The 142,454-nt window shown below is 40.1% G+C and overlaps 11 protein-coding genes across 19 annotated transcripts in view; 4 read left to right on the top strand and 7 right to left on the bottom strand.

Annotated features, from left to right (window-relative positions):
- Positions 1-16,332: 16,332 nt before the first annotated feature.
- On the bottom strand, positions 16,333-17,932 carry Ogg1 (8-oxoguanine DNA glycosylase). Of its 2 annotated transcripts, XM_064700155.1 has the most exons (5): positions 17,774-17,932; positions 17,401-17,715; positions 16,841-17,327; positions 16,655-16,773; positions 16,333-16,469 (listed from the first exon to the last, which is right to left on the bottom strand). In XM_064700155.1, the coding sequence occupies exons 1-4, from the start codon at positions 17,863-17,865 to the stop codon at positions 16,687-16,689; spliced, it is 981 nt and encodes a 326-aa protein (XP_064556225.1). In that variant the 5' UTR covers positions 17,866-17,932; the 3' UTR covers positions 16,333-16,469; positions 16,655-16,686. The 2 variants fall into 2 exon arrangements, with proteins under 2 accessions (XP_064556225.1, XP_064556224.1); XM_064700154.1 differs by having other exon boundaries at positions 16,420-16,773.
- Positions 17,933-18,482: 550 nt separating this feature from the next.
- Positions 18,483-20,863, top strand: Slc25A46a (Solute carrier family 25 member 46a). Its single transcript, XM_064700191.1, has 5 exons — positions 18,483-18,665; positions 18,737-18,850; positions 18,924-19,078; positions 19,144-19,483; positions 19,544-20,863. Exons 1-5 carry the CDS (start codon positions 18,631-18,633, stop codon positions 20,313-20,315), a joined length of 1,416 nt encoding a protein of 471 aa, XP_064556261.1. The 5' UTR covers positions 18,483-18,630; the 3' UTR covers positions 20,316-20,863.
- Positions 20,864-21,504: 641 nt separating this feature from the next.
- Positions 21,505-23,001, bottom strand: mRpL3 (mitochondrial ribosomal protein L3). The gene is made up of 4 exons (XM_064700192.1): positions 22,868-23,001; positions 22,688-22,802; positions 22,077-22,621; positions 21,505-22,022 (listed from the first exon to the last, which is right to left on the bottom strand). Exons 1-4 carry the CDS (start codon positions 22,903-22,905, stop codon positions 21,602-21,604), a joined length of 1,119 nt encoding a protein of 372 aa, XP_064556262.1. The 5' UTR covers positions 22,906-23,001; the 3' UTR covers positions 21,505-21,601.
- Positions 23,002-23,272: 271 nt separating this feature from the next.
- On the top strand, positions 23,273-27,321 carry LOC135440797 (pre-rRNA 2'-O-ribose RNA methyltransferase FTSJ3). The gene is made up of 2 exons (XM_064700156.1): positions 23,273-25,265; positions 26,596-27,321. Exons 1-2 carry the CDS (start codon positions 23,378-23,380, stop codon positions 27,201-27,203), a joined length of 2,496 nt encoding a protein of 831 aa, XP_064556226.1. The 5' UTR covers positions 23,273-23,377; the 3' UTR covers positions 27,204-27,321.
- Positions 27,322-27,724: 403 nt separating this feature from the next.
- Positions 27,725-28,994, bottom strand: LOC135440798 (beta-lactamase-like protein 2 homolog). 2 transcript variants are annotated; one of them, XM_064700157.1, is made up of 4 exons: positions 28,779-28,994; positions 28,551-28,720; positions 28,254-28,481; positions 27,725-28,182 (listed from the first exon to the last, which is right to left on the bottom strand). In XM_064700157.1, the coding sequence occupies exons 1-4, from the start codon at positions 28,895-28,897 to the stop codon at positions 27,803-27,805; spliced, it is 897 nt and encodes a 298-aa protein (XP_064556227.1). In that variant the 5' UTR covers positions 28,898-28,994; the 3' UTR covers positions 27,725-27,802. The 2 variants fall into 2 exon arrangements, with proteins under 2 accessions (XP_064556227.1, XP_064556228.1); XM_064700158.1 differs by having other exon boundaries at positions 28,254-28,466; positions 28,779-28,993.
- Positions 28,995-30,216: 1,222 nt separating this feature from the next.
- Positions 30,217-38,139, bottom strand: vap (RAS p21 protein activator vap). 3 transcript variants are annotated; one of them, XM_064700251.1, is made up of 9 exons: positions 37,807-38,139; positions 36,029-36,194; positions 34,414-34,527; positions 34,276-34,348; positions 33,799-34,208; positions 32,234-33,083; positions 31,256-32,162; positions 31,046-31,196; positions 30,217-30,972 (listed from the first exon to the last, which is right to left on the bottom strand). In XM_064700251.1, the coding sequence occupies exons 1-9, from the start codon at positions 37,885-37,887 to the stop codon at positions 30,824-30,826; spliced, it is 2,901 nt and encodes a 966-aa protein (XP_064556321.1). In that variant the 5' UTR covers positions 37,888-38,139; the 3' UTR covers positions 30,217-30,823. The 3 variants fall into 3 exon arrangements, with proteins under 3 accessions (XP_064556321.1, XP_064556322.1, XP_064556323.1); XM_064700252.1 differs by having other exon boundaries at positions 36,029-36,554; positions 37,807-38,138; XM_064700253.1 differs by lacking the exon at positions 37,807-38,139 and adding an exon at positions 37,257-37,286.
- Positions 38,140-38,443: 304 nt separating this feature from the next.
- On the top strand, positions 38,444-47,705 carry LOC135440874 (zinc finger FYVE domain-containing protein 1-like). Of its 4 annotated transcripts, none has more exons than XM_064700254.1 (8): positions 38,444-38,824; positions 40,673-41,101; positions 41,171-41,372; positions 42,971-43,580; positions 43,652-43,850; positions 44,836-45,028; positions 46,148-46,318; positions 46,391-47,705. In XM_064700254.1, the coding sequence occupies exons 1-8, from the start codon at positions 38,759-38,761 to the stop codon at positions 46,960-46,962; spliced, it is 2,442 nt and encodes an 813-aa protein (XP_064556324.1). In that variant the 5' UTR covers positions 38,444-38,758; the 3' UTR covers positions 46,963-47,705. The 4 variants fall into 4 exon arrangements, with proteins under 4 accessions (XP_064556324.1, XP_064556326.1, XP_064556328.1 ...); XM_064700256.1 differs by having other exon boundaries at positions 46,211-46,318; XM_064700255.1 differs by lacking the exon at positions 38,444-38,824 and adding an exon at positions 40,439-40,585.
- Positions 47,706-48,142: 437 nt separating this feature from the next.
- exd (extradenticle) lies at positions 48,143-64,076 on the bottom strand. Of its 2 annotated transcripts, XM_064700259.1 has the most exons (6): positions 64,024-64,076; positions 63,708-63,770; positions 61,637-61,967; positions 51,814-52,132; positions 50,340-50,598; positions 48,143-50,271 (listed from the first exon to the last, which is right to left on the bottom strand). In XM_064700259.1, the coding sequence occupies exons 3-6, from the start codon at positions 61,893-61,895 to the stop codon at positions 49,984-49,986; spliced, it is 1,125 nt and encodes a 374-aa protein (XP_064556329.1). In that variant the 5' UTR covers positions 61,896-61,967; positions 63,708-63,770; positions 64,024-64,076; the 3' UTR covers positions 48,143-49,983. The 2 variants fall into 2 exon arrangements, with proteins under 2 accessions (XP_064556329.1, XP_064556330.1); XM_064700260.1 differs by lacking the exon at positions 64,024-64,076 and having other exon boundaries at positions 63,708-63,984.
- A 24,979-nt stretch (positions 64,077-89,055) lies between these two features.
- LOC135440831 (uncharacterized) lies at positions 89,056-89,874 on the bottom strand. Its single transcript, XM_064700197.1, has 2 exons — positions 89,755-89,874; positions 89,056-89,686 (listed from the first exon to the last, which is right to left on the bottom strand). Exon 2 carries the CDS (start codon positions 89,648-89,650, stop codon positions 89,204-89,206), a length of 447 nt encoding a protein of 148 aa, XP_064556267.1. The 5' UTR covers positions 89,651-89,686; positions 89,755-89,874; the 3' UTR covers positions 89,056-89,203.
- An 18,395-nt stretch (positions 89,875-108,269) lies between these two features.
- The window catches only part of DAAM (disheveled-associated activator of morphogenesis-like protein), a 42,488-nt gene continuing 8,303 nt past the window's right edge, over positions 108,270-142,454 (top strand). The window contains exons 1-2 of the mRNA XM_064700187.1: positions 108,270-108,332; positions 141,359-142,399. Coding sequence (XP_064556257.1) covers positions 108,285-108,332; positions 141,359-142,399 — 1,089 coding nt within the window. The 5' untranslated portion in view covers positions 108,270-108,284. The remainder of the gene's footprint in view (positions 108,333-141,358; positions 142,400-142,454) is intronic.
- Positions 117,772-119,031, bottom strand: LOC135440839 (uncharacterized). Its single transcript, XM_064700212.1, has 2 exons — positions 118,893-119,031; positions 117,772-118,287 (listed from the first exon to the last, which is right to left on the bottom strand). Exon 2 carries the CDS (start codon positions 118,246-118,248, stop codon positions 117,880-117,882), a length of 369 nt encoding a protein of 122 aa, XP_064556282.1. The 5' UTR covers positions 118,249-118,287; positions 118,893-119,031; the 3' UTR covers positions 117,772-117,879.

The raw sequence follows: 142,454 nt of genomic DNA on the forward strand, positions 1-142,454 counted from the left end.
CCTCCTAGTCCCCGCGCAGATCGAGTTTGTTACCGATATTCGATAACTTGCCCCGTTTCCAAGAAATCGATAAAAATTGATTTGAGCAACTTTGGTAAATAATAAGAGCTAGAGTCGCCAAACTTGACATGTAGCTTCTAGAATATTATATATATATCAAGTATCTTTCATTTTATACCTATCACCTGTCGGAAGAAGATGGTTCGGGGTATCCCCTAGTCGGGAGCTGCCGACTAGAACCTCTGGCTCACATTATCTGCAAAACGGGAAATGTCAACAAGGGTATTAAATCTTCGGCGTGCTGAAGCTATGCTTACTCCTACGTTTAATTTAAATTAGAGAACATATTCAAGTAGCGTGCAGCAAATGCAATTTGGTCTGCCTGAATGCGGCATTGCGCATTAAACAAACAATTTTGGCACAATCTAGCAAATTCTACACTATTTAGGTTAGTTGTAGTTAGTTAGTTATAGAAACTATGAAGCTAATTATTTAGGCGTACATACTCTGGCCAGAAGTTTGAGCTCGCTCTTAGAGCCAATAATAGCCGCAGATAATGCGTACACGAATGTCATAAAGAACTTATGGAAATATGAAGTGCTGCGGCAGCATAAGCACCCCCTCCCCCCTCTCTGTCTCTCTCTCTCACTCTCGCCCTCTCTCACTCTGGCGCGTTTGGTTATAATTAAACGGATTAAGCGAGCGTCAAGCGGGTGGCAACGAGTAGCACTTTTGACGCCAGCGGCCATTTGATGGCTGAGAACGCGGCAATGCTTTTTTGCGCTGATTACGCAACAGTGCGTGTGTGCGTGTGTGTGTGTGTGTGTGTCACACAAGCATAAGCGCACCCCTGAGGCATAGAAGCGGCGCCCTTTTGTTGCTCTGCATGTGTGTGTGTGTCGAAGCTTTGCTTGAAAAATATGCAAAATCGTCTGAAGAGCCGCGTCGAGCTGTTAATTACATTAGAGCGTGCACACACAAGAGATAGAGGGCGAGAGGGGGGCGCGGCACTGGAGCCAGAGAGAGGGTGAGAGACCGCACACACACACACGCACACACGCACACACACACACGCACGCACACGCACAGCTCGGCGTCAAGTGGCATCTAACAACCGCCTTGTGTCAAAGCATTAAAGTGCAAAATTAACTGACACGCGGCGTCGATTTTGTGCCGCAAGCAGCCAACCCTTGGACCAACCCCCCCCCCCCCACCCTTCCCCTACCCTCAATAAACCGTAGCCCCATCCAGTAGCCCTCAACCGTTCCCCCCCCCCCCCCCTCGAGCTGCATAGTGCCCTATTGCGCCTAAATGCCTGCTGGCCATACAAAAATGTTAACGCTGTGAATATTATTTTATATTTGTTTTTGCCTCCGGTCGTTCGACGCCTCGAAAAATATGTTACTTTGTTCCTTTTATTGTTGTTGTTGGCATTTTGTGCGCTGCGCCGCTAAACGATCGTAAATTGTCGGCATTTTAGATATGCGAAAAGTGGCCAAGTGACCGAGCGACGCCTACAACAACTTCATAGAGCGCCGCCCACGAGGCGTATGCGCAATATTAACTTGCACACCTTATTGTATTATACATTTTTTTGAAATATTTAAATATCGCATAGCACTTTGAAGATATATTGAAATATTTGATATCTGCATAGTTATAATCACAATAAAATGATATGGCATTAAAAAGTTAATATGTACCAAGGCGCAAGGCTCTATCTTGAAAAATACCCAATTTTCCAATTCTGGAAGAAATTGGAGGATATATTGACAAAGTGAAGTATTTGTAATCTGTGAAAGGCATTTATATTCTTCGAGTTACGCATAAAAAAACAACTCTTTAAATCGATATTTATCGATATAACAGAAATGTGACGAGTTATCGAAAATAAACATAAGCTCCTTCTGCGTATCGCGTAGAATAATTTATTTATTCATTGATTAAAGACTTAAACTTTCGAGTTGGGCTTCAAGAACCTTGTCTTAAAATCGATACTTATCGACATTACAGACCAAGTCTCCAAATCGATAGTTATCGACATTACAGACCAAGTCTCCAAATCGATAGTTATCGATATTACAGAAATCTGAGGATTTATCGAAGAAAGATGATTAGCTAGCGTTCTGTGTATCGCAGCGAATACCTACAAAAAGGGCTTTAAACGAGAATGTGTGGGATAACTTAAATAAGCCGAAGATTAAATACCCTTCTAGGCATTTACCTGACGGCTTTACAGATATGTGAGCATAGTGAGGTTTGATGATAATATCTTGGTTAACAGAATATTTTGCCATAAAAAAAAACTCATTCTCGACCAATTCCCATATAGCTTCATATAATGCAATGTAATGCGATAAGATATATAATATGATTTGGTTCGTATATTAGCAGCATATTTTAGATAGGAATTGTCGAGTTTTTCATACTAGATCCTGCCTGCAACAGAAAGACGGACCTATGCAAAGCAGAAAACTGATAGACTAGTTCGCAACGAAACGGACAAATGGACAGATTACACAGCTGTTGCTGCTGATCTAGAATATTCCATTCATTCCATGCACATTACACTTACATTTAATGACAAGGCTAGAATATCCTCTAATGTGTAGAAAATGGTGCTCAGATCAAGTTGATTGCTGTGCCATGAAACGCGGCGGGCAACAACTAATTGACTAATTCAATAATGTTTTTTTTTTTTACCGTAACGTTTTTCACATGTGCCACAAGGCGTATACGTGATATATGCTTGTCAAATATCGCGTATACGTCACATTGAACGACAAAAATGTATTTTGAAGCACATGAATTTTGATGACGCTGACGGTGAATGGTAGAGCGGAAGGGGGAGGGGAAGGGGGGGAGGGGATGGGGGGGAGGAGGGGCGTTGGATTGAATAGGAAAGCTGAAGCTCAATCGAGCGAAATATTGAAAATTACAAAAAGCGGGCCGCATGTGCATAAAATTAAATGCCACCACATGCACCACCAGAAGCACAACCACAAACGGAACCACGCAAACACACACGCAAACACACACACACACAAGCACACTCACATTAGCACACATGCAACATCCACTTTAAAGGCAAATTGAGCGCGCGGAGTTGTCGCTTTTTCATTTTTCAACACTCTCAAATTACGCCCACTAAGTGTGTGTGTGTGTGTGTGTGCGTTAATATTGACTTGCTACTTTGGCGGAAATTGGGTTAAATGGAGCAAAGCGGAGATTGTCTCCATGCTGAAATTGCATTTGAATTAAATCAGCAGGCAATCTGCAGTCCATATTGCCGCCCCTGTCCCACATATAGGACAAAAGGACAATCCTTTACCCTAAACTCACAAATACCAAACCAAACTAACACCCCCCCCCCCTCCCCCCCGCCATAACCGCCTCCTCCTCGTGGTTGCTGCCTCTCTGCCTCGATGGGCCACCAATTATGTGCATTAGTGGTTAATAAGTCACAATGCCCTCAATTGGATCCACAGTTACTAATTGAACAGCATTCTTTTTCCTCCTGAAGAGGAGGAGAAGGCGGGGGAGGAGGGGGTTGAGGGGATTGGCTCTCAGAGTGCGGGCCTGTGGGGATATTGCGCTGTAACCAAGGCGATTATGAAACGCATCATTTCAATTAAGCCAAGACAAAGGCGAAAGAGTGAAAAAGTGAAAAGAAGGAAAAGCGGAAGAGAGCTTTAAGCGAATGACAAGGGTAAAATCAAGATGGAGCGATTGCAAAAAAATGAAAAAAAGGGAAAAAGCGAAAGAGGAAAAAGCCTCAATGAATCGGTAGATGGACAGATGGATAAGACGCCAAACATGCGACAGATGTCGAATAAATGCATTTGCGAAATTAGAACTTGACTTGGCTTAGAAATTAACAGCGCCCGTTTAATAAGCATACCCTGAACCCATTGAGAATATCCTAAAATGGGGGGGGGGTATGAGGTTTTTAGGGCAAATGCATGTAACAAATGCATGTAAGCAGAAGGAAGGCAGCTGCGAGCCCGCGTCAACAACTTGAGCCATGTCCGTCTGTCGAACGCAGTCGGAGATTTTTTTAATTAAAACATATAATTATTCGCCTGCATTTTTCATTTCATTCTCGTTAAACATAACAAATATTTCATTTCATTGGTTAACTGCAACTGCGCCAGCCAAAAATGGCAAAAATCATATTTCCAATTCATACCAAATCATTCTCTACTTTCGACAACTCCTCGCATCTCTGTAATATCGATAACTATCGATTTGGAGAATTGGTTCTTCGAAAGCTGAGGACTTTAATTATCCTATGCGATACTCAAAAGGAGTTTATCATCTGTTTTAGATAACTCTCCACATTTCTGTAATATCGATAAGTATCGATTTTAAGACAAGGTTCTTGAAGCCCAACTCGAAAGTTTAAGTTTTTTATCAATTAATAAATAAATTATTCTATACGATACGCTGAAGGAGCTTATGTTTATTTTCGATAACTCGTCACATTTCTGTTATATCGATAAATATCGATTTGAAGATTTGGTTTTTTTTATGCGTAACTCGAAGAACATAAGAGCTTGTTATTGAAATCTTGGTTTGTCGGTGCTCTTCTACTGTTCACAGATTACAATTATTTTACTTTGTCAGTATATCCTCCCATTTCTTTCAGAATTGGAAAATTGAATATTTTTCGAGATAGAGCCTTGAGCTTTGGTATAAATTCACTTATTTTTAACATATTTATGCACTGAAACTTTTATAGAAATCGGACTATAAGCACCGAAGTTAACATAGAATATATTTCCCATTCTCAGTGTGGGGGGGGGGGGGAAAGGGCAGAAGAAGCACATCCGTTGATTGTGTGTGTATAGACACATACTTGTGTTAGTCTATACAAAAGGAGGTTCTTTAATATTTCTAAGGACAGCTTGGCGCTTGGTTAAATGCACTTTGCTATTCTACAAGGCATATGTGAAGCGTGTGAAGTCGACTTTAGAGATTTTCAGTTAAGCTAACTTGAAAACTTAGTCTATGCTAACCAAACTTAGTTGAAGAGTATCTAAGCTTCGGCTTTGTGCCGCCCTAATTTTGAATCAATTATAAAACTTACCACCGCAATTTGGCATTGATCTGTGGAAATGCATCTATTTGACATTTAATTGGCATTTCCATTAGCCAACCGGCAGCTCAGTCCATTAATTGCTTCTCTTTTTTTTCTGTTTCGTTTGTTTCGTTCCCGTTGCTGTTGGATTTTATGCTCGAGATTATACGCATTTTCAGGTTTCACCTGGCAGTGGCCAATGCCCGTGGAGCTGCCGTTGGCATTTGCGTCTTGCTCTGGCGTTGGCCATTTAATAAACCCAACGCTTTACAGCTCTTGGGCAACTTTTTGGCAAGTTAACAACAATTTTTGGTTATGCAAACTTGCAACTTTTGAACCGGCGACCATCCCACATTCATCCCCAACAGCCAACAGTTCGCAGTTTTCGAACAGCTTTCACTCCGCAGCAAACACAAAACTTTGGCGTTTTACGCGGTTAATGCTGAGAAGCTGAAAACTCGTTGCATGTGACGCAGTAATTTATGTGTAACCTGCACCAACAACAACGACAACAAGAAATAGCAACACCTTGGCAAGGACTCCATCTTCATGCTCATCTCCAGTAGCTCAGTGAACCACGCCCTTTTCTACCCGCCCGTCGTATTTATGGCCATTATTTGCGCGGCTGTCGAAAAAGTTTACAACCTGGTCACTTGGGCAATGGCAAAGGTCGTGCACTTGCCGCCCCCGACTCAGGTCAACTCCTTTTGCCGGGCATCAAAGTCCTTCAATATAAATTAAAAATTCGATTCGTCACAGGCTCAATGCATTTGACGAGCTGCGTATGCAACACAGGCAGCTATTACCCGGCTCTGACAGAACGAAGCTATTTTTCTTCAACATTTTGACATGATTTGCATAGATCTTAGCACATAAGTTCGAGTTTTCGTCCATACATCCTTGGACAGTCGATTTCCATCTAGTGGGATTCGGTTTTCTGAGTAGTGAAATGCGTCGACTATCCATTTCTACAATGATCTTTGGAAAAGAGTCTACCTGAACAAACCTCGTGAAAATCAAATGAGATTTGACCGACTTATGAGGGTGGGAAATTTTGGCCTATGTCTATATACGATATTTGAGGGTACCACTGTAACATGAATTTGGACCAAGAATAATGTTGCCAGACTTAAGTGCCAATTTGATAAGGAGGCCAAACCATGAACAAAAAGCCAAACCTCGGAAAAATCGGATGAGATTTGACCGACTTATGGAGGTGGGAAATTTTGGCCTATGTCTATATACGATATTTTAGGGTACCACTGTAACATGAATTTGGACCAAGAATAATGTTGCCAGACTAAACTGCCAATTTGATAAGGAGGCCAAGCCATGAACAAAAAGCCAAACCTCGTGAAAACCGGATGAGATTTGACCGACTTATGGGGGTGGGAAATTTTGGCCTATGTCTATATACGATATTTGAGGGTACCACTGTAACATGAATTTGGATCAAGAATAATGTTGCCAGACTTAAATGCCAATTTGATAAGGAGGCCAAGCCATGAACAAAGAGCTAAACCTCGTGAAAATCGGAGGAGATTTGACCGAGATTTGGGGGTGGGAAATTTTGGCCTATGTCTACATACGACATTTGAGGGTACCACTGTAACATGAATTTGGATCAAGAATAATGTTGCCAGACTTAAATGCCAATTTGATAAGGAGGCCAAACCATGAACAAAGAGCCAAACCTCGGAAAAATCGGATGAGATTTGACCGACTTATGGGGGTGGGAAATTTTGACCTATGTCTATATACGATATTTGAGGGTACCACTGTAACATGAATTTGGACCAAGAATAATGTTGCCGGACTTAAATGCCAATTTGATAAGGAGGCCAAGCCATGAACAAAGAGCCAAACCTCGTGAAAATCGGATGAGATTTGACCGACTTATGGGGGTGGGAAATTTTGGCCTATGTCTATATACGATATTTGAGGGTACCATTTTAACATGAATTTGGACCAAGAATAATATTGCCAGACTTAAATGCCAATTTGATAAGGAGGCCAAACCATGAACAAAGAGCCAAACCTCGGAAAAATCGGATGAGATTTGACCGAGATTTGGGGGTGGGAAATTTTGACCTATGTCTATATACGATATTTGAGGGTACCACTGTAACATGAATTTGGACCAAGAATAATGTTGCCAGACTTAAATGCCAATTTGATAAGGAGGCAACACCATGAACAAAAAGCCAAACCTCGGAAAAATCGGATGAGATTTGACCGACTTATGGGGGTGGGAAATTTTGGCCTATGTCTATATACGATATTTGAGGGTACCATTTTAACATGAATTTGGACCAAGAATAATGTTGCCAGACTTAAATGCCAATTTGATAAGGAGGCCAAGCCATGAACAAAGAGCCAAACCTCGTGAAAATCGGAGGAGATTTGACCGAGATTTGGGGGTGGGAAATTTTGGCCTATGTCTACATATGATATTTGAGGGTACCACTGTAACATGAATTTGGACCAAGAATAATGTTGCCAGACTTAAATGCCAATTTGATAAGGAGGCCAAGCCATGAACAAAGAGCCAAACCTCGTGAAAATCGGAGGAGATTTGACCGAGATTTGGGGGTGGGAAATTTTGGCCTATGTCTACATATGATATTTGAGGGTACCACTGTAACATGAATTTGGACCAAGAATAATGTTGCCAGACTTAAATGCCAATTTGATAAGGAGGCCACACCATGAACAAAAAGCCAAACCTCGGAAAAATCGGATGAGATTTGACCGACTTATGGGGGTGGGAAATTTTGGCCTATGTCTATATACGATATTTGAGGGTACCACTGTAACATGAATTTGGACCAAGAATAATGTTGCCAGACTTAAATGCCAATTTGATAAGGAGGCCAAACCATGAACAAAGAGCCAAACCTCGTGAAAATCGGATGAGATTTGACCGACTTAGGGGGGTGGGAAATTTTGACCTATGTCTATATACGATATTTGAGGGTACCATTTTAACATGAATTTGGACCAAGAATAATGTTGCCAGACTTAAATGCCAATTTGATAAGGAGGCCAAACCATGAACAAAGAGCCAAACCTCTTGAAAATCGGATGAGATTTGACCGACTTATGGGGGTGGGAAATTTTGACCTATGTCTATATACGATATTTGAGGGTACCACTGTAACATGAATATGGGCCAAGAATAATGTTGCCAGACTTAAATGCCAATTTGATAAGGAGGCCAAACCATGAACAAAGAGCCAAACCTCGTGAAAATCGGATGAGATTTGACCGACTTAGGGGGGTGGGAAATTTTGACCTATGTCTATATACGATATTTGAGGGTACCATTTTAACATGAATTTGGACCAAGAATAATGTTGCCAGACTTAAATGCCAATTTGATAAGGAGGCCAAACCATGAACAAAGAGCCAAACCTCGGAAAAATCGGATGAGATTTGAGCGACTTATGGGGGTGGGAAATTTTGGCCTATGTCTGCATCTGATATTTGAGGGTACCACTGTAACATGAATTTGGACCAAGAATAATGTTGCCAGACTTAAATGCCAATTTGATAAGGAGGCCAAACCATGAACAAAGAGCCAAACCTCGTGAAAATCGTATGAGATTTGACCGACTTATGGGGGTGGGAAATTTTGGCCTATGTCTATATACGATATTTGAGGGTACCATTTTAACATGAATTTGGACCAAGAATAATGTTGCCAGACTTAAATGCCAATTTGATAAGGAGGCCAAGCCATGAACAAAGAGCCAAACCTCGTGAAAATCGGAGGAGATTTGACCGAGATTTGGGGGTGGGAAATTTTGGCCTATGTCTACATATGATATTTGAGGGTACCACTGTAACATGAATTTGGACCAAGAATAATGTTGCCAGACTTAAATGCCAATTTGATAAGGAGGCCAAACCATGAACAAAGAGCCAAACCTCGTGAAAATCGGATGAGATTTGACCGACTTAGGGGGGTGGGAAATTTTGACCTATGTCTATATACGATATTTGAGGGTACCATTTTAACATGAATTTGGACCAAGAATAATGTTGCCAGACTTAAATGCCAATTTGATAAGGAGGCCAAGCCATGAACAAAGAGCCAAACCTCGTGAAAATCGGAGGAGATTTGACCGAGATTTGGGGGTGGGAAATTTTGGCCTATGTCTACATATGATATTTGAGGGTACCACTGTAACATGAATTTGGACCAAGAATAATATTGCCAGACTTAAATGCCAATTTGATAAGAAGGCCAAACCATGAACAAAAAACCAAACCTCGGAAAAATCGGATGAGATTTGACCGAGATTTGGGGGTGGGAAATTTTGGCCTATGTCTATATACGATATTTGAGGGTACCACTGTAACATGAATTTGGACCAAGAATAATGTTGCCAGACTTAAATGCCAATTTGATATAGAGGCCAAGACATGAACAAAATGCCAAACCTCGTGAAAATCGGATGAGATTTGACCGACTTATGGGGGTGGGAAATTTTGGCCTATGTCTGCATCTGATATTTGAGGGTACCACTGTAACATGAATTTGGACCAAGAATAATATTGCCAGACTTAAATGCCAATTTGATAAGAAGGCCAAACCATGAACAAAAAACCAAACCTCGGAAAAATCGGATGAGATTTGACCGAGATTTGGGGGTGGGAAATTTTGGCCTATGTCTATATACGATATTTGAGGGTACCACTGTAACATGAATTTAGACCAAGAATAATGTTGCCAGACTTAAATGCCAATTTGATAAGGAGGCCACACCATGAACAAAAAGCCAAACCTCGGAAAAATCGGATGAGATTTGACCGACTTATGGGGGTGGGAAATTTTGGCCTATGTCTATATACGATATTTGAGGGTACCACTGTAACATGAATTTGGACCAAGAATAATGTTGCCAGACTTAAATGCCAATTTGATAAGGAGGCCAAACCATGAACAAAGAGCCAAACCTCGTGAAAATCGGATGAGATTTGACCGACTTAGGGGGGTGGGAAATTTTGACCTATGTCTATATACGATATTTGAGGGTACCATTTTAACATGAATTTGGACCAAGAATAATGTTGCCAGACTTAAATGCCAATTTGATAAGGAGGCCAAACCATGAACAAAGAGCCAAACCTCGTGAAAATCGGATGAGATTTGACCGACTTAGGGGGGTGGGAAATTTTGACCTATGTCTATATACGATATTTGAGGGTACCATTTTAACATGAATTTGGACCAAGAATAATGTTGCCAGACTTAAATGCCAATTTGATAAGGAGGCCAAGCCATGAACAAAGAGCCAAACCTCGTGAAAATCGGAGGAGATTTGACCGAGATTTGGGGGTGGGAAATTTTGGCCTATGTCTATATACGATATTTGAGGGTACCACTGTAACATGAATTTGGACCAAGAATAATGTTGCCAGACTTAAATGCCAATTTGATAAGGAGGCCAAACCATGAACAAAGAGCCAAACCTCGTGAAAATCGGATGAGATTTGACCGAGATTTGGGGGTGGGAAATTTTGGCCTATGTCTACATATGATATTTGAGGGTACCACTGTAACATGAATTTGGACCAAGAATAATGTTGCCAGACTTAAATGCCAATTTGATAAGGAGGCCAAACCATGAACAAAGAGCCAAACCTCGTGAAAATCGGATGAGATTTGACCGACTTAGGGGGGTGGGAAATTTTGACCTATGTCTATATACGATATTTGAGGGTACCATTTTAACATGAATTTGGACCAAGAATAATGTTGCCAGACTTAAATGCCAATTTGATAAGGAGGCCAAACCATGAATAAAAAGCCAAACCTCTTGAAAATGGGATGAGATTTGACCGAGTTATGGGGATGGGAAATTTTGACCTATGTTTATATAGGAAATAAGTGAAAATTTCAACTTCCTAGTTCTCACGATCAATCAGGACAAACAGTTTTATAAATAGAGATTACAAACTTGTTGGAATAATGATTTAAATAATTTAACGATGAATATTAACTTAATAACTAGCAGCAATTACAATTACTCAAGTAATTTTGAGCCAAGAGTTTAATTACTCAAAGTAATTATGCATGTAAATTGCAATATTTCGACTACACAACTCGCACGAGGACTCGAAGTTGTTTTTGCTATTATGTTTTATAGACACGCCCACACACAAACACACACACACACACACACACACACACAAACACACACACAAACACACTCACACTCGTACACACTCGGCTTTCTATTAGCTTGAAATTTTGATTTGCTGTGTAAGTTTTTTGATTGCACTCCGTGCAACGCATTTTGCAATGTTGTGAATTGAAAATTAAACTGTCTAATAAATAATTTAGAGCATGAAAAGTCGCCCATAACTGTGACGCCCATTCGACAACAAGTCAGTTACCTCAATGAGTGTGTGTGTGTGTGTGTGTGTGTGTGTGTGTGCAGCATGTCTGCTTCCGGTGCCGAAAGTTAGGTGTATGTGTGTGTGGTCGGCTGCGGTTAGCTGTTGTCTAAATTAAATTATAGCTGACACCACGTGGACTCCCCCCCCCTTCCCCCCCCCCCCTTCCAAAGAGCAGGAGGACCTCGAACCGTGCCCAGCATTAGAGATGGGCGCGTGACGACACAAAGACAAACAAAGTTGTGGATAAGAGATTCCAAGAACATAAACAAAACCAAAACAAGTAAGAGGTTCTAGTCGGGAGCTCCCGACTAGGGGATACCCTGAACCCTCTTCTTCCAACAGGCGATAGCTGATAAAGGAAAGATACTTGATATATATATACTATTCTAGAAGCTACATGTCAAGTTTGGTGACTCTAGCTCATATTATTTATCAAAATTGCCCAAAAAACAGGATTTCGATATTTTTATCGATAACTTGGAAACGGAGCAAGGTATCGAATATCGGAAACAAACTCGATCTACTAAGCCGCCGTTAGAAACATTCTAGCTTTCCTCTATGTGCACACACTGCAGCACACACACACACACACACACACACACACACACACACACACACACACACACACACATACACAAAGGAAGGGCGTGCTTCCTCTTCACCTTGCCCTACACCATGTCTAGGAATTGCATCCTCAATTAACTTTGATGTTTATAGTCCGATTTTTATGAAATTCACGGTGCTTTTATATGGCATATAAAACTGTGTACATACCAAAGCGCAAGGCTCTACCTCTAAAAATGAGTTGTTCCCCAATTTCAGGGGCAGGGAATTATTGGTAGTCTGTTATGCTTTGAAAAACCATGTGAGAGATCGATTTATAACACTCTTATTTAAATGGGATACACTATGGAATCCATTCAAAAGCAGTAGCTAAGTCGCAGTCGGCTACAATCGACTGTATAATGCTCTGTTCGCTGTGAAAAAATTGCCCTTTAAATCAGTTCATAAAGAATCTGCTTAATGATTTCTTGACTTCAAAACTGTCAAAACCAACGCAGTCTCCTTCAAACTGTGATCAGAAAATATTTATTTTGACAATTTGCATAAGTTTGACACGATCTTCCCAAAGAAATTTGATAACTCTTGCTTTTAAACTGTAGCATGTATCGGATTTTAATGTTTTACCTGCCACCTAAAGGGCTTGGTAAAAAATTGTGACAGAATTTAATTTAATTCAAGATCTTCTTCAAGATTCAATTTAAGTCGTGTTAAGCAAACAGCCTAAATTTCTAACACGAAAGATGTGCATCTCACGCATCACGAAGCTCAACAAGTGCCCATTTCCAATAAGAATCAGCTGCCCGCCAGGCGTGCGTGTTCGTGTTCATATAGAAACACTTAAAACAAAACACGAATGAACGAACACGACAAACACGCATCACTGAGCAGAGATCATCAGTCGTGCCAACTCACGCGCAGCACTTATCTTAACACTTGATTCCAAGGTCGTGCCTGATGCGTGTCACGCAAAACAATCTAAACACGTGACACACGCTCATCCCTAAACAATGCTATGGTTAGCCTGTTGTTTGTCCGACAGGCGGCCGTGCTCGTGTCCATATAGAAAAACTTAAGACACGACACGAATGAATGCACATCAGCTGCGACAGTTCGTGTCACGAGGCACTTATCTTGATACCAAATGCGTGTCTGGTGCGTGTCACGCAAAAATGAACACGTCACGTGCTCTACTCAAAATATTACTAAAATCTATTCGATTTCAATTACGATAGTGAGCACGTGACACGCGCTCATCGCTAAACAGTTGTATGGTTAGACCGTTATTTGTCGGTGCCCAGGTGAATTGGCGGCTTGCATTTGTCTACCGAGTTTTATGCTCTGGCAGAGGGTATTCTCATTTTGTGAGAAAGCGTGCGAAGCCAATATACATATATATATATATATATATATATAGTCTTGATTAGTATGAAGAAGCAAGTCGATTTGGCTATGCGGCTCGCTCTGTTTTGAAGCTTGTGGAATAAAACTTTGCTTGTCCGTCTTTTTATTTCAGGTGAAACGTGTGTCGAAGTCGGCCAGAACGGACGACTATAGCATATAGCTTGCATGGAAACAAATGGAGAACAATTGAACTCTTTTCCTATAAAGATATTCTTTTGTTTTTTAAGGTATCTCAACTAAATTATATTATATAAATTAAAAAAATAAAGCTTCAATGGGAGCCATAATCCTAAAAACTAGACCAAATCCCAACTTTATCATATAGCTCATTCAAATCTTGAGTTGCAGGGAAAAAACGTTTGAAACAAACGCCGTTATTTGCGTTCGCGTCGGACTGACAAGCTAAAGGTCGCTGGTTCTAATAATGAGACCTTGCTAGGGTATTGATTATTCGGCGTGAGCCGAGGCGAGGCGAGGCGAGCTCTCAGCTCTCATGCTGCTCCTTTTGTTTGTGTTTTTTAGTCCTGAAATTGTTGTGCAAAATTTATAAGTAAATTGCTTTTTATTTTGTGCAAAGTAAAACCACTGAAAAGCTGTTTAGTCTCTCGCGAAGTGTTAGCAAAATACTTTCAGCGGCTTGTAGTTGCGTTCGGGTTTAGTTACTCGCATTCCATGGCAACGGACAGATGCAGGGGGCAGGGGGCAGGGGGCAGGGTTAGCTAACTGCCAGACTGCTTGCCTGGTATGCCCAGCCCCAGCCCCAGCCCCCGCCCCAGCCCCAGCCCCCGCTCCAGCTCCCGCTCCCGCCCCAGCCCCCGCTCCAGCCTCGACTACACCTGAACCGTGCAAGGTAGGGGTCAGGGGTGTGACGCAACCGCGCAATGTGCCCGCCATGCAAGTATTTTGCGTTATTTTTGTGTTTTTTTGTGTTTTTTGTTTTTCTGTTAAGCTTGTGTTTGTGTTGAGCCCTGGAGCTGACGTTAAAAGGTTTATCCCATTGAAGTTTCTGTTACAGCACAGCGTGCTAAATTAAAGCCAACGGATTAAGTGATGCACTATCCCTTGCCAGCAAACTAACACAACAACAAATCCCCCTTTGCTGCTGCCCTCACTCTGCTATCGCCCTTCATCAGCCCTGCAACACTTCAAGTGCTCCAAATCAAATGGGTTAAGTCTGTTTGGTAATTGCAAGTGGTTGCCTGCGTAAAGGAATCACCATTTAGATGTGAAGTCCAGTCAGCCTACCAAAAAAAAAAAAAAGAATAATAAAAAGAAACGGCTAGATTCGGCACGCCGAAGACAATACCCTTGTAAAATGTCGAAAATGCTGAGTTTAGTGAAAATTTCGTGAGATAACAAAAGATTTTCTCATAAAAAAACTCATTTTTCGACTGATTATTCCTACAGAGCTTTATAATATAGTAGTGCGAGCTTGATAAGACTTGGCAGATATATAAGCAGCGTAGTTAAAAAAAAAAATGTTGGAGTTGGTCAAGATATCTTGGTAAACACGAACGTTCTTCATACAAGAACTTGGTTTTAGACCGATCGTTCCTATGGCAGCTATATGATATAGTAGTCCGATTTTGTTAAGATTTTGCATATATATGAGGAGCATAGTACAACTTATTTATGCCGAGTTTGGTCAAGATACCTTGAGAAACATAAAAGGTTTCTATACAAGAACCTATTTTTCAACCGATCGTTCCTATGGCAGCTATACTATATAGTAGTCCGATGTTGTTCAGATTTTGCATATATATGAGGAGCATAGTACAACTTATTTATGCCGAGTTTGGTCAAGATACCTTGATAAACATAAAAGGTTTCTATACAAGAACCTATTTTTCAACCGATCGTTCCTATGGCAGCTATATGATATAGTAGGCCGATGTTAATAAGATTTGGTATATATATGAGGAGCAAAGTGAAACTATCTAATGTCACGTTTGGTTAAGATATCTTGGATAACAAAAAAGTTTTCCGTACAAGAACCTACTTATCGACCGATCGTTCCTATGGCAGCTATATGCTATAGTGGTCCGATTGGGACAAGATTTTGCATATATGTAGAGAGCATGGTAAAACTTAAAAATGCCGAGTTTGGTCAAGATAGCTTTGAAAACAAAATAGTTTTCCATACAAGAACTGAATTTTCAATCAATCGTTCCTATGACAGCTATATGACATAGTAGTCCGATGTTAATAAGATTTGGTATATACATGAGGAACAAAGTCAAACTTATAAATGTCCAGTTTGGTCACGATATCTTAATAAACAAAAAAGTTTTGCATACAAGAACTGAATTTTCGACCGATTATTCCTATGGCAGCTATATGATATAGTAATCCGATCCGACCAGTTTCGATATATGTACTGCCTGCAACATAAACACGGACCTTTGCAAAGTTTCAAGGGGATAGCTTTAAGACTGAGATGCTAGTTTGCATAGAAACAGACTGACAGACGGACGAACGGACGGACAGACGGACGTTGCCTCAAGATCTAGAATAAATATACTTTACGGCTTCCGAGATGCCTTGCTCTATGCATTATGTATTTCAAGACATTATTATAATACCCTATGCAAGGGTATAAAAATGTTTATGCAAAAATTTAGTTTTCGACCGATATGTCTTGATAAACTAGAATGTTGTTTAAACAAAAACTTAATCTAATTATGCCGTATAACTAAACTTTCAAAATAGATCACTGAATCTATCATTGTTTTCATTTATCCTATTATCCTAACATATAAACAAAATCTTTTGAGAATCGGACTACACTACCATACAGTTTTTATAGGCACAATAGGTCAGAAATAAAATGTTAGGTATTAAGAAACGATTTTAAGTACTGAAATTAACCGCAAATCTGCTATCTTCGACCTTGACTGTGCTCTCTTTAAGCACAGATAATTTAATTGTAACATTTTTGAAATGTTTAAGTAAAAACTTTTCGCTACTTACAGGCTCTGTTCCGCTTCTAATGCAGCTATCGAGCACAGATCCATACCTACGATTTACAAAATGTTTAAATTAATAATTTGTCAACATGTCATGGGGGAAAAAAAAAACGCCTGTTTGTGAGTTATACAAGTTGGAAGGGGTTAGAGTACACACAGGGATAATTAGCCCTAAGATAACTTAGATATATATGTGGGACAACGGACACGTTTGTACATAGGAATATATACATACACATGATGTACATAAAACAAAATCTAATTTAATCATTTTTTGCGCTTCTTCGGCTTTGCTTCTTGTTGGGCCAGCTGGGACTTATCCTGAAACTGCGGCAAGTCCGCACAGAATAGAACCTGTCAAAATAAAAAAAGTGAAGAAATGGGTCTATATATTGTTAATCCTATTATACCGCCCACTCACCGTTTGCGCCCAGCCGGCGTATTTGCCATGCAGCTGCTGAAAATGCTGCGCCACCTCAGCGTAAATTTTGCTGGTCACGCTCTTCTGGCTGGCCAGGTGGGGCAGGTAGTGGCGCTGCGCCAGCTTAAAAATGTGCGTATCAATGGGCACCGCTTCCAGATGGCCCAGTGACATGAGGCAGATGCAATCGGCCACCTTGTAGCCAATGCCGGGCAGCTGTACCAAAGCCTCGCGCGCCTCCACGTAGGGCAACTGACGCAGCTGCTCGAACCAGTCATTGCCGCCAAGCGCCTCTATTTGCGACAGCGAACGGGCTATGAACTTGGCACGATAACCAAACTTGGCGGCACGCAGCTCCGCATCCAGCTCGCTGCAGCTGCGTTCGCTGAGCGCTTTGAGTGTGGGAAACGTGTACTCATCCTGGCCATGAAAGTGTCCAATTTTGTGTCCGTAGGCGGCGCAAAACCATTGAATCATGGCGGAAATCCTAAGAGATCACAGAACTTTGAATGCCAATTGGACAACAGCAGGATTTAAATAAAGTTAAAGGAGTTGGCTACCGTTTTATATTATTGTTTTGGCTGCACATGAAGCAAACAATGTTCTCCAGCGGCTCCTGTGACAGCATGCGCACCGGCTTGCCCACAAATTTGCCAAAGTGCGCATCCGCGCGCATCCAGCCGGCCTGCTCCGTCTCCAAATCGAAATCGGCCCGCAGATAGTCGCTCAACAGTGAGCCGAAATTGTGGTCTCGCTGGGTGACCGCTGCATGTGCCTCATAGGCAATGTGCTCGTCCTCGGGCATCAGCACCCAGTAGGTGTTCAAGGCGACGCCGCAATATTTGACTTTCGGCTCAGCGCACAATTTGCGCCAGCTGAAAGAGCGCATTTTCCTAAACTATTTGCGAGCGAAAAAAGTTCTTATATACTCACCGAAAACTTTGCCCGCCCAGTAGGGTACGCTCCAGATCGCATACCCTAAATTTTAAGCGTATTATGCCGCTTTGTTTTACGGCTTTTGTCATTTGCGTGTTCAAATTGTAAATTGAAATGAAAAAAGCGCGAACAGCTGTAAAAATGCCGATAACTTCCAGAACAACCGGCGTGTGTGTGCTCTCGATAACTTTCTTTCGATAACAATTATTGTGCGTGCAAAAATAATTGTACTTGGCGCGCATATCGATACTTGTAGCGTGCCTTAACACTTAAGTTCTTAATTTTTTTAAAATTATATTCTTCCGATATTTATATTTTTGTGTTTAAAAAATACCCAAGCAATGCAGCTTACATTTCTGGAAATCTAATTGTATATGAACGCAATAATCTGTAAAGTTAAAATTTAGTCTTACATAGAATAATAATATTGAATGCTGCCAGTAAGCAGCAAGGCGTACTTAAGGGTTAATTCTACCGAAAAAGTACTCGTTTTGCTGTCTTGTGCCAATTTTCAATTGTTTTTCTTTGGTATTTTTTTAGCTGCATATCAGCGTATACAAAATAAACTATTTAAATTTAAAATAAACTGTAAGAATTGATTTGCACACATAATGTGTGTGTCTTGCGTATGCTTTCAAATTTAGCGGCGTGCTCGTGCACGTGCCACGTGTCACGCGCCCATCTCTAGTTGGAATTCACACAGTTACATGGAAATCAAAGTTATTTAGTGTTTAAAAATAAATAGTAAAGCAGCAGCAGCAGCAGCAGCAGGCTTACACACACATACGAAACAGGGACTTAGAGGCATTAACATTAGAAGGGCTACTCAAGCACACGCCACAAAACACAATATTATGTCAGGCAGCATCAACAATTATAAGACTCTAATGTAAGTGCAACTCGCTAACGCAACGCCCGCCACTAAACTAAACTGATTAAAACAAACACTAATAAATAAAGGCATGCAACGAATCGTGGTTACGGCGAACAGACGCAAGCACAGCCAGAGGCTATCCAACACATGCAGACAATGCCGCAGCTAATCGGCGATCCCGGCGTGCAGCTGGTTAACAGGTAGGTAGATAGAAACGGAGCCAAGCATCATTCACCATACCAATTATATAAATGTGTGCTCCTCCACGCTAAGCCTTGACGATCGCGATAAGGCAATTGTGGACAACATAAATGCGGATCAGAATGCGGTCACACATCTGAAATACATGAATTCGGAGCGCGATCTGTCGCTGCCGCTGGAAAAGCAGACCAAGGCGCTGGACAAATATCTGGACAGCCAGGAGGATGGTTAGCTTAGCCACTTATCACACAAGCCTACTAACTAAGCAGATCTTTCCTTTGTCCCCCCACAGAGGTATCGCTGCGCAAGTATCTGGTCTTTGGCGTGCAATGGGTCTCGCTGGTCACCGAGAATCTGCTGAGCCATCCGTTCATAGTGCTGCGACGCCAGTGCCAGGTCTATAATGCATCGCAGCGCTATCATTTGCATCCATTTCAATTGCTGCCCAGCATTGTGCATCTGCATCGACGACAGGGCGTCACCACGTTATGGAAGGGCCTCGGCAGCTGTCTGCTGGTCCGCGGCATGACCCTGGCCATAGACGATGTCATCTGCAAGGTGACCAGCTGGCCGAAGGATGTCGATAGCCGCACCACGCTCAAACGCTTTGGCCAGCATATACTGCTCAAATGGCAAGTGGAATGCCGTGCATCTTCCATATATATATTAATTGATTGTATTTTTTGGTGCAGCATCAGCATTGGCCTGGTGGTGCCCTTCTATGCCGCCTCGCTGGTGGAGACGGTGCAAAGTGATATTGCCAGCGAGAAGCCCGGCCTGTTGGATGTCTTTCGCGAGGGCAGTCTACGCTTGTTCTACTGGAGCTCACCGCAAAAGGGACGCATGCTGCCCGCCTGGGCGCTAATTGGACCCAGCGTCTCCATGGGCATAACCAAATATCTGTTCAGTTTGGTCATACGTGGCGTCTCGTCGCGCATTATGCGACGTCGGCTGGTCATCAAGCAGGAACAGCGTGGCGCCAAATTTCGCGATGATACGCTCGAGCATCAGAATGCCGAAATCTATGCGAGCCTAATTGCCATGCTGACCACAGAGGTGTTGTTCTTTCCATTCGAGACCATACTGCATCGCCTGCAGCTGCAGGGCACGCGCACCATAATTGACAATCTGGACAATGGGTATGCGGTGGTGCCCATATTGACCAACTATCAGGGCGCTATTGATTGCTATCGCACCACCATGCTGACGGAGGGTGTGGGTGGCCTTTATAAGGGTTTCGGTGCGATGATTTTACAATTTGCCGCCCATGTGGCTGTTATTAAATTAACCAAATGGATTGTCGGACAAATTACGGAAGTTATCTCGAATCGTCCGCCAGCACGAATTGTACAATATTATAATCTGGATCGCGGTGCTAACAATTCTAATTCAACAACCATATCGCCGAGCATCTCAAGCACCGAACTGGATGTGCAGAGCGTTGGACAGAATTCGCTCGATTAGCTTTTTGGGCTTGGTTTTTATTTTAATTCCCCCCCCCCCCCCCCAAACATATTTCTCTTCAAAATTTCATGTATTTGCCATTGTCCCGTAAGTCCCGAGTTAAGCTCTCTCTTTCTCGTGTCTATATATTGGGTATATTTTAATTGAGAGTCGGGCAACTATATTTATTTATATAATTCTTTTGTTTTCCTTCCTTCTTTCCTTCTTTCTTCTGTTCTGTTTCATTTTGCTGTGATAACTTCCGCGCTCGCCCAAGCAGCGAGTCTTGTGTTTCATATATATAGAGATTCGTATATATATATATATACATATATATTTTTTTCTCTCAACCAGCTTAAAGATTAGCCAAGCATGTTATTAATTAATTAATTGAGAACTGAGCGAGCAGCTATTGTTTTACCCGGCATATCTTTCGGTTATTGCCAAAACTAGAGACATTGTAATTAGATCTTAGAACAACAACAAAAATTATTAACAAAATCCTTTAAAATGTAAGAGTGTAAAAGCGCAATTAAAAAAGAAAAAAAGTGTTGCTCTAATGATTAAAAGGCTTTCTGTTTTTTTTTTTTATAATAACCCAACTGGATTTCATCATATCCGCTCGAAGATCCGATCTGTTGTTCGTTTATAGATCTTAATAAATGTTACCAACCTTTTAACCCAAATCAAAGCATCTTCATAAGCCTGCAAAACTGTACGCTTAAAAATATTTAGTAAGTTTTTGAGCTTGCGTTCAAATTTCAAATTTCAAGCATTTGAATGAAAATTGTTGCTCGAAGTAAATGTGACAAAAATCATGTTCGCCAAATGAACAAAAAAGTGTGGTTAATTTTTCGAACAGAAAAGTGAGGTTAATTTTTCGAACCGAAAAGTGAGGTTAAATTTGATCACACTATTTTTGGACTCAAAAAACTGATTTCAAACCTAGTTAAATCTTTATCAAAGGGCAAATGCAATTAACTCAGGCTATAGATAAGATCAGCACAGATTGATTTACAAAATTAATATAGCTTCTAATATTAATATTATTTTCTGGATTTGGATAGTTTAAGATTTTTGATTTAAACCCAAAATCGGAATTTGGGCTTTACATAAGCAATAGATATTTGAAATTTTTAGAACTTAGAACAACTGTACTTAATAAAATGTTGACAGATCTTCAAGAGATCAACGTCTGTGGGTTGTAAACTGTTCAAAAACAAATTTCGTGTTTGTTTCTTTCATTTGTTTTGTTTATCTAGGTTCTATACATATAGTATAACAAAGAGCTTATGGCTAGGCACTGATCACTCTGGCTTGTAGGTGATGGTCTCGTCCTTGAAGTTGTGCACCTGATCATACCAGATGTCCTCCGGCGCATCGTCCTCCGTTTCGTAGAGCGTGGGAAATGGTGGCGCCTCTTTGGGCTTGCGCAAGGGCAGAATTGTGTCATAGATGTAGACCAGGCCGTTTGTCGAGCCGGGCACAGCGCTGCCCTGCACCCACATCACATTGTATTTGGTGTTGATGCGCCAAATGCGCAGGCCCTTGATAATGCGCCAGCGATTGCCCATATGGCCGGGCATCTTGGTGCCCGGCCAGACGCGACCCTTCTCGCCGCCGCCGCCAATGTTGCCGGGGCGACGATGCGTCTTGGTCACGCCATGTGATGCCGGCATGCCCTTGAAGCCGTGTCGCTTGACCACGCCCTGAAAGCCATGGTCCACGCTGCAAATTGCCAATTGATTACATAAAGACTCGAATTCTGCTTTATCAACTCACGTCTTGCCGCGCACATCGACAAATTCGCCCACCCGAAAGTGGCCCACATTTAGTGGTGTGCCCGGCGCCAGAGCCGCCTGCGGTGAGACTATGAAGCGCGCCAAATTCTTTGTGGGCATAACGCCCGAGTCCCGAAAGATGCCGCAATACTCTTTGGTCAACAGCGCCGGATTTGTGCACTCTGCGCCGACCAGCACACAGCCGTATCTATCCAAATGCTTAACGCTGGGACGCTGTGCGGGCGTATATTCGCCGGGCGGTATATATTTGACCACATGATTGTCAACCACCTGTAAGAGGGTGGTGCGCACACGTTCGCCATTCTTTAGCCACAGTGGATATTGGCCAATCTTGCGGGCAATCAGACCGCAGCGACGCACGGCCGGCGTCCAGGGTTCGATATCTGTGGGCGCTTCGGGCGTCTTGATCAGTTGCTTCTGTTCGTAGGTCTGTATGCCCTTGATAACAGCTGGTTTGCCGTAGGTATCATGCACCACCTCCTTGATAAAGCTGCGATTCTCGCCCGTGACCAGATCGTCCGTGTGCTGCAAGGCAGTCGCTTAATTAGATAAGGGATTTCGAACAGAGAGAGTGTTGGGGTCCACACATACCGTGCGCTCCTTGCGTATAAACCAATACGGATTCCTCAAGCGTGGCCGGCTTAGATGACCCTTTTCGCGCACTTGTGTAACCAAAACGGCGGCCGGACTGGCGCTGCCACTCAGCCTGTTTTTGGGCACAGAAAATATAGGTTAAAAATGCGCAAAGCCTTAATTGATTTTTATACAGACCGTAGGCGAGCTAAATCGCAGATAACAGTGCGCAGCATATTAATTATATAATTTTTTAATACAAAAATCAGCTTAAAGACATAAATAACAATATGCAGCGCACAGCTAGAGCCTAGGGATGTGCAGCTACAGCCGAAAAGTATCGTCCATAAGGTCGAAATAGGTATCGACATGGATAAACCATCGATGCTGCTAAAGCCGGCGGCAAATATTTTTAAATTTATTTACCAGTTATTATCTATTCGCAGTTGTATTTATGTTCTGGCAAGCCAGATGTCTTATTTAATAATTAAACATTTTCAAATTAATAGAAATCGATGCTTGCGAGCAAACATGCTATCGATATCATGTAGATGGTGGCAGCGCTGTCAGCTGTTTGCCATCTGGCAACGCCAACCCGTCAAAGCAACTTTAAACACGTGCATCGCGCTGGTGGCGGCGTGTTCTGTTTCTGTTTGCCATTTAATTTGGTTTAATTTATTTGATTTGATTTGATTGGACAACAGCAAAATGGGCAAGAAAACGAAAGTCGGAAAGACGCGCAAGGATAAGTTCTATCAGCTGGCCAAGGAGACAGGCTTTCGATCGCGTGCCGCCTTCAAGCTAATCCAGCTGAATCGCAAATTTGGTTTCCTGCAACAGTCGCAGGTATGCATCGATCTGTGCGCCGCACCTGGCGGCTGGATGCAGGTGGCCAAACAGAATATGCCCGTATCGAGCATTGTCATTGGCGTCGATCTGTTCCCCATACGCCCCATAGCGGGCTGCATTGGCCTCGTCGAGGACATCACAACGGAAAAGTGCCGCCAATCGCTGACCAAGGAGCTGCAATCGTGGAAGGTCGATGTGGTGCTGCACGACGGTGCCCCGAACGTGGGCCGCAACTGGCTGTACGATGCCTATCAGCAGATCTGTCTCACATTGAACGCCCTCAAGCTGGGCACACATTTTTTGCGCGGCGGCGGCTGGTTTGTGACCAAAGTGTTCCGCTCCAAGGACTACAATGCATTGCTCTGGGTGCTCAAGCAGCTGTTCAGGAAGGTGCATGCCACCAAGCCGAGCGCCTCGCGTAAGGAGTCGGCCGAAATCTTTGTTGTTTGCCAGGGCTATTTGGCGCCGGATCGCATCGATCCGCGTCTGCTGGACGCCAAATATGTGTTCGAGGAGCTGGATCTGGAGGGCAAGCAAAAGAACAGTCTGCTGCATCCGGAGAAACAGAAACGCATCAAGGCCGAGGGCTATACGGAACAGGATATTGCGCTGCGCAACGATTTGGCCGCCACGGAGTTCATGCAGGCGGAGAATGCGTTGGCCGCTCTGCAGGGCATCGGCTCCATACGCATCGATGATGAGCGCATAGCCAAGCACAAGCGGACCACCAGCGAGATACTCGAGTGCTGCAAGGACCTTAAGGTGTTGGGTCGCAAGGACATCAAGGGTCTGCTGCTCTGGTGGAAGCACATCAAGCAGGAGCTCTTCCAGTCCGAAACGGAGGGCGTCATCGAGGAGCCGGAAACAGAAAAGCCAGCCGAGCCGCTCACCCAGGACCAAATCGAGGATATGGAGGATGCCGAGCTGCAGCAACAAATCGAAAGCCTCGCCACCGAGGAGCAAAAGGAGCTGAAACGCAAACGCAAAAAGACGCTCAAATCGAAGGCCAAGCTGCACGAGAAAATGAACCTCAATATGGTCATCAAGGGCGACGACGGGCCCGTCGAGGAGACCGAACACGAGATCTTCGATCTGAAGGGCATCAACAGCGTCAACGAGCTGGACGCCATGCTTGACGTGCAGCCCGACTTCGATGTGGACGGCGACGCCGTCGAGACACCCAAGCTGCCCAAATACAAGAAATATGACAAGGACGACAAACGCATGGACGATGATGCCAACTACGAGAACGATGACGAGCCCGAGGTGAGCGCTGAGGAGGATAGCGACAGCGACTATGAGCAGCAGGGCCTCGGCCTAAGCGACAACGATGACGAGGATCAGCCCGAATCTAAGGGCAAGCAGAAGAAGAAGAAGCAGCGCGGCGAGCATCCGCTTATCAAATCCGGCGATTTCCGGGACAAGGACACCCGGCGACAGCAGCGCGTTGCGCTCTGGTATGAAAAGGATAATCTACAGAATATTGGCAACGCTGAGGACGACGACGAGGAGAACTATGATCTGGATAATCTGGCCAAGGCATATAAGGCCAAGGGCGTGGCCGTACTCGGCGAGAATCGCCCGGCCCTGGAGGACTTCGATGCCGGCGGCACCCTGGCCCTGGGCAAGAAGGCCAAACGTCGCGCCCGTCACGATGTGGAGAAGGAGGACAGCAGCTCCGAGTCATCGGACTCGGACTCCGATCAGGAAGTGGATGAGGATCAAGTAGCTGGCGACATAGCCAAAGGTGAGACTTGAGCTAACAATAAATAAAATAACAATAAAATAGCGATAAATGAGCGAGAGAGGGAGAAATAAGTGAGGTTAAGTCAGAAAGGTTGCTTCACCCTGTGCTAGGGACACCCTGTGTTAATTATTCAGGCATAATATATCAACTGTCTATGAAAAAAAAACAGATAAAATAGCAGAGCGCATGAAATATGTTAAGTCAAGTTAAAAAGGTGGGAACACCCTGTCCTAGTGTCACCCTGTGCCAAATGTCTATAAAAAAAATAGAAACAATATCTTTCTTCCTTCTGCTACAGTGAGAAAGATAAGTTAGGTTATGTTAGAATGGTTGGAACACCCTGTCCTAGTAACACCCTGTACTAATAATTCCAGTGTAATATATAGACAAAGAACTGCGACCCATCAACTGCATTTGAAAAGGAGAAATAAAAGAGAGAGCACAAAGGTTAAGCTATGATAGATCAGAAAGGAACACCCTGTCCGAGTGACACCCTGTACTTATTCTTCCTTAGTAATATATTGACAAATGAGCTGGGATCTATCAACTGTCTATGAAAATAGAGATATATTATGGAAAAGAGCGAGAGAGAGAGAGATCGAGCATTACAGATAGATAAGCCTAGGTTAGGTTAAAAACTTGGAACAACCTGCCCCAGTAACACCCCTTACGAATGTCTACGACTTATAAATCATCTATCTAGGGGAAAGGGAGATACAATTAAAAGGATTGTATGTGAGTCTTAAAGGCTACAACAAAATTGGAACACCCTGTTTGACCCCGAACTAAATAGCCCTGTATAATGTGACGAATGAGAATGAAAATAAAGAACAACAAATGGAAGGAGCTTGAGAGAGAGAGTGACAGAGAGAGAGCATAACATTAAAGCTAGGTTATGTTTGAAACATTTCAAAACTTATTCTTGTGACACCCTGTGCTAACTATCTCTGTACAATACGATGACAAAAGAGCTAAAGAAACTGTTATTAAAAAAAGGATAGGAAGGATAAGGAGCAAGATGAAGCTGTCTTAAAATGCAGAAAGGGAGAGACGGAGAAAGCGAGAGATATAGGTTAGGTTAGGTTTAATACCTAGAACACCCTGTGGCTTAATGTTAGGAACTTCTGAAGGGAGCATTATATCCAGTTAAATGAAAGTAGGAAAAATGCGGATAATGAAAAAGAGTGAGAGAGAAATACGAAGAGCTGGTAAAAGGGTTCATGGAAACGAGTCACAAGAAGGATGCTGGTTCGAATCTCAGAGGAGAGGCCACAGCCAAAGCTACTGCATAAATGCATTGTAAATATTAATAATTTCTACTTTCTCGCAGCACCCAAGGCGAAGAAGGTGCGTCTCAGCGAGGAAGAGCTGGCGCTGGGTGCGCTCCTGGTGCGTGGCAAGAAGACGCGCCGCGAATTGATCGATGCCGCCTGGAATCGGTATGCGTTCAATGATGACAATCTGCCGGTATGGTTTGAGCAGGATGAGGCCGAGCATATGACCAAGCCGCAGCCGGTGCCCAAGGAGCTGACCGAGGAGTATCAGCGCAAGGTGCAGGAGCTAAACGTGCGCCCCATCAAGAAGGTGATGGAGGCGAAGGCGCGCAAGAAGCGTCGCGCCACCAAGCGTCTGGCCAAGGCCAAAAAGATGGCCGAAAAGATAATGGAGAATGCCGATGCCACCTCCCAGGAGAAGGCCAAGCAGCTGAAGAAGGTCTACAAGAAGGCGCAGGAGAAGAAAAAGGAGATCACCTACGTGGTGGCCAAAAAGCATACAGCCTCGCGTCGCGCCCGTCGTCCAGCTGGCGTCAAGGGACGCTATCGCGTTGTCGATCCGCGCGAGAAGAAGGACAAACGCTCGATAGTTGCCAAAAAGCGTCGCGAAAAGGGCAGCAAGGGGGCCAAGGGTGGCAAGGGCAAGGGCGGCAAACGCAAGTAGGCCAAAAAAAATCCTCTACGTTCCGTCTCCAGCCCCCGATTGTAGCTTGTAGTCAGCTTATGTAAATGCTAATGTATAGAATAAATATAATCTAGTGCATAATAGATTTGGAAATTAACATCTTTGTGTTTAACATGCTCTGAATGTTAGTAACAGATGTTATTGACAGCAATTTTATTGCTGTTAAAACTACCCTGAGGAATGTTAAATTCATAAAGCTGGCATTTGCGTATTGCTTCTAATGTTAGTAACAGCACGCCATTTACTCAGCGCTTAACATAAGCTGCTTATGTTAAATAGAGCGGCTGTTAAAACTGCCTACGTAATGTAATAGCCCGACTTTAGAAATAGATAGATACTCTTTATAAGGCTGTAACTCTATTTAACATGCATCAAAAAACATTTACATAATTATGTTAACAGATGTTGGGCGCATCTCTCAGCTGTTAAAGCTTCCTTAATAATTTAACAGTCCCATTGTAGAGTAGAAAGATACTCTTTCCAGTTTAAAGACATTTCAGTTATAAAGCTGTAAATCTATTTAACATGCATCAAAAAAACATTTACATAATTATGTTAACAGATGTTGGGCGCATCGCTCAGAGCGCACTGTTAGGCTGATACTCGTAGAACTTCTCCGCGCTCTGCTCGCTAAGCCGCAGCTTGTGCTCCTTTGTGAGCTTGCTCAGATGGTGCTCAACATTGTAGGCTGCTGCGGGCCACAGCTGCTCGGGCGTCTCCTTGTACACCACCTTGACCACATCCATGGGCTGCAGGCGCTGGCCGGGACGCTGGCTAAAGAACTGCAGTATCTGCTGTTCCCGCTGATTGCGATGATTTATATAATACTCAATTTTGCCCACGGGCTCATCGATCACATTGCCATGGCCGGGATAGATGCGCTCCGGGCGTATTTTCAGTATTTTATCTAGGCTGCGCATGTAGTCAAACAGATCCTCAAAGACGGCGGTGCCCTCCCCTGTGAAAGATGTGATTAGCGGGGGGGATTAGGACGAGTGTGTCTTAGAGTACGGGGCATCCAAGACTTACCCAGTATGCAATCGCCGCTAAAGAGTGTGCCATCGTCCGTGGTAAGAACGACATGATCTGTGGTATGTCCGGGCGTGTGGACAATGCGCACTTTGGCGCCATCGACGGCAAACTCCTGGCAATCCTCCAGTCGCTGCACCGGTATGTGGCTGGGTATCTCTGGGCAGACATCGCTGGCATCATCGCTGCGCCGGAACTTGAACACCTGACAATCTGGATTGAGGAGCACTTTAATGACAACACACACAAGAAGCTAAACTTTCTGGTTTATATATATTCAAGCCGGGAAGTACGCACCCTTGTCCGCCAGCTGGGTTCCCACAATGTCCTTGACCCCGCCCACATGATCGTGATGCCAGTGGGTCAGTATGATGGTGGCAATGGAGGCCTGCTCCTGGCGCAGCACCCCGCTCAGATGCTCAATATACTGCGGCACATTCTCGTCGCCCGTGTCTATAAGTATGCGCCTGTTTGCACAAATTTTACGTAAATCCCAATATCAATTTGAACTTTGGATACGCTCACTTTTTACCGTTGCCCAGCAGATACGTGTTTGTGCCCTGCAGTGTCATTGGGCCGGGATTGCAGCCGAGTATCCGTATTATGGAGGCGGTTAGGCGTGTCACCGGCGGTATTAATGCCATGATTCTTCAGCGATCGGTCTTTAGCTTCTGTACTGTTCAGATACTTTATCAAGAAAATGAAGCAAGTGTAATGGAAGAGCGCTGCCAAGCTGTTCCGCAACAGTTGCGCACCAGCTGTGTTATGTACACACTGTTTTGCCAAGCGCACCCTATGGCGGCGGCGGCGGCGCTTTTTATTTGCATTCAATTTTTTTAGCATTTCTTCTGCATTTACTTTTCCTCGATGTTTAATCATCTGTTATTTTTAGGATATAAAACTCTTTTGTGCATGGATGTTTAATTGGAAGTCACACTGTATACCCACTGCTTGTCTTCTTATCACATGACCGGAACAGTGTACCCACACCGAATTTGCAGAATAAATATGGTAAGCCGTACTATTGTTATCGATACTTGGCGCCAACTAAATGTATCGACATTTAAGAACTGATTTGAAATTTTGAATTCGCGCGCTTTGCTAAACAAGGCAATTTATTTGCAGAGCAACCACTTAATAATAAAATGTTTTGTTTGTTTTATTATTTTTCGTAGGTTTTCTTTATTTTTGTTTTGTTTGCTTTTCTTTTGACTAGGATGCAGATGCTGTATACATACTATACATGTATATATATATATATATATAGATAACTATTTTGTTTTGTTTCTTCATTTTGATGCGTTACAAATTACAATATGAACTTAAACATTTGCTCATTTGAGTTCAACTATGTTTCATTTAAATCTTTGCTCATTTTGTCACATACATACGAATTGCAATTGTTATTATTAAAAGAGATAGAGAAAATAAGAGAAGGACAAAACAGAGTAGAGAATGGAAAACAAATCAATTGTGCCTGCATACAAGGTAAAAAAAAAAAAACAACAAATACGAAATACAAATAAAAGTTATTTAAAATATATATATGTATATAAAGGTAAGTTGAAAATGCGCTTGCCTAGCGTTAAAAACGTCGTATATAATATACATAATAATAGTAATACATAATCGAGATACGTTAATAGTTGGATAATATAGCATAATTTACTTATTTTTGTGTGCATGTATGCGTGCGTTTAAAATATTCGACTTCGTTAATAAGATATAATTTTCATATGGATTTCGTATAAGCTAAAATTAATGTTTAAGACGAAAAGTATTGTTTTTTCATTTAAAATATTCTTTTTTTTTTTTTTTGTATATATATATATATATATATAATATTGCATTATTATTTGGAGTTTTCTTTAAGTTTAGTTTTTATTTAATGGCCACGCGTGTTTTTTTCAGTTTTTTTCTGTTTTTGTTTATGTCTTTTGTTTTGTTTACTCCCGAAGACACATTTCCGAAAAAAAATGTATAAATACTTTTGTTGTTGTTCGTTTTTTTTTTTTGTTTGTTTTGCTTTCTTTTATGGTTTATCCCATTGTTGAACACATTTTGACCTGGCTAATTACTAAAGTATTTTGTTTTAGCTGCTTTCATAATAATGTATAATAGATTTTTCGTTTGTATAAAAATAAAAAAACGACATACTCCATATACGCTAATTTCTATATATATGTATATATATAGAGAGAGAGAGAGAGATGTACATATATCATCTAAATCGTATATATGTATATATATAATTTAATAATAATATTTGAAAGATTTGGAAGAGAACATATAAAGTAAAATGTTATCAAGTACAACCCAAAAAATGGCGCGAGAAAAGCTTGACTAAACTACTTGGAACTATTCTCACAATTTATGCACTCTATATATATTTGATGGTTTTTCTTCATTTTCCATTCTTTTTGGGCTTTCAACTGTGTATATACTATATATATATATATGCATGTAAATATCTATATAAAAATGTATATGCTATATATATATATATATATATATATATATAGATAAACTGACTGATGGCTGTTGCTCTTATCATCGTTTGTTTGTTCATCTTAGCTGATCATCTCGCGGTATTTCAATTTGTGCTTGGTCAGCATATCGGTCACGGTGACCAGTTTCTTGATCGATAAAATATTCGATAGTTCCTGCAGCTCTGGCAAATACGATACGCAGATGTGATGCAATGTGGCTAACTCACGGCCTATCGCAGAGAGAGAGAGAGAGAGAGAAACATGTTATCGAATTATGGAGAGAATTTTCTTTCATCGACTCACCCGTATCCTGTGCATTGTGATTGGGATTCTGCTCGACAAACATGCCCAGCGGCGGATTGGGATCGCTGACCAGCGACAGCTGATCCAAGAAGACAATCATGCGTTCCTTATTCTTGAGTATAAACGGATTGACCACCTCCATATATTGTTCCTGCAAGCGTTAAAGTCGCGATAAGTCGATAAATCGATTAACTGTCAAAAAAAACCTACCTTGCCGCCAAATTCAATGAGATTGGCCAGATTCTGCAGGCACTTGGCCACCATGATGAGGGAGCGCGTGGCCGCCGTTGGCGGTGTCTCGCTGACCAGGCCAAATTGCCGGGGATTGAGCAGCGACGGGCAGAGCAGACGCAGGAATATAAAACCAGAGACGACACGTGTGCGCACCAGGCGTTCCGTTGGCCATTTGGCCACAACGGCCTTCTGCAGGCAATTGCATATGTAGCGTACGTTGCGCGGACAGGCGTCCGGCGATGTGAATATCGATTGGGTGACCAGATCGAGTATCTGCAGCAGGAATTCAGCATTTGTGCACGCATCATCGTTGACATCCATTTTGGTTGGATTCAGCTCCGCCGACTGTTTGCTCTCGAGTATCCGCTGCACGGTCTCGCTAACCGCCGACTGCAGAAATCCGCTGCACTCGGTGCGCATATACAAATCCATCAGTGTGGTCGCCAGCGAGGCGCCGCGAAATAAGGTTGTTGTTTCGTTTTCGCGCGCCACCTCGGCCTGGCAGAGGATGCGTATCAATTCCGTTTCGCGTTTCTCGTGCCGAAAGACGCGCAACAGCGCCGTCGCCAACGGCACCCGATCGTTGTGACAGAGCTCGGCGAGCGCCTTGACCGCATACAGCTCCGGCTCGAGCAGCAGCTGTTGCAGTGGGCTATATTCCTCGCAGGGCATTATCAGATCGTCCAGATAGCGCATGCGCAGCCGCAGCGAGCCCCATTCGCCCATCGGTGTCATGCCCGTCAGCTTGTACCAGTCCTCAGTCTCCTGGCCGTTCTTCAGGCTGGCCAAATCGATGGTCAGCTCGGCCACCTCCGAGTCCTTGCCGCGCTTGCCGCGCGACACCACCGTTATGGTCAGGGATACAACATCGGGCGGCACATCGCTGCAATTGAGACAAAAACAGTTGCAGTTAAAATGGAAATGGATGCAGCAGCCAATCAAAAGGCAACTCACTCGAGCACAAACTCCTCCTCCCAGACGGGCTCGGGCGCAATCTTGACACGCGTCTTGCCCACCTTGACCTGATTGAGCGAAATACTGCAATAGGGATGTGGCACCAGTTTGAAGGGCAATCGATGCGCCTCCAGCACATGCAGATTGAGGCAACGCAGCTCACGCAGACGCGACACCTTCTTCTGGGCACGGCTCAGCTGGGAATCGCATTGCGCCTTCAGCGCATTTATCCATTCCACATAGCTCTCCTGGCTGGGCGCGCACAGATAGGTGACTGTGGCCAGGCAGGGCAGCGCACGCTCGACAATTTGAAAGCAATAGGGTCGCTCCCAGAGCGAATCATGGCACTGATACAGATACGCGCACGACAAATCGATTAGGCCCTTGGGCTTAGTCTTTTTGGGATTGTCATAGAAGCACAGCTGGGTCTCGGTGCCGTCGTTGATCAGCGCAAAGTACAGCTGCTTCCATTTGGTTGTCTTGTCCGACTTCTTATTGAGATGGCCATGATGCTTGATGCCCTTGATCTTCTTGAGCCCGATCTGATCGCGGCATTCGCGCAGCGTTGCGTATATCTTTTCGGCCGCCTTCTCTACCACATATTGCTGATTGAACTCCGGCTGTGAGCCGTTCACGACGGGATGGTTCAGGGAATGGCCCTCGACAATTTGCTCCTTCCGATAACGATTGATCACCGCGTCGAGGCATTCGAATGTCCGGCCGCCCATCAGATAGCGTACGCCCTTCTTCTCAATCCGAAATCTCTGAATCTGATTGTTGATGTGAAAGAAGAGCGAGTAGTCACCGGGCGAATTGTCGCTGGGACGCACCAGAAAGCTGCCAGGACCAGCTGAAAAAGCCCAGAACACAAGTTAGCCAAATTGATCGATTAAATGTTTTGCTATGCAAATCGATATTTATCGTTGAGTATTAACATTGATTTATGAGCGGAGCTCTAATAATAGCTGCAAAATGACGTACAGCTCCCTTTGAACCAGTTCACAGTTTTGCTTAAAAAGTTTTGCAAAGTTATCGATAAAAAACTTAGTTTTGTTATGCTGATCGATGTTTATCGATAAATATTTACATTTAACCAGCAAATGATTTCAAATCAACTTTGAACCATCTCACAGTTCCAATTCAATAAAAGCTATCGATTGGAAACTTAATTTTTGTCTACATATCGATATTTATCGATAAGTATTCAAATTGACCCATTAGCATAGCTTTAAAAGTAGCTGCAACACGAATTGCAATCACCTATGAATCAGTTCACAGTTCTGATTGAATAAAAGTTATCGATAAGAAACTTAAATTTGTTATGCATATCGATATTTATCGATAAATATTTTCATTGACTCATCATCAGAGCTTTAAAATGAGCTGCAAAATGATGGTGAACCAGTTGACAGGTTTGATTTCTTTCTGTAACATTTTGAAAAAAATTTGGAACTGTTTTAGAGAATCTCTATCAAAGCAGTTCTCAGTTGTGAACCGGTTCACACTTACAAATGCCCAGTTATCGATAACTATATTTATCGAGCTAACAACTGTTGCGTACTCACCCTTAACCAGCATATCGACCGCCTCGTTCTTGGTGCAATTCGGATGGAACCAGGGAAACACCGTATTGGGATCAATGGAGACATCCAGATCGTCGACTAGTTCACGGAATATCATGCCCTGCTCGCCGGTGCGATGCGCCGTCACCCAGAGCCAGCCATCGCCCATGTCGTTGTGCACAAAGAATATGTCGCCCTTCTGGAAGCTCAGCTCATCCGTTTCCGGCATTTTCGTATACGGCAAAATGGCCACAACGCGCTTCTTATCATTGACCGGCTCCGGCGGGGCGACGGGTATGACCAGACGTTCGCGCTTCAGCAGATCGCTGCACGATGTGTAATAGCCAACGAGATCGCTTAAGGAAATGAACTGACGTCCGCCAATGTAAAAGTCGCCGCAAACGGCCGTAATGCTAAAAAAAAGGCGGAATAAGAGGTTAGCAAAGTGGGGCAGCACTTTTTAATAGCGGCAAAACTCACCGGAAATGATTGATGCCAGTGCGTCCATAATAGCTGAGCACATACGAGCCGGGCTTGCGATCACTTTCGCGCACTTTATGAAAGAAGAAGCCGTTAAATATTATATATATAAATATCATAATATCAATAAATACGCACCCAGATAGCTGCCCAATTTGCCGCTGCCACGAAGACGCGCCTCCGCCGAATAGCGATCGAGTCTTCCGTGATACCATTCGCTCTCCGGGGGCGCAATTATCGCCGGACGTTCGCCTGCAAGCAAATAATGTTGAAAAATGTGCCAAATTAACAACATTACACAACACGCGACGCGTCGCAAGCACAAAGTGTGACAAAATGATATGAAAAACGAACGCAAAATAAACCGATCAGAAAATGTATAAAAAGTTTTTTCTGGCACGCCAGACATGATACACCCTAACTTGAACTGATATGAGTGCATATGTAACTGATTAGGTGGGCTTGCTGTGATATAAATATACATGCAGTTATCGATAACACAGACCATTCCGTAACAATCGATATAAATAATAATCACTTGGCTTTAATCTTAATTTTTATAAAAGTGTGCGAGAATTGAGATTTGGGAACAAGTCTTTGTGCCAAATGAATTGTTAATTGTGTAATTTTTGATCAATTTGAAACATCGATCAGCAAGATCGATAATTATCGATAAAAGTGTGCAGCGCACTCGAGCTAGCCGCACAAAGCCGATGACTCAGCCAGTGTATCCCATGCAGTGCAATATATATTGCACATACGAACTCGACGCAAGCAATTTGCCAAAACCGATATCACGTGCAGAGTTGCACTGAGAGCCAATAGAGTACAGGTTGGCGATAATTGAATACTTGAATAATCAAGCGGTTAATTGCTGACATAAAAAAGTGGCGTCGCATTTGTTTGTTTGCGGTTGCACTTGCCATAGTTAATAATAATAAAGAAATGAACAACTTTCAAACGTACTCAAGCATTTTTCTAATCAATAAACGCTGCCCACAAGGAAATAAATAAGAAATATATACATATGTATATATACATGTATGTATGCAGGCATTGTTGCCAACTTAGCTATTTTCTAGCTAATTTTGGCTAGAAAGCTAATTCTGTCTTTTTTAATATTAAATTCAGCTACTTTTTTCTAGCTAAAGTTGGCAACACTGAGTGCAGGCAGCGGCCATTTTGCGAACAACTTGGCAGCACTGCATACGAAATGTTGACAGCAATCAATTGTCAACAGATGCCTTTATCGGTTATCAAACAAAAATGTAATGCGATAAACACACGCACGCACGCAGCAGCTTTATGTCATGCGATTATGCGGAAGAGAGAGAGAGAGAGAGAGCGCGCGCATGACTCACAAACAGCTACGCAGACGCAGTAATTGGCCAGCTTTAGTTTGTTGTATTGTCGCTTAAGTCTGTGACGCATGACGCACGACGCACGACGCGCGTCGCGCCTGACACAATAACCGTGCATTGCACCTTGGGCAGCCAGTCGCAAGGCTGCGTTCACAACAGCTGATGATTCACCTAATGTAAGCACATAGATATGTATGCACATGTACATAGATGTTGGCGTGGGTGTGTGCATAGCATAAGCAGGGCAAAATCATATGCTGCCATATGTTTACAATTAGGGGCCAATGCACGACACAAAGCTACAAGTTCGGTTGTGTGTAAATAATAAATTACGACTGGTTTCGATATGAGTTTCAATTTTTTTTTTGTTTTTTTTTTTTTTATTTACTCACCATTTAACATGTGCGGCCCATCGAATTCGTCCTGATCCAATTCCTGTGCCAGATCGGCCAAATCAATACCACCAGCGGCCATCATGGCGCCGAGACCCGTTATACCGCCCAATGCCGCTAGGTTGCCGTCATCGGAGCCGCCCGTTGGCGAGCCAAGTTTATCTTTCTGTATGACAACGTCCACATTACCCAAACGCATTAAATCTGCCATTGATTGGTTATTTGTTGTGGTGTGTGTGTGTGTGTGTATGTGTTTTGGTATTTTTTGGTTAGTTGTTATGTTGAATAATGCAAATGCAATATGCGTATGTATATATTTATGCGCTGTGTGCTGTTTATTTATGTGCGTAAGCAGCTGTGCAGATGTTTGTTTGTATGCGTGTGTGCGTATGAGCTATTTGTTGTTGCTTTGTTTTGGCTCTGGCGCTGTGCAACAACAGGGCACTCTGCGCCCAACTCACAGTAATAATTGTTGTTGCTGATACTGTTATTGTTGTTGTTGTTGTTGTGCCGGTGATGCGTCGCGCTGTAATAATAATGCAAAATAGACGCAGGCGACAAAACCACAAATAGAGAGAGAGAAAGCATGAGTTAGTGAGAGCGCATGTACGTATGTATGTGTATGACTGACTCTGTCCGTGCATGCGTGTGTGAGAGCAGCGACTTTGCATGTGTGTGGGTGGCGTTAATAAGCGGGTGAATATATGCAAGCAATTTGTTATAAACAAAGTGCAATCTGCATGACTGCCGCATTTATGGCCATGCGCGTGTGTGTGTGTGTGTGTGTGCCGGCAAAAGCATGCAACTTGAATTGCAAGCACAGAGCGCAGACAAACAGACGTCGCGCCGCTGTCTCGTCGTTGTCGCGCACTTACATCTATGCATGTATATGTGTGTGTGTGTGTGTATATATGCGCTTCATTAGAGCTGTGCTGCATGATTCAGTGTTAGTTAATGTTCGAACGGAGCAATTGAACTAAATCCCAGATTACTGTATATTATATTTGTTCATTTCCCAACAAAATTTCGCTTTTACGTTTTTTCTTGTTCAAGATTTAATTAATATGCCCATAATGCGCTGAGTACACACAAAAGTGTAGCCAAACCTGTGCATTAAGACTAGAGTCCACAATAAAAAATTAACGACAAAAATACTCCAGTTGAACGGGAAAGCACAACTCTGCGCTGTCAATACAATACACACACACACACACAAGCTTTTACGTACAAGGAGCAATGGCATTATAAAAATCAAATGGAACTAAGAAAAACGTTGAATGAAAATTTCTCGTTTCCGTTTTGCCGTCTGACAACAAGTAGTGCGCAGCCCCCCGCAACACACACACACACACACACACACACACACACACATCACAACCCCACCCCATCCCAATTAAATTTCAGTAACATCCGAGAAAACAACGAATGAAGTTTTAGATTTATGAGGGCAGGCGACAATCGAGGTTTATTTATTAAAAATGTTTTGAACATTTGTGTCCGAATTGATTAGCAATTGCGGCTATTTAACGGCAAATGCCGATACCGTTTTAATTAAGTAATTTATATGTGTGGCTGATGATTCGTTGACCATAGCAAAAAATAAAAAACAAATATATGTACGTACTCAAATTTCGGACTCCACCCTCTTGGGGTATGGCCACCCCTTTTCAGATACACGGACAAGATGCGACACGCACACACACCCAAGGCAGACTCAGTCGGGGCAATGCAAATGAACAAGGCAACAAAAGAAACCAGCAGAAATTTTCTACACTTACAATGTATACGTCAGTATGTATGTATTGTAGATATTTGCGTGTGTATGTGTGTAGGTGGGTATGTGTAAATTTTAGCACCATACACGAGACGGCGACACACAGACACACGAAACGCACACTAGCACAAAACAAAAAAACCGATCCGCACTTTCAGGACATTTCCAATACGGTATTGTTGTGTATTTTTATTTGGCAAACTAATTCACTGATTTGTCGTTGGATAGCACAGCCAATTTAGAAATACTCGGGGGTTCGCCTTCGCTATGTGTGCCCGCACCGTGCCCGTACAATATGCGTTTTGTTTTTTGCGGCGCACACACACATTGGGGATGCTGATATCAACGCATATCGATACATCGATGTGATTGCTGTACGCTAAGCACAGCGATACTTTTAGGCGATACTAGAATTCAAATAACGATACCGACTGCAGCAGACAGCAACAAATATCAATAACTTAGATTGTTTTATTAAAAATCTAGCAACTACTGTTTTTTTTTATTTCTAAATTTTAACAAATTAAATATGCTATTTTTGATAGATCATCGTTCGCAACTGGTGTGCCTTATATCGAAATGCGCCCATATCTGTAAACGATAGGGCAACACTCTTCATCGATATACTGATCGGCTCGTTGTCGCATCTCTATTACAGAGTATTGCTATTATTTTTTGACAATGCGTGCGCGTTTTCGTCGATTGTTGTTGTGTGTGCGCGCAAATAGTTAAATTATTAGCTAAAGTGGATAAACGCTCAGTGTATGCATTATATCTATATAGGCAACGCTAATTGAATTGATAAGCAGCTAATCAAGTGCACCGCCATTGGCAGCTAGCCGCACTCTTAGCCAAATAAACACATACAAACACGATACACACATATATAGTAATATTTGGCTGCAGGTTGCAGCTGCAGCGAAAATCCCTAACAAAATCAACTCATCATTCATATAATGATAAATCTGGACACAACGAATAAAAATCAATCGTCAATAATGCAACCTTTGCACTATTTTCAGGTAAGAGACAGAGATTAATACGGTTTTGTCAATTATTGCAACAGAAGCAACAACAACAACAACAACCAAAAATCATATGTTCCAGTTGACATTCAACGTTATTGTTGTTAGGGCCAAAAGTATTGCGCATTGTTAATTCAGTTTTGCTCATGAATCGCACGTTGATAAAAACAAACACAAACACACACACACACGAACACACACATGCATGCACATAAATACCGACATACGCAAACAGCCGCAGCTGTTCTACACACACATGCGCATTGTTATGTGTATAAATTATAGCAAGGCTTTTGGCGCATAGCATTTAACGGCTGTAAGCCCAGCCCCAAAACAGCTGCGTCGCACTTTACATACGAAAAGGGGCACGGCAAAAGCGACGATAATCGTGTATGCCAAACAACAACACGACAACATAAACAAAGTGTTCGAAAACAACTCTAGGTTTACAACAACAACAACAACCACAATAACACTGAAATAACCGAGCTACGCTTTTGCCTTTGTTGCTGCTTCTGTTCCATTTGCCGTCTCTTTCACACGCGTAGTTCCTGTATGGCGAAATAAAATGTAAAAAATATAAGTACGTACATATGTATGCAATAGTCGCAGTTGGTTTTGTTTTTTTTTTCGGTTTGTGGGCACTGATAAGCTCTTGATAAGCGATTCAGTCATAACAACAATACCGCGGCTTAATCTACAAAACTATATTATATTATTTAAAAATTGAACTTCATAAAAAATAAAATAAAAAAATAGACAAAGGCATAAACAAAAGCCGTTAACAAATTACATTCACAGTATTAAAGCTGTTAACATGCTTCGTTTGCAAATTAACCCTTGGGTGATCAGAGTTTGAAGAAGGGCAACAAACCCTACTTTTTATATAAAAACTAAATATTGTATTTTTTGTAAAAGCTATGCGTCCCAAGAACATTTCTCTGCACAAATAAATATGTATGCATATATATTAAGATGTTGCAATCGCAACTTTTGATATTTTTTTTTTGGATTTTTTGCAATTTCCTTTCAAATACCATTTTTTGTTTATTTATTGTTTTGATTTCCCTGTTGAAATAAGAAAAAAGATTTCATAATCATCTCATTTCTAACCAAATGGCGTCAATTCGCTAAAAGCAATATTTCACAACCAAACTTTTTGTTCGTAGAACAAAAAATGTTAAAGTATTTTCTCAGCGATGTGTTTAATATTTGTCACCAACAAAATTTTGCTATTGGATAATAGCTGAAAATTATATGTATTTAATTTGTAACCATATACGAACTTATTGATCAGCAAATATTTTATTATATCAACATCAACAAAGTTAATAAAAAGTTGTCCACTAAGGGGTTAAAGTGTCAACACACCTAGGCGAACCCTGTTAAAATTGACAGAATGCAAACTGTTAACGGGCTGTAAACGTAGAAATATGTTCTTACTCCACACACAGACACACACACACACGCGCGCATATACAGGCAAATAATAACAAAAGAAATGCCTGACGTTTATTTTTTTTTTTTTATTATTATAAATTGCGTCGTCACTTTTTGAGCAGCAGCAAAGGCAAACGTTGCCCGCAGGCGCTGAGTCATTAAAATCAGCGCTTAACTCGGCTGCTGCTGCTTTTGCTGCTGCGCTAACGGCACCTGTAAATTGCCAACGTTGTTGTTGTTGTTGTTGTTGCTGCTGCTGCATAGGCTTAGTTCATCTCCTTTTTAGTGTCCATGGCCTTTCTAGTCTCCATAAGAGAGGTGCGCGACAAAATGTAAACAGATCCGAGCATGTTAACATAATTCATACGTTCTCTCCTTCCCTCTCTCTTCTCTCTTCGAACACAGGACGAGGTATTGCGACCGGATGTGATAAACGATGCCGAATTCAAATCGATACCTTTTATCGATACCAACGAGCACGATTCGATTGACAATGCGAACGGGACAGCGGCGCGCGCCTTTCTCTTTCTCGATGCCGATGAGAATTTACAGATAGCGACGCCCGAATTGTTTTGCAAGAAACTGAAATGCCAGGAACTGGACAAAATCAAAGTGATCTCAATATTTGGCAATACGGGCGATGGCAAATCGCATACGATGAATCAAGTATTTTTCGACGGTGAGCCCGTCTTTCGTACATCGCCCGAGCAGAGCTCCTGCACAATTGGCGTCTATGCGGCCATGCAGCGGGAACAGGGTGTTCTCTGTCTGGACACCGAGGGACTTTTGGGCACCACGGCCAAAAGCAGTAAACGCATGCGTATGCTGCTCAAGGTAAATGCCAATTTATCGAAACGCCTATCGATTACACAATTGGATTTATGCTTATTTCTTTATCGATAGATACTCGCCATTTCGGATATTGTCGTTTATCGGACACGCTCGGAGCGCCTGCATAGCGACATGTACGAGTTTCTGGGCACCGCCTCGAAGGCGTTCTGCCTGCATTTCACCCAGGCGCTGCAGGCCATGGGCAATGGCAGCACCCTGGGACCAGCTGTGATCATATTCCATGAGACCCACTACACGAAGCCCCTAGAAAGCTGTACGTATCAGTCCAAATTACGGGGCCCTGCCTAAACTTGTAGCTTTTCAAATTTGTATACCTGATTTAGCAGGGATCCTTCCTCTGTTGTACGGCCGGTGCTTTTCTTGCTAAGATTGTTAATTATATTTTAGTTCACTTTATATCTATTTTAAGCACCCCTTACTTCCCTTCACATCATATACCTTCTCTGTAAACCCCTTTTATACACAGTCTTAAAGTTATTTGTTCCCATTATTGTTGTATAGCAATTTGACTTCAGTCTCGGAACTTATTTAAACCCGATTCATTCTGTTGTTACCGATTTTACAGCTGCTTTATGTCTAATTGAAGCCGTTTAAAAGCTATTTACCTCAGATTTAGACCTAGTAACATATGCTTTGATCCAATTTCGACCAGTTTTAGACCTGATTTATTCCTTAATACATTTTTAAGGCATATTTCACAATTCATTTAAAAGTTGCTCTTTTTCTTTGAACCAATTTTTACACAGATTTAAAGCATATCCATATCTGCTTTAAACCTAGTTTAAAGTTGTTTTATTTCTGCTTTAAACCCTATTGAAAACCTATATTAAACCTACTTTAAACCTGTTGAAACTTGCCTTACACCGAAACCCGTTCTAAACATGCTTTAAAACTGTTTGAAACCTTCTTCAAACCTGTTTTAAACATTTTTTAGTTCTGCTTCAAACCCGCTTTAAGCCTACTTTAAGTTATTTTAAACCTTCGTTTAATCTATTTGAAACCTACTTTAATCCTATTCAAATCTGCTTTAAAACTATTTAAAAACCTGCTTTGAACCGACTTTAAAACTGGTTTAAACGTAATTTAAACCTACCTTAAAGATACTTTAAGCCTACCTAAACCTATTTAAAACCTGCTTTGAACCTATTTAAACCTACTTTGCACCTACTTCAAACCTGCCTAAAACTTATTTTAAACCTGTTTTTAATCTTTTTCAAACCTGCTTTAAATCTACTTTAAAGCTACTTAAAACCTACTTTCAGCCTATTTTAAACATGCTCTAAACCTATCTAAAATCTGTTTAAAACCTTTTTGAAACTGCTTTAAACCTATTTAAAACCAGTTTTAAAGCGACTTTAAATCTACTTCAAACCTGCTTTAAGCCTATTTTAGACCAGCTTGAAACCCGGTTAAGCCTATTTTAAACCTGCTTTAAACCTAGTTTAAACTTCATTTAAACCTACTTTAAACCCATCTAAAACCTGCCTTAAACCTATTCAAATCTGCTTTGTACCTTTTTATAATTGTTTTAAAGCGACTTTAAATCTACTTCAAACCTGCTTTAAGCCTATTTTAGACCAGCTTGAAACCCGTTTAAGAATATTTTAAACCAGTTTTAAACCTAGTTTAAACTTGATTTAAACCTACTTTAAACCCATCTAAAACCGGCCTTAAACCTATTCAAATCTGCTTTGTACCTTTTTAAAATTGTTTTAAAGCGACTTTAAATCTACTTCAAAGCTGCTTCAAGCCTATATAAAACCTGCTTTAAAGCAATTTGAAATCTGCTTCAAACCCGCTTTAAACCTACTTTAAGCTTTCTTTAAACCTATTTGAAAACCTATTTTACAGCCGTTGAGGAGAGCGCTGAGGATAAGCTGCGCAACAGTTTCGCCCTGCTGAACTATGAGACAAACGCGTTCAGCTCGCTGCGCTATGTGGGCATCCAGACGGACGCCAAGAAGTCAACGAATTTCAAAAAGATTAGCGACGCACTGCGCTTGGAAATTGAGAATACGGCGGTGCGTTCGCCGCGCCAGCCATCGGTTGTGTTCAAGGCAATGAAGCTGCTGAATCAGAAGTTCGCCGGTGAGATTATCGAGAAGGCGATCAATCCATTTCCCGAGCAGTATTTCACCTGCGGCGCCCACTGTGAGTCCTGCAGTCGTCGCTGCCAGCGCTCCATGGGCCACGTCAGCGACGGCGAATCGCATTTCAATACGCAGCCGTGCAACTATCAGCATCAGTACGAGAATAAGCTGTATCTGTGCAAGGCGTGCTACAATAATGGCAAGGAGATTGTCGTCAGCGTACGCGCCCAATCCCAGACGGACACCGCCTGGTCCGGCCTGGCCAAATATGTGTGGAAGGGCGATGTTATCGAGTGTCCCTATTGCGGTGAAATCTATCGGGCGCGTCAATATTGGTATGGCAATAAATCGCCCGAGGCATCCGTGGTCCAGTAAGTCAATCAAACATCTATCAATCAGTCAGTCAATCAGTCAATTCAATTCAATTCAATTCTGTTTACAGCGTGCAGGTGGTGCATGTGTGGAAGGGCGGCAATGCCGCCTTGCGGGCCAATGCCCATTCCGCCCAAATGGTGCTCGACAGCGTCAACAGCATCAGCGAGGCCTTCACCAACATCTCGGCGCCGTGGACGAAGGCCATCAGCGGAATGCTCGCCGATAAGGTGGCGCCCAGCTACTGGCGTCCCAATCAGGAGATCATTGTTAGTTATGCTAAGTGCCAGGCTAGTTAAAGGTCTATATATTGCAGCTGGCCATATGTGATCCGTTCATATAAACCTTATCTATTCTTGAGCTAAATCCGCAATCAGACACTGGCAGAGCTGCGAGACAGTACAACATTATGTTTATCGCCAGAAACCATGTAGAATGTGTGGACAGCAGAAAACATCTTCGAGTCCATTAAGTATATATGCTATCGATCAGAATGTCGAGTCGAATCGATCTAGCCATGTCTGTCTATTTGTCCGTCGAAAACTACATCGTTTCGATGCCAAGTTGTGTGTAGCTCGTAAGAGATGTTTTTCGATATCTCCAACCATTTGCATAGTATCGATAAATATCGATTTATATATATATCGTTATCTCTGCCCATTTTCGTAGTAACGATAAATAGATCATAAATCTTTGTCCGTCTGTTCGTTTCGATGCCAACCTGTCTCTCCGGTCTTTAATGCAACTTGTAAGACATTTTTTTCGATATCTCCAACCATTTTCATGGTATCGATAAATATCGATTTCTATTTTCGACAACTCTGCCCATTTTCGTAATATCGATTAGCATCGATTTATATATCATTGTCCGTCTGTCTCTCCGTAGTCCTTAATGCAGTTCGATATATTGGCTTGATCGATACACTATCCTCTATGATACCTATATTCCAGTTACCTATGATATGATCCAAAATTGACTCCTTTTCCGTAAATGCTCAAAATCGATAATTATCGATTTGCAGCTTCTGTTTTTGAAGCATATTCCGGAGATTATCAGAGCTAGAGACATAAAATTTGGTATACAGATGCGCGAATAGTTTATGCAAATGAATAATATATTATCCTCTAGAGAACTGCTCTTAAATTTTGCCTAGTGTTGGGTAGCTCGCACAGCTCAGGTTGCAGGGTATCGTCTAGCCTAGTTCACTTCACTTATTCTTTTCACTGAACCTTTCTTTTGTCTTTTGCTTGCAGCTGTGCCACGCCTGCAAGCGCAACTTCGAGAAGACTGGCATGCCCAAGCATCATTGTCGCGGCTGCGGCGAGGGCTTCTGTCACACGTGCAGCCAGCATCGGGTTCCGGTGCCGGCTCGCGGCTGGCTGCAGCCGGTCCGCGTCTGCAACGATTGCCATCAGCAGCTGCAGCGCAAATCGGACACGACGCCGGGTAAGAGCCCAATAACAGCACACGCAACTCGCTATCTGCCTCTCTCTCTCTCACTCTGTTGCTTAACAGCGCGCTTGTATGTTAGCTCGTTGCTGTTAACCTAATGTTTAAGTGAGCCTTTTATGCTCTGTTTACATTATTTGTCCGTATACAATTCCTTACGAAGCTAATGCAAATGCAAATTAACTCGAATGTTAATGGAAACAAGCGTCCCACCAACTAGATCCAATAGAGCTCATGTTACGTTAACATTTTACTGCTAACTTCATGCTATTATGTTAAGCTGCCTCGATTTTGAGTCAGCATTTACAATATGTAAATAATTCAATGATTTTATAATTAGAAACAAGTCGAATTCACTCGAATTTCCCAATTTAAGCAACTTTACTAAATGCAACTATTCTGTAGAGCTTTACATAAGGCTTTAATGTTAAAAATGTTGCTAACAGTGGGAGGGCATCTATTCACTTGAGTACAACTGAGGTAGAAAATAGTTATATGCATATAACAGCTGTTAAATGTGCAAATTTTAACAGCTGTTAAGTATAGTCACGAAGAACAGTGTAGAACTAACAGCACCTTTACATAGATATATTCTTAACAGGGACACCCCTATTAACAGCTGTTAAGCATAGAACTTACATTAGAATAGCAGTGTAGAACTAACAGCAGCTTAACATAGATATATTGTTAACAGTGAAACATCTATTAACAGCTGTTAGGCATAGAATTTACATCAGAATAACAGCAGCTTAACATAGATATATTGTTAACAGTGAAACATCTATTAACAGCTGTTAAGCATTGACTCGGGAATTTAACATAGACATTTTAGTAAGAGCGCGACATTTACCTATAGACCTTTAACATAACATGTTGGTAACAGTGAGACGTCTTTTAACAGCGGCTTAACATCAAAATGTTATTGAAAGGACGTCTTAAGCTTTGGACTTTCTTTTGACTAGAACAGGGCGTGGCACCAAATCCCGCTGTCTCATTCTAGCTCTCCTCCGCTCTCTCTCTGTCGCTCTCTCGCTCTCTCTCTCTGTCGCTCTCTCTCTCTGTCGCTCTCTCTGTCTCTCTCTTGTCTGTAAAAGTTTCTTCGTTTGTTACACACAGCGCACACTCAAGATCAAGCTGAATTTACTTATTGCAATTCAAATCTGACTATCGCATGCACAGGCTCCAGGCCGACCAACGATGAGGGCGACATCCTGGTGCGCAAATATGGCGAAACGATTTACAATACGATCAGCAGCGTTGCCGCCGTCGCCATCGACTATCCCAGGGGTAAGCGGAGACACGGAGGGACACAAATCGAAACAAATATGTATAATTAATCCATACCAATGCCCCTTCCAGAGATGATCAAGGACAGCGCTCGGCCGGCGTACTGGGTGCCCGATGCCGAATCGCCCAGCTGCTACATCTGCAAGTCTGTCTTTGGCCGCGTCGAGGAGCTGGAGCTGGCCAAGCAGGCGGATGGCCGCAGCAAGCACCAGCATCTGGGCAAGCACTCAAAATCGAATGGTTCAGTTGGAGGAGCCGGAGCAGCTGCTGGATCAGCTGCTGGATCTATAGCGTCAACCGCTGGCGATTGCCGGCGCCATCATTGCCGGCGCTGCGGCCAGGCGGTCTGCAGCAGCTGCTCCAAGCGGCGCATGCCGGTGCCGGAGCGCGGCTGGCAAACGGATGTCCGGATCTGCGATGGCTGCGCCTGTGCAGTGCCGAGTGCCACGTCGAACCAAGGCGCCTCCAGCATCTCCAGCGCCATATCGGACGCCATCAACGGCGATGCCGGCACACAGTCCAGCGAACGCAGGCGCAGCGAGAGCAGCAACAGCAACAACAACATCTCCAGCGATTATCGCAATGGCAATGCAATTGCCAGCGCCTGCAATGCCAGCGACGATGCCAAGGCCAAGACCGAATGAGATGCGGCGCGCCGGGCCAGCCCCGATAGTTCCGATTATCCCAACAGCAATAACAAATCCAATCCCAACAACAACAACAACAACACAGTCACAATCTGGACCAAGTGCCCAGGCAGGCGTTAGGCCCACGCCCATCCCGCCCATGCCGCCCATCCCGCCCACGTCCTGCTGCCTCAGGCTCAAGCTACAAGAAATCGTACAATGTGATACTTCCTCTGATACATGTACCATATACTACACACACACACATATATATATATATTAAATAATATTGCCTATATATATATATATATATGTATATATATATAGTTATCTTTTGTATTCGATCTGAACTTTGCATACCTGTAAATTGATATTTTGTTTTCCTTCTTTTGTTTTTTCACCTTTTTGTGCTGTTTTTTTTTTAAGTCAACTAGTGTAATTGATGGAAGAAGATATTTAATAAATTTTTAACCAAATATACTGAAGAGAGGGTATATATATTTGATAACAGAAATTACCCGGCGTCGGTCGGAAGTGTCTGAAAAATTAAAAAATCAAAAAAACAAAGGGTATTGCCTCTACTCGGTGCTGCGAGCCCAAAAAAGAACAATAAAGTTCTTAGACAACTTTACATTTTGTTTTTCAATTAAATTTGATTTGAACCAGCGACCTCTCGCTTGTCGGTTCAACCTTCAGACAAAAAGCAAGTAAACAACAATAAAATTCTTAGACAATAAAGACAAAATAATTAATTATAAGAATTTGTGTGTTAAATTCGATTTGAACCAGCGACCTCTCGCTTGTCGGTTCAACCTTCAGACAAAAACCAAGTAATCCTTTTTGTTGTTGTTGTTGTTTATTTAATTATAATATAGCATTGTTCTTGTTGGTTTTCTTTTGTATTTGTTTTAAAATAATTATAATTGTATTCCGTATATGGATTGATGTATATATGTATATATATATTTATATATGTATATATACCGATCTGGTGTTTTAACAGATAGCTGAAATAGTTTTCGTATTTGTTACTTTATTCGATATTACAATACTTTTTCCATAAAATACTAAGAGGAGTTTTTGAATTAACCTTTTTTTTTTTTTCTCTCTTCTTTCAATCAAGTTTTTTGCTTGGAAACAAAAGAGGACAAAAAAAAAAAACTTTGTTGTTATAAATTTGATTTACATCGTATACATGTTTTACGTTTTTTTTTTTTTTGTAGTTTTTTCTTTTGTTTAAATTTTGCCATAAATAGTGTCATAAACAGGGGAAGAGTTTTTTTTTTACGCTTAATACTTGCTGACAATTTAGTTAGGTTAAATCTGAACTGTTATACGGCGTATAACAGTGGCAAACGCTGCGCTTGCTGGTATACAATATGTTATATATATATTTCAAGTATTACCGCTAGTCATGATAAATGGGAGTTACGTTCTAGTATACATTCGTTCTTCTGGTATACAAGTATATATATATATATATATATATATATATATGTGTGTGTGTATATAGATATTTCTCTTTATGTACTTCGTTCGTATTTCATGGTATACATGCGTTTGTTGTTGTAAATTTAATTTTAGTATACAATTGTTAATGTTGTTGTATTTAGTTTGCCGTTAAATAGACTACGAAAAAAAAAAACTATATATATATAACTATTTAAACTAACGCCTAGTTGAAAGTTATGCTTCGCTTCTGATTTCTCATTTTTTACGTATTTGAGGTTCACAATTAATGTAAAAGCGCAAAAAGCTTGTTAGTTTTTAGTAGAAGCCAAAAAAAAAAAAATGGGCTTTAATTGATTAGAATGAAAACAAATTTTTTACTTTACTTAAGCTAAGCACACAAAAAGCTAGAAATTTGAAATCAGGCTCAACTTGTGCAAATTACAATTGATGCATATTTGAAAAAAATAATTCTAAGTTTTATTTGCTTTCGTTTATTAATTAACTTGATATTGCAACGCAAAGGAGTGCAGCTAAAAAAAAAGAAGCTGAATTTGATTGGAAAATAGCTTAAAATAGCTGAATTTAGCTTGCTGTGCACAAATTGTGTTTGAACAGCCTTGAGTTGCCAGAAAATAGCTAAATCAGTTGAAAATTTCAACTCCTTACGGCTGATCAGCACTGAAAGTAGCCACATTTAGCCAGAAAAGTGCTGCCGGGAGTTAGCCCTTTTCTGGCGGGCAAAAAAACAAATATATAACTAAAGAATAACTTTTAAATAAATTTGAGTTATTGAAAACTGTTAAATGTTATTTATTTACTTTAAGTTTTATATGCCATAAATGTTCAGTTTTAGCTACTTTCAGTTAGCAATAAAAATGCGAGAAAAAAACAGCCTTTTTGAAGCCGGAAACAGCTAAAAAAGAATTGATTCAAAAGTGCAAAATTGTTTAAAATCTTTGATAAAGATCCAACTTAATAAATGTCAAGAGTTCAAAAAAACGTATAAATATAAATATGTATATAGAAATATAAAAGTATAGGAGTTGCTATATAGGGTCAGGTTGTATAAAAACTGAAAATTGATGGCATATGAAATTTTAAGTGAAACGTAAATAATTTCGCATTTTAAAATGACATTTAACATATTTAAATCGCTTAATTGGTTCAAAAGTTATTCAATTTTAAAGATATATATATTTTTTGCCTGCCAGACAATAGGCTAAGAACCACTGTGCAAGCGTGTGTGTGTGTATGTATAACAGTTAATGTGCGCGTATGTGTGCAAGTTGTTGCTGTATGTGTGCGTGCGTACATTTGTTGTTGTTGTATTTTTGCTTTTTTCTTATTTGCAGTACATAATAATAATTAAGACATAATCGTATACATAATTGATTGCATGCTGCACACACACATGCACACATTCGTTAAGTTCGTTCAGTTTTGCTCTGCAGCACATTTACCGATACATACACAATTTGAAAGAGATAAAGACGAAGAAAAGAACGTGTAGGAAATTGGGGGTGGAAAAAAAAAAGTGAACTTTCTATTAGTTGTGTTTTGTTGTGTTTAGCTGCGGCAAGCCTATCCTCAAGGGCTGAGATCCTGATGCAGATTGGGATCGTAGCCGCCCATGCTGTTATCGTATGGCTGCTGCTGATCGTAGCCGCCGGAGCCCATCGGATAGCCCATCGAGTCCTGCGGCGGTGCGGGCGACATCATCGGCGTTGTTGTGCCGCTGGGCGGACCGGCCATTGAATAGGGCGAGGCGCCGGCTGCCTTTTTGGCCGCATACAGATTGGCCTCCTCCTGCGCCTTGCCGATGTTCTTCTTGTAGCGAATGCGCTTATTGCCAAACCAATTCGATACTTGCGATACCTGCAGCAAATGGTAACGATTAATCGATTCGAATTGTGCCGATAGGTATTTGGTATCGATATACCCACCGTTATGCCACATTTGCGCGCCAGCTCCTCCTTGGCCTCTTCGGATGGATACGGATTGCTCAAATGACTGTAAAAATACTCATTGAGTATTTCGGATGCCTGCTTGCTGAAATTGCGACGCTTGCGGCGCGCGTCCAAGAATCGAGAGCGCAATATCATCACCGCCTCGCAGGTCGATTGCTTTAGCTGCATCTGAATCGAGCTGAATTTCTTGTGGATTATCTGCACCATGCGCTCGATTTCTTTGGGTGTGATCGGCCTGTTAAGCAAATATATATATAATCGATTAATCGAGCATCGATTTATCGATGTTACGCGCAGCCAATGTTGCCACAAGGTAAAATGTTTAACTAAGATTGTTATCTATCTATTGTTATCTATAAAATATCTTCGACACGGCGCAGATGGCTTTAACGACCCTTACAGCTCCAAGCTACGATAAATTAAAATCGATATTTATCGATATTATGCAAAAATAAGCCTTTATCGAAATTGGTCAAAGCATGAATAAATATTATTGTAAAGGGTATTATAATTTTGTAATAAAACAATGAAGTGTGTAATGCAAAGAAAACATTTCTCGTTTAAATAAATAATGAAGTGGCAACATTGTTAAATGTCAAGTTAAACATTCGTTAAGCTTGTCAATTAACAATTAACAAAAACTCTCTCATGCTCTCTCTCTCTGTTCGCTCTCTCACAATGTTCAATTTCGTCAAGTTAAACATTCGTTAAGCTTGTCAAATAACAAAATGGTGGCCCACATTGCGTTAGCTTTCAACAGATCATCTGGCAACTCTATCATGCTCTCTCTCTCTTTTCGCTCTCTCACAATGTTCAATTTCGTCAAGTTAAACATTCGTTAAGCTTGTCAAATAACAAAATGGTGGCCCATATTGCGATAGCTTTCAACAGATCATCTGGCAACTCTATCATGCTCTCTCTCTCTTTTCGCTCTCTCACAATGTTCAATTTCGTCAAGTTAAACATTCGTTAAGCTTGTCAAATAACAAAATGGTGGCCCACATTGCGTTAGCTTTCAACAGATCATCTGGCAACTCTATCATGCTCTCTCTCTCTTTTCGCTCTCTCACAATGTTCAATTTCGTCAAGTTAAACATTCGTTAAGCTTGTCAAATAACAAAATGGTGGCCCACATTGCGTTAGCTTTCAACAGATCATCTGGCAACTCTATCATGCTCTCTCTCTCTGTTCGCTCTCTCACATTGTTAAAGTTCGTCAAGCTAAACATTCGTTAAGCTTGCCAAATAACAAAATGGTGGCCCACATTGCGTTAGCTTTCAACAGATCATCTGGCAACTCTATCATGCTCTCTCTCTCTGTTCGCTCTCTCACATTGTTAAAGTTCGTCAAGCTAAACATTCGTTAAGCTTGCCAAATAACAAAATGGTGGCTCAGATTGCGTTAGCTTTCAATAGATCATCTGGCAACTCTCTCATGCTCTCTTTCTCACCTAGTGCGGCTCTGCTCGCGCAGCAGATTCATGACGTGCGTGGTAAACTCATTGCAGGCCTGCTCGTACTTCTCCAGCTCCTGGTGGTAGATCTGTCGGATCTGGGCCAGCTTGGCGCGATAATCCGAATGCTCGATGGCATTGTCGGCGCCATCGATGGACAGTGAACCGCCCTGGCTGGCGGCCGCTGCTGAGGCGGCCGCGGCGCCACCGCCGCCCTTTTCGGGCCCGGCCACGCCCTCGGCAATCAGCATGTTGTCGAGGCGCATCAGTTGCGGATCTGGCGGCTCCTCCTCCTGCGTGTTGCGAATGGAGAGCACTGCAGGACACCAAAGAAAAGAGAAAAAAACAATCAGCAAAGAAAATTGCTTTAAAGTTGCTAAACAAAAACAAGTAAGAGGTTCTAGTCGGGAGCTCCCGACTACAGGATACCCTGAATCCTCTTCTTCCAACAGCGAGGTATAAAATTAAAGATACTTTATATAAATATAGACTATTCTAGAAGCTACATGTCAAGTTTGGTGACTCTAGCTCATATTATTTACCAAAATTGCTAAAAAAAAAAAACAAAATTTCGATATCGATTTTTATCGATTACTTGGAAACGAGGCAAGTTATCGAATATCGGAAACAAACTCGATCTGCGCGGGCACTAGGAGGACCTAAAGCTAAAATTGCAAGTCTCTAGCTCTTATAGGTTCTGAGATCCATGCGTTCATACATACGGACGAATGGGTATAAAAGAAAATAACAAAATGGCGCCGGCGTTGCCCCATCAGCGCTTATTGCATTCGCCTCAGCTGGGGCTGTTCTGAGCGCATAGAATTTTATTATTATGCGAAAAACAATAACAACAACAGCAGCGCAGCTCGCACAAAGTTTTCACTACACACACACACACACACACGCACAGGGAGTCTCACGTATTGTCTAGGGAAATGCGTGCTGCTGTTGTGTATTATCTTTTGTTATTCGCAAGTCCTGGGCTATGCATGCCGCATGGCGCTGCTTGAATCTTAATCACGTTCGCCAAGGAGTTAGCCGGAGCCAAAGCGAGCTGAAACATTTCTTGAATGGAGTCGCAGCTGCTTCAGCTTCTACAGCTCATCAGCATGGCCAGAGCGTATCCTTGTCCTTCTGTCCTTCCCTTCCCTTCCTTCCCTTCCTCTTCGTCGTCTACCTCGTCTATATATGTATTATGCAGACAACGAAAACAATTGCCAGGAACAGGATAAGCATAAGCACAAGCCAAGTAATGAAATCCCACACCTCACGCAGCAGCTCGCCCTTTCAACGGCTTTTGCCTTGAATAAAACATTTCTGGGCCCAGACTGGAATCTCACGCTATGCAGCAGAAATTCCCCAAAACTTCAAATCGAAACTTTTCAAAGTTTTTTTTTGGCCAAAGTTTCAAATGACATTAGCCGCAAGATAAGAATATGGCAGCGGGTGGAGTGCAGGGCCTAAAGTGAGGTTAAGTCAAACTATATTCAAGTTTTCAAAACTTTAAGGTGAATGTTAATTAAATCACAATAGCATCGAACAGTTCAAAAGCTCTAAATGGAGAAAAGCTTTCAGATTGAGGTGAAATCAAGTCAAAAGTTCGAGCAAGAGAAGAACAGTTCCTAAGTGAGGTTAGGTCAATCTATATTAAAGTTTTCAAAGCTTTAAGGTGAATATTAATTAAATCACAATAGCTTAAAATTGATCAGAAGATAAAATCTTACAGTTTAAAAGCTCTAAATGGAGAAAAGCTTTCAGATTAGGGTGAAATCAAGTCAAAAGTACGAACGAGAGAAAAACAGTTCCTAAGTGAGGTTAGGTCAATCTATATTAAAGTTTTCAAAGCTTTAAGGTGAATATTAATTAAATCACAATAGCTTAAAATTGATCAGAAGATAAAATCTTACAGTTTAAAAGCTCTAAATGGAGAAAAGCTTTCAGATTAGGGTGAAATCAAGTCAACAGTACGAACGAGAGAAAAACAGTTCCTAAGTGAGGTTAAGTCGAACTATATTCAAGTTTTCAAAGCTTTAAGGTAATTTTTAAATAAATCATATAAGCTGAAAGCTTTATGGAAACATATGATCGATCTGATTAAAAGCTCTAAATGTAGAAAAGCTTTCAGATTAAGGTGAAATCAAGTCAAAAGTTCGAGCGCGCGAAAAACAGTTCCTAAGTGAGGTTAAGTCGAACAATATTAAAGTTCTTATGTGCTTTCGAAGCTTTAAATGTTAAAAAAACATTAGCTGAAAACTATATTAAAACATAAGCTCAAGCCATTAAAACAATACAAAAGCTCTGAAGCGAAAAAAGCTTTTAGATTTAGATAAAATTAGAAACTATATCTGAAAGCTTTTCTCGTGCCAGAGCTTTAAGTGAGCCTAAAGCGAGATTAGGACGTTTCATAATAAAAGCTCATGTGCTTTCAAGCTTTGAAGCATAATTCATTCATTCATTGAAGCACTAAATCAAGCAGTTACAAAGCTCTTGAGTGAGAAAAAGCGAGAGAAGTTTTCATATGCTTTCAAAGCTCCGAAGTAAACATTAGGCAAATTTCATTAGCTGAAAGCTTTATTGAAACAAATGATAAAACCTGTTTTCGTGTGCTTTAAAGCTCTTAAAAGCTGTAAGCTTGGAAGTAAACTTTAAATAAATAACATAAGCTAAATGAAACGAAAGACCAAATCTGTATCATAGTAAAAAAGGAAATATATACAAATTATGTAGCACTAGAAAATAGGTTAGAAAACAAATTGTATATGAAAGTTCTATAAACAAGTTTTATGAAGCTGCCGAAAGCTTTTAAAGCTTCAAAGCTTCAAAGCTTCAATCCTTAAAAAGTAACCAATTAACAAAATGGAGGGTAAACAAGAGTGTTCCGCAACCACTTTTCCACTTATTTTTCACACTTTCAGGCGGAATTTACAAAAAAAAAACTCCATCATAGGGCAATTGCTGTTAGAACATTAGCTTTAACAGTCTAACAGTGAACCATCAATCAGTCAGTCAATCAATCAATTATCAAATGAATAGCTGAATCAAAATAAAAACTTTACAACAAACTTTAAAGCTCTTGATAAACACGCACAGAATGTCATTAGTTCACTTCTAATCGCATAAAATAAAGGTGCTAACAGTTAAAATAACATTAACAGCGTCACATTAACATGTGTGCCGGCAATGTTATTAAATTCTCTATGAAATTTATAGCAGCTAGCGAGAGGCGTGGCGAGGCGATGGGAGACGAGGAGAGGAAACATATTGCGCCACTGGCGACAGCTGCTCCAATATCAAAACTTAAAGGTTGACACTAAGGGCTGGGGGAGGCGTGGCTGCCTGCCTGCCTGTCTGTGTGCGTAATGTTATTAAAAGATTACAGAAAGAGGTGGTTGGGCTACAGCAGCTGCTGTTGTTGTTTTGCGTGCGACATCGGTGGTTGGTTTACATATTTGTTTAAGGTTAGCCCGAATATTGCCAAAGTTTTGCCCAGACAGACTTTCAGACCGGGGAAGGTTTGGGGCGTGTCTGGGCCTGCTATCAGCCATGTTTTTTTTTTTCCGGCTGATTACGCAAACGCAAAATTTAAGTTTGACAATTTGTTCTTATCTTCAACTTGTAAATCAATCAACGGTTAAGGGATTAACACAAAAATCTTAACTAGTTGTGGAGAGTTCTATTATATTTCTATTCTTTTTTTTCCCCCAGTAATCAGCATGAGTTTTGGTTCAGCCTAATTTCGGATAGCAGTTGCGGTTTTAGAAGACCTCAGAGTTTCCAATCCAAGCAAGCTCAATGAAAATGTTGTATAAAAGTTTTTTGAAATAAAAATTATCATGCTCACAATATCATTATTCCAAGCATTCCCTGCCTTATAAAAAGTAACTATAAACCCATTGAAAACTGAGTCTATAAAAGACTCTAGATTTTACTTAATTTGGAGACAAAAGAATACCTCCCCAGCGCTAAGATCTAGATGGAAGCAACCACTAACTGTGATAAAAGACTTTTGCTCCGAAGATTCGTCGAACTCCAGATGGTAAAAGAACCAAAGCTAAGATCCTTCCTATAGAAATTTTGCAGACATTTGCTAAACGAAACTCCACAAGCTGCTTTTTATACAGGCAGAAGGAAGCTTCTCCGACCCCATAAAGTATATACATTCATGCCCGTCTGTTTGTTCATATGTATGAACGCAAGGATCTCAGAACCTATAAGAGCTGGAGACTTGAAATTTTAGCTGTAGGTCCTCTTAGTCCCCGCGCAGATCGAGTTTGTTTCCGATATTCGATAACTTGCCCCGTTTCCAAGTTATCGATAAAAATCGATATCGAGCTAGAGCTAGAGTCACCAAACTTGACATGTAGCTTCTAGAATAGTCTGTATCTTTCATTTGATACCTTGGCAGAAGAGGGTTCAGGGTATCCTGTAGTCGGGAGCTCCCTAGACTAGAACCTCTCACTTGTTAACTATTTTCCAGCTAAACTTAAAGAGCTCGAGAACTAAAAGAACTAGACCTACGAAATTTGCTATGCAGTTTTATAAAACACATATCAACTTATAATTCAGCTATAAAATCTCGAAAATAATAAATGCCCAGTCAGTTATTTGAAGACTTTGAACTTGTTCCAGATTAAGTTTTTTTTGGCTTTAAGTCCAAAACAAACCCAACTCAAACCTAATTTAAACTGAAACTTTTACAGAGCATGCACAAGTCTTTATCCAAACTATTAAGTTAAGATCCTAGAAATGACAATCCTTTTGTTTGGCGTCTTGAGCAGGTTCTTAGGCGGCCGGGAGGGGCGGGAAGGGGCGTGGCTGGGACAACGCGTATCATTTGCGTATCTAATGAAGCATTTAAAAGCAGCCAGCCAAATTGTAGGATGGATACATGGATAAAGCTAAAAACAGGAAGGGGTTCAATAGGAGTGAGGGGGGGAGGGGGGGGGAGGGGTGTGTAAATGGCATTTCCAGCTCGTAAATTTGAATGGGGCAAACGCAAAAGGACGACGCGCGGAACAGGCGAAGGTGTCGACTGCCTGGTTTCATGTCGAATATCCGTCAGTTACAAGTTTATATAGCTATATACATATATACATATATCTATATCTATATATATATCTAGATGTATATATGCACAGGCGACTCGTCTCGAGTCGCAAAATACTTGTGCGTGATATTTTGCATGCCTGTCGAACAGGTTTGCGCTTTTCACAAACTAATTTCAAGACGAACACACACACACACACACACACACACACACACACACACACACACACACACACACACACACAAGCACACACGCAAGCACACAAACGCAGACAAGCTGATAAAATATGTTAAACAAGGCAAAAGATGGGCAACTTTAAAATCCAATAGTAAACATTTTCTGAATACTCTTTCGGTTAATATCATATCTGATCTATGTGAACTCGGCTCTCAATGAAGCTAACTGTATGAAACTTGGCAAAGACGTTTCTTATTGATCCAGAAAGTGTATAAGTTGGAACCAGTTTGATAGGGTTACTATATCTTACAGCTATCCATCTGAACTCGGCTTCCAATGAAGCGAACTGTACGAAACTTGGTACACACCCTTCTTTTTGCCTTAGAAAGTCTATAAGTTGGAACCAGTTGGATGGGTTTACTATATCATATAGTGACCTATCTGAACTCGGTTTCTATTTGAGCTAACTTAATGGAACTTGGTACAGATTGTTTTTATTGCTGCAGAAAGGAAAATAAGTTGGAACCAGTTGGATGGGTTTACTATATCATAAGTTACCTATCTGAACTCGGCTTCCTTTTAAGCTAACTGTACGAAACTTGGTACACACCCTTCTTTTTGCCTTAGAAAGTCTATAAGTTGGAACCAGTTGGATGGGTTTACTATATCATATAGTTACCTATCTGAACTCGGCTTCCTTTTAAGCTAACTTTATGAAACTCGGTACAGATGCTTCTTTTTGCTCTAGAAAGTGATTAAGTGAAAACCAGTTGGATAGGTTTACCATATCATAGTTAGTCTAATTGGATGGGTTTACTATATCATATAGTGACCTATCTGAACGCGGCTCTCAATGAAGTTAACTGTCGGGATTTTGGTGTAGAGACTTCCTTTTGCCCGCCTATGCGAACTGAGCTCTTCATTAATTATATAATATACATATATATATGTAATTATATAATCTTGGGTTTACTTGTAGTCTAAAGTTATTAAGAGCAGACTTTTCTAGATTTAAGACTTTCTTTAACATTTCGGCAATAGTTCGAGTACTTTATCATATGATTATAAATCTATTCAAGATTGTGTTGCGCTTCGTCAAGTATTCTTCCCATAAAATATATATATCTATTAACATAGCGAGCTTTGAGTTTATATTCTGAATAGTTGCGGGGAACTTTCTTAGCATGGGCCACAACAATTGCTTTTCTTTTGGACGTAAAAATATTGCAAATATTTATGCTTTTTTTGCCTGACTCTTTGGCAGGGTATTCCATGGTCGGACTTGTTTGTTATTTTGCTCCACTTTTTTTGTTTTATTTTTAAAATACTCGTTTCGGTCATCAGCAACAGCAGCTACCCCCCCCCCCCCCCCCTCTTCTCCCACCATTCCCTAGCCGGGTCAAGTGTTTCTCTTCGTTTTTTTTGTTGTTGTTGTCTTCTCGGCAAGTTTTATTCTTGTTTACTTTGTCGGCGCGCCCGCCATCGATACGCTGGGCCCTGGCCCTGTTATCGCTTTGTACACACACACGCACGCACACACACACGCACACACACACGGCTTGATAAAATTACTGTAAATATATATGAACAAAATATTTTCATGTGCCTGAAGCGATTTGATTTCGCCTTGTGCCGGAATCTAGGGCCGCATTAGATAGTTCACAAAGCTGCTCCACGCGCAACAACCCACCCCACCCCACCCCCTCTTCCCCTCCCCCCTCTCCACCCACGATCCCCTCAACGAGCACGCCCCTTTTGCATTTGTCACCTGATCGAAGGCCCATATGAGCAGCAGGCATAGCTTTTCTCAAGCTCCAACGGGAAATAACATAAAAAATAACTCGAGAAAAACACACCGATTTTTTTTTTGTATACCCTGTAGTTGGAAAATAATTGAAAGTGGGGTAGGTTGGGCTGACGACTTTTGTTATCATTATTTGTCATCTTTAAACTGGATATATGCGTTGTTTTAGCTGAGAGTTCGCGAGCGATTTATCCACAAGAGAAGGGATAAGTTTTGATCTCGGAGAACATAAAAGTTAGTTCCATGAAATTTGTTAATAATAATATTTTTTTAATCTTCGTCGTGCCGCAGATAACCTTACTTTATCCTTTTTTTTTTTTGAATTGAAATTTTAAAAGATCTGGATATAAAATCCTTTTTTGTGTCTTCTTTATAAAAAACCGAGTTCAGAAAACATTTTTGTTGATTTCATCTCTGAAGAAAATCTGAAGAATCCGAGTTTTCGCCTCTTTAAACTCCCCAATCTCAAAAGTCTGCAAGAACCGAGTCTATTTTCTTTTGCTATATATTTACTTGGATAGCAAACTCTGACAAAATATGTCTTTCATATTAGCCTGATGCGTGTTTATTTCGTAGAACAAATCAAAAAAGGTTGAACAAGAGGAAAAACTGGTTGGGTTTAAAAAAAAGTGGCAACAAATCAAGGAAAAACAAGTATGATTCTAGTCGGGAGCTCCCGACTAGGGGATACCCTGAACCCTCTTCTTCCGACAGGCGATAGATATAAAATGAAAGATACTTGTTATATATATATACTATTCTAGAAGCTAAATGTCAAGTTTGGTGACTCTAGCTCATATTATTTGCCGAAATTGCTCAAAAAACAGGATTTGGTTATCGATTATTATCGATAACTTGGAAACGGGGCAAGTTATCGAATATCGGAAACAAACTCGATCTGCGCGGGGACTAAGAGGACCTACAGCCAAAATTTCAAGTCTCTAGCTCTTATAGGTACTGAGATCCTTACGTTCATACATACGGACGGACAGACAGACGGACGGACGGACGGACGGACGGACATGGATAGATTTATGGGGTCGGAGATGCTTCCTTCTGCCTGTTACATACATTTGCACAAATACATAATACCCTTTTTACCGACTTTTAATGGATTCAGTGTATAATAATATTCAGTTATATATAATTTATTAGATAAAGTATCTAGATATTTACTTTGAAGTATTGTGTAGTAAAATATTGCAAGCAAATATTCAAGTTATCAAGCTTTGTCAATTCGAAGAACCTGCCCCATTGGCGTTGTCCCCAGTAACTCATTTTGGGAAACACATTCAAGAGGAAACAAGTGTAATTTTCCAGGGGTTTTCAGTTCGCACAACCAAAAACAAAAGAAAACCCTCCCGAAAAGGGCCCAAGACGCAACGGTGCGCATTCTTGGGGGTTTCTTTTCAGTCGAACAGCAGTTGGGGGCCTGCTCCCTTATAGCCTGGGAGGTTGGGAGGTGGAAAGAGATGGGAAGGTGTGTGTGTGTGGGGGGGGGGGCTGTACTTTAGGGTTAGGCAATGGCAACGCCGAAGCCATTCAAAACATCTGGCCCACAATCAAAACGCGCTGTTATTGCCCATTTTGTGTCGCTGCGTGGGCGTAATAAAAAGGAAAATAGAAGAGGAACAAAAAAAAACAAGTTGAATTGAAGAGAAAAAGACGATTCGCAATTCTCTACAAGGTGCGTGCAAGGATAATAACGAGTAAAGGAAATGTGCAGGAATTTAAAGAGCTGGCGCTGGGAATAAGCTTATTGAATTTGTAGTTTTCTCCATATACCAAAGGAATCTACTTTGCTGAGAATTGTTGTTGCTTTATTGAGGCTAAAGTTGCTTATATAGATCAAGTATCTATCATTTTATAGCCATTGCCAGCCCAACCATATCAACCCCAACCAATTTTAGCCACTATTTTAGTTCTATTCTATTCTATAGCACGGTAAGATCTACTGTTGAAAATTTCATCAAGATCGGTTAAGAAACACAAAAGTTATTCAAGAAAACGTGTGCTTGTCTTGACAAAATGCACGAATTTCTTTCTACATGTGCAGGGTATTTCCTAGTCGGGAACTCCCAACTGGAGCCTCTTACTTGTTTTTAAAGTCAAAAAGGACCGTTTTTCAGGATAGCCACTAATTTTTGTCATTAGTATGTACAAATTTGACCTAAATTAAGGGTTTTTTGTTTTCAATCTCCAATTTCAATGAGAAAGAAAAGCATTTAACTGAAAGACTAAGTATCAAAAAGCTTGTAGTCTATCTGTTAAACCAATAATAGTTCATTTTCTTTACAATTTCAGAAAGGAAAGTACGTTTAGTACTATACTAAAGTCTATATAGTACTATACTGTACTAAAAACTATACTTTATGCTATGCTATATTATACTATACTATGCTATACTATGCTATACTATGCTATACTATATACCCGATTGACATCAGCAGGTGAGTCAATATAGCCAAGTTCTAGTCTTGTCGAAACTTGGAAGAGATTTGACTTCGTTTTTGTTACAGATAGTATACTTAAGATTTGATTGGACTGTACCACTATATCATGCTCTTAAAATGGGTTTGGGTATGCAACTTTTTTCGATTTGCTTTTCAATGTTATAATCAAACTTTGCCTCAGAACCAAAACCTAATGTCAATCGACTTCAAAAGACTAAATCATTAAGCGAAAGAGTATTCAAACTTCGACGTGCCGTAGCGTGGCTATGTCTCACTCTCTCTTTCTTTCACTCTCGCAACCAGAGTTGCATTTGGTTTTTGTTTTTTTTTTGTACTCACCGGTCTTCTCCTTGATCTCGCATAGAACGGAAAACAGGGCCGGCTTCATGCGATGACAGTTGAGCGTATGCTTCCTGGCCTGCGCCTCGTCGAGGGATTGCTCCGAAATGCTCATGATCTGTTGCAGTATTTCGCCGATGTCCTTTTGCTTGCGCACCTCGTTCTCGTTGCCAGCATTTTGGCCATCGTCCTGGCCGGGCAGGCCGTAGCCCTGGGGTGCCATCATGCCGCCAGTGTGGGCCATCATGCGATCCTCCATGTCGTGATGCTGTCTGTCTCTCTCTCTCTCTCTCTGGCTACAACAACAACAACGGAACTCGCAGCGCACGCACTGCAACAATAATTTTAATAAACAAACACGCTTAAACACTTCCGACTTGTGCAACAGGCAAAAACAATAATCAAAAAAAAGCACTAATCAAAAGATTTCATTTCAATCGCAGCGTGTTTTTAAAAAAAATTTCAAACAAATTTCCTTCCTTCTACTCTGTTTTTTCTATGCGCGCACACACGTCCGCACACAACGGCAGCGCGTTCCGTACTGGCTTGCTCTCTCGCTCGTTCTTTCGTTAACTGTTTGTGTTTATCTCTCGCAGCCAAAACGAACAACGTTAATCCGACTGTGCGCGCGTCTCTTTCGTCTCTGCCTGCGTTGCACACTGTGCCAAGAACGATGTTACTAGAGCAGCGGGCGCGGTGCGGTGCGGGGCGTTGGGCGCAAAAACAAACTGCGGCATTTGAAGTTTCAGTGCGTGAAAAGTGGGAGGCATCAGGCTCGGGGCAGAGACAGAGAGATAGAGCGAGAGTCGCGCGTATGGGCGTCGGCTGCTGCAGCCTGTTGTATCTGTAGCAGAGCGCGGCGCTAGCCAAACTAAATTTATCCAAAGGATCTAAAATTGAATTGTTCACATTTGCAGCTATCGATATTTATCGTGGTAGATTAGTATGCAGCTCATTTAGAACATATCAATACATAGCGGCAGATCAGATCAGATTTAATGGATACTGATATTGCTCTCTCACTTGCACTTGTCACTTGCATTGAGAAAGTGTCATCCCAGCATTTTGCAAGAGTTTCGATTGCGCATTTAAATACCGCCCGCGGCTCTGTTTGAATGCAAAATGCGTGCGCGCCTGTGTGTGCGTGCGTGTGTGTGTGCGTGTAGTGTGGGTGGATGAGATACAAGGGACAATGCAGCTATCGATATTTATCGTGGTAGATTAGTATGCAGCTCATTTAGAACATATCAATACATAGCGGCAGATCAGATCAGATTTAATGGATACTGATATTGCTCTCTCACTTGCACTTGTCACTTGCATTGAGAAAGTGTCATCCCAGCATTTTGCAAGAGTTTCGATTGCGCATTTAAATACCGCCCGCGGCTCTGTTTGAATGCAAAATGCGTGCGCGCCTGTGTGTGCGTGCGTGTGTGTGTGCGTGTAGTGTGGGTGGATGAGATACAAGGGACAATGGACAGCGGGCAGCTGGCACACGCCCCTAGGGGTAAGGATAAAGTTACCTGCGTACCAAGCACAACTACAACGACAACGCTGCCCGCTGTTGTGTGTGTGTGTGTGTGTGTACGTGTGAGTGCATTCACATTTGTGCAAAATGTTAAAGTTAATTACTTTTTTTTTCAAGTGGCTAGGGCCATAAAAAAGAAAGATAACCGTAATTATGTTTGCACAGCAGCCGAAAACAACGGGAGAAAGCAGCGCTGACCTTCAGGGCCGGAATATGCACACTTCCACACACACACACACATAGAGACACACTTGTGCTGGTGCTGCATGTGGACAAAGCGCATCAAAGGCTGCGCAAAAATAAAAACAACAAGGCATCAAATAAGAGTATGAAAACCTGTTTAATATGCACACACATACACACACACACACATATATGCGCACACAGTTCTTGGAAATCAGAGCCGCTTTTTATAATTCTTTGCTACAGTTTTTGTTGTGTATAAGAGCGCTCTCGTATAACAGTGGACGAGCATTTGTAAATTGCCTGCTGCCCAAATATTTTTGTGTATAATTTGTGGCCAATAAATCATTGTTAACTTACACAGCACGTCAGCAAACGTTTTGAATTACGTTACAGGTACTTTTATTTTGGTTTTCTCGCCAGCTGAAATTAGAATTAAACAAAACAAATATGCACTTGCTATAAATATTTATGGCGTATATTGGAGCGCACTCGGTATTCGTTTCTCGTGAATTTTTCAGTGCGCTGCTTCCTCTTTTCTTTTCATGCTCGGTAGCAAAACGTCGCCACTTTTTTCATAGTACACAACATTGTTTCTATTTAACCAAGTTGGTTTATTGGCGTTTTATAAGTTTAATAGCTACACACTTGTTTAATGTATACAATGTTCGCTTACGTATACTAGCTTTGTTGACATTTATTTATGCACTAGGGCTGTCGAAAATGTATCAAGGTATCGATATTTTTGCCAAAAAAAATGTCGTATTCACATCGTGGTATTTTTTGCGGCGATATATCGAATATCGATGTTATTTTTAATGATATATCTTCGTTTCAAAGAGTTAAAAAAATGGTCGGTGTAAAGTACATTTTGAAAAATGGATTAAGATTATCTGCGCAATGTAAATTGCGTCAAATGTTTCTTAAAACAAGCGCACTGCTCATCAATTTTGTAACCTCATTTAAAAATAAAACAAATAGGTTTTCTGCTTTTCCTATAATTCTATACATTTTTACAGATTACGTTATTTGAAAAATTAATTTTTTGATTAATATTTAAGTATAGTCAGCCAATTGGTATATGAAAAACGCTCAGTCCGAAAAAATCGTAAGATTTTCAAAAATACCAAAAATATCGATATCAACCATTTTGTTCTAATAAATTTAATATTAAATAAAAAAAATGCCAACGATACTGATATTATTCAATATCTAATTGTACTTATATGCACAATAATTCGGAGTAATTTTTTTTTTTTACAAATTGATAAATTGTATTAATTCTTACGGTTACGTTGCGTAATTTGAGTTTGCGTTGCTCAGTTTTGCGTTTACGTTTTTACGTTTGCTATGTTCGTGTTACGTTGACATTACATTGGATAAAACGTAAGGAGCAAGCGCGCAATTTAAAGTGAATCCGATTAAATTGCCTTATTTCAAAAATTCCCTTTATGAAAAATAAATGTGCATGTATTTTACAGTTTGGCTAAGATAACAGCTTGAACATTTAAAATACTTGGTTTTGTTTATGTTATGTGAGTGTCAGCCGTGCTTTGGTTGAGTCTTGGAGCTAACTCGTTGTTAGCGTGCCATGAATATACCACATGAATACGTTAGCATTTTCCTGTTGGAAAATAGTTTTCAACCAATTTCCAACATATTTCGTTAGATGTGGAGCAGAAGACGTGAAGTTAACAGTGCGATTTGTGCGTTGAGCAACGTTTTGCGTGCAGCCAACTTAATGCTCTGCTTAACAGCCTATTGGGCGCACGAAACCAGGACTCAAGCGCATTAACAGCTGTTACATCAATGTTATTTCGAATTGACAACTCGTCGAATGCGGTCGTGTGTGCGCCGGTTGAGCGCGTTGCGAATTTTTTGTTTCGAACCAAATTGCGCGCGGGCCTAATATGAAAAGCAATGAATGCAGCCAATAATTATAAATAAATAGCAAATACATATGCTAGTTAGAGTGCAAAAATATCAATAAAGCAATATATGTTTTTGTTTTGTGATATTTTTTTTTGTTGAATGTTATATTTGGTGTGCCCAAAAAGGGTGTGTACTAAAACAAAAAAAAAAAGAAATTCGTGTGCAGCTGTAAACAGGAGGCGAGCGCAGGAGTCACGACCAAAGCGGAGCGAGAGTGAGCGGGAGAGAGAGAGAGAGAGAGAGAGAGAGAGCGAGAGAGAGAGGAAGAGGAAGTGCAGTAAGTGTTTTTGGGCATCAACAACCACAACAACAACAATATTTCTATGCACATTTACCTAATGCTTTTTCTAATTCGCATTTTGCCAGCTCCTTTTTTTTTATTTTGAAGTTTGTTGTGTGTGTGAAAAATCAATAAAAACTGCCGTGTGCATGTGTGCGTGTGTTTGTTTGTGTTTGTGCAGCAGCCGGCTGCTCCTGTAGGCTCTGCCGCGGCCGCTGCCGCTGCCGGCGTAGGCGTCGCATGACTTCCAAAAAAAAACACCAAAAATATTGTTGCTAATAACTGAGATAAGCGCAGCTATTTTATGTGGCATTGCGTGTTTAATTAGTTTAAAGCATGTTAATTTAACTAAATGCGGCAGTCGCACGTTTTTTGTTGTTATTTTTGCAACCACCAAAAAAAACACAGGAAAGAAACACATTGAATAAAAGAACAAAAACAACAGCAACAACAAATGACAACAAAGCGTGCGCTGCAAAACGGTTTCTAACGGTGCTCAACTTAACGAAGCGTACGCGAGAGAGGCAGAGAAAGAGAGGGAGAGCGAACGCGAGCTTACGATAGGCGGCAAATGGCAAAACATGCAAGTTTGATAAAAATCTCGCGACAAACTATTTTTGTTGTTGTTTGTTTGTGTTTGCGTCTTTTCTTGTTTATCTTGCGAATATTTTATGCTGATGTTGCCAGATTGGCGGCAGCGCTGCCCACGCACCGAACATGACAGTTAGGCGCTGTTATTAACATAGCCATAAACATGTGTGGGTGTGCATGTGTGTGCGTGTGTGTGCGTGTGTGTTAACAATTTGGAGTGAAAATGAAAACAAAAGAAAACAGCCAAAAAATAAATACCCCTGTGTATATATATATATATATATATAACGGTATATTATAAAACTTAACAGTGCTTGGCTCCTATATGATTAATTTTGAACAGTTTAAAGATTAGATTTTAAAGCTTGCTTTAATTGAGTTCGAATAATATGCTCTATTAAGCGTAAAGCCTTGCGATTCGATGATGCCATAAAGATCGGACTTTGAGGTCCGAAGTTAGGCACGGATGCAATGCCCATACATAGTGCGGGGCTGAGAGAAGAAGCAGAAGCACGCAGGGTATCTGCTAGTCAGGCACTCCCGACTAGAGCACTCTTTTGTTTTTCTTCTTCTTTTGCTGCTTGACTGAACTTCGCTCTGCGCCCCAAATTTCAAATAACTTTTCTTATTAATTTTTTTGGGCTCGCGTTGAGTCACATCGTGAGTGTGACTCACACACACACACACACACACACACACACACGCACATGCACACTCGGGTCGCAGGTCAGGCATGTCTGTGTGCGATTGTCCTTGACAGCGAGATTAACATCTTGCTTTGCCACTTAACAACAACAATTGTCAAACAAAAAAAAAGCACCAAAAACTCGAGCAACTCCCTACAAATCTTTTGGCGCCTATGGCGTCACCTTTTTTTTGTTTTTTTTTTTGTTTTTTTGGGGCATGGTCGTCGCCTTGCTCCACAAAAGTCCACAAAATTCCAACTCCGGGCGATGCCTTTGGCCGATGAGCTCACACTGAGAAGCTGAACAATAACAATTGGTGCACACGAACTTGACATTGAACTTATTGACCGAGAGCTGAAGGTGGAGGGAGAGGGAAAGGAGGAGGAGTAGGGGGAGGGGGAGCGGGAGAGGTTTCCTGTGTGCGTGGGGACTGCGAGAGGTCTTGAGGATGCGCAGCTTCTGTGGCACGCAATTCCATCCAACAAAACATAAGCCCAAAATCTCGTGAGTTCGGCCTCGCCTTTAGTTTCGGCTACTTAAGCTGCTCTTCCATATTTATGAACCTAGATTTTGTTTCGAATCTAGATTTGCCGAGTTTAACCTATTTAAAATGAAATTATTTCAAATATAACTTGGCTTGGCGTATATACTCCTTGTATATCATCTTTAGCGCGTTGAGAAGCGCATAGAGAGGCTTACTGTAAATTGGAAACAAATTTCTAATTAAGATACGCAAGATTTTAAGTAGAAAAGCGCATAGAGAGGCGCAATGTAGACTTGAGAATTATTTGAAATAAGAGACGCAAGACTTTAAGTTAACTTCATTTTGAGAAGCGCCTAGAAAGGTGAACTTTAGATTCGGAAATTACATTCAATAAGAGACGCAAGATTTTTAAGTAATTACCATGTTGAGAAGCGCATAGAGAGGCGCACTATAGATTCGAAATTAATTGAAAATAAGAAACGCATGATTCTGAGTAAATTACAGGGTGTTCTGTAGCCTATATGGCCTCCCCCTGCAGCTGCCTTTGCCCTGCACCCATTACCCATCAGCCTTGGCAGGCGCTCATCTGGTGGGAACCGAGCTTAGGCCGCAGTCTCAGTCGCCGAGCCGCCGCATCTGATTGGAGAACTTGGCGAAAATGGCAACTGGGAAACGAGAACCGAGAATCGAGAATCGAGAACCCGTTGCCCGCCTCTCTGTGTGCCGCCTACTGGCAAAAAGTCGCTGCCCTTTTTTGGGCTACAGCTGCCGTTCGCCTGCGCAAATTCCTCAGCATCCCATGGTGGGAAGAGGAGGGGGGAGGGGGAAGGGGACAGCGCGTGCGCCACGTTACGCTCCAAGGAGCTGCTGGGATAAGTTGGATAAGTGGAGCTGCTGCGGAAATTTATCGCTGTGCGGCGTGAGGTTTTTACTTGATTTCGTTAAAGTGTTCCATACTTGTTCATAAAGGGTATATCGATTTGGTCGCCCAGTGTGCAACGCATTGACAGAGGCTTAATTGGGATATATATATTTATGATAATGATCGTGCTAGCAGCTCTCCCCGCATATCTGATCTATGTGAACTATGCTGCTGAAAATTAATACAGAAGCTTCCTTTTGGCTGAAGAGTCCATAGAAATTGGAACTGTTCGGGTAGATTAACTTAAACACTTAGCTAACTATCTGAACTCAGCTTCCAGTGAAGATATCTCAACGAAACTTGGTATAGATGCTTATTTAAGTTACAGCTACCAAAACTGTTAAAACAGCTTGAATTGCATATATATATCATATAATATCATATAGCTAACTATGTGAACTCAGCTTCCAGTGAAGATATCTCAATGAAACTTGGTATAGATGCTTATATACGTTACAGCTACCTAAACTGTTAAAACAGCTTGAATTGCATATATATATCATATAATATCATATAGCTAACTATGTGAACTCAGCTTCCAGTGAAGATATCTCAACGAAATTTGGTATAGATGCTTCTTTTGACTCCCTATTGTATATATGTCGAAACTGATTCTATGGCATCATTATATCATATAGCTAACTATCTGAACTCAGCTTCCAGTGAAGATATCTCAACGAAATTTGGTATAGATGCTTCTTTTGACTCCCTATTGTATATATGTCGAAACTGATTCTATGGCATCATTATATCATATAGCTAACTATCTGAACTCAGCTTCCAGTGAAGATATCTCAACGAAATTTGGTATAGATGCTTCTTTTGACTCCCGATTGTATATATATCGAAACTGATTCTATGGCATCATTATATCATTTAGCTAACTAAGTTAACTCAGCTTCCAGTGAAGATATCTCAACGAAATTTGGTATAGATGCTTCTTTTGACTCCCGATTGTATATATATCGAAACTGATTCTATGGCATCATTATATCATTTAGCTAACTAAGTTAACTCAGCTTCCAGTGAAGATATCTCAACGAAACTTGGTATAGATGCTTCTTAGGGCACCTCATTGAATATATATCGGATTCGTTTGCTTAGGAGCATTATATCAGATAGCTCTCATACAAATGAGTGCAAATTGGGTTCTTGCTCAAGATCAGATGATGCTGTCTAATTGCATTTTATATTCGACTTTCAATATATGGTAAGGGCATTTCAAATTCGTTGGACGATAGCTTAAATATGTTTTCTGTCTTGTTTTCTGCACTTGGGGGCATTTTTACGAGCTTGTTTATGGGCTTGTTGTCAATGTCGCACATTCGCGACAAACGCTTCAAAAATGCTCCGTATATATTTTGTTAACATAAATATATATAAGTATATACATACTGAAAATGAAACCATGTCTGGCGCACTGCAAATTGTGGGATTCGGTTCTCTTTTTTTTGTTGTTGTTGTTGTTGTTTTCTTCTCTTTCTTTTTATTTTTTTTCGCTGACTTGGCAAATTAGGTGAATCGGCGAGCACATGAGTTGAGCTGCAAATATAGCTGAAGATACAGCAGAAGATTTGGTTGAAGTTTCAGTTGAAGATGCAGTTGAAGATTTAGATGAAGATACAGCTGCAAATATATCTGTAGATTTAGATGAATATACAGCTGTTAATATATGTATCTGCAGACTAAGCTGAAGTTTCAGTTGAAGATGCAGTTGAAGATTTAGATGAAGATACAGCTGTAAATATATTTGAAGATTTAACAGAAGATTTCGTTGAAGATTCAGCTGCAGTTATAGCTGAAGATTCAGCTACAGATACAGTTGAAGTTATAGCTAAAGATTTAGATGAAGATACCGCTGAAGATACAGCTGAAGATTTAGATGAAGATTCAGCTGAAGAAAGAGCTGAAGATACAGCTGCTTATATATATGAAGACTGAGCTGAAGTTTCAGTTGAAAATTCAGTTGATGATTTAGATGAAGATATATATTGAAGATTGTATATATATTTGAAGATTTAGCTGCAGATATAGTTGATTTAGATGAAGATTCAGTTGAAGATTTAGCTGCAGAAATAACAGAAGATATAGCTGAAGATTCATTTGAAGATTTAGATGAAGATCTAAAGATCTGCAGCTAAAGAAAGAGCTGAAGATTCAGTTGAAGATTCATTTGAAGATTCATTTGAAGATTCAGCTGAAGATTCAGCTGAAGATTTAGATGAAGATCTAAAAATCTGCAAATCTAAAGAAAGAGCTGAAGATTCAGTTGAAGATGCAGCTGAAGATTTTGCAGAAGATTAAGCTGAAGATTCAAATGAAGATTCGGTTGAAGATTTAGCTTTAGATACAGCTAAAGATTCAGTTGAAGATTCATCTGCAGATACAACTCAAGATAAAGAAGTAGATAATTCACAGATACAACTCCATTTTCGATCAATCCTTTCGACTTAATTTGTTCCTTTTACTATTTCATATTTCATTTGTTGACCTAGGTCGAGTTTTGCGTATATCTGAAATGTTGTTCATGTGAAATCTCAATTCTTAACTGCTTGTTCCTAAGTCAGCTATATGATATCTTCCTTTGTTCCGACCGACTTCAATATACAATATATGCATCTTGAGGGCCAAAAAGGCATCTGTTTCAAATTCCATTAAGCTGGCTTTACTGAGAGCCGAGTTAACTCGGTCAGCTCTATGATATAGGTTACATATAAAGTCAGTTACAATTAGAAATAAAAAGCCTTTTTTTCTAGTTCGGAATTGTTTCAAATTTTCAACAAATTATATATCATATATATATCTTAATACAAAAAACTATAAAAAAAAGAAATAAATAAATAAAAATTCGAATTTTCCAAATAAATAAATAAATATATTTATTTCAAGCAAAAAACTTTTTAATGCCGTTTCTGAGTGAAAATACACTAAGCTAAGAATTAACTTTTTAGCTGCTAATGAAGCCAAGAACCGTTGCATTTCAGTTGATACCCTTTAAAAAGGGTCGCATTATTTTGTCATCAAATGTGTAGCGCTAAGAAGTAGAACTCTCCGAGCCTATAATATATATATATATATATATTCTTGATCAGTATCAACAGTCAAGCTGATCAAGTTAAGTGTTTCCATATTTGACCGCTTTTTGTCCGGATCGGAACACTATATCGCTATATATATAAAATATATTCTATTATTGTTATATTTTATGTAGGCTACGATATCAAGATATCTTTATGAAATTTGGCACAGTTACTAATTTTACCTCTAAACTATATATATCAAGAGATCGGACTACTATATCCTACGGTTCTCATAGCGACTATCGAACGTAATACGAGTTTTTGTATTAAAAAAAAAGTGTAATTGCGATATCTTGCTAAAACTTGTCAATTATTTGCTTTGGTTGGAATATTAGACTATCATATCATAGAACTAACTATGTGAACTCAGCTTCCAGTGAAGATATCTTTATGAAATTTGGTACAGTTACTAATTTTAGCTAAAAAACGATGCATATCAAGAGATTGGTCGCATCGAAACACTATATCGTATAGGTCTCATAGAGACTATCGAACGTAATATGAGTTTTTGCATGAAAACCTTAATTGTTCTTTGCGATATCTTGACCAAAGTCAGGAATTACCAGCTTTCGCAGGTCCTATGAACTTTATTGTTCAGTTCCCAATGAAGATCATCTTATTATATTTGGTACAGATGCGTATTTTATCGACTAACTATAACTATTTTATATAATATTCCATATTAATGTATATAGATACTATTTAGCTGCAAGGGTATTTCAACTTCGGCATGCCAGAGCTATTCATTCTCGTTCTTCTGGGCTCTGTTTCTGTTTGGGTCTCTGTTCTGGTTTGGCAAACATAATTAGCATAAGCGGATGGGCTGCAAATTAAACGCTCGACTAGCAGAAGCAGAACCCACAAAAAAAGAACTAAAGAACTAAACTGTGCCAAACTGTCCCGCATTGAGTCGCAGCCTCTATTCATAAAGTTTATTGCTCCGCAAGCTCCACATTCCGTTTGCCAAATCAAAGAGCAATCCGTGATTAGCGACAAAATTGTCGTAACTTTGCAGCACAGAGAGGGCCAAACGAAACATAAATTACTAAATTGAAAGAGTTGCGCATAGCTGCGGGTTAGCTGAGCAGCATTTGAGGAGGGTCGGAGGGGGGGAGGGCCCGAAGGGGGGGGGCTGGGGTTGAGCTCCTCCATCAATTGTTTCAGGCCGGGAATAAAGCTGTGTATCAAAACAATTGACTGCGAACGGCCGATGACACAGCTAATTCCAGAGAATCACTTTATATCTCTCCCTCTCCCTCTCTCTCTCTCTCCCTTTCTCTATGTCTCTGTCTCTGCCTTCGAGTCATGGGACATGTCCAGCGTCTGCTTTAATTAAATTAATCGCATATGCAAAATTTATAAACTGTGCATTTGCATATAAATATTTATTGAATCGAGCCTAGGCTCTAGTTAGATCAATGTAGGTCAAGATCAATTATGGGCTAAACATCTTGGAAGATTTCAAGATCGAATCAGTTATGGGATCTGGGATTAGCTGTGGCAAAATTTTTGTTGTTTCAACAGAAGAACAGACATTGGAGATATATCGAAAAGGTCGATTCTATATATGAGTATATATACCCTTGTAGAGGGCATTAAAGACTTGCCATGAAATGTGAACCGCCATCAAACTTGGTAGATTTTCGTTCGCTCTTTGGATAGCTTAACCCATTTCAGCCCAAGATTTCAAAATATTTCTTTTCTAAGAGTGAAGTTTGAGCCTAGATATACACACACATTTGTTTGTCATTTTTAATCTTTGAAAATTTCATAAAGATCGGACCTTATAGTCCGAAGTTAAATGAGAATGCATTTCCCAAGCAAGGTGTGGGGCGAGGGGAAGCAGAAGCGCAGGGGGAACTAGATAGTTCAGGGTATCTCCTAGCCGGGCACTCCCGACTCCTGACTCTTACTTGTAATACCCCTGTAGAGGGTATTATAATCATGAAAAGCGCAACGCATAGAAGAAGACAATTCCGACCTTATAGAGTACATATATCCCAGATCAGCATCAAGTTGATACTCTCTCTCTCTATATATATAGATATAGCTTACTTTATCATCGGATTACTATATATGTTTGATATTTGTCATCAAACTCAGCATTTTCGAGCTTCCCTCTTCTCTAGAAGGGCATCAAATCGTCGACGTGCCGCAGATATCTTTACCTTCTCGTTGTTTCAAAAGTATTTCCTTGAACTGCTCTTGTGTGGAATTCTATAGGCTCTTAAAATATTTAAATAAATTTATATATATATGTAGATAAGATGGAATATAGATAAGATTAAATACCTGTGCCAGGCAGCTTATGGATATAGATAAAAATTAAGATAAAGCTATGGAAAATAAGGCAATAGCTAGATATAGATAAGAAACAGTTGGTTAGATTTAATATATTAAAAAATATTCAGCGATATATATTAATGTAGGCATAGCTAAACAAAATTAGATGGAATATAGATAAAGATAAAGATATGCACAGTATAGATAAAGATAAGCGTTGGATTACGGGCATGTACTAGAAATGATGGAGCAGAGCGCAAAAGGTACAGAAATTGCTGAATATAAATTAAGTAGCGGTGATTACCCGGCCTTGCCCGGCAGCTATAGTGCCTCTTCGTCTGCAGTTTGACTTGGCTGACAACAGGGTATCGTCTAGTCGGGCGCTTTACTTCCTCTTTTCACTGTCTGAGTCTGCAGTTTGACTTAGTGGAATACAGGGTATTGTCTAGTCGGGCGCTTAACTTCTTCTCTTCACTGTTGGAATATAGGGTATCACCTAGTCGGACGCTTAACTTCATCTCTTCCCTGTCTGAGTCGCTTGCTTGGCTAGGCTGACTACAGGGTATCTGCTAGTCGGGCGCTTTACTTCAACTTTTCACTGTCTGAGTCTGCAGTTTGACTTGGCTGACTACAGGGTATTTGCTAGTCGGGCGCTTAACTTCTTCTCTTCACTGTTGGAATACAGGGTATCGTCTAGTCGGCCGCTTAACTTCAACTTTTCACTGTCGGAGTCTGCTGCTTGACTTGGCTGACTACAGGGTATCTGCTAGTCTGTCAACGGCTCAGTTCCGCGCCTTAGTTCGATTAAGTACGAAAATTGTGTCTGGTCTTAGATCGTATTTAATGCAATTGAAGGCCTTAAACGACCTACTCGCAGCTGGCAGGAGGGGAAGAGTAAGAGTGAGAAGAGCAAGAGTGAGAAGAGGAAGAGTAAGAGTAAGAGTGAGAAGAGGAAGAGGAAGAGTAAGAGTGAGAGGAAGAAGCAGAAGCCCTATGACTGGTTGGCTGCCTCGTCATTTTAATCTCTCGATTAATTAAGCATTCAAATTGCGATGCCTTCAATTGCAATTGAAAAATGCTCGCATCTAAGAGATTCGATTAATTGTGCACTCAGCAGGAGAAGGAGGGGCTGATAAAGGGGGAGTGCGAGGGGGGAGGGGGGAGGGGTGGTTTAGGTGCCGCCGATCCGAATCTGTTGCGGTTTGTGTGGTCTCCGTCCGGGATATTTATTGTATATTGTATTTTGTCATGCTATGATAAAAACTTAGCCAAGCTGGTTTCCTCCATTCTTTCAACTGAGAGAGGAAAAACATATGTGTTATAGTTTTCCTCTGGCTTTTACCTTTTAGATAAATGCATATTCCTCCAGTTTGTTTTGCTCGTAAAGGTAAAATTTGAATGGGGCACACCTGAAGACATCGACAGAAGTTTTTGGCAGCCTTTGCTCGCGGTTGGCACAATCAGTTACCGACAGTCGATCCTCAGCAAAGTTATACAATTTATATATATCTATATCTATATAGATATATATATATATATATTGTTAAAGCTGCGACATAAACAAGTTGCTTTTAAATGCGATATGTGCGGGAAAAGTATTTGTATACAATTTGTGTGAATCTCTGTGATATGCCCTGGGAATGTAACCCAAATGCCAGAGCGAAGCCCGAAGCCTAAATATACACACACACACGCACACACACACATACATATATATATATATATATATAAATGTATATATACATAGGTTTGAAGACATATTTGTTTATATATAGATGGAAATATTTCGACGCTCACAACAATTAAATGTTACTTTATAATTAAGTCCGCGCGTGCCTTGGGGGCGCTGCGAGATGTCTGTTCCCCCCCCAATCCCCCCTCCCCCTCCACACTCCCCTCCGTCCCCCTCTTGGAAAAAGACGAGAAAGTTGGGTTAACTGCGCCGAATATTTGATGCCCTTTCGGGGCATTTGCCTTTTGCAGATATGCGAGCACTGGTGAAGCTCGTAAATGCGAAGTTTAATGAAACAAATTTTGGAAATAGAAAATATTTTGCCATATAAGAGCGTACTTGTCGACCGATTGTTCCTATGGCAGCTATATGATATAGGGGAAAGGATATAGAGAGATGAAAAGCCAAGTTTGACTGAGATATCTTGATAAAAAAAAAAGTTTTCCATTCAAGAATCTACTTGTCGACCGATTGTTCCTATGGCAGCTATAGGATATAGTGGTTCGATCCGGCTGGTTTCGATATAAGGACTATATCATGTCGTCTGTGGCTGTTGATCTAGTATATATATACTTTTTGTCTTCGTCTATGCGTTACAAACTCCGGGACAAAATTATAATACCCTCTAGAAGTGTATGAAAAACAGAATAGAATATTTCGTTGCGACTAATTTTAGTTTAAAGTTTGGAGTTTTAACATGTGTTTCCCGATTTCTCTTGCTCTGTTTTTTTTTTTTGGGGGGGACGAAATTAAAGAAATGACAGCTGCGGGGTGGAAAGATTTGTATACCCTGTGTAAAATTACAGAAAGGGTACAATGAAGTTGTGCACAAGGCAAATAGTTGGCAAACAGAAATGGAATCTAAACCAAGCCAGATCGGGGAGATTATAAAGTAAAGCATGTGGTGTATTTGGTATTTTTGGTATTTTTTAGTATTTTTAGTATTTTTGATATGTGCACAACTTGAAGTGTCATTTTTATGTAACAAAAGTTTGACAATATTTGAACTAAAAGTACAAAAGTTATTTAAAAATGAATTTGTGCGAAAAATCGCGGCTGCTGATTTGCTGATTTCCAGCTGGCTACAGGGTATCTGCCAGTCGGTCAGCTGCAGCTAAAGCGCTCAAATGTTGTTTGTTGCCTGTCAAGAATGAAATTAGCTTTTTTGGTTTGCGAGGAAATAAGGAAATGCTGGAACTGCAGCTGGCATAGTTAGGATTCCGTGAATTTCGCAAGTGCGCATATTTAAATGTACATAAATCAATGTACAAATGGAAATGCCCCTTCCCCCCTTCCCCACGCCCCCCTTCCCCCTCCGTGCTTAACTGCAGCATTAAAGAGTCTAGTTGAGAGAGTCTACTTTTGAGGCACTCGGAAAAAAAAATTCAAGTGCAATCGATACGTTTCTCAAGTTCTTCTCCTCAGCTGTTGATGTCGTTCTGAATGCCGGCTGCACGTCCATTTATTTACTGCGTATACCCTTTACCTGGTTGGGTATTATCGAATATGGGAAACTCAATATGAATCCCATGAGAATTCCATTTCCTTGCTCTATGTTAGCTCAGCTCTCAGTTAATACTCTCTCGCCCAAACTTGATATACATGCTTCTTTATGCTTCAGCTTGTTGGCTTCCATCTATCATATAGCTGCCCATGTTAACTCAGCTCCCAAAGATGCAATGTCTATCAAACTTGCTGTAGATAATGTTTTAGGCTTTAAGTACCAAATCTAACGAAGTTAGCTGGAACGGGGAACTATATCATATAGCGGCCAGCAGAAATGATAATTCGAACTTCAGGTTTTTACTCTTTGACTAAGATTTTGTTAAAGATTTCCTTGAAATTTTAATACTATTTGATTTGAGTTTTAAGGCTCTTCTACAGCTCTTCTATAACTTGAATAATTTTTGACTATATCAAGTTTACGAAGTTCCCATAAAAAGAAACAGTAAAAAATTAATTTTTTTTTATTTTATTTCTATTTATTTTATTTTTATTCATTTGTTCATTTTTCATTTTGATAATTTGTAAATATTGTAATGTGTATAACAAATACAAAAATTGCAAAAATTCCCAATTTTGAACCAGCGACTTTACGCTTGTTAGTTCGATGCTTAAAGAGCTGATTTCGTGTCGTCACGCTGCGTTCTCCCTGCTGTTATTCAAAAATTACTGAGTTTGAACCAGCGACTTTTCGCTTGTTAGTTCGACGCTCAAACAGCTGATTTCGTGACGTGACGCTGCGTTCTCCCTGCTGTTATTCAGATGAAATTAGGCAGCCTTTTTTAAAAATTGCAAAAATTCCCAATTTTGAACCAGCGACTTTTCGCTTGTTAGTTCGACGCTCAAACAGCTGATTTCGTGACGTCACGCTGCGTTCTCCCTGCTGTACTTAGATGAACTTAGGCAGCCTTTTTTAAAAATTGCAAAAATTACTGAATTTGAACCAGCGACTTTTCGCTCGTTAATTCAATGCTCAAAGAGCTAAGCCACGCGAGCTAATCACGTGACGTTTGCTTAGCTTAACCTTTTTGCCGTAAGCAGCGCAGCTTTAAAAGGAAGTCTACCTTGGAGCAAACTATTTAATAGACTTTTCCCAGATGGAAGGGTATTTGTGGTTCGGCAGTCTTTAGATAACGGTTCTTTCCCGTTTTGCTCTGCGCTCAAGTGCCAGAAGCAGGAAGCGAACTAAATATAAAACCAAGTCATGGTCCTAGTCGCGCCATATGTGGCGCAGGGGAAACCCGAACTCGCACTCGCACTCGAACTCGAACCCGAAACCCAAGGCCCAATGCGTCCATTACATTATTGCTACGATCTATTAGCGAGCGACAATAGTGAAGCGATTGAGATAAAAGGGAAACGAGGAAGTAGGTGCAGGGGCTGGGGCAGGGTCAGGGTAGGGCTGGGACTCGTCCAGCGTGCAGCTGGCAGACTCAGGCTAAAAATAGACAGACGCACACGACTCGCATGCCTCAGCGCATCGCCGTTTGGATGGAGGAGGAGCTGCAACTGGAGCTGGAGCTGGAGCTGGGGGCGACTCTCGAACTTCGATCTGCAGATTCTCGGCGATCGACAATCTGAGAAATGCGATCTTGATCTCGTGGCGTGTCTGGCGTTGAAAGGCTGCGCGCCAATTGTCATGCAAACGGCCAACAAACAGAAGTTTGTCGCTGACTAACAGATACCCTGTACTTAGCTCTGACTATCTAAAATTTATTTCTAAATAACTTTTGCTTTTATTGTTTGATTGTTTTTGAGCTGTGCAGATCTAAATTCTAGCATTTATTGTTTACTTTCTTATTTTATTCATAGCATGAAGGGTATTCCTTAAGTCATAAAATTCTGGATCTGTTTGTATGCTATGCAGAATCCTATTTGTGAAATCGAGTATTTAAAGCGCATATAGTTTTATATATATAGTTTAAAAAACTGAACCAAGTCGATATTTATCGATTTCGGGTTGACAATACAATTTCGGGTAATCGATAATTTGAAATAAACTTGTTTAACATATTTCTTATTGCGGAATTCATGATCCGTAGCGCACTTAGTTTTTGATATACATTTAAAAAACGGGACAAAATCGATATTTATCGATTTCGGGTAGACAAGGGTAAAGGCTAATTTGAAATAAACTTGCTTTCCCCAATTTATTGCCAAGTATTGTAGCTCTAGTTCCTTTAAGCCATAAAACATGTTCAATAATACAATTTATCGATTTCGGGTAATCGATAATTTGAAATAAACTGCATTTACGTATGTTTTATACGGTGCTTAAATCGATATCTATCGATTATCGATAGTTGGCAATAAATTTGTTTGGCTTATGTTTTATTACCTAAATTTTTTGCTCTAGTACCTTTAATCAATCAACATATGTTAATGTATACGGTTTATGTCTATGTTTATCGATTTCGGGTAATCGATAATTTGATATAAACTCGTTTTAGATGTTTTACAAGTACCTCATTGCCAAATTTACTAGATCTAGCGCCTAAAATTCCTTTAATGTGTTTAATAGCTACGTTTTTCTTTGATTTATGCTTACCAGATATTTGGTAGGATATAAATGTTTATCGATTTTCGCAGCATACAGAAAGTTATCGAAGGAATAAAGAGATTCTTCTCTTGCTCTTGATAGACAAAAAACTGATTTAGCAGTGTACGATGTCAGAGTTGTCTGAAACTTCTGCCCCATCCGAGGATTCTTACCCTAATTTTTTTTTTTATTGAAATCCAATCGGTAAACAGGGTATAAAAGCGACATTCAAATGGCTGAGCGCCAGTCGCAATAAACCTGAGCATTTGCGTTGTTTTGCTGCAGTTGCACTTGAATTGATTGTTGTTTGACATGGCCACGAGCCGTGGGGCAATCTGTGTATGTACAGATGGAAATGTGCCTGTTATGTGGCCCTATGGTTGCCGTCTAGACGTGGTCGGCCTGGCCGAGCCGTGCGGCAATTAGTTCAGTTCGAGTTGTGTTGATTGTGTGTCGAGTGCTTTTGTGTGTTGCAGATCAATAAGCGACGAGCTGAATTGTTGAAGGCATCTCTACACGTCCATAAACATTAGTTTTGACAACATATTCGATAGATATTGTCGATAACATATCGAAACGGTGATCGATAGCAGTGATAATACGTATAATGGGGCTCAGCTCGTTGAACTCAACTCTCCTTTAGAAATCCAAAAAAAATACGTTAGTACTCGCTTTTACCGTACATTTTATCGATAACATGTTACATTTATCGACACGCATACAATAAATAATTGTCACATATGCATGATGAAATGTATCGATAAATGATCGATAACAACTAAGAAAGCATCAGCAGTGTTTAGTAATTATTCGTGTGAATCGATTTCTTATCGATAATACGTAAAAGTGCAACTGTGTGGTAAATTTATCGACCCCATGTGCGTATGAGAAACAAATAAACAGTTTATAAATAAAAATCTGATATGATGTGTCGATAAGTTTATCGATAACACAGTAAAATGCATGTACAGTACATTTGATGCTCTTAAGTCGCAATTAGAAGCTTTTGTTTCGCTCTAACAAGAAGATGGCATTAAATCTTTAATACGGACCAAAGTCATATAATTCAGTTGTGCATAAATATTTATCGATAACTCGGAAAACTGTCTCTGGGCAGCGTACTTTTCTTCGCAATTTGAATATTTTGCGTCCCAATGTGCACATGATATTCAACTCTGGATATAGAGACTATAAATATATATTTAAAGGCTCATATAATGTATCGATAAGTTTATCGATAACACATTAAAATGGCCGTGGGCAGTAAATTTTGCCGCCCTTATGTCGCATTTGGAATTTGTTTTCGCCCCGATTAGCATATGTTATTCAACTCTTTTTGCTCTTATCTATTTGCATGCGAAACGTGCAAATATTTGCCAACTGCGCTTGGTTGACGAGTAAATGGGGGGAGGGGGGGGGGGGTGTGTGTGGGGAGGGGTGTTGATATGAGAGGGTAAAGAGAAGGGACCAAAGAGCCTGACGCTCGCAATCTTATCGCGACGCAAATGTTTAAACTTTTTTTTTTAGCGAACGTAAAGGTAAATTAAGTGCGACAGAGGGGATGCCGGCCGCCAGGCGGAAAGGGGGGAAGAGAGTAAGATAGAGGGGGAATGGGCAGGTGAAGGGGAAGAGTGTGTTTGCCTTTGGCTTTTGGCTTTAAAGCTGCGCTAACGAAGGGCTCGGGGCAGTTGACAGTTGACAGTTGCCAGAGCGCATCCAGTCTGAGGCAGACAGTGCAGTAGGAGGGGCAAAGGGATGCCAGAGTAGGGGGGAGGGGGAGGGGGATATGGTAGACGAGTGCAGCCTGTCCATTGACACGGTGCAGCTCGGCATTGGGCGTGCCAAAGGATGCAAAGGACACACAACTGGGCCCTTATCAGCGCCCGACGCGCCTCTCAACGCAGCCCGCAGCAAGCAATGACCTCTGCCGGAGCCAACCCTCAATTGCAGCAGCAGTAACTGCAGCAGCAGTAACTGCAGCAGCAGCAGTAATAGCAGCAGCATTAGTAACTGCAGCAGCAGCAGTAACTGCAGCAGACGGCGGCGCGTTGATTTAAGCAATTAAGGGGCAAGGGCTCAGTTTCAGAGCCCGCTTCAATTACAGCCGCAGGGCACAGCTCTCTTCGCATACCCTGCATATATTGCACATTCATAGTGAGGTAGCCTGTTCTTGATCTAGCCGATCAGAGCTGGCAGAGATGTGCGTTATAGAAAAAAACAAATCGGACAAATATTTGAACAAGTATTGGTCGATTTTTTCTTTCCAAAAATTTTAAATAGTGATTTCTAGCCTCGATATTTAAAGCACATCTCCGTTCAGCCTGCCCCTAGGGTATGTTATAGTCGTTCAGTCTTGATTTTTGGTACATATATACACACATTTGAAAACCATCTTCAGATCCATCCAGATAATTGACATGAAACTTCTTCAATTTTACATGCAAGTGCATGTTAACGCTGCCCAGTGCTGTCTATAGGGTATCTGCTAGTCGTTCAGTCTTGATTTTTGGTATATACACACATACAAATCCCATCTTCAAGCCTTGAATAGCTCTTTACGCTTAAGAATTCAATTTTACATGCAAATGGCATGTTAGCTTTGCCCACAGCTGCTTATAGGGTATCTGATAGTCGTTCCGTTCTTCGACACATTCGAGTGCCATCTGCAAGCCCTAAAAAGTCCCCTCCTATCGCGCAGAAACTATATCTTAATTAAATTTATAATACCAATGTATTTGTCACTGGCTACAGGGTATTTTCTAGTCGTTCAGCCTAACACATACTCAGTCGAGTTGCCCGTTTGAATGCGGGTTCCTTTTCGGGTCAATGGCTGCGTCATGCAAATATTTGGACAGCGAGTAGGGTAACCGAGTGCTTAATTGCCGATCAAATTGAAAGTCAATTGAATCGAAGAGCTCGATGACAATACAAAAAAATGATTTTCTCAAAAATACAATTGTCAAGTGTTTGGCCAGCACTTTCACTAGACGAGAAATGATACAGGCAGAGGGAATAATAGAACTATAATAATAAGAGAAAACCAGTTCGATTGTAATAGATGCCACTGCAAGACTAGTAGATACCCTGTACGCAGGCCTTCTATGCCCCGAACCCATTGAAAATGGGTAAAAGGGGTAAAAAGGGTTTTGTGCTAATGCATGTAACAGGCAGAAGGAAGCATCTGCGACTTCATACGGTATATATATTCTTGATCAGCATTCATAGTCGAGATTAAATGCCATGTCCGTCTGTCTGTCCGTCCGTCCGTCTGTCCATCTGTATGAACGCAAGGATCTCAGAACCTATAAGAGCTAGAGACTTGCAATTTTAGCTGTAGGTCCTTCTAGTGCCCGCGCAGATCGAGTTTGTTTCCGATATTCGATAACTTGCCCCGTTTCCAAGCAATCGATAAAAATCGATATCGAAATCCTGTTTTTTGAGCAATATTAGTAAATAATATGAGCTAGAGTCACAAAAATTGACATATAGCTTCTAGAATAGTACATATATATCAAGTATTTATCATTTTATGCCTATGGCCTGTTGGAAGAAGAGGGTTCAGGGTATCCGCTAGTCGGGAGCTCCCGACTAGAACCTCTTACTTGTTCATTTTATTATATATAGTCAAGAGAAAAAAAACCCCGAGCAAAGTTTCCTCACTCATCAAGAAGTTTGAAGTTTATTAGGGGCATACAGTCTTAAAATCTGTTTATCCCCAAAGTGCCCACATCTCATTTTTACAGGGTATATAATACACATTTTATTCTGTAACCAATTAATATGCTTTCAACTAGCAAAGATCTTTTTTATATTTCTGTTTAGAGCTCTTCGATCTCAAATGAATGTGTTGCCGCATCGTTTACAGTTGCCGCGCCGAGTGGCAACCCGAAATGCCAGTGCTGCCAGTAAGGCGAAAGTGAGCGAGGGGTTGGGGGGGGGGGGGGTGGGGGGGTTGGAGAGAGAGAGAGAGAGAACAACTGCGTTCAGATATTTTTACGTTTGTTTGTTTTGCTTGGTTCTGCTTGCTGTTTGGTTTGGCATTTAAGATTCGCATTCGTTATGCATGTGCTACATAGTTTCCAGACTTTCCACACACAACACAAATTAGCTGACACCCCGCCCCCCGCCCCCCGCGCCCCGCCCCCCTGCAGAATGTTGCGTGACAGTTGCTCATTGAGCAAAAGCAAAGCATGTTGCATGCTTTTCGGCTCAAATGCTTAACGAATTTCGGTTGTTCTCCCTCTGACCCCTACACCGCCCCGCCCCCGCCCTTTGCCCGCATCCCTTTTCATTGCGCTAATGACATATGCATGTTGGCCATTCATTGTCCATACCCATTGTGAATGGGAAACATAGGGTATACTGCAGTTGAGCAAAAATATCAAAAGAATAATCTTAGATCCCATTGAGTGTATAAGTTTTTGTTCGGAATAACGATTCGATTTCGAAACTCTAGAAATGATTAGCAATCGTTTTCGATATTTGCTTACTTTTTCATAATATCGATAAATATCGATTTTTGTCAAATCTCGAAGATTATTGGAACCTGATGCAGCAAACTTTGTATATAGGTTCTTGCACATTCTTCTTTGATATCTCCCTTTCTCCCTTTCGACAAATTTTCATAGGCATTGAATCCTTCAAACATCATTCGAATCGGACAATAAGCGCCGAAGCCATTCAAGGCAACATTTCTCACAGTGTACGATGGGGAAAAGAAGAAGCATGGCCGCGCTGTTGGTGCTTGGGTGTGTTCAAATACCTGTTATCGATAACACTTGTGTGTGTTTTTTTTTTTATGGTATATTTGATTAGAAGAAGGTTCGAATGCTTGTAACAGCTGGATTCAGGGTATCTCCCAGTCGGGCACGCTCTCTCTCACTCTTCCGGGTGAGCTGGGGACTAGTCAACAGTTGTGCCCCTTAATGATGTGTCTTCGTCATCGTCATCGTTATCGATGTTGTTGACCTTGACTGTGTGCCCAGTCTTGGTCGCACCTGTTTGGGGCTTGGCCCACTTTACTGACGTGATTTGACTCGGAGCAGCTGTTAAATGTTCCTGTTTGCACAGCTGTTTAAGGTTCCACCTATCCCGCATACCCAGAGTGCAAACATTGGCTCATTAATCATTCCTCAAGGTTCACAAACAGCTTTGCGACAATATTTGGAGCTATTTGTGGACGCAGGGAACTGTTCCCTATAAAAACGTTTTCCCAGCGGGCATGTGGCCCGTATCAGGTTCTCGCCTGGCCGAACAACTGGAACATAGCTTTTTGTTGAGACAAAGTTCTATTTTAGTTAAGAAATCTTTTTATTCGCTTATTTTCTCCGCTAGTTGCTGTTGATAATATCGATAACTTTATCGATAATAATGTTTTTACTGAGAATGGTTCTCAAAACTTTGAAGGGGGCTAACAATAGTCGGCAGAAACGTACGTTAGTGCTATCGATAATATTTACTGTCAGACATTAAAATACCTACATGTTATCGATAACATTTAGGCATATATATCGTCAGTCATTCAGATGCCCACATTATATCGATAACATATGTACATTTGTCTTCGGTCATTAAAATATCAAAAAAAGTATCGATAACATATACGGAAATTTATCGTCCGTCATTAAAATAACTTAAATGATATCGATAACATATGGGTACATTTATTGTTGGTCATTAAAGTACCCACATGCTATCGATAATATAGAGTTGCATTTATCGTCAGTCATTAAAATAGCCACATGTTATCGATAACATTAAGGCATATACATATATCGTCATCATTTAGATGCCCACATTATATCGATAACAGGAACATTTGTCTTTTGTTATTAAAATACCAAAAAAGTTATCGATAACATATACGGACATTTATCGTCCGTCATTAAAAAAACTTTAATGATATCGATAACATATGGGTACATTTATTGTTGGTAATTAAAATGCCCAAACTCTTATCGATAACTTGTCGTTACACTTATCGAGATTTCAGAAGAAACGGGAGAATTTGTTTATATTAAAAAGTTAATTGACTTTTATTGTTGTTGTTTTTTATACGTTTATTTGATCTGTTCGAAGTTTTTATTGGCTGAAAATTACACTCTTGCCAAAACAACTATTTAATTCACTTGGGCATTCACTTCTAACAGACATTTGAAGAGCCATACACACATCTAAATTCATTCCAATAACTGTCAAGTCCATATCGCACTTTAAGTCGAAAATTGCAAAGGTTTGCATTAATAGGAATTCCAATTTAACGAAAGGACCAATTTAAAATCAACCCCCGCACCAGCTCTCAACCCTTTGAGCATCAATTCCATGACTTTGAGACTAATCGAAGCACAATCGATAACCCTTTCACTACCCAAACTATTGCTAACAATGGCTCGCATTGAATTCGATGTGCTCTGCAAAAATCCGTCGGCCGTTAAATCAAATCCAATTGATAAATCCTTGACTAACCCTTGAAATTTGGCAATTGGCGAAAACTCTAACTAGAACTTGTTGTTATACCCTTGCGAAGGGTATTTTAATTTTAGGACAAAATATGTAAGGCAAGAAAGGAGACAAGTCTTGCCCAGAAGAAGAAGGGATCAGGAGGTCAGGAGATTAGGAGAGCTTCAAATTATAAAGATTTTAAAATTGAAATATATATTCGTCTCAGTCTTTGCACAGACAAAGTCAAGAGGAAGAAAGCCGGAAAAGAAAGGAAGTTTGCTGGGCGGGTGGGGAGGGGGGAGGGGACAGGGGTCTTGACAATGTTAAAGCACCTCTCGGCATGTTCTTGTGGGAGGTCTCACCTGGGAAGAGGGGTGATGGGGGTGGGGGCAACCCCGTACCCCTACCCCCAAGCTGTAATCCTTGTGGCTCTGCTCCTGTTTCTGGCGTCTGCTGGCGCATATTAACGCTTGCGGTTATTTTGATTTTAGCTTAAGCCTCACACACACCCAGACACGCACACACAGAGAGAGAGAAAGAGAGAGAGGGAGAGGGAGAGGGGAGAGAGAGAGATCCCTCACACTCTGCATTTGCCCGTTTGTCAAGTGTTTTTGTGTTGTTGCTGTTGTAATTTGTATGTCTTCGAGCCTTTTGGAACACCCACACACACACACACACACATACACACACATAAACACACCCACACAAGCAACACACACGCACATCCCCACCCTTTTGCCCCAACCCCTTTGTTATGCTCCCTTTTGCTGTCTGGCGCTTTTGCAACCCCTTTCTTTTATTTTTTGCATGTCTTCTTCCTCTTTTTGCTATTAAGCTCAAAAATATTAATGCGTCACACACACACACACACACACACAGTCAGACAATGCCCCAGTGTGTGTGTGTGTGTGTGTGAGTGTGTGAGAGTGAAGCTGATGAAGCGTCTCCTCCGCTTCTCGCTTTGGCAGCTCAAATTGCGGCCACCCTAAAAGCATGCAACACAATGTTGCGGCCCAACATTTCGCAAAGCGGCCGCAAAGTATGCAACGCTTTTTTGCAGCGCTCAAATTAAAAGAATAAAAAAAACCCTTGCCTCATTTTTGGTATTAAATTTCACAATTTGTTACTTTAAATAAAAAACGCAGCAAAATGAAATCTCTATATATAAAACTGTTTGTCCTGACTGACTGACAGACTGACTGACTGACTGACTGACTGACTGACTGACAGACTGACAGACTGACAGACTGACTGACTGACTGACTGATTGACTGACTGATTGATTGGTGATCAACGCGCAGCCCAAGCCGTTAGAGCTAGGAAGCTGAAATTTTTATTGTAGTTACTTTATGTGATGAAGGAACACGTTAAAACAAGGTTTCGGGGAATTCCACTCGCATGTGTGGAAAAATCGTGAAAAACGTTTGTATGAAACTTTTGTCTTCACCGTCTAATCGGTTTAAATTTCATTTTCGAAGATCTTTGAGAGAATTTATTTTAAATTTGCCACGGGCAAGGCCAGGGTATAGCCGCTATTATCCCATACAGACATAACTCCCCATATAAACCATAAAGGCACCCCATAAAATTTCCCACCCCCATAACTCGGTCAAATCTTGTCGGATTTGCTCGAGGTTTGTGTCTTTGCTCATGGTTTAGTCTCTATATCAATTTGGCATCTAAATCTGGCAACATTATTCTTGGTCCAAATTCATGTTACAATGGTACCCTCAAATATCCTATATATACATAGGTCAAAATTTCCCACCCTTATAACTCGGTCAAATCTCATCCAATTTTCACAAGGCTTGGCTTTTTGTTCATGGTTTGACCTCTCGATCAATTTGGCATATTAATCTGGCAACATGATTTTTAGTCGAAATTCATGTAAAAATGAAAATTCATGTCAAATATCCTATACAGACATTGGTCGAAATTTCCCACCCTCATAACTCCGTCAAATCTTATCGGATTTGCTTGAGGTTTGTGTCTTTGCTCATGGTTTAGTCTCTATATCAATTTGGCATCTAAATCTGGCAACATTATTTTTAGTCGGAATTCCTGAGAAAATGGTAGCCTCAAATATCCTAAATGGACATTCGGATGATTTACAAATAAAAGCAACAAGGAACAATCGGTTGAAAAGTAGGTTTTTGTATGGTAAATCATTCTGTTTTCCAAGCTATTTTCGACATACTCAGCACTTCGAACAAAATCTCGGTTGGAACTTTCTCAGAGATGCGATGGTTGAGACTAGAAATATTTGAGCCAGGCAAAATTCTTACTAGGTTTGGACAAAGAGCTACAAAGAACGTATGCCAAGACAATGAGCACCCACGAATTAATAAGGATTCCGCTTTCAATTTATGCTGTATGAGTCGGAGCCTAATCCCTACCAATAAGATCCATCTGTTGCGAATCTAGTTTTAGCACAGTCTTTCGCTCTGCCACTGGACTTTGGGTTGAGGCAACTTCGACTCGGCTTCAATCTCAGCGCCAGCTCATGTTGCAGCAAGCGGCCAAAGTTCAGTCAAGTTGTTTTATGGCCATTCCCGTTGCTGTTGCCACATTTTCTGCGTAACTAGTTTCCCCCCCAGCCAAGCCCCTGCCGTCCGAGCAACTAGTTCTAGAGATCCGCACTTGCTATAGACGGCAACAACATGGCAAATGTGAAGCGCAAAAGCAATTGCAGCTAATTGATGATACGCAATATACCCTTTCTACTCAGACGCTTGCAGGGGATATCATAGTGCGACACGAGCCGAAGCAACCTCTAGCCATGCCTGTACTTCTATCTGTGCGTCGAACTCGGGAACTTTAAGAGCTAGAGGCTTGAACTTTGGGATGCAGCTGCTTCTATGGCACGCGCAGCTAAGCCTTGCCTCAAATCTTTAATAACTTCCACAATTTGCCAGTTATCAAATGAGAATCGACATCGACATGGCAAATGTGAAGCGCAAAAGCAATTGCAGCTAATTGATACGCAATATACCCTTTCTACTCTACAGACGCTTGCAGAGGATATCATTAGTTTTGGCACATCGTGCGACACGAGCCGAAGCAACCGCTAGCCATGTCTGTACTTCTATCTGTGCGTCGAACTCGGGAACTTTAAGAGCTAGAGGCTTGAACTTTGGGATGCAGCTGCTTCTATGGCACGCGCAGCTAAGCCTTGCCTCAAATCTTTAATAACTTCCACAATTTGCCAGTTATCAAATGAGAATCGACATCGATATTTGTGTTTTTTTGCGCTGCCAAAGTTTTAATTTTGAGAATAAATCGAACAAATCGAAATTCAAAACGTTAATTCCTATTTAAATCTAAATCCTTTGCCCACACCCGTCACATTCTTCCCTCTCCGCCCAGTTATGCCCGCCTACAGCTTAGTTCCGCCAGCCTGGCTCTCCAGGTTGTCCGGGTTGAATTGCCAGTGCTGCCTGGTTAGCCGCGACAGCTTGGCTGCTATATCGGGCCGTTTGGGTTTTGCGGCCAGCTTTTGTTTTCCTTCGTCCTCGCTTCGGCAACACATTATCCTTCCTAACGCGCCGCATTGGCTTGCGCTTGACGCCCGCAGTTCTGCGTCTACCGTGCATCTGCACGGCCACCATATCGTCCAGTATATCGGTTGCGAAGGCTGCCGTCACCTGTCTCAGCTCCTCCAAGCCCGCGCTGCGGAAGCGCAAGCGCAGCCAAGGATCATATTGTGCGGCTGTTCGGCGTACATCGGTACGGAAAGTCTTCTTACGGATCTCGAGACCATCTTTGAGACGACGGCCATTGCCGTAGAACTTCTTTGGGCCACCAACCAAGCCATTCGCGTTCGTAGGCATTTCCGGCTTTTCTTATATAAAATATATGTGATTTTCCTTTAAGTAGGGATTTCTCTTTGCTAGTAAAAGAAAAGTGTAGTGAAATTTGTATTTTGAATAATCACTTTTTGGGAGCACACGAACTGTTTAGTTCCAGAGAATCTCGAGTAATGAACATTTTCTGCTCTCCTCTTCAGAGTCAACTCCCTTGAAGGTCGAATTGGTTTTCAGAGCTTACTTGGATCCCCTTCCATCTATATTCTAATGAAACTCAGTTGAGATACAAAAGCTTAAAAGTAGAAAATATTTTCAGTTTTCATTATTTAACAAAATGTTTTGTGTCGTTCTAGTCCTAACCATGCATTTCTCATATAGGGTATCTGCTGGTCCAGTCAAAATACTCACTGATTTTTTTATATGTCTATTTGTAAATCCTTTATACAGGGTATCGTCAAGTTTTATGCTTCATTGTCGTGGTTTTGGCATTGTTGGCTGTAGAATTACAGGGCATCTACTAGTCGAGCACCTTATGTAGTTCCGAGATATAAAATTTTATTGTATTCGTAAGAAATATTTTTGCTTTTTGTCTACTCATGATTTCATCTCTTCAGATATTAAGAACTTGTTACAGGGTATCTGCTAGGCGAGCATTTCATATTACTTATTTGTTATTTTGTACAAAATCGAGCATTACTTAGCTGTTGCTCATCTGTTCAAAGTGGCTGCGTTTTCAACTTGATAACATGTTACAGGGTATCTGCTAGTCGAGCATATGTTACGAAGCATTTTGTGCTCTTTGCGTGGGCTCTAAATTGTTGCTTATGATATCTTTTATAATTTTATTTTTAGCTCTACTCATACGCTTTCACTATAACTTAGAGGGTATCTGCTAGTCGAGCATTTTGACGTAACTCAGCTGACTTCTTTCATGGCTTTTGGTTTTTCTTTTTTGTGTGTCTTTTTATACCCTTGCAGAGGGTATTATAATTTTGTCGTGAAATGTGTAACGCATAGAAGGAGACATCTCCGACCCCATAAAGTATATATGTATATTCTTGATCAGTATCAACAGCCGAGTTGATATAGCCATGTCCGTCTGTCCGTCTGTCCGTCTGTCTGTTTCTATGCGAACTAGTCTCTCAGTTTTAAAGCTATCTTTATGAAACTTTGCAGAAGTCCCTCTTTCTGTTGCACGCAGTTCATATGTCAAAACCAGCTGGATCGGACCACTATATCATATAGCTGCCTTAGGAACGATCGGTCGAAAAGTAGGTTCTTGTATGGAAAACATTTTTGTTTATAAAGTTATCTTTACTAAACTTAGTATTTATTAGTTTTACAACGTTCCCCATGTATATGCAAAATCCTATTAAGATCGGACAACTATATCATATAGCTGCCATAGGAACGATCGGTCGAAAATTAAGTTTTTGTATGGAAAATTTTTATGTTTTTCAAGATATCTTGACCAAACTCGGTACTTATTAGTTTTACTAAGCTCCCCATATATATGCAAAATTCTATTCAGATCGGGCAACTATATCATATAGCTGCCATAGGAACGATCGGTCGAAAATTAAGTTGTTGTACGGAAACCTGTTTTGTTTTTCATGATATCTTAACCATACTCGGCATTAACTATTTTCCCTGTGCTTCTTAGATACGGGCAAAGCACTATAAGCATTTTGAAAAGGTTGGGTCTGCAAGGGTATTAAATCTTCGGTGTGCCGAAGATAGCACTTCTTTCTCGTTTTTCTTCTTTTATTCCAAAGCCCCAGCAACGCCCACGCACAAATTGTTCGCCTTCCGAAAAAATAGTTTATAAATATTTAAAGCAAATAATTTGTTGTTGCTGCTTAAATTCGTTGCGGTTGTTGTTTCTGTTGATTGTTTGTTGCTGCTCGTTGATTTGAATTAAGGGAGAGTATTTGTGTGTCGGCGGCGCAGACAATTTAAGGATCGTGGGTGGATCGCCCGCCGGATGCCCAAAAGCTGCTGCCGTTTTTCATGTCAAATGCGGTGGGCTTTGCCTTAATGCTAATGGCCCAAATGGTGCGCGATGGAGGGACGGGGACGGGGACGGGGGGGAGGGGGTGGGGTAGGGATGGGGGCGGGGTTGTTGGGAAGTTAGATCTGTGCCATGTTTAGGCTTAATTAACAGCATCTCGTACAGATTTGGCTGTCATCGTGCGCATGCGTCGGTTCTTGGCCAACTCATTTGGTTAAGCAATGGCCACAACAACGCATTTTTATACCCCGTTACGAGAGAGCCAAAAAGAGTATATTGGTTATCTGCAAAGTGTACAAAATTTTTGAATTTTATTCTCAGAAAAATGCCTAACACATTGAAACTCAAAATTGATATTTATCGAACTATTCTATGGTATATACATTTATAAATGCCTATAAAATTGAGTATGAAAGTCACAACTTGCTGAATTACAGTTTGAGACTCTTTAAAACGCTTCAACAGTTTTAAAGTGATGACTGGGTTACAGTTGGAGAGTCATTGAGCCTCATTAAGCAGCTTTTTTCAAGGCAACATTTCTAAAGTCACAACTGGCCTGGGCTTCAGTAAAAAAGCCACCGAAATCAAAAATGTGCCAGCTGTTTTGCCAACAGTTTTAAAGTCACGACTTGCCGGGGTTACAGTTGGAAAGTCAGTGAATCCAAAAAATGTAGCAGTTGTATATCCAACAGTTTGAAGGTCAAGGATACCGTTAGTTGTTACTCTAACAGTTTTAGCATCACTGCATACTGGGTTACAGTTGGAGAGTCATTGAGCCTCATTAAGCAGCTTTTTTCAAGGCAACAGTTCTAAAGTCACAACTGGCCTTGGCTACAGTAAAAAAGCCACCGAAATCAAAAATGTGCCAGCTGTTTTGCCAACAGTTTGAAAGTCACAACTGGCCTGGGCTACAGTTGGAAAGTCACTGAACTCAAAAATGTAGCAGTTGTGTAGTGCAGTTGGGCTACCGTTAGTTGTTACTCTAACAGTTGTAACATCACTGAATGCTGGGTTACAGTTGGAGATTCATTGGAGCCCCAAAAAAAAACAATGTATCAGCCTTTCCAACACTTTGAAAGCCACAATTCTTCTGGATTACAGCTGGAGAGTCACTGAAACCCCATCTACTTTAACTACTTTGCCAACAGTTTTAAAGTCACAACTTGCATGGACTACAGTTGGAGAGTCATTGAGCCCCCTCAAAATAAAGCAGCTTGATTTCCAAATGTTTTCAGCTGCAGGGTATGGCGCAGTCGGCAATCGCTGCGTCTGGGTTTTTTTTTTGTTTAATTTTGTTTTTCCTGTTTTCTTTTGCGTAATGAAAAATTGCAGTTTTTCCTTGCAGCCAGATGAGTGCCAAAGTGCCCCACTCCGTCGCAGTCTATGCGAAAAGAGTTGCTCAATCCGCATATTTGCTGCGACTCTGTGTGAGTGTGTGTGAGTGTGTGAGTGTGTGGCCCACTAGCCGAATGTCGCATGGCTTTGGGCCTGGTTAAAGAAAGCTTTGCGCTCTTCGAGTAGCTGGCAAACATGCGAACAGCTTTCCATCAAATGCGTCTAATGCACGTTTTCCCAGACGTGTGCAGACATTCACATAGACCCAGAGCCAGGCCCAGAGCCAGGCCCAGTCGCAGTCGCAGTCGCAGTCGCAGTTCCAGACATAGACCCCAAAGCCCAAGCCCAAAGTCGAAGCGCTGCTCTAGGTCAAGGCTGGGCGCGGCGGGCGTTGCGTTTACGTGACGCGGCGGCAGCCAATTCTTCTCGCTGTTGTTGTAAGTTGTTGTTGTTGTTGTTGTTGTTGTTGTTGTCGTGGATTGTTGTTGACACTTGCAGTTACATCGATAAGCGCACGGTGAAAGCAGCGACGGCGACTGCGGCGACTACTGACCAAGAAATAAAAAAACACACACAAAAAAAAATGATAAAATCACAAAATTAAGGCGTCTGCGCCGAAATTCGGATACCCTGGGCCAGCTTATGACTGACAGAGACTTTTGTTCTATGAAAAGAAAAGAAGTTGAAGTATTTAGTTAAACGCCTTTATTGCCTGTGAGTAGAATTGCGAAGCTCGCGTTTGCCCAGTTTGCTCAAAGATATCTTGAAAAACTTTGACTCCGAATTGCAATCAAATTTCTTGATGCAATTTATAGCTACATTGTCTGGCATAATATCGTTTGAATAACCGTCTTAAGTTTTATATGCATTGCGAATGTATGTAACGGGCAGAAGGAAGCATCGCCAACTCCCTTAAGTATATATATTCTTGATCAGCATTAACAGCCGAGTCGATCTAGCAATGTCTGTCTGTCTGTCCGTCCGTATGTATGAACGTAAGGATCTCAGAACCTATAAGAGCTAGAGACTTGAAATTTTGGCTGTAGGTCCTCCTAGTGCTCGCGCAGATCGAGTTTGTTTTCGATATTCGATAACTTGCCCCGTTTCCAAGTAATCGATAAAAATCGATATCGAAATCTTGTTTTTTTAGCAAATCTCTTAGGTTTTATGAGCTACACTCACCAAACTTGACATGTAGCTGCTAGAATAGATTATATATATTAAGTATCTTTCATTTTATACCTAACGCCTGTCGGAAGAAGAGAGTTCAGGGTATCCCCTAGTCGGGACCTCCCAACTAGAACCTTTTACTTGTTAATTGTTATTTTTGTTTTAATGAAGCTCAGAGCACTACGCAAGCGTTTCTCGAACAAATATAAATCGATTTAAGATATATTCCTGAACTTACGTAGTTCTTGCTGTTATATATATATATATTCCTATAGATATTTCCTATATATTAAGATACATTCCCTACGTTACATAGTTCATTGTGCTCTTAGATATATATCCTATATATTAGGAAATATATTCCTAGTTTGTGGTCTTAGATATACTGCCATATATTAAGTTATATTCCCAACGTTACATACTTTGCGATTTAGTCAAAACTCCCCGTCCACGTTAGGTTGTAGACGGAAAAATGGTTTTAACGCGCTCTTGACACATGCTCAGGGAATGCGGCAGATGATTTGAAGATCTGCAACTGCAGCAATTTGATTTGTGGCCATCTGACAGAGCAGCTGCCCCCCATCCACTGATAGCCTAGCCCCCCCCCCCCCCTTCGCAAGGGAATTACTTTAAAAATCTGGCGCAGTTAGAAAGCAGCATTTGCGACCATGTGGGAACGGGCTGGGAAAAAAAAAAACTGAAAGTGCTGGCTCAGCGCACGTACAGAACACGGTTGTGTTCTACTGGGAAAATTTGTGGCTACAAACTGGGCTTGTTCTCATTTCTGGCTGCAATTATTACTAGTCTTCTCCTATCTTGGCCTTTCTTTCGGGGCGAGAAAACGCGTCGATTCAAATTGATAAGAAATTAATTGCGGTTCTCGGCTTCACCAAGAGAAGTGTGAGATGTGAGCCCTCCCTTTTGTGTGTGTTCTTCGAAAAACTTTTTATAATTCTTATCGCATATGAAGCTTATTTCAATTAAAAGTTTCATATTCCTCGACTTTGTTCTGCTAGCTTACGATTCTTAATAAATGCTTGACAGTATTTATACCCTGAACCCATTGAAAATGGCTAAAAAGGGTATTATGTATTTGTGCAAACGTATGTAACCGTCCGTCCGTCCGTATGTATGAACGCAAGGATCTCAGAACCTATAAGAGCTAGAGACTTGAAATTTTGGCTGTAGGTCCTCCTAGTCCACGCGCAGATCGAGTTTGTTTCCGATATTCGATAACTTGCCCCGTTTCCAAGTAATCGATAAAAATGAGCTAGAGTCACAAAACTAGAAGAGAGTTCAGGGTATCCCCTAGTCGAGAGCTCCCGACTAGAACCTCTTACTTGTTTGACATAGTAGAATGAATGTTGATGTTGATTTGTTTTTACCGTCCTCCTCGGCTTAAGGCTCATTTTCAAAGATCTTTGAGCCGCGGCATACACGCTAGTATTATTAATAATAATAAAAACGATTTTTGTTGGCCGTTAACAAATTAATTGTTACGCTCTTTAAATGTTAATCAAAATAGACGCCAACGTATTCGCGAAGCAACAGCAAATGTGTGAGAAGCAGCTGCACAATAAAAGCCACTGGCATTAAATTAGTAGACGAAAACATTTGGGGAAACATTTAACTAAAAATATTGTAAATTTTGTAGCTGGCAATTCAAAATTTCAAACAACACACAACACACAACACAAATGGCAAACGGCAAACGGCAAAGGGCCCAACGCCTTTGAACATAATTTATGGCCAATTTGATTTTATTTTCATTCAAATTTTATTTCACTTTAAGACGCTCTACGCAGCTCTTACGCAGCACCCATTGAAAATGGCCCAAGGAAACGGGGTAGATAGCTTGTTACAAATATCTAAGCGAAGTCTGTGAACCGCATCAATCGACTACTAACTGCGTTCTCATGCAATCGATAAATATCGATAGGTAAATATTGTTGTCTGAGCATAGCTCGAGAATTATTAGAGGCAAATATATCAAACATGGTATGTAGATTCTCGTATTGGTTCTTCTATGTCTAAGCGAAGTCTGTGAACCGCATCAATCGACTACTAACTGCGTTCTCATGCAATCGATAAATATCGATAGGTAAATATTGTTGTCTGAGCATAGCTCGAGAATTATTAGAGGCAAATATATCAAACATGGTATATAGATTCTCGTATTGGTTCTTCTATGTCTAAGCGAAGTCTGTGAACCGCATCAATCGACTAATAACTGCGTTCTCATGCAATCGATAAATATCGATAGGTAAATATTGTTGTCTGAGCATAGCTCGAGAATTATTAGAGGCAAATATATCAAACATGGTATATAGATTCTCGTATTGGTTCTTCTATGTCTAAGCGAAGTCTGATCCGCATCAATCGACTACTAACTGCGTTCTCATGCAATCGATAAATATCGATAGGTAAATATTGTTGTCTGAGCATAGCTCGAGAATTATTAGAGACAAATATATCAAACATGGTATGTAGATTCTCGTATTGGTTCTTCTATGTCCCGCATAGATCGAGTTTGTTTCAAAATCAATCGAAAACCAGCTGAGTTCTTATGCAATCGATAAAAATCGATAACTAATGTTGTTGTGCATAGCTCGAGAAAAGTAAGAGCTAGATACACCAAACTCTCCTATATTATGCACAAAATCTTGAACTCATATTCTTCTGTGAGCCGCACAGTTTGAGTTTCTTTTAAAACCAATCGATAACTTGCTGCGTTTCTCAAGAAATCGATAAGAAACGATAACTGAGTGTTTTTGTTTGAGCATAGCTCGATAATTATTGGAGCCAGATACATCGAACTTGTTGTGTAGCATCTCTTTTTGGATATCATTTCCTCTTCCTCCCACAAGACATTTCTTGCAGCATAGTCATGGGCTTAAGTATTTACACACATTTCCATGCCATTTATATTCCCTGATAATTGCATAAAGATCGGACAACGAGAAACTGAGTTAATGAAGAATGCATTTGACATGCACTACAATGTGGGCCTCTTTACAGAATATCTTCTAGCCGGGCACGCCCAACTAAAGCACAACTAGCTTATTTTCTTCTTCTCACACTCTTCTTTCTCTTGTTGCTTTTTTCTCTTTGTGCGAAAAAAAAATATATATATATATAAAATGGTTGTATAGAAATTTACAGCCAAAACAAAAAATTAAGTAAGAAAGGAAAAAAAGCTGGACCCAAAATTTAGTTTTTCTTTTTTTGGTTGATGTTATTTAAGTGTAAGCTGCCAAGCGATTAGCAAGAAGCAGAAGACGTTAGAGCCGAAGAAGGGGCAGAAGAAAAGACAATTAATTGATGGGAATTTCTTTCTTTCTTTCTTTATTAGCTTTTTTTTGGAGCTGCCGGTCTTTGGTTGCGTTTGAATATTCAAATAGAAATCGAAAGCGTTTGATTTTTCAACTAATTTGTTTGTTGTTGGCCACCGCCCCCCTCGCTCTCACTCTCTAGCCAGCGCTTGCTTCTAATTTTGTCTATAGAAACAATAGACGCGTGTGGTTTTTAGATAAAAAATAAAAAAAAACAAAATGTTGATGATGTGTGTGCGTCTTTTGGGAATTACATAAAGAAAGAAAACAAAAATTTAGCTTTTTTTTTTTTTTTTTTTTGTTTCGTTTCTTTACCTTTCTTTGCTGCTGATCGATTTTCTTTTTATGCGAAATTAAGTAATAGATTTTTGAATGCAAGGGGGCAGAGCTAACGCTGCGCCTGACTGATTTATTGCCGCGTGAGAAGCGCAGAGAGCGGCGCTCGCCAAGCATTGCCGCTGCTCTTATTTCTCTTCCGCTCGCTTTTCTTCTGGTTTTTTTTTTTTCCCCCATATGACACATATGACGACTGCGCTGATTAACAACAATAACTGTATTAATAACAAAAATAACGAATACAACATCATCTACTTGACTTTTGTTGCTCATGCTCACATTTGACGCACTCACGTTTTTCAATGCAATACCTACTACACATGAAATAGCCGCAAAAGCCGCAACATTGGCCTCTCCTCCCCACTGAGCTGTACTAAGCCTGGCCCAAAATATTTTTATGATCACAGCTTTCGATGCTCTTTCTTGATGTACATCAACTTTGCTGTTCGACGCTTACTTATACTAACTTCAGAGGTGGAAAATGTTTAATTTTATATTTTCATTAAATAAAACTTTGAAATATGTTTAAAAAAAGTTCGATACAAATTAAAAAAAAAAATCATATAGATACAAATATTTATTGATTGATTGACTACTTGATCTACTGACTGATTGATTGAGTGATTCACAATTAATTGATTGCAAATTGTTTGATTTGTTAATTAACTGATTGATTCATGATTGATAGATTGATTGATTGATTGATTCATGATTGATAGATTGATTGATTGATTAATTAATTAACATTTAATAAATCAATTAATTGATTGATTGACAACTGATTGATTGATTGATAAATTGATTGATAGCTTGAAATATTGATAGATACATTGATTGATTGACTGATTAATTGACAATTGATTGATTGATTCATTGATTGATTGACAATTGCTTGATTGATTAATTGACTGATTGTATGTTTGACTGATTGATTGACAATTGATTGTTTGCACCAAATTTGTTTGTATATTTGCAAGTCAAAATAGATTAAAACCCAAGCCACCTGCCTAGAAAGTAGGGTAATGTGCTCCTTGTAAGCCTTTACATTAAAAGGCATCCAAGACTTCGTTGCATTTAAGTTTTTGTTTGTTTTCTTTTTGGACTCTCCTTAAATCCGTCATGCCTTGCCTGCCTGAGGTTTTTCAACATAAGCAATTATAAATTATGAAAACGAGGAGAAAAAAAAAAGCAGCTGAAATTAAACGAAATACTTTTCGCGCGTACTTAACAATCACGAGACCAATGACAAACTGTGCGAGTAATTGGCTTCAGAATAGGCGACTAACAGATACCCCAGAATATCCAAAAAGGAAACGAATAAATTTATAAAATATAACAAAATCATTAATAAGGCATTACAATTAATAAGGACTACAATTAAAGTTTGTAGCATGAATAATGGACTATTGAGAACAGAAATCGCTTGAGTTAAGATAACCCATATACCCATATACCCTACTTATACCCTATGCAGTTTGGCAATCCGCAAAGGGTATATGTGAAGCAGCCCGTTTATCGTCCGGGCCGCTCGACTTTGGCACATATGTATATTTCTTTGGGCCTAGCGGCTAAACATGAATCGCGTCCGAAATTCGTGCGAATCTCGCGTGCAAAAATTGCGCAAAGTTTTCGCTGTGAATGCGGAATGTGGAATGACCTTTTGTTGCGAGCCGCACAGTTCGAGTCTTATGCTGCGGTCCAGGCAAACCTTATCATTATTTACCTTTGCCTTTGCGTAATGAGACCCCCGACAACAACAAATGGTCGCTGGTTCGATGTTCAGAGTTCGCGACATGCCTCTGCTTTAGGGTTCGGTTCGAATCTTGGTTTGTTTTAGTTTTATGCATTTATCGAAGCTCTGTTTAAAGTTCATCTAATTTGTGGGCTATTGAGTCAGCTTTTGGTTCGGTTTTTGGTGATTGAATGAAACTCGGAATTGCGGACTCGAACCGGTTCGGCTTTGAACACATTGGCACTGCGGCCTTTCAGTTTCGGTTTCCAGCTTCGAACTTGGCTTGAGGTGCGGCTCCAACTGAAAGTTTTATGCGCTGCGCCTGGCGAATGATGAGTAAAGCTCATGATGAGTAAAGCTCATTAGTAAGTTGACAATTATATGGCATCTAATGCATTGGCCAGCCAAATTTACGATGCATTTACGATAACTTGCGTTGATTTCTTTTAATGACCGCCGCCCCCCCCCACACGCTCCTTGGGTTTCGCCCCCATTTGAAGAACTTTGACCGAGGGATCATTAAAGGCTAACCAAAAGGCAAACGAGCCGAGTAAAGGCTTAAACAGAATAGTGATCGATCGCGAGATGCCCTGTAAATAATAATAACGTATGGAATAACTTTTGTTTCGTTTAACCTTTGGTGAATATTTATCCACACTGTGCATAGAAAGTCTGTCATGAGTTTTTTATAATGCGCAACAGCTCGAGAAATTTGAGCAAATATTGTTAGAAACTTGAACAGACTTAAAACGTTTGATATGTAAGACTTACATACCAAATTTGCCCTTTCTGACTAGCATAGTTCCTGAGATCAATGAGGTCATATACACCAAGTTACGCAAAAGAGATAAGCTAGAATAAGTAAGTAATCCAGCAAATGTTGCTTGTTATTTAATTGAGGCGCTGATGAAGCAAGGTAAGGGTAATTGATGATATCAGGCCGAAGGCTGTTTTGAGTTTTTTATAATGCTCAATAGCTCGAGAAATTTGAGCAAATATTGTTAGAAACTTGAACAGACTTCAAGCGTTTGATATGTTAGACTCACATACCAAATTTGCCCTTTCTGACTAGCATAGTTCCTGAGATCAATGAGGTCATGTACACGAAGTTATGATTTCAGGCCGAAGAAAGTGTCTTGCTTCTGTGTGCTACAACTTGTTACGCCCCTTTCCAGACCAGTACAGGGTATCCAAAAAGACAACAAAAAATATGTTTGCGCAAAATTTAATTGCAAATTAAAAAGTCGGCGGCGATGCGGCGCATAAATTTTGTGACGATGACCGCAGCCGCAATCATGTCCCATATCTTAAATCGTGCGAGTCAATGCCAAATGCATTGGGCCACGCCCACGCCCACGCCCACGCCCATGCAGCAGGCTAGAAAACTTTTACTTTGAACTTTGACAAAGATAAAAAAAACTGGCAAATAATAAAAAACTGGCTAAACTGGGGGCTAGGCCAGGGGCCGGCATCGACTGGGGGTTAGACGCATGACGCCCCGCCCCCCCCCCCCCCCAATTTATTGCCGAGCTTGCGTTTGCGTTTTGTTTTTAGTTTTGGCTTTAGCCTAAAAGCAAATTTTATTATAATTTGATTGCTGGTCAACAGCTCAGCTCGGCTCAACTCGGCTCGATTCGCCGCCTGAGTCATTCAACCCGCGAGAGGCCGCGAGCACAACTTTCATATGGCGCAGAGAGAGAGACCTAGGCGGCGATATAGACGCGCGCTCGTTACTTTCTTCAACAAATTTGAAATATGCCACCAACAAACGAGTGTCCGTCCACCTGGCAGGTGGGCTGCGGGGGCGTTTTGCGGCAGCGGCTGCGGCCAAGGTAAAAGGAGCTTTCGTTGTTGCTGCTTTTGGTGGGTGAAACCGATATTAGCTGAGCGGAATTGTTAATTAACGCGTACGACATATGTTAATATCGTGCGAGCACAGGTCTTTCTTCTTCGTTTATTTATTTCGTTGCTTTGTTTATGTCTTTTGGCGAAACGGTCCAAGCCGGAAAGGCGAACCACGGATGTGCATGCAATGCGCGATGATGGCATCAACTGCGATTTTGGGGGGGAAGGGGTCTTCGACACCAATGTGTGACTAATTCTGTGAGTGAAATTCGTTTGGCCAATCGATATTTTGTTATCGATAGTATATCGATAAAATGTCGATAAATATATGACGAAATTACTATTGTTCTATTATCGATAATATGTCGATAATCGAAACATTGACTTGTTCTGAAATTCGTTTGGGTAATTATTATTTTATTATCGATAACACGTCGATAAATGTATGATGAAATTCTTATTCTTGAGTGAAATTCGTTTGGCCAATCGATATTTTGTTATCGATAGTATATCGATAAAATGTCGATAAATATATGACGAAATTACTATTGTTCTATTATCGATAATATGTCGATAATCGAAACATTGACTTGTTCTGAAATTCGTTTGGGTAATTATTATTTTATTATCGATAACACGTCGATAAATGTATGATGAAATTCTTATTCTTGAGTGAAATTCGTTTGGCCAATCGATATTTTGTTATCGATAGTATATCGATAAAATGTCGATAAATATATGACGAAATTTTTATTGTTCTATTATCGATAATATGTCGATAATCGAAACATTGACTTGTTCTGAAATTCGTTTGGGTAATTATTATTTTATTATCGATAACATGTCGATAAATGTATGACGAAATTATTATTGTTCTATTATCGATAATTTTTCGATAATCGAAACATTGACTTGTTCTGAAATTCGTTAGGGTAATTATTATTTTATTATCGATAACATGTCGATAAATGTATGACGAAATTATTATTGTTCGGTTAGCGATAAAAAACGTGGGACGAAATTTGATATTCTGTTCTGTTATCGATGAAGACACATTAAATTGTGGGTAAAATATTTGTCTGTTACCGATAATACATCGATAATCGAAATTATTATATTTGTTATTATTTTGTTATCGATAATAAATTGATAACATATCGATAAACATATGACGAATAGTTGACTGAAATTATTATTCATATTTATCCTTAATATATATCGAAAAAAAATGCATTTCCGGATAAAATTATTGACTATTATTATACTGTTATCGAAAATATATATCGATAACATATCGATAATATATCAATAAATTGTTGACTATATCTGATTAGGGCAGTTATTATTTTGTTCCCAATAATATATCGATCAAATTTGACAACTTTGCATAAAGTATCGATACATATGTATATAACCAATTTGTTGGTTCGATAATCGATTATACATCGATAGCAGTTCGCTGGGGATAATTATAATCCTGTTATCGATAACATTTCGATACATATATGATTAAATCTTGAGTGTGCTTTATTTGGAGCCATTTTCATTCTGTTATCGATACCATATAGTTGCCGATAGCATAACGATTATTGTAACGATTATAGTTAAATGTCACAATCGTTCTGTTTATCGATCAATCGATCAATAGATAACTTATGAATATACAAAAAATCGGATTAATAGTATTTTCAAATTTCTTTCAATAACATTTGATACTTGATTAATACAAATTTGACATGCAATTTGCAGCATGAGTAAATTGCTTGTCTCACACACAAGTTCGTTGCCTAAGTCTTTCGTTTTGGGCGCATTCTTCAGCAGCCGCTGGCACATTTGTTCAATCAGTCAATCAGTCAATCGCTACGGCTGTGCAATGGGCCCGAGACTCATCGCTTGTCACACTTGTCAGCCGCTCAAAAATCTGCCGGCAACCACTTGTAATGCACGGCGTGTGTGTGCGTGCGTGTGTGTGTGTGTGTGTGTGTGTGTATTGTGGGATCGAAATAAAGTGGTTTGTTATTTATTTTTGGTTGGCCATGCGACGCGTGTTGTGTGTGTGTTTTTTTTTGGTTCATTTCGCTTCAATTTCTTCAGCAAGAATATCAAAAGGCTGTTTTGAGGGCGACTTTTGGGGGCTTTCTAGTGAAATTGAAAACGCATTTAATAACACGCCAAATTGAAATGCAAAGAAAACAACAACAACAACAACAACAACAAAACGGAAGAGCCAACCAAAACTGTTGACAAATTTCACTTTCAGCCAGCCGCATGCCCAATGCTAATGGCCCAAAATCAAGTGAATCTCTCAATTTGGACTTGGAATTGGTTTTGTTTTGTTTTTTTTTTTCAAATTGGCTGCTGCCTGAGAAATTTCACAAGGGCCGCAAATGGGATGAGTGCGTCTCTGATTAGCGATAACAATTTTCAATGCTGACGGCGCCATTGAAGGGGCGTGGCGAAAGCAACAACAACAACAACAACAACAACAATGTCGACCACAAAAATCGTACAAAATTTGATTAGCCGGAACCGCCTTTGGGGGCGGCGTGCATAAGCCAACCGAAAGTGTTTTTTGACGCAGCAAAACGAACCAGAAAATACATATATAAACTCTCTTTGTAGACCCTTTTACTACATACACAAATACCCTGTAGCCAGGGAAGGCCCGGAATGGGGTATCATTATGAACTGGGCTTAGCTATAAAATGAAAGAGACTTGCTATTCTAGCAGCTAAATTTCGAATTTGGTGAGTCTAGCTCTTAAAACCTAAGAGATTTGCTAAAAAAACAAGATTTCGCTATCGATTTTTATCGATTACTTGGAAACGGGGCAAGTTATCGAATATCGGAAACAAGCTCTTACTGTGCGAGCACTAGAAGGACCTACAGCTAAAATTTCAAGTCTCTAGCTCTTATAGGTTCTGAGATCCTTGCATTCATACATACGGACAGACGGACAGGCTAGATCGACTCGACTTTTGATGCTGATCAAGAATATATATACTTAATGGAGTCGGCGATGCTTCCTTCTGCCTGGTACATACATTTGCGCGCAATCAATATACCATTTTTACCCATTGTCAATGTGTGCAGGGTATTTAATAGCCGTTTATGTGTCCTCATTGAACTGAAGAACTAGAACTGAGAGCTATCTATGCCATATTTGGCATCATATATTCCTATTTGTATATTTAACCCGAACTAAAGCGAATCATAAAGCGGCCCTGGCAGGGCATCCAAACAGTCGATCACGCCCCACTGGACATTTTTTGGGGTTCGGTTCTGTGTGCTGGAAAGTTTTTCACGTTTTCTTAAGCAATTCGCGCGCAGCGTCTAATGGAAAATTATGTACATCTATGTAATAAGTTCAAGTTTTGATTAAGATCTTGATGATGTTTTTTTTTTTTTTTAACTGCTCGCGATGAGTTGGCATTATTCTTGACTCCGAGTTGGGGAGTTAATAAAACTAATTACTAGCTTTTTAAGAGAGAGAGAGAGAGAGAGAGCTATGAGTTTTTTTTTACTGTTAATGTTAACCAATTTCGAACTATTTACTTTGTTTTGCAGCCAAAGATTGGACAACGTCCAGACGCCAAGCTAATGACAACATTTCATCAACCATGCTAAAAGGTAAGTGCCAAGTTTGTTGCCTAAGTCTTTCGTTTGCGGCAATCCGTTGATGAATTGCGAAAAAAAAAAAATCAAATCAAATAAAATGTTAGTAGATGAAAATAATAATGCGAACCGTTAATTGTTCATGATCAGGAATTGGGCGCAGAGACATTGACGGCGATTTCAAACAAGGACCGTTACATAAAGTCAACACATGCCATGATTATTTGATTTCATTACTCAGCCAACTCTCTGCCTAGACAAGATACCCTAGCAATTGGTAGTAAGCAATCGGGCATGTGCGTGTCTATAGAGTGCAGCAGGCATTCGAGTTATATCCAACTATGCGGGCTTTTGATATTTTGTAGAGCTGCTTCTTACAGCTTGAGTTGGCATATACTTTGGTTAAGCACAGATCGGACTGCTATATCTTATTGTAAATTAAGGAATTACAAATTGCAAATTACCCTGCTAATGTTTTTGTACAAGTGAGAAAGTTGGATTGCTGTATAAACATGTTTGCTCCCAAGAGATATCGCATTAAAAGCTTAAACAATATAAAGGCCAACTGAAAACAAGAGGTTCTAGTCGGGAGCTTCCGACTAGGGGATACCCTATATATACAATTCTAGAAGCTACATGTCAAGTTGGGTGACTCTAGCTCTAGCTCGATATCGATTTTTATCGATTACTTGGAAACGGGACAAGTTATCGAATATCGGAAACAAACTCGATCTGCGCGGGGACTACGAGGACCTACAGCTAAAATTTCAAGTCTCTAGCTCTTATAGGTTCTGAGATCCTTGCGTTCATACATACGGACAGACGGACGGACAGACAGACGGACAGACAGACAGACAGACGGACGGACATGGATAGATCGACTCGGCTGTTGATGCTTCCTTCTGCCTGTTACATATATTTGCACAAATACATTATTTAGAGTTCGAATTTAGATGCAGTTCAAAGCCTGTTTACAGCCTGCTTTTAAATTCCATTTATAGGGTATTTCATGGACCGTCTTCCACGTTAAAAGAAGCCTTTTATTAGGTTTTCTTTTTAATCATTTTTGCGTGACACTCGCAAATATTTTTGAGCAATTGTCATTAGGCGGCCGCTTGGTCTGTTTTTTTTGGCCGTTTGGGCCTTTCGTTTGTCGCATTTGGCAGCGACCTTAAACGGTTTTTGACTTTGACTTCATTGGCTTTTGCGCCGGCAATATTATTACTATTATTATTATACTATTTTTATTTCTGTCTGAGGATTTGCAAAGCTAATTAAGCTATTTGACTTGTTGTTTGTTTAGTCATGCAGCGCAAAGCTCTTAATTCTCGACAGAAAAAAAAAAAAACACACACACGCAACAAGGAATATACGAAATATATAAATAAATAATAAAGCACAAACAAGACAAACGCAATACAAATGTTAAAGAGCTATGAAAATATCGCAAAAGTTGTGGGCTGTGCAAATACAAGCGCAGAAAACAGGTTCAAGCTTTATAACCAGCTAATATGCGATTAACATGAAGTTGCATAGCTGTCAGCTTGCCCCAGTTAATTAGAGTGACATAGCAGTCGGCTTCGCATTGTTATTGGAAGTGAACTGTGCCCTTCAGTGCGTTAGTTACGATCTTTAGAAATGTCACCCATAAATATGGCTATCGATTCAAATAGACATTCCAAACAAAGGCAAAAACAGGCTGCAAATTCTCTACACAAAACTTAAAATTGGAAAAACCTAACAGAAAAACCTGTTGAAAACTGAAGCAAAAAGGCTTTTCAACTTGACCTCAAGAGATGCCCATGCTCTGTGGCTCGTTGAAGTCTTGAGTGGCAGCAGTTTCTATAGATTTGCTTAGATTATTTTGCTAGATTTAAGTATTTTTCAGATTGGGAAACACAAAAAAAAAACTAACCCAAACTGAAAGCTAAGCTAAGATCGATGAAGAAAAACAACGTTTTTTTTTTGTGCACTACTTGACCTTAAGCTCAGCTTTGAACAGTTAAGAGGATACTTTTTTGCCCTCCATATAGGCTAACATTAGGTTTTTGTGTAAAGGATATACATATATATATATATATGTATATGTATATGTATAATCCCTTTAATTTGTAATGAGACCTTTTTGTAATTAATAAGATATTCAAGTAAAGCCGCACAATTTCAACTACATATATATATATATTAATACCATATTTCAAACGCAGTTGAACATTTCTTTTTCGATAACTTTACCAATTTCCAATATAACGATAAGTATTGATTTAAGGATTAAAGAATATCTCTCCAAAACTTTATAAGGATCGGCCTCTAAATTCCGACGAGAATCAAGGCTGCATTTGCTAAAGCCTGCCCTTTTTTTATTCCGATTGACTTTATCTTTTTTATATTCAGATAATCTACAGATCAAAACTATTTTATATGATTTATCTATATTTTTTTTGCCAGCCACAAAGCGAAACGCAAATTTAGCCCACAAAATTCGACAATGCCTACAGTGGCGTCTCTTCGCATGAGCACAGCTACAGCTGCGCATGCACAGACAACGGCCCAAGCCGTTGCAGCGCAGCCGGTTGTGGCGCTCTCTCAGCTCGGCTCGGCTCGGCTCAGTTGTGCGCGCGCTCTCTCCCGCTCACATGCTCGCTCTCTCTCTCTCTCTTTCTGCCTCGCCCACACTGAGCACCTGTCGCGGCAACTTTGTCTTTCGTTCGAACTTCTTCGGCTGTCGCTGTCGCCGCAACTTTGTCTTTCGTTCGAACTTCTTCGGCTGTCGCTGCCGACGCCGACGTCGCGGCGTCGCTGCCTTGAGCTCGCCTCAGCTAGCCGCCGTGCTGGGCACGTCTTGGGGTTTCAATGCGTTGCGAGCCGCCGATAAGAACGCACGCGTACGAGCGAGCGAGCGACCGACCGTCCGTCCGACCGAGTGCCGAAAAGTTTTGTGAACAGAATCAAATAAAAACGCGCGCGCGCGCCTAAAACTTTATTTCTTTTCTTTAACGCTGAACGGTTTGTTTTTGATGAAAACATACTTTTGTTTTGTTTTGTTTGTTTTTTTTTTTGGCGAGAAGTAAATTCGAAAATTTGAAGTAAATACAATTGTTTTATGTTGTGCACTGATTATCTTTGTGGCCCAGTTTGCGCCCAGCTGAGTAACTGTTTCTTGTGTGTGTAATGTGACAGTTCTGGCCGCCAGGTGTCGCGCCTCCTAATATATATATCAAAACATATATACATATATATATACTACATATATATGCAAGCGCACACCCAACTTTAAGCAAAATGTCAGCGAAAAATCAAATGAGCGTCTTCATGGAGAAGATCAACACGGTGAGTGTTAAGTTCATTGAATAAATCTGTCCAATGCTCCCAATTCCGTGCTCTATATAGACAAAATAATCCATATACATATATATAAAGGAATGGCACGATATTCAGGAAAATCGACTCATTCGACAATTCTGAAAGCCAGCTGTTAAAATTGTTTTTAGAGCTGAGTAAATGCTTCGTTTTTTTTTAAAGCTAAGATTTGGTTTTTCTTTTCTTCTTTGCTTCTTTCGAGAAAACTCTTTGGACAACAATTTTCTTCAGATGTTCTTTATTTTGTCTCTGATTGGAGCTCAACTTGTTAGCTATAAATTGAAAAATCTTTGAATGTTTCTTGTTGATAATAATAAGTAATTGTAAGTAATAAATCAGATTTTGATTATGTTGCTGATTCAAGGGTTCCTTCATGCTCACAAGTTGCTCGATAGTTCAATATTCTGTAAATGTTGTAATAATTTTAATAATATTAAAAAAAAAAAAAGTCTACTCTCGTGTTATTGGAACTTTCTTCAATCTCACGAGTTTCACGTGAATGTCAAAGTCCTGCAAATAATAATAATATGTCATAATTTCTCTCTATAATCTATTTAACTGGAATTTTTATAGAAATATTCCCCGATGTATTTAAGATTGATAAGAAAATTTGATTCGCTCGCTGATTTAAGAGTTTCTTGAATCTCACATTATGATATGGGATTTCTTCAAAATATTCTACTAACTGGTATTTGGGTTTTCAAAATAAATAAATAACATTTTTTCGATTCTGGTTTTGCAGCTTCACAAGCTGCTCCGTATATCAAAGTTATGTTATAGATGTTCAAATATATCTCAGAATTTCTCTTCTCAAAATCGAACTGCAAATAAATATTGTACCAACAAAATTCTCGTTAGCTTTGTAAATAATATAGTTCATTATCAATCTGTATATATATATATTTTATCAATTTCGAACTATCGGACTTTAATAAGTTCTTTTTTCAGTTTTATACTTTCAAATTTCCCCAAGAGCCTCACATATTGAACTGTCTCTGGCCTGAAAGGCTTTTATTTTGTTTTAATAATTATTTACTTTTTGGAAGTTTCACCCATTTCGTAATATTATAGAAGAGTTCTTTAGAACCATATTATTATATCGAATTGATTTTGTTTTGTTTTTAATTTTGTTTATATAGAAAACTTTTTATTTATATTTTTTTTTTGATGCCGCGCTTCTTCTAAAAATATATTTATCTTTAAAACGTGCTGTTATCATATTAATAAAATATTTTGTTTTCCATGATTTCAAGACTTTGATTTATTTTGAAGAGTTTGCTTTCCCAGTCAAACAGACCTTACTGTTATGCACTTCTTTTAAGTAACTTGTGCTTAATTCAATAGTTTATTTTTCTCTCGCTTGTCATTTCAATTGTTCTCATATGTGCGAAAACTTTTACTTGCAAGGAATTTCGCATACAATTGTCCAAATGCGCCGGAGAGTGCTTCTGATTTCCCATTGAGATTGCTTCGGCTTCCACAGAGATTTCTTTGGTTTTGCCAACTTTTCATTAGTTTCGGATCTCGGAGCAACTGCGGATTGAGGCGCGGTCTTTTCTATTACTGCTTACTTTTTCTTCGCCTAATGTGGGGAAAAATGCGTCGACTCATTTGTCATTTGCATGCGGCGCTGGTTGACGGGTCATCAATAAATTGAAATTGAAATGGAAATTGAAATTTTTGCGCTTAGTTTTCCAAACGTCTCAAATCCGAGCGATCGTCGCATTTTGATTGCCGCTGCCCACCAACAACAACAACAGCGACGCATAAAATGAAAGTGAAATGCGCTTCAAATTAAGTGCTTGGTCTATCTGATGCATGTGTGTATCTGTGTGTGTGTGTGTGCACAAGTGGCTGCTTCAATGAGCCCCAATTGAATGACTGACGAAATGCTGCGCACCGCATAATAAACGACGTCCAAAAGAAGTGGCCAACAACAATTGTTGTTGTTGTTATTTGTATGCAACAATAATTAATAAATATACCTGATGATGGTCTGCAAATGCGAGGTGAGAGTTGCCCAATTGCCCAATGCGCACGCTCGATAAGTTATCGAGCACATTCACATATCGAATATGGACTTTCAAGAATCGCAAACATTCATTTCTTCACATTTTCAACAACTGTCTGCTGTCAATTAGCCAAATGTTAATTGTGCATTTGGCGTGTGTTCAAATAGCGTACTCGATATAATAATCGATAAGTTATCGAGCACATTCACATATCGAATATGGACTTTCAAGAATCGCAAACATTCATTTCTTCACTCTTTCAACACAACTGTCTGCTTCAATTAGACAAATGTTAATTGTGCATTTGGCGTGTGTTCAAATAGCGTACTCGATATAATAATCGATAAGTTATCGAGCACATTCACATATCGAATATGGACTTTCAAGAATCGCAAACATTCATTTCTTCACTCTTTCAACACAACTGTCTGCTTCAATTAGACAAATGTTAATTGTGCATTTGGCGTGTGTTCAAATAGCGTACTCGATATAATAATCGATAAGTTATCGAGCACATTCACATATCGAATATGGACTTTCAAGAATCGCAAACATTCATTTCTTCACTCTTTCAACACAACTGTCTGCTTCAATTAGACAAATGTTAATTGTGCATTTGGCGAGTGTTCAAATAGCGTACTCGATATAATAATCGATAAGTTATCGAGCACATTCACATATCGAATATGGACTTTCAAGAATCGCAAACATTCATTTCTTCACTCTTTCAACACAACCGTCTGCTTCAATTAGTCAAATGTAAATTGTGCATTTGGCGTGTGTTCAAATAGCGTACTCGATATAATAATCGATAAGTTATCGAACACATTCACATCTTGAGTTTCGTCTTTCAAAAAGCCCAAACATTCATTTCTTGACTTTTTCAACAGCTGCCTGTTAAAAATTAGGAAAATGTGAGCAGCGAATTGTGCGAGTGCCTAAAAATCGTGCTTGATCAAATTATCGATAAATATCGGTCACATTCAGATTGTGAATTTCAAATTTAAAGAAGCTCATACAATAATTTTCTTCTCTTTTCCAAATTGAACGAAAAACTCACTCCATACATATTCGTCTCCATACTCCATACATATAAGTCAGCGATAAATATCGATTAAACAATGGAGTTGGCCTTTTATCCTCACTGCCCAATTACTGCCCCAAAAAGCAAGCTTGACAAGCACATAAATCGATTATAATCTTTAAAGAATCAAATATAAACTATCGGTAAGAAATCTTAACTGAGATCGTTCGATAAGTTATCGGTCTCTTCTACGGAAGTTAATAGTAATAATATAATTATTAAAACATATTTTTAGAATCTTGGTTTGGGCAAAATGATGGCACTGTTCAGTTATTGTGCGGTTCGGAACAGAAATCGTTTAATAAAATAAATAAAACGATAGTTATCGATTCTTCAAATCGTTCAATAAGCCAGCAAGCAGAAATATCGAATATTGACTTTTAATAAACCGAAATACACTTTGAATAACACAATTGATATAACTGTGCAAATGTAAGGCGAAGCCTAGCCCCAATTTGCTCAATCAAGCTGCCTTGATAAGTTATCGATAAATGTATTTCGATAAATATCGCTGTTCTTGCCTCATAAAATGTTATTGGCAAATGGCGAAAACGTACGAGTTTTCGAGTATTCGCTGTTAAACCGCCTCTGGGTCAATGCCAATCAATGGCAAGTGTCTAGAATGCGCAGCCAGCCAAAGTTGACGTCATGAGCATAAATCGGCCCGCTTGGCCGAGATGTGACAGGAACCAGGCAGCGAACCAGTTTCTGATTGTGGGGAGGGGGGGGGGGGGGGGGGAAGGGGAGAGGCGGATGCGCTTATGCAACCGAAATTCGCATGCAAAGTGCAGGCAGGCAGATGGAGAGAAAGCCGCAGCCAGGCTTAATTGGAGGGGATCTAGAAGGCGGTGGGGTAATGGGGGGGGGGGGGGTGTTAGAGATTACGGCTGGCATTACGGCTGTTAAATTCTAGCGCAGATTGCGGTAGTTGACGTCACAAACGAATGACTTAGGCAACAAACTTGTGTGTGGCAAACAGGCAACGGTTAATGCAAAATGCCGTTAATGCAGAGGCAGCAGAGACAGACAGACAGACAGACAGACAGGCAGACCGGCAGACCGGCATTCAGCAGAGACATGCACATCAAATTTATTGAATTATCGCCTAAACAACATATCTGAAATCTGGTTACGCAATGACCATTGAAATTGACACCCGTCCGGGAAGCGCTACAGACTAGGCCAAAAGCATCCTGTACTCCTCTTTGCTCAGCTGTCAACGCGTTGCGATTGCGTTAAGTAAGCCGACAAGTGCTCAACCGACAACCCGTCAGTCAGTCAGTCAGTCAGTCAGTCAGTCAGTCAGTCAGTCAGTCAGTCAGTCAGTCAGCCAGTTAGTAAGCCTGTCCGGCAGCCAGTCTGACTGCTCGTCGAAGGTGAGGCGGTTTTGGCTAATTACGTGCTTTACTACTGCTCGCAAATTGAAATGCGATTGCAGTGTGAATGCAATTCAATTAAACGGCAAGTGTCAAGTGCGTGGGGTTAAACAATGTTGGCTACGTACACGTACACGCCCTCAGAAATGTCAGCTAACTTGTCTCTGTCTTGCCACTAGGAAGTCGCTTTTAAGTGCTTTGAACGAATTCCTAATAAATAAACTCAGCCACTTGGCGGCGCCCGAGCAGGGACTTACAGACTTGGGCCCAACTGGGTTGGGTTGCTAAGCTTGATTTATAAATTACGCCAGCCAGCAAATTGAGTACTTTTTATGTTGCCATATTTGGTAAACATTGGCAAACGATTTCGATGGGAATGCTAAAAGAATTCCATAATGGATTTTTCTAAGGCGTCCGAGCAGGCATCCTAAGAACTTTGCATAGGCGCCCGAGCAGGGACTTACAGACCTAAGTTAATTAGTTGGCTTTCTTAGCTTGATTTAAATTGAGTATCTTTAGTGCTTGCATATAAGGTTAATAACTAGCAAATGTTGGCAAACAGTTTGGCTGGTAAAAGAAAAGAATTGCACAGGGCGCCCGAGCAGGGACCTCAAGGAATTCGAATAGACGCCCGAGCTGGAATTCTTAGAGTCAAAGCTGTTTCAAATGCAAGCTGCACTAAAGCATAGATTTCTATTCATAATTCAAGATAATAAAATATTTGAATAGTTTATGGCGCCCGAGCAGGGTTGCCAACAAGGGTTACAAGGGTTACAAGGGTAACAAAGATTTCCCGGGGCGTCCGAGCAGGGATCCAGATCCAGTTACTGCGACAAAATTAATTCTTGCTATGTGTAACTTGCACTTAGTTAATATTAACTTTCGTTTCAATGAGAACAACCTTAGTTGGTCACATATTTAGCTGGGAAACTAGAGCAACATGACGGAGCACAATCAAAGATTTGGAAGAAATTTTTCATGTCGCCCGAGCAGGAACTTTAGGGATTTGGAACAGGCGCCCGCGCGGGAATCTTTAGAGTTTAACTTAAATGAAGCTAGTTCCATAGCTTAATATTGATTGCTAATGGGAAGAAGAAGAATTGGATATTTTATGGCGCCCGAGCAGGGACTTACAAGGGTTGCGCCCGAGCAGGGATCAACACATTGGCTGCCAATACAGGAATTATTTGTGCCTATTTGACTATTTGTGACTGACCTAATATTTGCTTTACAATAAAAGGCGCTCGACCAAAAGCATTGGGAATATTGGAAGGTTTCTTTTGAGTAAAAACAACTCGTGCCTACCAATTAAAACCAAGCTCATTTACAAGAAGCTTTGTTCATATACAAAAAGCCAAGCTTCAACTACGTCTAGTCAAAGTTGAGCAAAGAGGAAGAATAAGAATTATCAAGTAATTTAACTTGGCATTTTCTACAACTTTTATTGGCACTAAAAAAAATGACAACTAAAAGTCAAGAGTTGTAATTGGCGAGTGACCACTCTAGTCAGCAATGTTTATATAGATGTTTAGGTGTTTATATATTTATATATATATGTATATCTGACAGATCACTTGACTATAAGTTAAATGCGCATTTAGCTGCATCAAGCATACGCACCGTTGTGCATGCGGTGTAACCAAAAGCCAACCGCCAATGCCAAATGAATATGCTTTCAGCTGGGCCGCTTCCTCGGCCATAGATGTGGCCGGGAACTGTTTCGCTGCTGATAAGCCAAAGGAATAGCTGACTTCTCATGCGGCTTGCATAAGCATGCCCCCGTCGAGCTGAGCTGAGTTGAGCTGAGCCCGGGGCGGGGGCAATTCGAGACACCGCAAGAAAATCGACTTGCAGCGCATTTGGATTTTGTTACCCGACCCCCCCCAACTGATTTGGCAAAAATAAAAGCAAGTACGATGTTCTTGTCGGGAGCTCCCGACTAGGGGATACCCTGTACCCTCTTCTTCCAACAGCGAGGTATAAAATGATAAGTACTTGATATATATAGACTATTCTAGAAGCTACATGTCAAGTTTGATGATTTTAGTTCTTATTATTTGCCGAAATTGCTCAATAAACAGAATTTCGATATCGATTTTTATCGATTGCTTGCAAACGGGGCAAGTTATCGAATCTCGGAAACAAACTCGATCTGTGCGTGCACTAGGAGGACCTACAGCCAAAATTTCAAGTCTCTAGCTCTTATAGGTACTGAGATCCTTGCGTTCAGACAGACGGACGGACAGACGGACATGGCTAGATTTATGGGGTCGGAGCTGCTTCCTTCTGCCTGTTACATACATTTGCACGAATACATAATACCCTTTTTACCCATTTTAAATGGGTTCAGGGTATACTAAAATATTTATTTATATATTTTTCTAACTTTAGCCAGCTTGCCAGCTAAAGAGGTAGCTGTAAAATGCTTTGACGGCCTGGGGCCCATTTACGGCGCGACTCTGACCCATATTGTTGGCTAAAGCTAAAGCGGGGCCCATGGCTCCACCGCTCGGGTGGCCAAATACGGAAGCCATGTACTGCTAATGAATTCAAAAGCAAGCGGCAAAACGAAAACTGAAAAGCCAAAAAGTCGAGAGAAAAAAATAAACAAAAATGTCAAGAAAAACAACGCAAGCGAGCGAGAAAACTGAAAAATGTGCATTTGACAACGCTGTTAAAAAGTTGTAATAATAATTTCCTGGCTCTGATTTGCATGCTGCAAGTTTTGTTTAACATACTTAATCATTGCTACTTTATGTAGCACCAAAACCCAACCCGCACCCCGCATCCCGTTCAAACAAACATGCGGACCACCTACGCGAGATGACAGCCGCCTGTTTGCTATGCAATCTAGATACCCTGTAATCTACAGAAACTAGAAGCACTTGCGATAACATATCTTATACAAAGCATTCAGCTTAAAGATTATATTCAAGATGTGTGTTATCCGACCTCATTGAACTCGGGAACTGTAAGAGCTAGAGCTGCCTAATTTGGTATACAGCTACTTCTTTGATAGTTAAATATAGGCCCCAATAAATATTATAGCAGCTCGAGAACTCTAAGAGCTAGAGCTATAAAATTTGGTATGTGGACGCCTTTTAGCCATCACATATCAGCGCATAGCAAGAAATGCATTGTAAACTCACAATTTGATCAGCAGACCTATCCGACCTCATTGAACTCGGGAACTGTAAGAGCTAGAGCTGCCTAATTTGGTATACAGCTACTTCTTTGCTCAAAGTGCCTCCACAAATCGTTGCGATCTTGCTGCAATCACAATTAAAGATATAGGCCCCAATATATAATATTATATTAGCTCGAGAACTATGAGAGCTAGAGCTATCAAATTTGATATGTGTGTGTCTTTTTGCCATAACATATCAGCGCATAGCAAGAAATGCATTGTAAACTAACAATTCTCAGGATTTAGTGTTTTTATAAATGATATTTCACTTTATATAAACTAAATTAACTCGGGAACTTTTGCAGCAAAGTTCGTACTGGAGCTTCTCGATGTTTCTCCGAGTTTTTGTAGAAACCAATTAAAACCGAAAATAAGCTTAGTTAACAAATTGAACTCATTGAACTCGGGAACTATCAAGGCTGGAGTTACGAAGTCTGGTATGCGATCAAATTTAAAGTAATCTTTGCATTTCTCTAGCTAAACGAGCTCTTTTAGTGTTAATCAGGCTTTTTATTTAAGATTCCAAGCATTTCTCAAGCCTACACATTACAGGGTATTTTGTAGTTGAGCTCGCATTCTCGCCCGTTATGCATGACAATTTATTGAAATTGTAGCAAAATATTTAACCAAAGCCATATTCACGACAACAGCTGAAGTGAAAGTCTACACAACATTTGATAACAGATAACAGATACTTTTGTATCGTTTTTTTTTTTTTTTTGTGAATTGTTTTGTTTTCATTGGTTTTGTTTTGTTTATTTGCACAACTGTTGATAAGCGGCAGCCGTGACTTTCCTGTCGTACTAATCGTGTTCTTGTTGTTCATCAGCTCAAGGCGACCATCACAAAGTTCTTGTGAATTTAGTTAGTTTATGTTTCGAGATGCTTGAAAACGGTTCAGTTTAGTTTGCATTTAGATAACGAGTGTGCCGTAAAAAGATAATGGCGCACTAACAGAAACGAACTTGTGCCGAAGTTCTATTTAAGATATTAGTTATATTTTTCTACCGATCAAATCGTGAGATTATCTAGCCCAGACTCCGATATACAGCAGGTGTTTATCAAACGTTTCTTTATATGGACCAACATACTCTTAATAACAGGACAGGAATATGAATAACTGATAAACTGCCCAATACACGCTCACAGTCCAATAAAAACTTTCGAGAGGCCACCAGCCAAATCTTTAAAGATTATCTTCATTCCAAGTTGTAGATTTAACTCAAACATACAACTTTGTTGGACTCAAGGAGTATATTATATATACATATATATATTCCAATTCCAATTATCAGGTCCCCGAATTGACTATGAAATGAAGCTAGTCGAGAGTGCGCGACTAGGAGATACCCTCAAGCGGAACTAACTTCTAGCTGCCTGCTGCACTCTATGCACGAGAAATGCATTCCTGATTAACTTCGGAGCTTACAGTCCGATCTATTTGAGATTCTGCCTGAATATAGCAAATGAAGATTTCTATATATATAAAATATGAATTCCAATTGATGCCAAATCTGACTAAGATTTAAATGCCAGCAAGCACGGACTATGGAGCTCTCCTAAAAAGTAGCTCCTGCCAACTTTTGCAATCTCTTGGGCCAAAGTTAATGCGTGTGTTTTTTATGGCTGTTCCCGTTGCTGTTGCCATATTTTCTGCGTAACTGGTAACTAGTTCTCGAGATCTGTTTGCAACCGCCCGAAGCCGACTCTTGTATGCCCTAATAGTTATTAGTTGCACACAAGATTGCGATTTCTTTTAAGAGCCTTAACTTTAATTTGGAATCAAATGTTGCATCTTAAGAGTTGAGCTAATACATGATCCAAAACGCAAACGTCTTAAGCCAATTTGTGGCTCTGCTCACTTGGGATTGGAATCCTCCTCGCAGATCTCGGCCCGCGACTGGCTCGTCTTCGTACGCTTCATCGACTTCTTCAGCATGTTTGCCTGGCTGCGTTTGGGCGTGGGGCGTTTCTTGCCGATGGGCAACACCTGATCCATTTGCAGAAAATCACTGATCACGGTGTACTTGAAGATGGCGATTTCCGCCCGGCTCTCCGTTACCTTTTGCCTAACCGTACGCTTATATTTGTAGATCAGGCTCTTCAAATCCTGCTTGAACTTCTTCTTCGGGCTTCGGAGTCGGCATATCTGACTGTCGCGACGCCGTTTCGCATAATATTTGCGTGTGCCGCCCACCGAAACACGCGCTTTTTTTGTGGTACGCATCTAATCTTGGCTTGGATTTTGTTCGATCGCAAGTTGTTCCTGCAAGAAACGCAGCAAAATAGAGAACAAGTTATACAAAAATAAGTAAATAACTTAAATTAGCAATTTTGGGTAAATTTTTATCTCTTTGAAATCTAATTTGTTTCAATTTTAAAAATTTTTAATTGATTTTTATTTGAATTTAATGTGTGTTTTAAATTTATTTTTTGCTATTTATTTTTTATTATTTATTTATTTCAGCATTTTTTTATTCCCCAAAAAATTTTATTTATTTATTTTCTTTTTTTTTTTTTATTTAAAAAATTTCTGGCTTAATTTTTTTTTTTTATTAATCTAAAGAATTTATTAAAATTTTGTTGAAATTTCTAAAGAATTTATATTCTTAAAATTTGATTAACATTTTTTTTTGTTGTTTTTTTTTTTAATAAAACTTTTTATATTACAAACACTTTTTTTTTTTTGTTTTTTATTATTAATACAAATTTTTTTTAATTTAATTTTTGATTGAAAAATATTTGAGTTCTTTTTGTTTCATTTAATTTTGTTTATTATTAAAAGTTATATAATTGACAACTTCTTTTATTTTTTTAACATTTTATTTTTGTTTATAATTTTCGAAATTGAATTTTTTGAAGCACACGCACCGTTTGGTTGTAGCAAGTGTTTAATATTGAATGAGTTCTGTTCTGTAATTCAGGGCCAGGTTTCTCGAATGTTGAATTCGTGTCACAGCTTGCTTGGATACATACAAAATATATATGTGTATACTATACTCTTTCCAAGGGTATTTCAATTTAGTCGCATTATATGAAGAGCTCAATAAGATCAGCTCTGCTTTCACTATATATATATATATATACATATATATAGTTCCCATAGGAACAGTCGGTCGAAATTTGAGTTTTTGTATGAACAACTTTTGTACTTCTCGAGATATCTTCATCAAACTGTGCAGTAGCCAGTTTTTATATGCTTCCAATATCTGAAGAGAACCTTTTCAAAATCCGCCCACTATATCATCTAGTTTACATAGGAAAGCTTTACTTTTCCCCATTTTGAGTTTTTCTTTTGTTACTTTCATAGATAGAAAAGCGCTGGCAATTATACCCTAAAATAGCCTGCTACGGCAAGGGTATTTAATGTTCGTCTTCGTTAAAGCAAACTATGCTCTCTTGCTTCAGCTGTTGCCATAAAATTAGGATTCGGCGCTGGCCGTTGAGTAGGATTAAAAATGTAGTCAAAGATATTGCCAAATATGGCAGGTCGAAGCGTTTGTCCAATCAGAGTTTCAAGTGAAATAAGAGACACAAAAATCACGTGATTGATTGGAATGCCAATAGCTTGCACCTCCTCCCACAACAACATCCCCCGCGGTCCACTAGTCAACTGTGGGGTCAATTCAGCCTAACCTGCTGGCCTTCAAATACCCGAATTTTTGGCCAAAATGGTAAATGGGTAAAAGTTGGACGCCAGCAGGTGGGTCTGCAGTTTTCTACACACAGAGCTGAGCTGCACATGAAAATGGCAATGGAGAATGGAAGTGAAGAGCAGAAGAAGAAGAAGAAGCACCAGCAGCAGCAGCCACAGTTGAAGACGCGAGATTTCACCTAACAACAAATCGCCAACTTAATTTACAGCATTTTGAACGTTTGGCCAGCACGATCTATGCAATCTTCTGCTGTTTTGTGTGTGTGTGTGTGTGTGTGTGTGTGTCTCTTTCTTTATTTGATTTTTTCTTCACTCTATACCCTGTTCCCATTGGAAATGGTTGAATCGTGGGTGTTATGGGTGTTATGTGCAAATGTGTGTCAGAGCCAGAAATTTGCAGCACTATATAAAGGCTAAAAGTCTTAAGATTTGAATAATAAGTATATATGCTCCTCAACATTTTGTTATATATGTATATACCACCTACAACTTATCGATAAATATCGATTTTGAGACCTAGTTTGAAACCATAAAGTCGAGCTGAGTTGAGCTGATTCGATATATCCATGACTATAAAGGCTGAAAGTCTTGAGATTTGAATAATATATATCCTCAACGTTTTGTTATATATATACTACCTACAACTTATCGATAAATATCGATTTTGAGACCTAGTTTGGAACCATAAAGTCGAGCTGAGTTGAGCTTTGTCGATATAGCCATGACTATAAAGGCTAAAAGTCTTGCGATTTGAATAATATATATGCTCCTCAACATTTTGTTATATATATACCACCTACAACTTATCGATAAATATCGATTTTGAGACCTAGTTTGGAACCATAAAGTCGAGCTGAGTTGAGCTGATTCGATATATCCATGACTATAAAGGCTGAAAGTCTTGCGATTTGAATAATATATATCCTCATCAACATTTTGTCATATACATATCACCCACAACTTATCGATAAATATCGATTCCGAGACTTAGTTTGGAACCATAAAGTCGAGCTGAGTTGAGCTGATTCGATATATCCATGACTATAAAGGCTAAAAGTCTTGAGATTTGAATAATATATATCCTCATCAACATTTTGTTATATATATACCACCTACAACTTATCGATAAATATCGATTTTGAGACCTAGTTTGGAACCATAAAGTCGAGCTGAGTTGAGCTGATTCGATATATCCATGATTATAAAGGCTAAAAGTCTTCAGATTTGAATAATATATATATTCTACTCATCAAATTATCTTATGTATATACTTCTGCTTACAAATTATCGATAATTATCGATTTCGAGACCTCGTTCTTTTAGCATAGCTCGAAGAACATGATAGCTAGATGCACCAAACTTCATATGTAGCTTCTCATATGATATATGCAGCTTATCGCCCCAATTCTATAAAATTGCTAAATAAAACTCTATTCAAAAGCAAGAGACTTCTGCTTCGGTATGCACACACACTTGCGTGTAATATTGATAACCTGTAAAGTTCATCGAGATCGGACCACAAATACCGAAGTTAATCAAGAATGCAGTTCTCAAAGTATAGTGCTGAGCGAAGAAGAAGAAGAAGAAGAAGTGCGCATGCGTGACTGTGTATGTGTGCTCGTGCGTGCATGTATGTGTGTATGGCCTGAGGCCATCTCCTAGTCGGGCACGCCCGACTAGACCAGTCTCTCTCAGTCTGTCTTTGGTTGGCCTTTTCTTTTGCTTGACATTTTTTGTCGCCAGCGCCTTTTAAAACATTTTCACTTTCGTTTTCAATTTGTAGCTGTGTGTGTGTGTGTGTGTGTGTGTGTGTGTGTTTGTGTTTTGAGGTTTCGCGCTGCCGCCGCCGCCGCCGCCTCTTAGCCGGGCCAATAATAATCACAATAATCGTGGTAAGCGGGCAGTCAGTCAGGCCTCGCCGGGCCTCGCGGTCCGAGAGATCGCTGTAAACTGGTTGGCAACACTTTGGCCGGATGCTTGGAATTTTCGGATGCCGAACGAAAGTGAAAACACGGCCGGCCAAGAAGCCAAAAACCCAAATGAAATCAAAAAATTGAATTTCAATAAATTACGTATGTTAATTGCGCACCGGGCCAAGAAAACTGTTTTTTTTTTTTTTGTTCGGTTTTTTAGTTTTATTATTTCCCCCGCTAACCAAACCAACTCCCAACTGAAACTGAAACCGTTTTTTTCTCTCTTCTTCTTCTGTTTGTTGTAAGTCTTTTTTTTCGCGAATTCGACTTGCGGCTTACTTGAATTAATGAGGGTCAAGACACTTGACGGCTTTGGCTTTCTACAGCTACAGCTGCCGCCAGCTTCATTATCAGCGCGATCATCATCATCATCGTCATCATCATCATCGTCATCGTCATCATCGTCATCGTCAGCTTTATCGACACCTTGAAATTGCTGCAGGTGGCAGCTCGAGTTGAATTTGGAAGCTGTAGCTGAGGGCGCAGGCACTTCAACTTCAGCTTCACTTTCAGCCTCAGCTCTATATGCACTGAACTTGAAATGTGTGTGTCTCTGTGTGCGTGGGCGTGTGCGACGAGCAAATACCCTGTAATCAGCTTTGGACTGCCCTAGTTCCACAACTAGAAAACTTGACTATAAACTAACTCTTATCTTTATTGTCCGATCATGCCGTAAATCAAAAGTCTATATATTCTAAAGGCTATTGAAATCGGCTGAGAGTTAAGAGATGTAGCTTGGGAGTAAAATATTATTATCTATATAAACTTAAACTATCGATAATTATCGAAATGTAAGTGGTCCCAAAATCGATAAACATAAATCGACTTTCAGAACGGTTTTAGCAATAATTGCCGATAACGAAAGCTAGAGACAGAGCATTTATTTATGTAGACGCATCCGAGAATAGTTTACCCTTAAGATTGTTTGAACTTTATCAATTTAAATTATCGATAATTATCGACAACTAACTAGCCCCAATAGTTAATGCACAGTTTCAAGTTTCCTCGAGATGTCCTTGGTTAACCCAGGCTGTAAATCGTTTATTACTTTTTTTAGATAGATTCTTAGATTCAATCGGATTTGAGACAGTTATCGGAATAATAAGTGACATGACAATACAACTCTTTCTGCCTGTTGCATACATTTGCACAACGGCAATATACCCGTTTTTAGCCACATTCAAAGGAGTTAGGGTATTCCGAAAATCGGACAGAAAGCGGCCTAAAAGGCCGATAACAACAGCGGCAAAAGGCGATGGCCAAGCACGTGGCTTAAGTTAATGAAAGCGTATTGTTATTGCACCTTCCCCATTTTTTCGCTCTCTTCTGCGCTTCTCTTTTCTCGCCTCTCTCTTCGCTCCCCTTTGGGAAAATGGCACAACAAGCGAGCTATAATTCATGTCTCGAAGCTGACAGCAATCGGCCAGTCATTTGTTGAGCTATCAAACCGTGACCCGCGATTCCTGAGCCTCGAACCCTGCAGAAACTGCATCCTGTATTATCTGCATAGCTGTAAAAGTCGAATTACACAGAGTTCACTTCTCTTACGGGTGCTTTACGCATCTCTCATGGCATCATTAGCTGCACTTTGCTTATGATTAATTGGCCTAGGTATTCCGATTTCAGGGCAACTTTTGTCGGATCGAATCTATGAGACAGAGTGTCTGCAACGACTGGACAGATACTCTTTATCTCTTTGTATAAAGCTGTTTGTCATTACACAGACTCAGCCGTAGTAGCTAGTTTATGCGTTGGTTCACAGATCACAAAGCTGATGAAAGACGAAAGCAACAATATTCCTTTTTATACCCTGAAAATGGCTAAAAAGGGTATTATGTATTTGTGCAAATGTATGTAACAGGCAGAAGGAAGCATCTCCGACCCCATAAAGTTTATATATTCTTGCTCAGCATCAACAGCCGAGTCGATCTAGCCATGTCCGTCCGTCCGGCTGTCCGTCCGTCCGTATGTATGAACGCAAGGATCTCAGAACCTATAAGAGCTAGAGATTTAAAATTTTGGCTGTAGGTTCTCCTAGTGCACGCACAGATCGAGTTTGTTTCCGATATTCGATAACTTGCCCCGTTTCCAAGTAATCGATAAAAATCGATATCGAAATCCTGTTTTGTTTTTGATCGATTTTGGTTAATAATATGAGCTAGAGTCACCAAACTTGACATGCAGCTTCTAGAATAGTATATATATATCAAGTATCTTTGATTTTATACCTATCGCCTGTCGGCAGTAGAGGGTGCAGGGTATCACCTAGTCGGGAGCTCCCGACTAGAACCTCTTACTTGTTCTTTATTGATTTTAATGATTTATTCCTTTTCTGGGTTATTTTTTCTAAGTGAGAGTATATTCTTTAAGCCGTAAGAGATATTGTAAATAGTCTTAGACTCCATTTAATTTAAATAAGACACAACGAGCTCTTCATTAAGCTAAATATCCTGCCTTAATTACAAATTGAATGATGGATAACATAATCCCCATAATATAATCCTCATTCGTTCGCTCTCAGTCCTCAAAGGAAGTTTGATTAATATACTTTCTGAGAGTAAAATATATATTATATATTCCTGATTTTCTCGCCCATGTCTGTCTATTTCTCTGCAATATAAAAATATCTTTCTTTCTACCATTTTATAAACTACTTTTAAGACATTCTTAAATTTCATTTAAAACTTCAAGTTCGCAAAAAAGCAATTTTCCATTGCTTCGAGATATTTCATGAGCTAATATCTAAAATAATAAGCTGCCATTATAAATGTTATCCAAGATTTTGGCCAGCCAAAAAAAAAAAAGAAGCCAACAAAGGCAAACAAAAGACTTGGAACACAAACTTGAATGTCACTTTTCATCGTCGTGGAATTATTGTGTGTCTTTAATCTTAACAAGTATCTCATTTAAGTGTGAAAATGATCTCATAATCAGCTTGTGTCTAGTTGCGTTCGTTCAATTAAAGGCCAATTGAATTCTGCGTCTCGTTTAGTCAATTAAATGGACAGAGCATATTATGAGCTGATACAAAAATAGCTTTTTTTGAACCCATTGAACCAGTTCCTTGTCCATAGAGCATATATATATTCTTGATATTTTTGCACAGTTCAATAATAATAATGTGTAATAGACAGCAATTTCTAATCCATAGAGCATATATATATTATTGATATTTTTGCACAGTTAAATAATAACGATAAAAATCGATTTGGAAACTTGGTTTTCTAAGCATAGCTCGACAAAATTCCCTATGTTTGCTTTAGTCTAGCATACACAGATGTTAAATATTTTATTTTTTTGCATAATTCTCTCCATTTCCATCAAAAATTGAATAAGAAAACCAATTTTCCTAGATAAAGCCGGGGTCTTTGGTATATTCACAAACTTTCCAATGCCATTTTTAGGTCTTGACAATTTCATCAAGATCGGACTATAAGATCCGAAGTTAAGCAAGGCTGCATTTTTCTTATATATAGTATAGTGTGTGTTGTTAAGAGAGGAAGAAGAAGCAGCTTGTGATGTGCGTGTGTGTGTGTGTGTGTGTGTATTATTTGTATGTATGTATAGAATGCAGCTGGAATATTTGTAACAGCAGCTTGTCACAGAGCTTAGGGTATCTTGTAGTCGTGCACGCCCCACACACACACACACAACGTTTTCTTTCTGCTTGACACTTTTCGGAAACTTTTCTTTGCCGCTTTTTGAAGCCGGCTTTTTCAAAATCTCTTTCCCTCTTTCATTTTTTTGTATTTATTTACTTTATTTTTTTTTTTTCTTGATTTGCTTTGCATTGTTTTGAATTAATAATTTATATCGATTTTTATAAGCGCCCGCGGCGCACATCAATTGATTTACCGGATTAGCATACCTCACACACACACACATGCACACACACACATACATATGTGCATTTATGATCGAAGAGCTGTTGTCGAACCCATGTCCAATACTCTGGTCTTTATTTCTTATTTTTTTATTTTTGTCTTCTTTTCTTTCCACTTTACAAGTTGATGTTGGCTGAAAAATTATTTGCAATTTATGAAACGCGTTCACGACAGGCAACAACAACAACAACAACAACAACGAGTCGAAAGTAAAAGTTCAATTAAATAAAGATAAATTGCACAACAATTGCTGTTGCTCAGCTCAGCTCAGCTCAGCTCAGCTCAGCTCGGCTCGGCTCTGGTCAAGTCCAAGCCCAAGCTCGCGGCTCAGTTTCAGTCCAGGTTCCGATTTACTTTACGTAAGCCTCATACAAATTTCAAAAATGCCCAGACATTGTTCAAGTGCCAAATGTCGCCCTTAGGCCACCATAACCCCCGCCCCCCCCCCCCCCCCCGCCGCCTCACTTCACCCGCCCCTTTCATGCAGAAAGCCTTTCAAATAAAAAAGTTAACAAATGGCAAGTGCGAAAATTTTGCCAGAAGTAGTAAAAGTTTTCACCTGAATCAACAGACATCAATTGAAAATTTCTAATGTTGCTCAAGTTGGCTACACTGCAAGAAATCACTACACTGCGAAAGTGTTGCGAAAATAATTTGAAAATGTTGCCAAATAAAAACGCTGAGACATATTCCAAACTACAATGTTTTATTATCTATATAGATAATACAAACCCGATTCAACAGTTGATATTTTCACACAGACATATTTTCAGGAGCATAACATCTATGTTTCGATAGGCTTTGTGCATATTAAGGTTCTGTTATGGTTATGTGAGGAATATGTAAACTTATGTTAAGGTTATGTTAGATTACAGTATGCTTAGGTAAGATTTTCTTGGGTTATGTTATGGCTATTTAAGGCTATGTTTCACGTTATGTTATGGTATGGCATGTAAAGGTTATGTTAGGTAATCTTAGGTTATGTTCTGGTTGTTTAAGGTTACGTTTTAGTAAGGCTATGTTATGTTATTTCAGGATTATGGTAAGTCAGAGTGTGGTTATGTTATGGCTATGTAATGGCTATGTAATGGTTATTCAGGGTTATTGTATATTGGGTTCTGTTAGGTTATGTTATGATGGATTCTGTTAGGTTAATGTTATGTAGGGGTATGTTAAGAATATGTTAGGTTGGGCTAGATTATAGCATGACTATGTAAGGTTATCTAAAGTTATGTTTGGTTATATATATGTATACTATTATTTCTCTCTATACAACATATCATAGAGTTTGATAGTTTAATCTCTACCCAGGAGATATTATTTTCATTTGAGTTTATGCCAAGGCTTTTACATGATTTTGAGCTCACGTTCACCAACCTTTTGCTGAGTGTATAGTATAGTATAGTATGGTTTTAAAAAAAACTTAACAAACTATAATAATATAAAAGAGTGTCAAAAGTCATTTTGGCCTGACACAAAGCACAGCCATGAGCTGTGGCTATTACCCAAAGCAAATAAAAATCCAACAAGAGGCCTCTGATCGAGGTTGAGGCGCAGAGTCAAGTCACAGCCAAAGATTGAGTTGAGGTGCTGAGTTGAGATCTTGTAGCATTTCATTTCAGCGCTTTCAACATCGATTGGCGATTTGAAGAAGAAAGAGAAAATATATTTAGAAAAAAAAATGAAAGAAAGAAAGAGAAATAACATAAAGCACGGCCGTTGCCAGGTCACAGCAAAAGCCAATGCATTCAGATAGATACGTGACATTCAAATGGGCTTTTTTTTTTTGCAATGCAAACGATGAAGATGATGTTGACGATGTAAATGATGATGATGATGATGATGATGAGTAGATAACTCGGCATGATGATGATAATATTAAGTTCAATGCACACAGCACGTGCTATGCTACACGAGCTTATTGTGGCCAGGCATAAAAAGTGACACTGGAGCACATGCAAATGTTAGAAGAGAATGTGTTTGTGAATGTTTGCGACATTGAATGACATGAGAATGATGGTATGCTAATTAAAACAAGCAAGTGCTGACAGCTGAGAGCGCTCGCGATAAACAGTTGTTTATTATCAAAGTGACCGTGGAGGACCAACTATAGAAAATGTTTTGTAATGATGAAGAATTTTCAGAAAAAATACGAAGTATTTGCTAGCTCAAGACAAACAATTATTTTGAAAAACAATTTAAAACGTTTAAACAGCAAAACGCTCAACAAAAATACATGTCAGAATGCACTAATTGAAAGTGGTCGACTAGTAAATACCCTCTAGGAGACTAAAGTAGTTTTTGTATAATTAAATAAATATAAATAATAATATTAATAATGATAATGAACTTGGTGATAATAATAATAAAAATTAAAATAAAAATAATATTGATAATAATAATAATGATGATGATAATGATAATGATAATGATAATGATAATGATAATGATAATAATAATGATAATGATAATGATAATGATAATGATAATGATAATGATAATGATAATGATAATGGTAATGATAATGATAATGATAATGATAATGATAATGATAATGATAATGATAATGATAATGATAATGATAATGATAATGATAATGATAATGATAATGATAATGATAATGATAATGATAATGATAATGATAATGATAATAATAATAATAATAATAATAGTTATAATTATAATTATAATTATAATCATAATTAAAATTATATAATTATTATTATTATTATAATTATAATTATAATAATAAAAATAATAATAATAATGATAACAAAAACAATAATAATATTAATAATTTTAAAAATAATAATAATAACAGTAATAATAATAATAAAAATAATAATAATAAATATAGCTCTTATTGGATATCTCGTAAATATAAAAAATAGAAAAACAGGAAGAGAAGAAAAAAAGTTCTGTGTATGACAATATATAAGTATATATATATATGTTTGATGACCTGTACGGCTTGATATGCCCATGCATGATGGTTATAGGGTATCAAAAACATGCCACAGTATTTTGCACGATCTTATCGACGAATTTGGCGAGCTGGTGCGGCAACAAAGCTGAGCGCTAAAGTGCACACGATGGCTGAAACTGAGCCAGAGCTAAACTTAAACACAGAGCTAAAGTCTGAACCCGCGACACCAGCAACAGCAGCAACAACAACAACAACAACAACACCAAGCCTAAATCAGGTTGCAAGAATGCGGAATAAATGTCATGATGAAAATGAAACAAAATGCTTAGAAAATAGAAAAACTGGAGAGAAAAAACAAACCACACGAAGTTGAAGCCGCGTATCTTTCAGATACATTTATGTATCTTTTCGATATGCTCAGATACTTAGTTATTGCATTTGAAATAACTAAAACAACGAGCAGGCAACTTGGGGGCGTTAGTGGGATAGAGGAGGGGGAAGGGGAAGAGGGGGGGGCGGGCTGTGCACTGCAGGTCGACTAATGCATGACAAGGCAAGTTATTTATGACTTATGCAGGCAGCGCTTAAAACTAGTTCTACATATACATATACCCTATAAAAGCTCATTAGGAAACATATATATGAGAAGAAACTGAAAAAACATGAAATATGTGCTAAAATTATAATTAATTGCCTGATGGAGTAAAAGTCGCGTTGAACTTCGGGCTTTTCAAGTGCTACCAAGTTTTCTGGCATTTCTGGTGTTTCAAGTTTTCAAGTTCTTCCGTCTGGCTCAGCGCGAAGGTTGGCGCCGCTTTAGGCCTTACTGCTGCTAATTGTTTAGACCAGCTCCACTTAAAACAATTTAGCCCAATGACATTCGATAATTATGATCGTGCCTGGTCAAGCATAAAGCCATCATCTGTTTATACTTGCTGATAAATCAATTTTGAAAATTGGAATTGAAGCTGAAGTTGTTCTTCTTTTTATGTCTTCTTTCGTTAAAGCAAAGCAACATTTTTGTGAATAATAACAAATTAATGAAATATATAGATTTGAGCCAGCGACTTGCCGCTTGTTGGTTCGACGTCATGGCCTTGCTGATGTTTTTGTTGGAAACGTTGACCAATATTTTCCGCACTTGGAGATCAACTTTAACAAAAGCCCTTCCCAGTGCTCACTTTCGGGCCAAAAGGAAGCTTCAGTCGAAAAACTTTAGCCAGCTCCTAGGGAGAGGGAGGGAGCGGGACGGGAGCGGGACGGGTTCCATGCTATTCAAATATGTGTTTACTTAATATTTTAGCAAACATTCTGGCGTATAGCACTTGCTGCCGCTCTGGCCATAACTCTGGCGCTGGCCTCTTAAACTTTAAATGTCAGCCTTAAAAAAAAAAAAAAAAAAAGCCAACAACCAAAAAGCCGCACAAGAAAAATGCCAAAACAAAGATAGAAAAACAATCACAAAACATTCAAATGGGAATGGCTGAACAGCCCCCGCAACAGATAGAAGCTATTATTGTGACTTGGGTCAAGTTTTCCAATTTGGTTTTTCATTAGTTCAAATAATTTTTCCACTTATTCGTATTCCTCTTCCATGCGCCCTTTTCGCTAATGCACAACACAAAGTGCGGCAAATCTTTCAACTGTAATTACCTTAAACAATTAGTATCTGCTCTATGTTTGATATCCACTTGCAGATAGTAAGCTGCAAGGTATTTTATTACCCTGTAAGTGGCCTAATGAAAGGGTATGCCAAAACTGTGCCAGCACTTAGGGAAAGTGGCAAGCAATTTCGAGTCTTGATTCTCATACTATATAGTTTTGTGTTAAGCCACACAACTTGCTTTCCCTATAGCTATATCAATTGTATATATATCAACTTGCTTTCCCTATGCCTATATAAATGATATGTATTAACTGTTATATTTTAACCTTCTTAACGTTGTAGAGAGTGCCTGCATTTTGCCTGGAAATGTGCAACTCATAGCAGATGCATTTGAGCCCTTTTTCATATATATATTCTCGATCAGTATCAATAGCCGTCTATTTTCCCTTTTAACTGGTAGGGAGCCTTTATATACGAAATCTGTATTCTTGTATATATCTTCAATGTGCGCAATATCGATAAATATCGATTGTGCGACATTGTATTTAAATCATATCTCGCGGAATATTGGAGCTATTGAAACCAAACTTGGCATTTCGATTTTTGTATTGCATATTTAACTTGGGAATATATCGAAGCTTTTGCGACCCGCGCGAAGCTCTTGCCAAAAATTAAAAAAAATATATGTAGCTTATTCTTAAAGGTAATCACAAAAAGCTGATCGATTCCTTTTCGATATCTTCGATATGCAGCTTAGGACTTTATCACTTTAACTTGTAAAAAATCTCTATTTTAAAAGCTTATACTAAAAAACTTATCAATTCGGTTTTCGAATTCTTCAATTTGCATAATATCGATAAATATCGATTTGGAGGCATGTTCTCCCCAAAAACTTGCAAAGAGAACTTATCTTTAAAGCTTATCCTATAAGATTTACTTACTTTAATTTGCATAATATCGATAAATATCGATTTGGAGGCATGTTTATTTGAGCATAACTCGAGGAATATTGGAGCTATAAAACCCAAATTTGGTATGTAGATTCCTTTATACCACATTCAGCTGAATAACATTTCATTCTTTGGGAAATTTGTTTGAAGAAAAAACGTATTTTTAAAGTTAAACTCTTGCGTCTGGGTTAAGGTTGGTTTGAAGCCTTGAAAATGTCATCAAAATCTGACTTAAAACAATAAAGTCAATTAAGAATGCATTTCCCATAAACGATGTGGCAGCTGGGAGCAGGGCATCTGCTAGTCGTGCACTCCCGACGACGGCGTACTCTTACTTATTGACAGGGGGGGATCATCTTACAACAACAACAATTTGCCAACTCATTTCTTGTACATTTTTATTTTTAGTTTTTTGTTTATTGCGAATTTATTTATAATAATAATTAAAAAACACTTTGGCAAGAGCTTGTACCCAGCCTCGTTTACAAGCGCTGATGAGTTGAGCTGATGATGATGATGATGATGATGATGATGTTGGCTCTTGTTGATGACGATCAAGCTGCAAATGAAGTTCAAAATGGCAAATGGTTGCTATTGTTATTTGGTTTGTGGTTACTTTACAGGCATGACGAATGCGTTTGCCATCAACGGGATGGAGAGAGAGGAGGGGAGGGGGGGGGGCGTCGTTCCCCAGCCAGACAATGGGCCACCATGCAGAGCTAAGTATCCAAATCGCCCCCGAAGGCCCGCAGCAACAACAACAACGACGACGACAACTTTATTTCGAGTGAAAGTTGTGTCCAGAGTTGTTTGCCTGGGGGACAGGAGATGATCGCCGAAGCGTAACGCAAAAATCTTTGCCATCATTTCCAACGACTTGTCGCCTTTTGTACTCGCTGGCATTTACCAGATCCGCCCCAAAAAAAAAAAAACCTCATTTAAATTTTTCGCTGCACCCACAATCAGCTCGCTTTGGTGCCATAAATTCTTGAGCCTATTTGGCTAAATATCAAACCGACAACGTTTCTAAATGTCGCTCACCGTTCACCCAAAAAGAAATAAATAATAAAATCAAAAACAAACAACTAAGAGGTTCTAGTCGAGAGCTCCCGACTAGGGGATACCCTGCACCCTCTACTTCCGACAGGCGATAGGTATAAAATGAAAGATACTTGATATATATATGCTATTCTAGAAGCTACATGTCAAGTTTGGTGACTCTAGCTCATATTATTTACCAAAATTGCTCAAAAAAACAAGGTTTCGATATCGATTTTTATCGATTACTTGGAAACGGGGCAAGTTATCGAATATCGGAAACAAACTCGATCTGCGCGAGGACTAGGAGGACCTACAGCTAAAATTGCAAGTCTAGCTCTTATAGGATCTGAGATCCTTGCGTTCATACATACGGACGGACGGACAGACGGACGGACTGATAGACGGATTTGGCTAGATCGACTCGGCTATTGATGCTTCCTTCTGCCTGTTACATACATTTGCACAAATACATTATACCCTCTTTAGCCATTTTCAATGGGTTCAGGGTATAAAAACACGATCCCAATTCGCTTTTCGAGTGCCCGAGCCCAGAGCTGAGCCCATTTGACAAGAACCTGACACCTTCAGCTAAGTGATTGCATTTGGCTCTTATTAATGTGCGATACTTTTTGGCGCTCAGTGTACTATTTTTTTTTTTTTGTGCATTTAGAACGTCAAAAGTATCGAGTTAAGATTGCAACGTATCTCATGGCTGTCTGTTTAAATATATTTGATAAGCAAGCAACTAACTAAAAGTCCTAGTTTAAGACATTCTCATTTGAATTGGTTTGGCTTTGCACTGCCAGATACCCTGTAATCGCAATCTATTTCCGTGCTGTTAGCTGTGCTTTCCGCAAACAGACCTAGCTTACTTTGATATTCCTCAATTACGAGCATTTTTTAACATGCTCTTGGACCCATTGTTCCTACGATTGCCATATGATATGTTGGTCCGATCCGATATATCTACTGCCAGAAATAGAAAGACGGACCTATGCAAAGTTTCAAGAGGATAGCTTTCAAACTGAGAGACTTGTTCGCATAGAAAAAGACAGACAGACAGACGGACAGAGACGGACATTTCTATATCAACTCGTCTGTTGATGATGATCTAAAATATATTTATGACAAAATGATGATACCCTTTACAAGGGTATAAAACAGTACAAAATTGCTGTTAAAATTCGAAAGAGTTTCTTTGCTCCATTTGAGGCTAACTCTAGGTTTTAAAGTTTTCTGGCTTCAAAGAGCCAAATTATAATATATATATATATGTATAAATAAATATTAACTTAATTAATCAATTTTCTGATGCCAGCTCTTGTAGTTCCCGAGTTCAATGAGATTCAACAAGTTGTTTATACCCGTTAGACTCTAACTATGCATGCAGGGTATTTCAAAAAGAAACTTTGCTTGTTTCCCCCCTTCCTTGCCCCTCCCCATCCATGGCTAGTTCTTTATTGGTGCCTAACATGCAAAACCGTAACTCGAGACTTGAAATCGCATTGTGTGTGTGTGTGTGTGTGTGTGTTGGTTGCATATCTGGCCGACAGGTGGCGCTGCGGTAGGGGGTCTGTTAGTTAGCCAATTGTCTTGTGTAATAATTTTAACACCCGCATGCCTGATTACCCGATTTTTTGAATTACCTTTACTTTGTTCGCTTTTGATTCGAGTTTAATTTCAGTTGTTGTTTGTTGTTGTTGTTGTTGTTGTTGTTGTTGTTGTTGCATGTAAACAACACCTTACAACACCTTCATCACGGTCCAGCGCCAATTGTTGTTGCCAGTTGTCTCTGGTTAAAAAAACACAAAATCGAAAGCAAGCAAAAAAAAAACCACATCATAATACAAATAATAATAAAAACAAACACAAATTTATTGTCTAATGCTGCTGTGCACTTAGATATACGATAGGCAGTTTTTTTTTTTTTTTTTTTGGTTTTTCTCTGTGCACATTTTCCGCATTTTCAGATGGCGCGCTTTGTCGCTTCTCTTTGGGATAATTTTTTGCAGGCTTTTTGCCGCCAGCGCCAAGAGACTCTTCACCTGCCTTTAATTGTTGTTGCGATTGCGAGAAGAAGAAGATAAATATTTCAGCATTTTTGCACTTGGAAACACGTGAGCTCACGTGAGATTGGCACCTCGATGTGCGCACATCAAGTGAATGCCTCAAAGCTAAACTGATTTCCGCTTAGTTAAGCAGAATTCATATTGCTGCAGGATTTGAACCGGCGATTTGCCGCTGGGTAAGCTCAACCAGAGCAAGTCAGTCATTAGACTGCATGCTGTCGAGTTTGAACCGTCCACTTGCCGCTTATTGGTTCGACGCGCAGGCAGGCTCATGAGAAGCACAATTATATGATTTCGTTGTTGTTTATAGTTGTTTATGCAAGCCCTGCTCATTGATTTGCCCTACTCGCAGGCTGCCTTTATCACTTTTGACCCAAAAGGTAGCTTAAGTAAAAATGTTTGTTTGTTTCGTTTTTGAAATAATAAACAGCCTTCTGCACACACTCCAATCCTTTCCTGCGTCTGATTGCCTTAAATCTTCTTTATTCATCTCTTTTCCATCTTTCTTTTCTTCACTCTGTCTTTGTGCTCACTTTTGACCCCCCAGAGGTAGCTTTAGTGCAAATTTCAGTTTCGTTCCTCAAAAAAAAAAGACAGTCTTCTTTAGTGGAGCACAGTTCGTAGATGAATATATACTTCACGCTCGCCAATCCATTTGCGATTCTTCTTAATTCTTCTCTTTTCCATTTTCCTTCATACGTAATTCTTAAACGTTTTACTGGCTGGTGAAGTCACAATGGAACGCTGCGGTTCCACAAGTTAAGAGAGTTTATACTTTGCTGGCGATTTGCTGAAAGCCTTTAAACAAATGTAATTTGCATATATTTATATATAATATAGTTTGAACTAAGATCTTTGAAAATGCGTTTGATGGGATAATATACAAAGAAGTTGCATACAAACGATTTTCGCGTTTTTTCCACACATTCGAGTGGAATTGGGCAAAACCACGCCTTAGCGTGCACCTCCATAAGGTAAATACAGGCATAATTTTAGTTGCCTAGCTCTTACAGTTTGAGCTGTGAATTGATCAGCAATCAGTCAGTCAATCAGTCAGTCAGTCAGTCAATCAATCAGTCAGTCAGTCAGTCAATCAGGAGAAACAGTTTTTTATAGAGATATAAGCTTCAATTGAAGGTTTATCTTTGGGTTAATTCCTCCAACTATTTTTAATCAATTAAAGCAATTCGTAGAATTTAAACTTTAAGTAATTTAAAGTTTCGTGGGACCAACAATAATTACTAAAACAGGATGGATTACTGACTAATGCACAGCAGAGATTGCCCGCAAACTTTTCGTACCCAAGCAGGAAAAGAAGTTAAAGAAGTTTAAAAAAGTGTGCCTGTACTTCTGCCAGCCTTAGTAGCTTTTAGTCACATCTAAATGCATGTCTTTGAAGAGTTTGAATTAAATTTTAGTTGGGCAAATAGCGAAGCGCTCTCTAATTGTCGCGTCGCGTCGCGTCGTGTGTGCTGACAAATGCACTGAAAATGTGCTGAAAATTCAGGCAATTAACCAACTGCCAACTGCCAACAGCTGAAGATAACAAAGCTGTAGCTGCGCTAGCAGCCGTTAGTTAGTTGTACTCTGCTCTCGTTAGTTAAACGTAATGACTATTTTTCGTATTTTTGGGCCGTGCGACGCGCTAACGAAACGCGAATTGCCCGAATTGTGCCCGGACTGTAGCCCCACTTGCCACAAGCCAAGCATGATTGACAGTTGCTCTATGTGTGTGTGTCTCAGTGTGTGTCTCAGTGTGTGTGTGTGTGTGTCTCCAGACGCACCAATTGCCATTTGATGTGACGTCGCAATGCATAAAATGTGGGTAAAGATGCGCTTAAAGCTCCGACAGACACGTCGTCAGCTGATGAACGAGTTGTCGCGAGTGGCACAAAAAGGAAAAGTTGCCGCAGCAACAACAGCAACAACAGCAGCAGCAACAACAGCAGCAGCAACAGTTGCTACCGTCGCCAGTTGTCGGCGCTTTCAACATTTTTCGTGCACTTTTCCTGGCATGCGGAAAAACAAGTTTTCCTTCATTTGATTTTTCATCGTCGTCTTGCATTAAGGGCAAACACATTGTTGTTGTTGTTGTTGTTGTTGTTGTTGCACGTATCCATTGTTGTCGCGAAGCCAAAATGTGAACCGTGGCCCCAACCAGCAGCAGCAGCAGCAGCTCTTAATGTCTTGGCGCCCGCGGCTCACTTCCTGCCCAGCTTTATTATTTTTTCCATTTCACTTTATGAAGTTATTACGAGACAGTCGGCCGGCCGCCTGTCGCCTGCCGCCTGTCGCCTGGCGAGTGGGTGTACTCGGAAATGCATTGGCATTTCCGACGCCTCCTTTTTGGCAAGGTGTGAAAAATGTAACAATCATGCGATTCGATTTGCTGGCGCCAGTGGCCGTCCGGGCAGCCGGCTCAAATCCACCCAGCTGCCTGCATGGCCAGCTTTAATTGAATAATCACAGTCAATTCCTGATACTAAAACCAAGTAAGAGGTTCTAGTCGGGAGCTCCCGACTAGGGGATACCCTGAACCCGATTCTTGCAACAGGCGACAGGTATAAAATGAAAGATACTTGATATATATATACTATTCTAGAAGCTACATGTCAAGTTTGGTGACTTCAGCTCATATTATTTACCAAAATTGCTCAAAAAAGGGGATTTCGATATCGATTTTTATCGATTACTTGGAAACGGGGCAAGTTATCGACTATCGGAAACAAACTCGATCTGCGCGAGGACTAGGAGGACCTACAGCCAAAATTTCTCTAGCTCTTATAGATTCTGAGATCCTTGCGTGCATACATACGGACGAACGGACGGACGGACAGACAGACGGACATGGCTAGATTTATGGGGTCGGAGATGCTTCCTTCTGCCTGTTACATACATTTGCACAAATACAATATAGCCTCTTTAGCCATTTTCAATGGGTTCAGGGTATAACAATTGATTTATGCATTTTGAAGCAGGGACTTGCAATTACTGTGAACTGAACTGTGACGAAACCAATTGACGCTGACTGCCTAGTTAATTGCTTGATTGCAGTTTGCTTTTCATTTCATTTTAATGAATCACACGTACTTCCATTCAAGCATCGATATTGGCGCCCGAGCAGGGACACAATGCCATGCACTCGTGCAAACTACCAAGAACATTGCCGATTGGCAATTAATTACAGGCATGAGTAAGGCAAGAGTAAGAAGAAGAGACTTAATTATTTATTAAAGTAGACTTCAGCAATTTTAGTTTTTGTCATTGGCGCTCGAGCGGGAAGACAAGGCAGTGCCTACTCAGAAATGAGCAGAGATTCAGAGAATAAATATTAAATATCGTTTAAAGGAAAAGTAATATAGTTTAAACAAAGAGTCGAATCTACTTTTGGGAAGTTTATTGTGTGAAATTAGTAGAAATTGATAGAATAAATATTAAATATTATTCGAAAGTGTTTAAATTATGGCTTATAGAGGTAAGAGAAACAATGTGGAATATGTTTTTTCCTTAAAGATTAAAGTTGGCGCCCGAACTAGTGGAAATCCGTAGAATAATTGAATAGTGTTCGAAAGTGATTTCAATATTGCATATATTGTAAGTAAAAGTAGCTTAAAGATATAATAGATTCTGCCAATTGAAAGTGTCTTAATTATGGATTATATCAGTAAAATTGGCTTGAAAATCGAGCGTCCCTTTAAGACTCGGCATGGCGCCCGAGCAGGGACACAAGAATGTGCATACTCACAAGTGAATAGAAACTGAGATATATATTTATAAATATTGAATATTATTAGAAAGTGTCTCTATTATAAGTAACTTAAATGAGAGTAGCTTAAAAATAGAACAAAAGTTAGTTCTATAATGATTGAAGTTGGCGCCCGAGCAGGGACACAGGTTAGCGCACATACTCAGAGTACAAATGCATTGCATAAATATTAACTGGTATAAGAAAGTCTTTAAAATATGGATTATATAATTCAAAGTAGCTTAAAGAAAGAGTTAATTCCGCTATATGAAAGATTTGCGTATGCTTTAAAGTTGAAATATGGCGCCCGAGCAGGGACACAGGGAAATGCATACTCAGCATTGAATAGCAGCTGAAATATTTATATATAATTGTGAAATATTATTAAAAAGTGTCATACTTATTGGCTATATAAGTGAGAGTAGCAGTAGATTGATATATAGTGAGAGTAGGAATAAATTTGGATACGTGGATGATTTGTATGCTCCTAAGATTAAGTATGGCGCCCGAGCAGGGACACAGGGAAATGCATGCTCAGCATTGAAATATTTATATATAATTGTGAAATATTATTAAAAAGTGTCATACTTATTGGCTATATAAGTGAGAGTAGCAGTAGATTGGTATATAGTGAGAGTAGGAGTAAATTTGGATACGTGCATGATTTGTATGCTCCTAAGATTAAGTATGGCGCCCGAGCAGGGACTCGGCACCATGAGTGGAACTTCTGCCAGAAGGAATAGACAAAAACAGAGAAAGATTCGATGAAATTGTGTTCCATATAATCCATACGCTTTTATACCCCAGCGCCATTCTCCATCTCTAAGCTTTGGCTGTGGCGCCCGAGCAGGGACCTTCAATTATATATGTATATGCAAAAATATATGATATAAATATAGTTTGTTTCGCCAAAGGCGAAATCAATTGATAAATGGATTTGCCAACTGTATGCCAACATAGTCCAGCTTCAAGCTGCGATTGTGGCGCCCGAGCAGGGACTTTGTGGCTTTTGTGTGAATGTCTTGAACTATTTGCTGGACGGAACTGTGTCAAATTCCGCAATACTTTTGGGCCTAGTGTCGTGGGCCCGGACGACGTCTATTGACCCTTTTGAATGAGCAAACAAATATATTGGCTCTTAATTGTGGCCAAATAAGCGCGCGCTTGCGTCTTCTTTATGGCCACAAAATTGGCCGCTTGATTAGGCATCACGCTGGCAGCAATAAAAAAAAAACAAAGAAACAAATATTTATATTCAAATGACAAACAGAAGACGCAGTTTTAATTAGTCTACGCCCACACACACACACACACGCGCACAGCGTTGCCAGATTGTTGACAGTTCTGAGTGGAAGCCGAAACATTGACCCGATTTGCTGATTCGCCGAAAACAGTTGGCGTTGAGCTTGGCCAACTGGACCCAAGCAGAGCTGCCAGATGGCATTGCGAGCGATTGGCTTGAGCCACGCAGAGCTGCCAGATGGCATTGCGAGCGATTGGCTGGAGCCAAGCAGAGCTGCCAGATGGCAGACGACAGGCGTCTAGTTAGCGCTAGAAAGCACTCGTCGCAATTGGCCTGCCAGTTACTTAACTTAATTGTGTAAAAACGAGAAAGAAAGAAAAAACAAAAGCAACATAAGTTGGCAGCTGGCCTAATCGATGTTGCCGGACTGTCTCAACGATTGCATGTCGATGTGTGGGCAATTGCTTGGAGCTCGGATTATCCAACATATAATGTGCTCCACATAAATAGCATAACTATTCCGATGTGTATTCAAAATTAATTAACATAAATTTGATTTTGATTACGTTTCGAACGCATTTGCATATCGCATATCGCATAAGCAATTCGCATGGCTAATTGAGCGAAAAACGAAACGAAAACCCATTTCCCAATCCATTCTTTGCGGGTTGAAGAACAGTTTGATCCTCTGTATGATTTCAACACATGTCAAAACGCATTTGCCCGACAATTGCCAGACATTTATGACAGCTGGCAAAGCAAGCAAGAGTTGTACATTTTTCTTAACTTTACTTTTTGCCCACGCGCCAAACAATAACGCAAAACCCACGAAACAGACTGCATAATAGTTTGATAGAAATCTTTAATGCATATACGCATATGCCTCATCTAGAACAAAACGCAGCGCAAATACCCTTCAAGAAAATAACGCACAGAGCAGGACGCTGTTCAAACTATAAACTATCGATAGACTAATTTGGGTTATTCGTTATTATTATATGGATCGATATTGAACTATCGAAAACTATCGAAAGTAGCTTAGCTATCGATAATTGATAGATTAAGAAATAACTAGTTGCCCAATTGATTGCTTTTCATATCGATAATATCGATAACAGTATCGATTTTTATATTATTGTAAATCATGATAATGTATAACCACTTTATTGTTATCGATAACGTCGAATCGATAGATTTAACGGCCTTGGATGATTGTGTTGCATTCAATAAAAAGCCATTCGATTAAAAATAGTTTGGAAGCCTTGCCTAAATCAATTTTGGTCTAGCGAGTGCATTTCCTTATGATAACATTAATAGAAAATTCTTTAACTGCAATATGATGTATCTTTTATTCATTTTATCGATAACATTATCAAAAAACTTAAAGAACAAAGCATGTATTTATTTATCAGAAATTGTATATATCGATACTGTCGATAACAAAATCGATAGTTTTAGTAAAAATTAGGTGGAGTTAAGTAGTTGGGTCTTGCCACAAAATAAAAATGCATAACCAATTCATGTGATCGATGGTATATTTATATATATATATATCGATAGTTTAATAAAGCTTAGCTAAGATCATTGATATTATATAGCACATGTATATTTTTAATCCATAATGCTGTGAAGAGTTTAGAGAAGGTATTGATAGAATGTCAAGTGCCACAAAGCTTACTCTGGATCTGATCGATAACTTATTCGATTAATTTATCGATAGGCCAATTAATTAAATTATTATAGAAATTTATTAATAATTTTCTAAAAAATTTTGTATATGTGCTAAAGTCAAATTATTGTAACTAGCATTTGCATATTTTGATCAAATAAGTTATCGGCAGTGCCAATCGATACTTTTGTTATCGATAGTTACATTTGCAGCAGGCCGAACCTAATCTTTGTTAAACTCAGCTTCATGCACAGCAATTGTTGTGTACTCCGATGAAGTGTAGTGTATGTTACACACACGAACACACACACACACACGCAGTTGGCTGTGGCAACTGTCGCGGGCAATGAATTGAATGCAATTGCATTTGTCTCATTTGCCTTGGCATGCGAGTTGACAGCCATTTGTCTGGCCAGACACCTCGGCCCTGTCGGCTTTGGCTTAGAGCTGGCTGCGGCCAAGAATGTCTGACAAGTGGGCAGGCTATGATTTAAAGGGGCAACAAATTTTCCATATTGTAACTCGAATATAATATTAATTTCCCGTCTCTATTATTGTTATTCACACTCATTGCAGAAGCTACAGTCGTGTCCCATTGTTTGCATTAATGAACCGGATACGCACAGCGCCAATGCGGAAATATTGCAAACAACGCCCGAAAGCACATTAGAGAAGCCCAAAAGCAGTGCACCAACAGCAGCAGCAACAGCAGCAACAGCAGCAACTGTAACAAGCAACAGCAACAACAGCAGCTGCATAACAATCAATGCAACAACACCAGCAGCAGCAGCAGCAACAGCAGCAGCAACAGCAGGAGCAGCAATTGCAGCCACAACCAGCAGCACAGCGGGTGTAACCAAAATAACAATTACCAGTGACAACAGCCAGAGCAATAGCAGCACCAACAACAGCAGCAGCAACATAGTGCTCAATAGCTACAACAGCAACAGCAGCAACAGCAGAAGCAGCAACAGCAACAGCAACAACAACAACAGCAGCTTAATATCCATCACCAGCCTGAACAGCTGCAGCGATTTGAGCCAAGGCAGCACAGCCACCCTAACGCTCAAAAGCCACAACAGCAGCAGCAACAGTTGCCGCAACAGCAGCAGCAGCAACAGCTGCAACAGTCGGCCCAACGGCAGCGCCAGCGACACCTCCTCGGCTAATTTTCAGGAGCGTTTCGATTTTGAGCACTGGAAAAGCGTTTTAAGCGATTTAAGCTGCTTCAATAGTTTATATCGCTACTGGAACCAGTACAGCAGCAACACAAGCAGCAACACAAGCAGCAACCACAGCAACAACAGCAGCAACAGCAGCAACGGCGGCCGCGTGGAACATGCAGATGAGAGCAACAGTTTGGGCAGCGGCGCCAACTCCTTTTATACCCACAACATATTAGGCTATACGTTTGGCTATCCATTTGGGCTTGCCAAGGAGCAGGAGGAGGACAGCAACGACAACAACAACAGCAACGGCTGCGGAGGCAGCGCCGTCGGTTTCAAGAAGTCGCCGATTAACTGCGAGACGCCACTCCAGAAGCACTACAGGCAGCAGCAGCAGAAGAAGAAGATGCCAGTCTTTCGGGGCAGGCGCGTTTGGTGCGGCTGCTTTAAGGTAAATCTACAGTTCGATCCAGAGCTAAGCTGACTTTGGCATGCCGACTATCAAA

This window comes from Drosophila montana, unplaced genomic scaffold, assembly GCF_035044405.1.
Source record: "Drosophila montana isolate Dmon_TW-CO22-7 unplaced genomic scaffold, ASM3504440v1 contig_1687_1, whole genome shotgun sequence".
In the NCBI taxonomy this organism is placed as follows: Eukaryota; Metazoa; Arthropoda; class Insecta; order Diptera; family Drosophilidae; genus Drosophila; species Drosophila montana.

What these genes read in the sequence shown, in the direction of transcription:
- exd (XM_064700259.1), bottom strand. Translation starts at nt 61,895, where the DNA reads ATGGAGGATCGCATGATGGCCCACACTGGCGGCATGATGGCACCCCAG. An exon ending in CGAGATCAAGGAGAAGACCG is followed by an intron (nt 52,133 to 61,636) that starts GTGAGTACAAAA and finishes GGTGTCCTGCAG; the next exon opens with TGCTCTCCATTCGCAACACG. An exon ending in CGCGCAAATGTGGCATAACG is followed by an intron (nt 50,272 to 50,339) that starts GTGGGTATATCG and finishes CATTTGCTGCAG; the next exon opens with GTATCGCAAGTATCGAATTG.
- mRpL3 (XM_064700192.1), bottom strand. Translation starts at nt 22,905, where the DNA reads ATGCTGCGCACTGTTATCTGCGATTTAGCTCGCCTACG. An exon ending in TGCGATTTAGCTCGCCTACG is followed by an intron (nt 22,803 to 22,867) that starts GTCTGTATAAAA and finishes GCCCAAAAACAG; the next exon opens with GCTGAGTGGCAGCGCCAGTC. An exon ending in GTCGATGTGCGCGGCAAGAC is followed by an intron (nt 22,023 to 22,076) that starts GTGAGTTGATAA and finishes GGCAATTTGCAG; the next exon opens with CGTGGACCATGGCTTTCAGG.
- LOC135440874 (XM_064700254.1), top strand. Translation starts at nt 38,759, where the DNA reads ATGATAAATCTGGACACAACGAATAAAAATCAATCGTCAATAATGCAA. An exon ending in AACCTTTGCACTATTTTCAG is followed by an intron (nt 38,825 to 40,672) that starts GTAAGAGACAGA and finishes CTTCGAACACAG; the next exon opens with GACGAGGTATTGCGACCGGA. An exon ending in CGCCATCGACTATCCCAGGG is followed by an intron (nt 46,319 to 46,390) that starts GTAAGCGGAGAC and finishes TGCCCCTTCCAG; the next exon opens with AGATGATCAAGGACAGCGCT.
- LOC135440797 (XM_064700156.1), top strand. Translation starts at nt 23,378, where the DNA reads ATGGGCAAGAAAACGAAAGTCGGAAAGACGCGCAAGGATAAGTTCTAT. An exon ending in AGCTGGCGACATAGCCAAAG is followed by an intron (nt 25,266 to 26,595) that starts GTGAGACTTGAG and finishes ACTTTCTCGCAG; the next exon opens with CACCCAAGGCGAAGAAGGTG.
- LOC135440798 (XM_064700157.1), bottom strand. Translation starts at nt 28,897, where the DNA reads ATGGCATTAATACCGCCGGTGACACGCCTAACCGCCTCCATAATACGG. An exon ending in CTGCTGGGCAACGGTAAAAA is followed by an intron (nt 28,721 to 28,778) that starts GTGAGCGTATCC and finishes TTGTGCAAACAG; the next exon opens with GCGCATACTTATAGACACGG. An exon ending in TAGCGGCGATTGCATACTGG is followed by an intron (nt 28,183 to 28,253) that starts GTAAGTCTTGGA and finishes CATCTTTCACAG; the next exon opens with GGGAGGGCACCGCCGTCTTT.
- LOC135440831 (XM_064700197.1), bottom strand. Translation starts at nt 89,650, where the DNA reads ATGCCTACGAACGCGAATGGCTTGGTTGGTGGCCCAAAGAAGTTCTAC.
- vap (XM_064700251.1), bottom strand. Translation starts at nt 37,887, where the DNA reads ATGGTGCTAAAATTTACACATACCCACCTACACACATACACACGCAAA. An exon ending in TACATACTGACGTATACATT is followed by an intron (nt 36,195 to 37,806) that starts GTAAGTGTAGAA and finishes GTTGTCATACAG; the next exon opens with AAAGATAAACTTGGCTCGCC. An exon ending in GGTCGATATGCTGGTTAAGG is followed by an intron (nt 33,084 to 33,798) that starts GTGAGTACGCAA and finishes GGGCTTTTTCAG; the next exon opens with CTGGTCCTGGCAGCTTTCTG.
- LOC135440839 (XM_064700212.1), bottom strand. Translation starts at nt 118,248, where the DNA reads ATGCGTACCACAAAAAAAGCGCGTGTTTCGGTGGGCGGCACACGCAAA.
- Ogg1 (XM_064700155.1), bottom strand. Translation starts at nt 17,865, where the DNA reads ATGACAAAAGCCGTAAAACAAAGCGGCATAATACGCTTAAAATTTAGG. An exon ending in CTGGGCGGGCAAAGTTTTCG is followed by an intron (nt 17,716 to 17,773) that starts GTGAGTATATAA and finishes GCGCTCTTTCAG; the next exon opens with CTGGCGCAAATTGTGCGCTG. An exon ending in ACGCCGGCTGGGCGCAAACG is followed by an intron (nt 16,774 to 16,840) that starts GTGAGTGGGCGG and finishes TTATTTTGACAG; the next exon opens with GTTCTATTCTGTGCGGACTT.
- Slc25A46a (XM_064700191.1), top strand. Translation starts at nt 18,631, where the DNA reads ATGTCAGGCAGCATCAACAATTATAAGACTCTAAT. An exon ending in AACAATTATAAGACTCTAAT is followed by an intron (nt 18,666 to 18,736) that starts GTAAGTGCAACT and finishes TAATAAATAAAG; the next exon opens with GCATGCAACGAATCGTGGTT. An exon ending in CAGCATATACTGCTCAAATG is followed by an intron (nt 19,484 to 19,543) that starts GCAAGTGGAATG and finishes TTTTTGGTGCAG; the next exon opens with CATCAGCATTGGCCTGGTGG.